The sequence below is a fragment of the Tenebrio molitor genome, chromosome 6 (assembly GCF_963966145.1).
Source record: "Tenebrio molitor chromosome 6, icTenMoli1.1, whole genome shotgun sequence".
In the NCBI taxonomy this organism is placed as follows: domain Eukaryota; kingdom Metazoa; phylum Arthropoda; class Insecta; order Coleoptera; family Tenebrionidae; genus Tenebrio; species Tenebrio molitor.
The window spans coordinates 13,767,492-13,874,703 of NC_091051.1; the positions used below are offsets into that span (position 1 = coordinate 13,767,492).

At 35.6% G+C, this 107,212-nt stretch overlaps 12 protein-coding genes and 2 long non-coding RNA genes across 22 annotated transcripts; 3 read left to right on the forward strand and 11 right to left on the reverse strand.

The window, feature by feature from the left end:
* Positions 1-3,922: 3,922 nt before the first annotated feature.
* On the reverse strand, positions 3,923-5,499 carry LOC138133828 (venom acid phosphatase Acph-1-like). Its single transcript, XM_069051794.1, has 6 exons — positions 5,340-5,499; positions 5,158-5,262; positions 4,868-5,107; positions 4,512-4,818; positions 4,247-4,458; positions 3,923-4,191 (listed from the first exon to the last, which is right to left on the reverse strand). Exons 1-6 carry the CDS (start codon positions 5,454-5,456, stop codon positions 4,048-4,050), a joined length of 1,125 nt encoding a protein of 374 aa, XP_068907895.1. The 5' UTR covers positions 5,457-5,499; the 3' UTR covers positions 3,923-4,047.
* A 1,836-nt stretch (positions 5,500-7,335) lies between these two features.
* LOC138133556 (venom acid phosphatase Acph-1-like) lies at positions 7,336-10,070 on the reverse strand. The gene is made up of 7 exons (XM_069051507.1): positions 9,895-10,070; positions 9,739-9,843; positions 9,465-9,687; positions 9,235-9,415; positions 9,064-9,187; positions 8,796-9,010; positions 7,336-8,742 (listed from the first exon to the last, which is right to left on the reverse strand). The coding sequence occupies exons 4-7, from the start codon at positions 9,316-9,318 to the stop codon at positions 8,611-8,613; spliced, it is 555 nt and encodes a 184-aa protein (XP_068907608.1). The 5' UTR covers positions 9,319-9,415; positions 9,465-9,687; positions 9,739-9,843; positions 9,895-10,070; the 3' UTR covers positions 7,336-8,610.
* A 1,449-nt stretch (positions 10,071-11,519) lies between these two features.
* LOC138133555 (venom acid phosphatase Acph-1-like) lies at positions 11,520-15,772 on the reverse strand. Of its 2 annotated transcripts, none has more exons than XM_069051506.1 (8): positions 14,920-15,772; positions 13,298-13,548; positions 13,133-13,237; positions 12,844-13,083; positions 12,477-12,783; positions 12,212-12,423; positions 11,971-12,159; positions 11,520-11,913 (listed from the first exon to the last, which is right to left on the reverse strand). In XM_069051506.1, exons 2-7 carry the CDS (start codon positions 13,397-13,399, stop codon positions 12,019-12,021), a joined length of 1,107 nt encoding a protein of 368 aa, XP_068907607.1. In that variant the 5' UTR covers positions 13,400-13,548; positions 14,920-15,772; the 3' UTR covers positions 11,520-11,913; positions 11,971-12,018. The 2 variants fall into 2 exon arrangements, with proteins under 2 accessions (XP_068907607.1, XP_068907606.1); XM_069051505.1 differs by having other exon boundaries at positions 14,890-14,962.
* Positions 15,773-22,446: 6,674 nt separating this feature from the next.
* Positions 22,447-70,683, reverse strand: LOC138132840 (uncharacterized). 3 transcript variants are annotated; one of them, XM_069050510.1, is made up of 7 exons: positions 70,496-70,683; positions 65,919-66,451; positions 32,808-33,036; positions 30,231-30,463; positions 23,132-23,307; positions 22,950-23,092; positions 22,447-22,897 (listed from the first exon to the last, which is right to left on the reverse strand). In XM_069050510.1, exons 2-6 carry the CDS (start codon positions 66,333-66,335, stop codon positions 22,987-22,989), a joined length of 1,161 nt encoding a protein of 386 aa, XP_068906611.1. In that variant the 5' UTR covers positions 66,336-66,451; positions 70,496-70,683; the 3' UTR covers positions 22,447-22,897; positions 22,950-22,986. The 3 variants fall into 3 exon arrangements, with proteins under 3 accessions (XP_068906611.1, XP_068906609.1, XP_068906610.1); XM_069050508.1 differs by having other exon boundaries at positions 22,950-23,081; positions 70,496-70,682; XM_069050509.1 differs by having other exon boundaries at positions 22,950-23,081; positions 65,919-66,498; positions 70,496-70,682.
* A 1,400-nt stretch (positions 70,684-72,083) lies between these two features.
* Positions 72,084-74,608, reverse strand: LOC138134069 (uncharacterized). Its single transcript, XM_069052138.1, has 2 exons — positions 74,393-74,608; positions 72,084-74,141 (listed from the first exon to the last, which is right to left on the reverse strand). Exon 2 carries the CDS (start codon positions 74,137-74,139, stop codon positions 72,361-72,363), a length of 1,779 nt encoding a protein of 592 aa, XP_068908239.1. The 5' UTR covers positions 74,140-74,141; positions 74,393-74,608; the 3' UTR covers positions 72,084-72,360.
* A 5,358-nt stretch (positions 74,609-79,966) lies between these two features.
* On the reverse strand, positions 79,967-94,833 carry LOC138134071 (protein FAM151B). Of its 3 annotated transcripts, none has more exons than XM_069052141.1 (4): positions 94,699-94,833; positions 80,872-81,003; positions 80,572-80,819; positions 79,967-80,517 (listed from the first exon to the last, which is right to left on the reverse strand). In XM_069052141.1, the coding sequence occupies exons 1-4, from the start codon at positions 94,775-94,777 to the stop codon at positions 80,068-80,070; spliced, it is 909 nt and encodes a 302-aa protein (XP_068908242.1). In that variant the 5' UTR covers positions 94,778-94,833; the 3' UTR covers positions 79,967-80,067. The 3 variants fall into 3 exon arrangements, with proteins under 3 accessions (XP_068908242.1, XP_068908244.1, XP_068908243.1); XM_069052143.1 differs by lacking the exon at positions 94,699-94,833 and adding an exon at positions 83,760-83,914; XM_069052142.1 differs by lacking the exon at positions 94,699-94,833 and adding an exon at positions 83,624-83,802.
* Positions 83,936-86,794, reverse strand: LOC138134065 (ATPase family gene 2 protein homolog A). The gene is made up of 5 exons (XM_069052132.1): positions 86,169-86,794; positions 85,774-86,116; positions 84,703-85,718; positions 84,299-84,657; positions 83,936-84,244 (listed from the first exon to the last, which is right to left on the reverse strand). Exons 1-5 carry the CDS (start codon positions 86,530-86,532, stop codon positions 84,020-84,022), a joined length of 2,307 nt encoding a protein of 768 aa, XP_068908233.1. The 5' UTR covers positions 86,533-86,794; the 3' UTR covers positions 83,936-84,019.
* LOC138134074 (uncharacterized) lies at positions 89,053-90,112 on the forward strand. Its single transcript, XR_011160627.1, has 2 exons — positions 89,053-89,447; positions 89,638-90,112. It is a non-coding gene; the product is annotated as an uncharacterized lncRNA (long non-coding RNA).
* On the reverse strand, positions 91,383-92,507 carry LOC138134075 (uncharacterized). Its single transcript, XR_011160628.1, has 3 exons — positions 92,261-92,507; positions 92,057-92,182; positions 91,383-92,001 (listed from the first exon to the last, which is right to left on the reverse strand). It is a non-coding gene; the product is annotated as an uncharacterized lncRNA (long non-coding RNA).
* LOC138134070 (uncharacterized) lies at positions 94,263-96,571 on the forward strand. The gene is made up of 4 exons (XM_069052140.1): positions 94,263-94,377; positions 94,641-94,665; positions 94,833-95,014; positions 95,066-96,571. Exons 1-4 carry the CDS (start codon positions 94,367-94,369, stop codon positions 96,450-96,452), a joined length of 1,605 nt encoding a protein of 534 aa, XP_068908241.1. The 5' UTR covers positions 94,263-94,366; the 3' UTR covers positions 96,453-96,571.
* Positions 96,338-99,201, reverse strand: LOC138134067 (ionotropic receptor 75a-like). 4 transcript variants are annotated; one of them, XM_069052137.1, is made up of 9 exons: positions 98,775-99,201; positions 98,572-98,726; positions 98,168-98,526; positions 97,703-98,120; positions 97,369-97,656; positions 97,166-97,322; positions 97,004-97,107; positions 96,765-96,962; positions 96,338-96,715 (listed from the first exon to the last, which is right to left on the reverse strand). In XM_069052137.1, exons 1-9 carry the CDS (start codon positions 98,911-98,913, stop codon positions 96,710-96,712), a joined length of 1,824 nt encoding a protein of 607 aa, XP_068908238.1. In that variant the 5' UTR covers positions 98,914-99,201; the 3' UTR covers positions 96,338-96,709. The 4 variants fall into 4 exon arrangements, with proteins under 4 accessions (XP_068908238.1, XP_068908236.1, XP_068908237.1 ...); XM_069052135.1 differs by having other exon boundaries at positions 97,004-97,121; XM_069052136.1 differs by having other exon boundaries at positions 96,338-96,962.
* A 142-nt stretch (positions 99,202-99,343) lies between these two features.
* LOC138134072 (ubiquitin thioesterase otubain-like) lies at positions 99,344-100,615 on the reverse strand. Its single transcript, XM_069052144.1, has 4 exons — positions 100,270-100,615; positions 99,914-100,213; positions 99,680-99,865; positions 99,344-99,629 (listed from the first exon to the last, which is right to left on the reverse strand). Exons 1-4 carry the CDS (start codon positions 100,360-100,362, stop codon positions 99,411-99,413), a joined length of 798 nt encoding a protein of 265 aa, XP_068908245.1. The 5' UTR covers positions 100,363-100,615; the 3' UTR covers positions 99,344-99,410.
* Positions 100,616-100,801: 186 nt separating this feature from the next.
* Hsl (hormone-sensitive lipase) lies at positions 100,802-105,683 on the reverse strand. The gene is made up of 9 exons (XM_069052133.1): positions 105,164-105,683; positions 104,929-105,115; positions 104,515-104,875; positions 104,153-104,464; positions 102,547-102,756; positions 102,206-102,490; positions 101,822-102,156; positions 101,648-101,773; positions 100,802-101,597 (listed from the first exon to the last, which is right to left on the reverse strand). The coding sequence occupies exons 1-9, from the start codon at positions 105,529-105,531 to the stop codon at positions 101,508-101,510; spliced, it is 2,274 nt and encodes a 757-aa protein (XP_068908234.1). The 5' UTR covers positions 105,532-105,683; the 3' UTR covers positions 100,802-101,507.
* A 35-nt stretch (positions 105,684-105,718) lies between these two features.
* Positions 105,719-106,713, forward strand: Naa20A (N-alpha-acetyltransferase 20 A). Its single transcript, XM_069052145.1, has 5 exons — positions 105,719-105,876; positions 105,926-106,041; positions 106,097-106,226; positions 106,276-106,412; positions 106,466-106,713. The coding sequence occupies exons 1-5, from the start codon at positions 105,824-105,826 to the stop codon at positions 106,549-106,551; spliced, it is 522 nt and encodes a 173-aa protein (XP_068908246.1). The 5' UTR covers positions 105,719-105,823; the 3' UTR covers positions 106,552-106,713.
* The last annotated feature ends 499 nt before the right edge of the window (positions 106,714-107,212 follow it).

Genomic DNA, 107,212 nt, shown 5'->3' on the forward strand with positions numbered 1-107,212 from the left:
CGATCGGATTTTTTAGTAATACCTGAGGACGAGCTTCTGGGAGCTCTGGGGAGCCAGTTCTGGGACACCCTGTATATGAAGTTGGATCATCATTTATGTTCATATATTCTTGCAAGAGCAAATGAATAACATTTTGAACATTTAACAAACTAAAGTTACATAAAAATCAATAAAACTGTAATATATTACGTGCTGAGGCTGGTAGTTTGGCTGCCGAACGAGCCTGAAACCTAGTTACCACCGAGGTACTGCCAACAAAATCACTAGATGGTCATACAACTCGGTCCCAAAAAGATCGTGAACGGCTAATACGAGGACGATTTTTTATGTAATCTTCCTGGCCATTTTCTTGTGACATTTTGAACCTGAGTAGAAAAATGTATTGTGCCTGAACTGCCTGACGAGTTTTCTGTAATTTTTTCTAAACAAAAATGACTGAAAATCAACTCGAGCATTGAAGTGTAATAACTAATAACATTTCTCACAAAAGAGAATAATGGGCCAAAAATAATGCCCCATCTTTATTCCAAATAAAATTATCTAAACAGTTTCGCTGGGGTCGGAACTCTATGCAGGTGATCTAAAATCAGATCAACCAGTTGAGGCAAGAACTGAGGACATGTTTTAAAAAATTTGAAGATTTAGTGCTGTCAGATGGGTGGATGAAGTTAGGTTTCATTAGAGTAGAATTAGAGTATCCGAAACAACTCTTTGGAAAGTTTGCACGATGATTTGGGCATGAAGAAAGCGTCTGAACGTTGGATTCTAAGACTCCTTAGGCTAGAGTAAAAACTTGTCAGGATAAAAATTTCCCAAGAAAATATGATAGCTTTATAAGCTGATGATAGCATTTTTTCACAAATTGTCACGGGGGATGAGACTTCCGTGTATAAGTGGGACCCTCCTACCAAACAAGAATCTATGCAATGGGTTCGCAAAGGATCGCCTCCCCAAAAAAATCCAAAATACAGTCTTCGGCTAGAAAGCACATGCCAACCATTTTTTGGGACGAGCACGGAATTCTGCTTATTGAATAAGGTACCTGATCCAAATAAGGCCCACCTAATTTTTGTTTTCAAATATCGGTTAGTAAAAACAAGTAAGAAATTTGGATGCGGGTTGGAAATGAAAGTTTATTCTTTTCTTAACATAACAGCATAAACATATATGTAAATAAAAAAAATAATAACAAAGAAGTTATTCCTTTTTCAAAAAAACATTGTTCGTGGGCCTTATTACGTACGATGTGCTTAATAAGGCCCACCCATTAAATTTTCGATAAAAGCGATAAAAACAACATTTTCTTCTGGAATACTTAAATAAAAACAACTTTTACTTGCATGAACCACACAAATAATCCAAATAATTATCTTTTATTAGGCCTATATTTGCTTCGTGGTACCATACGGAACAATTCTTGCACATACGTATCATTTCACAGGTGTCACATCAGGGACAATACCAACTTCCCTTATTTGATTTTCTGTCAAAATAATGATTCAAGAATAAAGCCCACTACGGTGTTAATAAGGCCCACTCCTTTGCCGGGCCTTATTAAAACCAGCTCACATTAAAGGGTATAAGATATGATACGAAAAGAAGCTAAAAGCAGCTTTGAAATAAATGCATGCAATGAAAAAGAACTTTCCAAGGAATACTGCAATGCTATTTTCAAACAGAAATTTGTGGTAAATACCTTAAAATCTTACATTTACTTTTCCCGCTTTTTAACAACACTGGTGGGTGAACTTTGCAATGTTATTTTAAGTTGCACTGTATATTTTTTTATCTTTATTCTGATAGATGTTTATCTTCTGAATACACAAACATTAAAATAAAAAATCAAAAATTTGTTTTTAATAAAAAAAATAGAATTTCCAAAAATCAAGTAACCATAACTTTACTATAGCAAATGTTCGAAATTACCTCCATTCTCGCTAAGGCACATTCGACACCTTCCACTGACGCCCATTGCGGCGTTTAATAAAAATTCTGGTGGTATTTGTTCACATACTGCTACGATTCTTTTTATTAAATCATCTCTGTTATCGGCCGGAGGCAAATAGACATTGGGTGATATTAATAAAAATAAGCAAATACTTCCAAGCATTTGCTACTTAGCATTAGCATTTGCTTTAAAGTAAAAGCTTTTGCTTCTAGCAATTGCTTGTTTTGGTATTAATAAAGAAATCCTCTTGACGAAAGCATATGCTAGTGACTTGACAAGTAATTGCTTGCCGTTCAACGCAGGGCGCCAGGAAAATGTATCCAAAGTGGTGCCTTGTCTATAATTTTTCCCGTTACAACATTCGATACAATTGGCTGACTTACTTCCATGAGTTCAGCTACCCCAATCTGAAATCCTGTAAATAGTTTAACACTATTTATTACTCTTTGAATAATTTAATTTTTTATACTTGGATCAGCCACATATCGCAACAATATTTTTATTTTCATCACCGAAGATAAAGCACCACCACGCGTTTCTGCATCGTCATTCCCAAGAAAATCAGCAATCCACTGAACACTTTCATTTCGGAAATGAAACAATCATCTTCTCTTTTAATGGTATTGTCTTTCCTTTCTTTTAAAATTTACGGTTTCTTGGCACTTGGAACATACTTTTATGGTGTTTTAACAGCCGATTTATAACTACTAGTACGACACGAAGGAGAATGTCATTTATCCTAGCAATTGCTTACTATTTCAAGCAAATGCTAAACTTTATTAATAGTAAAAGAAGCAAATCCTAATATCGTCAAGCAAATGCTTTCGAAAACGAGCAAAAGCATTTGCTAGCCAGGTCTCACTAGCATTTACTACACTTTTATTAATATCACTTAAAGCAATTGCTTATAAAATAGCCAGCAAAAGCATTTGCTACCTTTTATTAATACTGCCCATTGTCTTGAAGGTCCATAGCTGTCTTAGTTACTTTGCAAAATTAGAATGCACTTTTATTACTGTTTAATGTGACTGCTTGATTTAAAAAACAATACATAATTTTTTAGTTTCTTCTTTTTGTTTCTATGCATGAGCATGGTTGTTTACATTTTCATATTTAAAATAAAAATCTCTATAAAACTGAGCAAAAAAAGTTAATAGTCCATTTAAAAAAAAAAGTTGACTATCATTTGTCAAAAACAGAACTCAAGAACAAATATTGGATCAATTCAAATTGTAGCCCATTTAAAACGATTTTGTTTGACATATCATTTATTAAAATCGGATAAAAAATAAGGAAGTTATAGCACCAAAGGTTTTTCATAATACACCCGGTATATTGACAATTCAATGGTCTGATTTACATAGATTAAATTTTAAGTGTCCCAGTTTTATTTGTCCACCGACCGTACACCACCAGGAGTACTTGAAGCCGCAAAAAATAATTCTTTCAACGTATTAGTTACCACCTAAATCCATGGACAGGTACGAGTTTTCCTACAAACAATTTATGGATTACTGAAACAAAAAAGGAATAAAATCGCCTTTTTCTGAAAATGCTTACAGTGGAGAGTTATCTAAAACTGTCAAATTACTAATTTGACCATTAATTTTTTTGATTCCAAAAAAATAAATATTTTTGCAACAAATTACTTTTTTTCAATGTCGTAGGAAAAATGGTGTACAAAACTCGCTGAAAAGTGTCTATCGTTTGCTCGTGAGATTTCGCACTCGACTCGTGCCTCGTGCGTCAAGATTTTCACTCGCACGATAGGTATTACTCACTTTCCATTCTTGTTATGTAATATATTATTGTCACATACTTTGTTTTATTCTACAAGTATTTTTGTTAAAATTACGAAGGACATCAAAAACATATGAAAACCTTTTTTGGTTTAATTTATAACGCATTGGTGACAAATTAGAATGTTCACAATGGAACACATCTTTTTTGTGGGAAGAAAAGAAAAAATTTGCAGAGATATAATTGATGTAGGTATATTTCACCATCAGAAAACAGTATCAAATGAACAAAGTTGTAATCAATGTTTAGAAACCTAAAATACCAAAAGAAAATGTATAATGTGTCTTAAACCAATGTTGTTAATTTTTCTTTGACTTGCATATATCGTTCTGTGGGATATATTCCTCAAATAAAAGAGTAAATTGATCCAAAGGACAAAGTTCATCGCAAGCAGGCAATTTTAACAATTTAGGCTCAGATGATGTGTAATCTTGATAAAAAATCTAAAACAAAAAAGTACTGTTTCAATTCAAATGGGCGACAAAATCACGTAGGTACCTTGAATCCTGCAACGTCATCGATTTTGTGAAGCTCGAATAAAATATAGGATCCATATGGCGGAATATGTGGTTCAAAAACATCCAAAACTTGCAGCATGTAGGCAATATTTAACTCGTGTCCCGAATACAGAAACAGTTTCCTGTTTTTAGGAAGCAAGTCACCACTAATTTTCCCTGTCGAGCTGTGAATAATATTTTTCAACAAAGTTCCTAAACAAACAACGTTGAAAACATCCACTAAACATCTGTGCTACAAAATATACCGGAAGTAAATCTCCGGAGTTCAGTGGTTGACGTTAAAAGGCCGTAGCTTTTAATAGCAAATTCTTGGAGTGGTTGTGGAAAGACTTTTTTGGTCCATTCTGGCAACGTCAAACCGTACTGATGTTCCGTTTCCAGACATACGTACAGAAAGAAGAGGTCCACATAGGACCTCACTTGTACGCCACTGTGTTCGGAAATGTATTCTAAAATTTTTGCGTGTTGTTCAAGTTCACGCACTACTTTCGGTGACTGAACTAGTTCTGAATAAAGTTTCTGAAAATCGGAGCACGCTGTACCCCAAAAAATCTAAAATCACATTTATGGGGAATCGGTCAATAAATATGACGTCACGTACGGGATCCTGATCGAGTGGCAATGTACTGAATGGAATCGGTTGCCAGTTTAAACCAGTTTCCCAGATTTGCTCCTCCACAGGTGGAAACAATCCAGCGAGAACGAGTTGCAGCGACGCTTTTGTTCTGTTGACATCGGAACTAAAAGCTTCTAATAAATCAGGAGTGTAGATTTTTCCCAAGAAATTGTCGTATCTTTCACGAAATTTTTTCCCGAGTTTAAATTCTCTCTGTTTACCCTCCTAAAATTGATTTACATGGTTATTAAAGCAATTAAAGCAGCAAAGCTTACATTTGTGAGTTCTCCGTATCCGTAAGGATAATAGGTCTCATTTCTGTGTGGATCTTTGGGATAGATCGTACGTAAATCAGTGGTTCTGTCGCCGTGTCGAAATAACTAACAATCGATAAATTAACAATTACGACGTTGTTTCATGCTCATAAAACCGATTTAAATTTACAATTTCTACTTACGATGTGAACCAGTTGCAGTGTTGAATTGTTTAAATCAGGTGATGCAGTTTTCACATTTTGTATAATTATTAAAGTTGCGATTAGGAAATTAATTAGGAATTGTCTACAAGCTTCCATCGCAAGATATACAACTGCACTAAAAAAAGTAAAAAAAACCCGTTGAGCAGAACCTGTTCAGCAGAAGTTCAGTATATTAATTTATTTAGTAAGATACACTGTGTGATGTCTTACTTAGATTGTAGCAGGCAACCAAAATATCATTTTTATTTTGCAAGACTTGAAGAACTGTAAGGCTGAAGTGGTAAATTTGTTAATTCTGAAACAAAAATGATTTTTACAAAATGAATTAGCAATTATTTGATATTTCAATGATATTTCGAAAAAAATTGTATTCACAAAATGGTATCGGTATCGTAGAATGTTGATAAATATGTTGTCAAGGCAATAAATACCTATAGCCTAAAATAAACCAAATGATAGGAAAAGATACATTACCGAATTGGAGTCACTTTCGCGAAAATTCGCAGTGACTCTATTGAACATTTTCAGAAATTTATAGACTTGCAGAATTGCAAGTTTTACTAAGTCTACTACACAAGTTAGGGTACCGTGAGATCATTTAAATTTATAATTAAAGTAGGGTATGACTTTTAAATCAGATTGGCAACACTGTTGACAACTTGATTTGATTTGCCAAAATGACACTTCAAAATTCAATACAAAATATGAAACGGCGAGTTAACAATTTGGGCAAGTTGGGTTATTTTGCCTTCTTTTAACATGTGCTACCTCAAGTTAAGACATCTGAACAACTTTCAAAATCACACTGTATTTACCCATGAAATAATAACACGCGACGGCACTTTTTTTTCTTTTCCTTTTTTTCACTATTACCACCTTAAACAGATGTTTTACACAGTGGCAATGAAAACTTTTTTTCATTTACTCATCCACCGAAACACCACAACTAAAAATATCACACTTTTCCAATAGTCAATTTGTTTTTTATATTTTTTCCCACATAAATGCTGCTATATCAAAATAAATGTAAGAAGTCCCATGTCAAATTTGACAGTGGTGCTAATATTTCTGTAAGCACACTGGTTGTTTTTTTGCACATTAAATTGTGTCTATGTTGAACACATAATAGTTATTTTTATATTAAGTGCGCGAAGAGAGTGTTTTTTTGCATGAAAAGGTCTTTTACGCCGAGACGAAGGTCGAGGCAGTATAACCCTAATCTTCGCGCACGAAATATAAACAATATTTTTTCTATAATTGATTCAAAAAATTGAAATTAAAAATTCAAATTTTTGAAGGAACTCTGAAGTTTCAATGCAGTGACCATATTGCTAATGTAACTAATAAAAAACAGTGCGTGAAATGAAAAACAGAAATAGTCGTATGCGTGAAATTGCATTTCACACACTGTTTTGTACGGTTTCTATGGTTTCGATCTTACTAACAATGCAAAAAAAAATACACGTCAGAAAATGACCCACTTCAGGCACAGATAACTATGCGTGAATTTCAATTTTTTAAATCAATTGTAGAAAAAAGTTTCTTAGCTCTTCGGCGTCCTGCAAAAATTAAAATTTAGAGTTTGAATTGATTTGAATACATCACATAATTAATGTTTCATTAATAAATTTAAAACGAACTAAAATCAGCGAATTAAACATCGTTCATGTTGTTTTGGCACAATGGGAGACTATGATTTATTTTTTTAATGTTGGACACACTGTTTGATTTCCGTCACTAAAGTGCCTGACATGCGGACCTGTCAAAATGAACACAACATGTTGCTGAATTTCCCGCGATGTCTGAGTATTCTTCTATTTCAAACTTACAAAAACATAACCTAATTCAATAGACAGCTTTACTACAAAATCAAATGCAAAATTTCCATGGCCTCTTATTAAGCCAAAACAAATGCATTATACAGAATGTCCAAGAACTGCCTCCCCAAATGAAAAAGGGAGTGATAGTCGAGAAAAGACATCCTAAATTTGGCCAATCAGAGTTGAGCATCACCAAGGTAGGATGACAGCGATTTTGCGTTGCCGCGATTTGGAATTTCGAATTTTGTTGCGATATCAGTAATTATTTTTGCTGTCTAAGCAACCTGTCCAATTTTTGAGTAATATCTGAAGACGAGCTTCTCGGACTGGTGAAATTGAAAACTTTATGTGAGGTACAGGAAAATTTATTATAGTTATCTTGGAGTCTCTTTTGCTGTCGGCACATGCCTGTTTTCTATGGGGAGGCTGTTTTGGGACAGGCTGTATTTAGGGTTATCTAATCATCTCTATATTAGACAAAAAAAGACACAGACAAATATTTTTAAGAATAAATGTAATCATTAATTTCTTTTTGTAGTATTTTTTAAAGCATGATGAATTTTGTTTGTATTACTTAGACTTGTCATACGGAGTGATCTTTAAATTTCACGTATTGCCGGCTACGACCTTCATCTCAAAAAAAGACTGACTTATTGTGTTGTATGTTGAGTTGTCTAAGTTCTCTCTACAATATGTCCGTGACAGTTTCGATATTAAATAACCTTGTTTCTGCTGTCTTTTGTGTTTTTAAATTTCTTTTCGCTAGTTGTTTTTTCAGTTGTTACCTACCAAAAATTAGTCTATTTTAAGTTTACACTTTCGTTTGTGATTGCACCAAACTTGCCCGAGTGTTTTTCAACTCGAACCAAAGCAAAATTTGTAAACGTGGGTAACTTTTTTTTTAATAAATTAAGGTATCAAGGGTGTTATAAGGTTGATAACGCGCGAGGTCGGCAGAGTGAAACCCGAGGGTCTCTGGCCCAAGGGGAGTACGCCGACCGAGGGCGTATCATTATATTTTAACACCCGTGGTGCCTTCAACGTTTAATGTCCGACTAGTTTCGTGTGTTTTTGGATTGACAATAATTTGACTAATTTATATCAGTCAAAACTCAAAAGTTGTTTGCAAATACATCGTATCTAAGCAACAAAGAACTTATAATAACCCCTTAGAGCCTGTTATTATAGATAATGCCCTAGGGGATTAGTTCTATAGTAACTTACCAGAAAACTGGGTCATTATCGTTCGATAACAATAAAGTGGTACATTAATAACTATAATGGTCTTGTAACATAATTAAGTATTAAATTACGCTCTACGTTTTGTCTGTCAAAAAAGCGATAGCCGTAGTGATGTAAAATTTTAAAAATCACCCGGTATACCCCAAGATTAACTTACTTTTTAAATTAAACAAAATTCCCAGAATGATTTAACTACAAGAATTTTCATTGGGAAAATATTTTTCAACAAAAGAAATAAATTTATCCAACGGACAGAATTCTTCACAGTTTGGCATTTTTAACAATCCGGTTTGAATCGATTCGTCGTTTTCATAGAAGATCTGAAAGAATACTGTTGTTCTGAACTGATCCCCACAGTTGTGAATTTTTTTACTTTAATTCCTAATTGATTATTAATTCGATGAACTTCAATCAGGATGCAAGAACAATAAGGTGGATAATGAGGTTGGAAAATCTCTAAAGTGTTTAGCAGAAGGGCGATATTCATTTCGTGACCAGAATACAGATACATTTTCCTTTCTTCAGAGACCTTATCGGAAGCGTTAACCTTTAACTGTGTGTCATGAACAATTTTTTGAAGCAAATAACCTTAAAAGTAACAATTAAAACCAATTCTACCGATGTAAATGTGAGGAAGAAACCTGCACCGATCTGTTTTAATTCTGTTGTTCCAGATAATATGAGATAATTTTTAGAAGCCATTTTGTACAAAGTTTCAGGGTATACCACATCTGTCCAATTTGGAAGTTTCAAGTGCCATTCCTCCTGAAACAGACTGAAATATGACTTTGACGATACTTTCTCATAATTACCTGTCTGCTTAAAATGCCGTACAAGATTGAAGGTTTTGTTAAATCTGTTCCATTCAGTTTTATTTGAAATATATCTAAAATCATCACTGTAATTTTTATACACTTCTTGTACTTTTCCACTTTTTTGAAATGAGCTCAGGGAGGTGTCGTATTTTACACAGACTTTATTCGATTCAAGAATCTGGAAAAATGAAATGTACATTCATTTCAACATATTATTATGGTTTCACTTTATCGTCCTTCAATATCTCATAATTCTTGTAAGGAACTGAATCGGCTGAATTAATATTTTCTGGTGGAAATAGCCCATAAAGGACAAATTCTAAACTTTTTTGTGTTCTCTGTTTTTTTTGCACTCAAAGCTTCTATCATCTCAGATCTGTAGTCACCAAGAAATTGACCATATAGCCGACGAAGTTTACTTCCAAGTCTGTATGCTCTAAGTCTACCCTCCTGCAATCAAGGATGAACCAATAATTAGAAAATATTATCAAACCAACATACATCAGTTAATTTTCCGCGCCCAAATGGAGAATATTTGACATTTTTGTACGGGTCTGTCGGATAAGTATCACTTTCACTATTGGTCCGATCACCATGTCTGAAAATCTAAAACAAAAATTACATTAACTTTAGATAATAAAAAAAAATCTCTTTTACCGCATGTACTACTATAAGTTCTGCAGTACATCTTTCAGTGCCTATTTTGATAATCGATAATACAACAAACACCCTTGTGAGTGGAATCATTTCAGATAGACTAAATACCTACGTCATATAGGTATGTACACTACAAATACGGTAGCAGAAACCTTGGTGGTAGATAATACTAGATAATACTTTACCTATGTGTTTTAAATGACAGTAATATTTTTTAACTATAACCTTGTTATAACCATATACTTACCTTACGTAAGCTTGATAATAAATGTCCGGTAATATAATAATGGTTGGGAATAAATTTCAGGGTGAACTCCTTACGAAAAATGTGGCTTTAAACCTAAATAAAGTTTTTCGTTAAAATGAGTAGTTTTCTCAAAAAATAAAATGTAGTCCACTGTTGGAGAATTTCTCTAATTAGTTCATTTGTCTGCCTAAAATCGCATTAGTTTTGAATTTTGACATCCGTTAAAAAATTCAACTTTCCACGTTTAAAATTTTTCTTTAAACCATTATTAAATCGTAGTATTTCAAAAAAAATACGGATATGCCAGAATACGTTTATTTTTCTTTTTTTCTTTTTTTGAGAAAACTACTCATTTTAACGAAAAACTTTATTTAGGTTTTATTAAGCCACATTTTTCGTAAGGAGTTCACCCTGAAATTTATTCCCAACCATTTACTAACACCCTGTATAATATATAAAGGCTGTTTAAATAATAAATTTAATACTAAAGCTCTCTTGGACTACAGATATTACAATCATACGTTATATTCTGAACATTTATTACTGGCAGTACTGATACTATTAAACCTCAAAATTGAAAAACGAGATAAACAGATGGGGCTTCAAAACAGATCTTTGCGACTACATGTTGAATATAGGAACACTCCTTTGCCTTCCAACAAAGTAGTTGCTCTCTTCCTATTCTTTAATTTATTTCATTTTTTTTTTATTTCCATCTTTTTTCCATTCCAACAATGAGTATTTTTCATTCTTCAGTGCAATGAAATTAGTTCATTCTTCAATGAGCGTATAATGATGGTTATATTATTCAAGAGAATGAAAATTCCAAAACGAGCCGTAGACGAGTGAATAATAGCCATTATACGCAAGTTGAAGTCTAAACTTTCTCCACGACTATACCAAGAAAAGAAAACAATGTTTGAAAATTGAATTTAATTTGATTTTTAATATTTGACAATTAAAATTGTGCCTCATTTAGCGGTTGCTACGTGATGCGCGACTTATTGTTTACAAACGCATCCGATTGGCGATCTACCATTGTAGAATGAAAATACCAGAGATGTGATTGGCCGACAGCCGTGGATTTCAGTATATTCTAACACGGGGCGTGGAATTGATATCATTATTTCATTGAATATCCAACAAGAATGCATTCATTCTTTAATAGTCGTGAAGAAATATAGGTACCACATTTCTAAATCCATTCAGTTCAAATTCATTTGAATTAGTTCCAGTACATCTTCTAAGTTTTTGTGGAGGTGATTTTCTAACACATACATATTTCAGTGTTAGCTAAAGCTGAATCTATTAGTTCCATCAATATTCGTTCGCCGTTCCTCGTTGATACTTTAGTTTAGCGCAATCACACGTTACTATATTTTTCACTACAGCTTGCTTTAGAGGAGTTCGCAAAATAATGAAATTTGACGGAAATCAATTATGAGATGTCAGTTTTTTAATAAAATTTTATTAACTAAATCAAATAGATACAACAAAACTTCCGGAAACAAAAACCCCAGCTGCTCCAATATCAAAAAAATCAATCTACTAATGTAGTTAACATACAGGATATCCCCAAAAAAAAAGACGAGTCCATAGCCCCCTTGTTTATATGCAGCTATACACCATCTATACACCAAATTAAATGATGTGAGTAGGGTACAAAATGGCCTATAAAATTAATTAATTCAACCAATCAAGCAATTGTTCAACCATATCTTTTTTCTAGTGAACGTGCAACAAAAAAATCCCACGTTTTTGTTTTTTAAATGCTAAAAATGTTTGTTGTCAAAACAACCAATAAACAAAAAATAATTTGTTAGTGTTACTTTGGAATTCAACTTGAGGTTTGTTAATTTTCTAGGCTTGGTCTTCTATTATTCTATTACTCCACATGCATCGTCTTCGGGAATATATTGATCTAATAAACGAGTAAAGTCACTCAAAGGACAAAATTCATCACAAGAAGGCAACTTCAACAGTTTTGGCTCAGCTGAGGAATAGTTTTGATAATAAATCTGAAACCAAAAAGTAACATTTTGATTAAGATGTAGCAAGGAAATCATATACCTTGAATCCTTCTACATCATTGATGAAGTGAAGCTCAAACAAAATGTAAGATCCATATGGTGGAAAATGTGGTTCAAAAACATCCAAAGTGATTAACATATGTCCAATATTTATGTCATGTCCAGAATAGAGAAACAGTTTTCTGTTTTCCGGCACTAATTCACCACTCGATTTGCCTTTAGAGTTGTCGATAATTCTTTTTAGTAAACTTCCTGAAGGAATAACGTTGAAAACATGAACATAAATATTCATATTCGAAACACACCGGAAGTTAGTTTTCGAAGTTGAGTAGTGTCTGTTCCAAGGCTGTAACTTTTAAGAGCAAGATCTCTAAGTGGCTCAGGATAAACGTTTTTGGTCCAGTCTGGCAATGTCAGACCGTATTCTTGCTCGCTCCAAAGACACTCGTACAAAAGAAGGGATTCCCCATATGTCTTTACGTCCAATCCACTCTGTTTTGAAAGATATTCAAAAATCGTTTTGTGTTGTTCCAACTCCTGTACCACCTTCGGCGACGCAGTTAATTCAGAAAGGTGTTTTTGATAATTGGAGCATGATGTTCCAGAAAATATCTAAAACAATATCCATTGAAAACTCCTCAATAAATGTTTGATAAATGTGGAAAATTTTACTGTATCCTGATCCGAGGGTACTACATTGAAAGGAATGGGTTGCCAATTTAAACCCGTCTCCCAAATTTGTTCATCCACTGGCGGTAACATTCCAGCAAGAACTAGTTGCAGCGACATTTTTGTTCTGTTCACATCTGAACTGAGACCTTCTAGTAAATCGGGAGTGTAAATTTTGCCCAGGAAATTGTCATACCTCTGACGCAAAAATTTCCCTAGTGTGAATTCTCTCATTTTACCTTTCTACAATTGATTTAGTTATTTATTTAGCATTTGAATCAGTGGAATTTACATTAGTAAGTTCCCCGTAGCCGTAAGGGTAATAAGTTTCATTTTTGTAGGGATCTTTCGGATAAACCGTATTCAATTCTGTTGTTCTGTCTCCGTGTCGAAATAACTATATAAATAAGTTTTAACAATCGCAAAGTTACAACTATGTATTAGATCCGTTACTCACAATGTGGACCAACTGTAATGTTGAAGCATTGTTATCAAAGGATGCTCTTTGTAAAACTATTAAAATTGCAAAAAAGATTAAATAATTTCTGTATGCATTCATAATAAGGTACTAAAAATGAAAGTCGGTGAGTGTTGATTGAAATTTTTAACAATGCGCCAATGCAATCCAATTGAAAGTTTGAAAAATCAAATAGACTTCCAATGTACTAGGTAGATAGAGAGTTTATTTGGTTCCAGAAAGCCATGTACCTACAAGTTAAACAGAAATATGTCGGAGATTTTGGAGCAGAATGGAGAAGCAGGGTAAGACGGTGTACTCGGCATATTAGGTATGTACTCGTAATTAATATGATAGCACAGGTTTAGATTTGATTTTGCTTTAATTAATCCAAAATAATGATTTCCGAACGTACTACAAAATAAAAGAAACGACTGTCTATAAGATATGGTAAAAAACGAGAAGCAGACAGTGAAAAATGAAAAACATAAAAATAAAATTAAGAAAGTAAAAAAAGCCTGTTAAACACGCAAGTAGTGTCTGAAACATCTTCCGAGGAGAGCAAAATGGGAAAATATGTACAGACACTCCATACTTATATTAATAGTCTTAGGGCCAGTTTATAGAAAGAGAATTAAATATTTAATTCGAATTAAATTTTAATGCGCGATTAACCCATGAATCCGCAACTTCAATTGGTTCAATCTGGTTACGTGTTCTGTTAATTTCGCATTTGATTACGATTAACTTAATTTCGCTTCTGTAAACTGGCCCTTAATCTCCAGTCAAATGAAGCATGCATATGTTACAGGAAATGTGATTAACCGGTCATTATGAATAATAACCGAAGATTATAATATATAATACTCAACAAAATTGGTTACTATAATTAATATCTTGCAATTTATTACATTTGCCGGCTATTATTCATAATCTCCAGTGCCCATTGGTAAATTTAATAAACGGTGGCAAACTGATTCTGGAAATAAATGAATGTGGATACTGTAAAAGTACGCATTCCGGACGTTGATCGAGCTAGCTGTGCAAGACAATCAATTTTATGAATTGGGAATTGTCTCAGTTCCATTAAAAAACAATTTTACTATTTGCGAAGAAAAAATATTGCAACTTGAGCAAGTTCCTGAGGTAAAAATCTCTTGGTGGGAGTATACAATAAAATCATCCCTATGGAGTGGTGTATGGTATAAATTAAAAGATAAATTTACGAGTATAAGGGTAAATGTAAGTACATCAAAGAAATTAATTGCAAAAATTATAATAATAATAAATAATAATAAACTCAAGATGCCATAACAGTTCATTTGGGACAATAAGTATTTTTTTATCACCTTGATGTAATATGATGTTTGGTTTATTTATCCTTTTGTTGGAAGATGTGACTTTACAATTTCTTATTAAATTTACCAATGAGCACTAGAGATTATAAATAATACCCGGTAAATTTAATAAATTGCAAGATATTAATTATAATAACCAATCTAGTCGGGTATTATGTATAATCTTCAGTTATTATTCATAATTACCAGATTAATTACTTTTACCGTAACACATATAAAAAATGTATAACATACGTATAAGACTTTTGGACATTTTCAACTCACTGTGCTAAAATGTCAATTTTTTTAAATTCTAACGTAAATGCTCACAATCACACCACAACTTAAAATGTTAATTTCAGTCGGTTTTACTGTTAATTGTTTTTTAAATACCGTGAGATCATTTAAATTTATAATTAAAGTAGACTATGACCTTTGAATTAGATTGGCAATACTGTTGACAACTTGATTTGAATTGTCAAAGTGACGCTTCAAAATTCAGTGCTAAATATGAAACGGCGAGTTAACAATTGTATCCAAGTCTCCCTCAACGTATCCAAGGCGGTGAAGAACACTTTGAACATTTTCTGTGATTGTCAATAAAACTGTATTATTTTCTAGGGGTTCATTTCGTTTAAAACGATTGAACATGAGAATCATAAATGCCAAAATGTTTACATAACCTCTCATTTACGCAGCGACTCAGTTATAAGAGAAAGTAGGCTCGATCCTGGTTCCTAGGGGAGTTTTTGAGAGTTAAATTTACATTGGCAGCCTAGTTCCCACAGACTTTGTGAAGTAAATGCAAACAAATCTAAATAGTTAACATAATATTTATCATTTATTTTTCACTCTAGAAACATTTTGATAATTAATAATTTTATTTCAACACAAATAGTGCCAATTTTGACAATAAAAGTGCAGCCAATTATCAATCGAAAAACGCCCCTAGGAACCAGGATGGGGCCAACTCTATTTAATATACTAACTTTAGATAAGGTTGGTCGTTGCGTAGTTTTATCTACAAGGCGATCAAGAAAGACTGTTTGAGTTGGAAATACAATTAAAAAGATTTTTTTCGGCTATTTTCAACACTGCAACCGTATATTTTTTGTTGGGCTCTGTAACTAAACAGCGCCGGACAAAATAGCGCTGGACAAAATAACAACGACAAAATAGCGCCACGACAAAACAGCGGAAGTTGAAAACAGCGTTGGTCAAAACAGCCCAAGACAAAACAGCGTTACTCTCGTGTCAAAAATGGATTACTCCCTAGGATTTAGGGATATTCGTTACTAAGTTGCCATAAATTTGGTTAGGTTGGAGGCTATGCGGTTTCTGGTGACAAACAAAAGATATCACAAAAATGTAAGACAGCAAATTAATTGTAACAGTTGCAAATGACTAACTTCTCTCTAGGTGATAGATGATTTTTCATTTCACAATCAATTTTGGTTACTGGCGGCATATTTATTTGGATTTAATCTCTCAGTTCAAAGTAACCAACCTTAGGCATTCAACTTTTGAAAATTCTAGTTACACACAACATGAAAAACGTTATTTCCCTAAAAGTTCGAATTCTAGGGAGTAATTCATTTTTGACACGAGAGTAGTCAAAATAGCGCAAGTTGAAAACAGCTTTATGTGGTACCATCGTGATGATAAAAAACGACTACAGTTAACTTGGGACGCCACTGAGATTTTTTGAAAATTTAGGCTGAGTGAACGTACAGTCGTTGACCAAAATAAAATGGGACAAAGTAAATTTCGATTGTGTAATTCGATATTTTTGCGAAATCCATCTCTTCAATGCAAGCGACCATTTATTGTCATTATGACTGATGTGTCAGTTTGTCAAACTGAAGGTTTTCAAGCTGTTTGGCATTTCCTTCGCCATTTTCGTAACTTACAGATCATGACGCACTAGCATAACTGATTTTAGTAGCACTTCTCTCTGGTGCACGCTTCTTTTCCCAATTTTAATTTTGATTATCGCTGTCACGATGACAAGAATGACAAAAATCGAAAATGGGGTTAGTTGAACATAATGCCAGCTTCACATTTTGATGTCAACTCAATGACAGGCCGGCCTAAATTTATTGTCCGCCATAGTACTATTGCGATCAAAAAATTTTGGACACTAATGTCATCGTGCTGTCATACATTCTAAAACGACCCTTATGTATTAATAACCTCAATTTTGATTGTGTCAATTTTGAAAATGTGAATGTGAGATTTACCGAGAAAATATTCAAAAAGTTGTAAAAATCAGACAAATGGAATAGAACGAGGTTTTAATTAATAAAAAATATAAAACAAATACCCAAATGTACTCGCATATTAAAAAAATTATATTTTAAACCGGTGTCAAATTGACAACAATTTCATCTTTCATGTGACAGTTTCAATAAAGCATGATTTAGAGTAATTTTTTTAATGTGACAGAAGTTTGATGTCCAAAATTTTATGATCGCAATATAGTCCATGTAATACCCCAAGTCAGTAAACTATCTTTTTCTAACTTAAAGACTTTGGATGAAACAGAAAAGAACTAGAAAATACGTATATCGGTGCTAGATCCAAATAATTCCGTAATCATGACAATTTTTGAAAATTTAAAAACAACTGTCAAATTCAGACATTTTGTTGAAAGTGGTAATAATAAATCGTTAAAATGGTGAAAAGGTTTAACGACCAATCAAAAAAGTTAATTTTGCATGTGTACGAGTATTTCCGCAAGCAATCCATCGAAAAAACAGACCAGAAGGTAACTGAAGAAATGATTGTATCGCAGACTGCTGAAGTTTTAAAGATCTCAACAAGATCCCTTTACCGCTTAAAGAAGCCGACAAAATCTGATAGCGAATTCAGAGCTTCAATGTCGAAGAAAATTAAAGAACTGAAGACCAAAATAAACCCAATAATGCAAAGTTCGATACGAGAAATTGTTTATAAAATGTGTGCTGAAAAAAAACACCTTACAATGAAATCATTGCATTCAAGATTTATGGAAGAAAATCCTGACTTTAAGTGTTGCGTCAAATCAATACATACATGGGTTCGTCAAATTGGATTCAAGTTTAGAAAAAACGGCAATCGAAAGTTCCTCATGGAGAGACCCTGTATTCAAATAAAAAGAAGACATTTTCTGAGACATAATTTACGTCATAAGAGAATGCAATTAAACCAGCCCTTGGTACTTGACGAAACTTGGGTATTTAGTAAAGGCGGAAATAGAAAATCTTGGCAAGATAGTAGTATGGCTACGACGTCGAAAAAGACTGGAGATGGATGCAGATATATTGTGTTACATGCAGGAAAAGAAGATGGTTTTGTTGAAAAGGCGGGGCTCATTTTTAAAAGTACGACAAGAAGCGGAGATTACCACGACAACATGAACCGGAAAAACTTTGAGAATTGGTTTAAAACAGAATTGATACCCAATTTAGAAGAACCATCACTTATCATAATGGATAACGCAAGTTATCATAGCAGATTGCAGGTTTGATTTCTGCTAGGTATCATTTAGTGTAAAAAATACAATATTTGTAATTCCAGGAAGAAATTCCTATAAAAAGCTGGACAAAAAAGAAGATGAAAGAATGGCTACAGAAGAAAAACGTTACATTTTCAGTCAGCGATATGAAAGATCAAATTTGGAAAATCGTTTCGTGTAATTTACCAGAAAAAGTATACCATTTAGACCAATATGCTGAAGAACACGGGCATTCTGTCTTAAGATTGCCTCCATATCATTGCCACTTCAACGCAATGGAAATGGAATATGGCAATCAAAAAAGTAAGTGCCGAACATTGGAAAAATTATGTAGCACATACTGAGAAAGTAATTAATGCTGCATGGGAAACTGAGAAAAAAATTGACGTCATAGATGTTGAGCCCATGATTATAAATACTAATGGTGATTCAGATTCAGACAGTTCGGATTTCGATTCAGATAATTGTGAAGACGAAAATATGTGAATTTCCTCATAATTTTATTTCCTTTTCTACTTTATAATAAATGATTTAGTTTCATGATTTATTTAAAGGATAATTCTAAACCCATTTATATACCATTCACGATGTTTTGGCATAAGGGGAGGCTATGATTTCATTTTTTAACGTTGGATACATGTTTGATTTCTGTCATCTCTGCTGTCACTAAAGTGCCTGACATGCGGACCTATCAAAATGAACGTAACATGTTGCCGAATTTACCGTAATCATAATTAAGCGACTTTAAAACGTATTGATGGTGTTTGTATTAGACTGCAGAACATATTTTCAGTAAGTTACAATGAAGTCAAGTTTTTTTTTTTGTGTATAAATTGAATCGTAGGTGAGTACAAGATAAATATGTAGCACGGATAGTGAAGGAAGAAACAACGACCCAATTGAAATGGCACAGGGGCTTTGTAAGACCTATTATAACTTTGCGATAGAGTTGTGAATTTATGGCTTGAGTCTATTTTGAAATGTACTCCCTAAATTTGCCAACATTTTTGTAGATATTGTGAAGAACTTATTTCGGAAAATTGGGCAAAATTAATGGGAAATCTTTTATTTGAAAACGTTCTTCCTTTAATAATTTCATTAGGAGAATGTGACTCGGAATTTGATTGGGATTTTGATGCATGTAATGATGATTCAGAATTTTCTAATGAAATTATGGAAGAATAGTTTTGTTCTTTTGTGTCATAGACGATGGGTGTGAAAATATTTTGCAGAAAGATTCGAATAAAGTAAGGCTTAATAAGTAGGTACAAGATTTTATACAATCTAGTTCTAGGAATGTTTTGGTTAAAATGAAAAATTCATTGAGAAATTACTAACTGGTTGGTTAAGACACTGTATAGGTGGGTTATCTAAGTGGTGCATAAATTAACAGGAGCCACTTCGTCTTCCGGTCCCGGTCCCTACTATACTGTAGTCTGTTGAAGTCAGTTTCCTGTTTTGTTAAATTGGATTAAAAATGTGTGAGTATTGTTCTAATGCAAACTAGTAAAACTGACAACAATGCACTAGACAATGACGCAGTTTATAACCTCAAACTTAGAAAAACATAACCTAATTCAACAGACAGCTTTACTGCCAACTTAAATGCACTTTTTCCATGGCCTCCCCTTATGCCAAAACATCGTGAATGGCATATAGGTAGGTAATAGGTATTATGTATACTTGTGTAATAAAATGGTTTTCAAAATGTTGTTATTTTATTTCATACTTAATATTTCGTATAGTATGAAAGGTTTTGCCACCGTTTGGCGTAGGCATTATTATTGTTAGAGCGTCACATTTCTCTCAGCGTAATGCCAAAAGTATCATAGCAACAAACAAAAAAATTTTATTCGTAACATGTTAGAATAAACGTGCATTTTGTAACTAAAAATGTGTGCTATATATATTTTACTGACTTGGGGTGATACATAGACTATAGTACTATTCCGGCCAAAAAATTTTGGCCGTCATTGTCTGTCAATTCAAAAAAAAAATTTTAATCCGTACTTTATTGTCATCATGATTACCGTCTTGATTATGAACGTTATTTTTTGGGTGGTAAATTTCAAAACTTAAAATTATTTTGTCATTTCTACTACACAGAACGTTTACCTCAGGTTATCTATGTACGATTGCTCTAATTTTGTTTATTCATGTCGGATTTTTGGAATATCTGAGCTTCAAACAGTTTAAATTGATTGTCAAAATGACAAGAATCGAAAGTGGGGTTACGATTCCTAAAGGTTTATTTACACTTTACTTAAATGTCAAGAAAGTGATGGCCAAAATTTTTTGGCCGCCATAGTACCTACCGAAATTTGTCAAAGTTTGTCGTCAACTCAATATTTAAAATTTTCAAATCTTTGAAAATAAACCCGTCCGCAACACAGTGCTAGTGCTAACACCCAGTTCGGCAGCAATGTTTCTAATGGTACCATAATCATGTATTCGAGTTTCCAAAATGTTTTTTTTGAAAATCTGTTAATTGGGGAATATTTCAATTGTCACAATGACTTTATTGAAATTAATTCAAATTTACACAGCACGAATTTCTAGTGTAGTCGTTTTTTGTGATCACGATAGTACGGTGGCCGGCATAAAAAGTTAGCCATCATTTAAATGTCAGTGTCAATTTCTGAAATATTCTTATTCCTGGTTGTATTTCTTGTAAGAATTTCATTTTTCTGACGCTGTATAGTACGTCTTGCAGCATCGTAACTTTGAATTTGGACCCAAGCTTCTTCCGAAATATTACTGCTGCATGCCTGAATAATAGCCCTTGGCCTTTCTTTGGATGATACAGCTGACTTCCTAATTTTTTCCCTAACAATTTGTGCTTCATTCACTACTTGCGGGATCCGGGCCGTGATTGTGCTCATTTGTTGCCTTCTTGTAATTTTCTCCCGTCACCAACAGCCTCCCCTTGCAACCAGTTTTGGTGCATCGCCACGAAGTGGAATTGAGGCGCGCCTTATCTTTTCTATATCTGTACACCCATTACACAGCAAAAGTTTACCGTTTTTTTTGCGACTTTATGTATTCCATTGACGTTGACCTATTTATTTTCTCGCTGTTATTTTGTCCGGCGCTGTTTAGTTATGGAGCCGACTAATTTTATTTTAAGTTTATTTATTTTTGCGCTATTATGTCGCACGTTGTTTACTGTTTACTAGTAGTAGCACACTTTTTAGTCGCGTCGCTTTTTTGTCGCGCGATATTTTAGTTGTTCGCAATTTTATCGCACGTAATTTTGTCCAGACTATTTTGTCCGGCGCTATTTAGTTACACAGCCCTAGGGCCAATTTACAGAAGCGAAATTAAGTTAATCATAATTAAATGTGAGATTAACTGAACACGTGATCAGATTGAACCAATGGAACTTTCGGATTCATGAGTAATCGCGCATTAGAATTTAAATCGAATTACTTAAATATTTATTTCTCTTTCTATTAACTGGCCCTTAGTAGGTATATTATGTTATGATACGAGTCTTATAAGAAGCACTTTATATCACGCATGGGTTTAGGGCACGACGAGCTTGCGAGGAGTGTCATTAAGAAGTAGGTGCTACAATATGCCGTATCATACACTTTTTTTTTCTACTTTGCATCTTTTAAGCCATTTTAAGTGAAAATTTTGTCGTGGTTGGCAACAAATGTCATATTGTTTAGAAGATTCAAATTTCAATTGTTATTAACAAATTAAAAATGAGCGAAGACAATTTTGTACGTACCCCGCTAGAAATACGAGATTAGGATGAGTCTATATTTGCACCTATTATGTGATTTTATTTTAATTTTATACAATATAGTCAACATGAACGACATTACATTTGTCAAATTTAATCAAAATTTTTATTTTACTGAACATAGGATTCATGAATCTGCATGTTTGGTTGCCTATTTCAAATGCATTGACTTGTCCATTTTAGAACTGAACATAGCAACTTTACATTATATGTTCAGCAAAATAAAAAACGCAGTGTATTATTGGTTGCCTCACAAATTTTTTGAGGCTCATTTTTAGTTATTACTCGTGAATCACCTTGTATTTATTATAAATACCCCTCGTATACGTCAGATTTTACTCTGACGTAATTACATGAAAAGTAAAAGTGAACCTCCCACAACAGATCCTTCCGACACGATCCCTTCATCTTTCACTCGATTACAGCGATGTTGTGTTATTCCTTTTCAATGGTAACAAACTGTCATCTAGTTAATCCATATATTCTAATTTTTTCACGGAAAGATCTTACCATTTGTCTTGCGCACGCTAAGAATTGAGGAGAATTTTGGAAAGGATCATAACGATTAAGTTGCAATCGTGTATTTTGGGTTGCATACACAATTTATACAGACACTTATATTATTCTTGAAAGCTTTTAAATACAGCACCTAATTTGACCTAAAGACTAGGTTTCGGGTACATAAAAAAAATACACTTATACAATAAACATGCATCGTAGACGAAAATCGACTGCAAGTTTCGGAAACTCGGACCTGCCATCCACTCAAGTGAACATCCCAGTCCGGGCGTCTGAAACTTGATTTCCACACAAAGTAAAGTCACCGTCAAATAAATTCACTATATATCACTGGCAAAATTGCATTAATTACACTATAATTTAATAATACGATTCATTGTACGGTCATTTTACTATAAGAATCCAGTTTTTCTTGTTTCCGTTGACATCGTCCGATGTGTCGCATATAAACCCCGTATTCGCAGACAGGAATGCCGCACTGGCTCTCCATTATGCACCTGTAACGTGCGATTAATAATAAGTCGTCTTAATTAAGAGAGAACAAGGTACCTTCTGTCGGTCAAACTGAAAAACTCCTTCCCCTTCTTCATCCTGATGCAGTCCTGGTTGTACTCGTCGCAGTCGCAACTGCACCGAGATTCGTACCGGAATCTCGGAGTGAACTCCTCCGGACATTTACAGCTAGAACAGGACTAATCAAATTGCGAACGTCACAATTCAAACGACATTACTGTCTGATGTTCTCCGGATATGAAGCCAACTTCAGGGACAGTCCGTGGGTCAGAGTGTTGCCCTCCACGAGCGTTGCGGGATTCGGCTTTTTCGATTTTTCGATACAAGCGCACTCGGTGTGATTGTAGAAAGTCAATTTCTCCACTTTAGTTCCGGGGGCGCCTAGAGTTTTCGTCTGAAATAAACACAGGAAATATAACATAAATTGTGTTGTGAGAAAATCGGCCGAGATTTATGGCCGATGGCAGATTATCTGGTAAACAACACAAACGCTCCGATAAATTTAATCAAAACAAACATTTTTGGGGTCACCGTGCGGCATTAAAGATCCATCCTGTGACGATACGGCCAAAAATTTTTATTGGCGTCGTAAACGCGGATGTCGCGAGTGCGTCTTGGAAAGTTATTGGTTTTTTACTGACTTGAACCGAGCAAAATAAGATTTTCTCTTTACCATTACATCTCTCTGCTATTTCGTCAGAAAGGAAGAAAAAATTAAAGCTATTTTGCGCCACCAAACTCTCTTGTTACAGATTTATTACAAACCCCTTTCAAACAAAATCATTTCATTTAAATCCTAATTATTAATACAACGTACTCAAAAGTAAATAAACAAGCTCTTGTCGTTTGAGGAGAAGAGGCCTGATTGTTGTGCTTGTTTTGGAGCTTCTTTTTTGTGTTAAATCTTTATTATTAACCAAAGCCGGATCCAATCTGTAGCGCCAAGTAAGCATTTGCCAGTTGAAGACAAAAAAGTGGTGCTTTCGACACAAAACAATTTATAATAGAGTGCAGAGGATTAATATGAAGAGAGGTTTAGAGCCACTTCGCACTTCCAGTAAACACAGCAAATACATCACAATAGTGTTAAGTAATTAGAGCGTTCATAAGCTTAAACCATTTAGCGCAACTTGGAAGTACTTATCCGCCATACAGCAGCACATCTAGTGTTAACTATAATGCCTATAATTTAGTTCTTTTGTTTACTGCTTTCCTCGTTTAAATTAGAATAGAAGAGGAAAATTTGAAGCTACAGAAAAGCGTTTTAATATGTTAACAGAGGTTAGAAATTAATGGTATTTTACAAAAAAAAAAAGAAATAAATCTCAACGTGGGCGACTATCCTTGCAATGTGATGGATCTTTCACCAATCAAATCGTTTATCATTCATTACCTCTTTAATCCAACTTCCATTCAATGTATTTTGCGTAATAAATAATAAACCCATTATTCAAGTTGTTGCAAAATAAGCTATAAAATCTTCCCACATCTTACCTAGACGTGAGTTAAATAACGACGATAACTTTTGATTCTAAAAAATTAAGTCTTCAGTGCAACATATTCAACGTTAGAGAAAATTGGGTCATCTTGCATTACCGCGACGGTAAAAGAAGTGTTCAATAGATTAATTTCCAAACGCCAAAAACAAACTTTATTAATTAGTATTGAAAGGGGCAATAAACATTTCAGAGGCCCTGAAAAAACAGCATTCGCTATTGGACAATTACGACAGGGACAATTTTATTATACTAATGAAGAGATCAGTGCGAAGATGGTGAAGTCAGACAAAATCATAAGAAAATAGAACCGACACTAATTCGTAGATTTGGTTTTTCTTAACTTTAGCCAAGTTGACAATTTCTTAAACCCCCTTCTCGTTAAGATTTGTCAATAAAAATTAACCAACAATTTCCCATTTCCTCCATCTTCATTGCTCATTAAAATTATTCTATTCTACTAGTCATTGCTTCTGGATAGAAATGACTTTTCTATTGCACATCTGCTACCGTTCTCGTGATATCTATTTATCACTCATCACTCTTATTCATTTTTATTGAAGTGAAAACTTTTTTAGGCGCGCCACATACATTTTATTCCCGGGCACTTGTCAATTTTAAATTTTCACTGTACGTTGTGTTGTGACCTGACTGACCTCAGTGCAGAGTTGCAGGAGTAACTATATATATACAGTGCGCCCAGAAATGTGGTAGCAACTTTTACACAAAGTGTCACAAGATGGCACTTTCGAAAAGCCAAATTTGTTCAATCTTGCAACATTCAATTTTTGAATTTTTTCAAAAGAATATGTTAAGGAGGTTTTCCGAACAATTTTTACCCCACTAAAATTTGTCGAGATGTCGCTCGAAGGGGTCAGTTATGCATTGAGTACAATGGTGGTCAATTTGAACATTTTCAATAAAATTTAAATTTGAATGTTTTACGTTTGACAATTCTTGACATTTATTTATCCCAATTTAGATAGCGGCGTTGCCATGCATAAAAAAAGGTCTCTGTAAAAAAGTGTCATCTTGCGGGACCAATCGAAAAACTTGCTACCACATTTCTGGGCGCTGTGTATACAGGATATTTCACGAGTGATAATAAGCCTGACGTAATTTAAAATGCAACCCACATTATATTTCCGAAAAAAGCTGGCTACTGTCATTAAAATGTCCGGCTTTTTTTGAAAATGTATTGTGGGTTGAATTTATTATTCTGTCAGGCTTATTATCACTCGTGAAATACCCTGTATAGTCTGTGTGTATAGTTTTATATAATACAAACGATAAAGACACGACAAATATTGTAAGTTTACAGATAAATGTAGGATTTAATACGTAATTCTCAATTATGTATAATGGTTTCAACAATTCATCTAGGTATTGGAAAAATGTGTGTACAATAGCAAAATGTGAAGAGGAAAATGGACAAATTATCATAATACATATTGCTATGAAAACTTGTGTTGTGTTCAATATCATCGTCAAGAAAATAAAACTTAAACATCCAAACCTAACCTCACAAATTTTGCCAGAGTTTACCTCTAAAAGGACGTAGGTATTTGCTGTTTCTATTGAAAAATACAGATTTTTGATGTTTATTATTTAAAAACAGCATGGATTTAAATAATATTAATAACCTATTTATGCCTTGCCCCTTATTCGTCCAAGTACTATCATCTATAATGATATATTTTTTTTATAGAATAGATAGGTACATATTACTTAAAATCAGTAACGAGCATCATAGAAGTTTTCACTTCTGTTGTGCGGTCTTAAGCACACAGTCTTTTTTTCCCTTTACTTTTTGGCTACGAGTTGATCCTCCTAGAGCTAGAGGCAAAAATGTTGTTGTACATCACAATTTTTTCATCTTTCTTTACACCTTTGAGACAGGCGCGTCCATTCTTAATTTGTTTTATTCCGGTGAAAGCTCAACTCCTGCCGCAATCCTAATTGTTGGCGAGCAAGTGAAGAGAATCCAATAAATACCTGTTGCGATTTTTCGCTTGCAGATACGCACTCGTCTCCGCAATAGCCGGTGCATACCACACTCCAAAACGCAAATGATAAAAATAAAGAAAAAGCACAAAGTCATTTCACAGTCTGGCGATTAGACGAGAGGCGAGACGGTGACCAGTGTGAATATTTCCACGCTTATCTGAAACCCTTTGATTTGTGTTTGCTGTCTGAAAAAAGTTTGTTTAGTCTCAGGTCTCGCATATTGACGATAAAATAATAGAGGATTCCGTCTATTTCGGGTTCACGTATCACACGTTTGTTGATCGTGAAGTGTTCTCAAATCGATCGAAGATGTACAAACGGACACGATTAACATGCAGTGAATAGGAAATGCAGTGGTTCGTCTGAAGCTGAAACGAATAATAAATAAACCCAGTTTCACGAGACAGTTTGAAAGACTGGCTAACGTCTTGGGCGAATTTTAGTGCAATGCTCCCAGATTTGCCGGTCGATTCATTTCCGCAAACTATTTATAGTGTTAAATGCAGAAAAGTCGACGCTCTTGGACACTCTGGTGGAGCTTAATGTGGTGTTTATCGCCGGTGTCTTTTTCGGGGATAAGCAAAGGAATCTGCATTATTCCAAGTCCGAAGCAGTAATTATAACGCCGACACGGCCTGTAAAAACAAACTGGGATTTTACGATTATTTTACAAGCCATTACTCCCGCCTGCCTTAATACTTCGTTTCCACATTAATCACGCCGCCGACCGACTTAACGTGCTGATTGACGAAAAAATACTTTAATATCCTCTAAATACCCAAAACGCTTTATTATTAGTTTCATAAACTAGCGAACCATTATTCCTGGGACCGTTTCATTGGACGGTGATCCGGCGTGGTTTATGTTCGCCTTAGAGGAAATGAAATTTTCACGGACGTCAAGAGACAAGTCGTGTAATTATGAAATCTACGAATCCTAATTTTACGAGATGAAGGGTCAAGAATATTAAGATGCGTGAGAGAATTTCTTGTCCACTTGATAATTCGTCATAATCGAATTTTTAGAATTTATTACGGAGCGTGGGTTGAGATGCACGAACTAATTTGTAATCCTGATGGTAGACTGATTATGATAATTAGAACGCTTCAGTTAACTAATAAACCCACTTGATAAGTCAACAGGTGATGGTGGTGTTAGATAGGGAAAGCACCGGGAGGCAGTCGAAGTTTGTTACTGGAAAATCTTCATCACCAGACAAAGAAAGTCGATTCAAATGAGCTTTCATTAATCAAACAGTTCTCAACTCGTCCATTACAGTTATACAATCATTTGTTTTTATTAACATTTCTCTCGCGCTGTACGCAACTATCAAAGCTGCTGAAAATTGCTGAAACTTATTTATAAATAAATCGCCAACAAGCTGTTTACATGTAGTCGCTGACTTAATCTACTTCTAATGAAAGCTATCATCACTTAAGCTTGTTAGACGTGGTCATATTATTTTTCATTCCGATCTATTTAATGCAGCAAAATGGGTCTTTGTTCTTTTTTACAGGGATTTTACAGGGATGATTTTGCTGTTGCGAATCTCATATTTGCTTTGTTTTCTTAACAATCCTTTTGTAATATATTTTCCAACTTTCAGAGAAATAGGAGGGTTAAAATTCCTTAAAAACGTGTTATTGTGATTCAAGCATTCACAATAAACTAAAAAAACTCGTAAGCAAAAACTGAATAGTACCTACCTAAACATGGTGATCTTGTTTTTCATTCTGATTTTTTAAAGCAGCAAAATAATTGTGTTTTGTATTTATCAAGGAAAATCAGGGAAACAAAATCATTATGTGGAATACATAATCAATCTATATATGTATATAAAACTGAATGTCTGTTTGTTTGTATATTTTTTATGCAAATCTACAGTTTTACTCCGATCTTGATAAAATTTTGTACACTTGATCTTCAAAACAAGAAGAAAATTACTGTCTACTTTAATTTTACAAAAACCAACCCCTACTACAATTTTCAACCCTGTTAAGAAAAAAAGACAGGTTTTTCGAGTTGGAAATACCCTCACCTTCGCCGCTTCACCCCTATTTCATCCTCTGAGTATATCGTCACCTTCGCCGCTTGACACCCACAAAAAGCAACCCCTATTATCATTTTTAAGCCTGTTAAGCATAAAAAAAGTTTTTTCGAATTGGAAATCGCGTTTGCATGATATGTTCAGGTGTCATAGTTACATTTGGTTGTTTATAAAAGTAGCAATTTCGCAAAATGTGTTTGAATGATTGTGTTTTACCGGAAGATGTCTTAAATGAAGCAGAACAAGCTTCAAATAGCTTAATACCGGAAAAATCAAAAGGCAGGTATCTGAAATCAAACGAGACAATCAAACAATAGGAAGATCTAAATAAGGTTACAACTGAAAATAAAAGTGTTATGTTAGCGTATTTTCATGAATTGGTAAGTGATCATAGTGTTAGTTTCTTATCGTATTGATCTTTTTGTTTATATAGTCGAAGAAAAAAGTAGTCTACAGTAAAGTTTTAATTATTCTTCGTAAAAAGACAAATTTCATATTGAAATTACTGCGTTTATAGCAATACATGAAAGTAGGAACATAATTTTAAAACATTCTGAAATTTGCGGGCAAAGCCGCGGGTAAAAGCTAGTAATAACATAAACTAAAAAAATATGGGAGACATGTACGAGTATTGTTGGTTGCATCACAAATTTTGTTAGGGTCATCATTATTACTCGTGTTATACATTTTTCAAATAATTTTTTATTTAATACATACTACAAATATATTAATCAAAGATTCTTTAATGTTGGTGCTTTTATGGAATTTTGACAGCTTTTGCGTTGCATTAACAATTGACATTCAGCAAACCAATTTCCGTTGGCATTAATTAATTTTGTCTGTCTGAGAAAAGTACTTAAAAATCAGTACATACTTAACATCAACAAATATATTTCGCTAGCCCATTAGTGTTTTCAATGATTGGTTTAACTTTAAATTAAAAGCAAAGACTTGCTAAGATTGATCGAAATAACCTCGAACGGATACAATTGATGAGGATGAAATTGCAAAATGAAAAGTTTTAACCTAAAAAGTCTTAACTGAAAGTCGATACGATTTATGCCAAGTTCTGTCATTTCCACTCCACAATTCGATAAAATCTAGGACGAATCCTGCTGGGAAACAAATTTGTGAATTGAATTATGCCGACTTGCTGAAACGACACGATAAATGAAACATAAAATCGGCGCAAGTGCTCGTCCATTGATAACAATTATGACGACGGTTCCAGTTTTATTAACAATGTTTTTAGAAGGCACTTGTGAATGGCCGTTTTACGATGAAACGACCGATTAAAAGGCATTGTCTGTCTCGTGATGAACGAGGTTTCAGCCGGCACATTACGTTCGATAACATCTAATCCACGTAAAATGAAGACTTTACATTTTACAACGCTAAACCAGGAGGATTCTCGCAAGAACGAATAAAAAATAAAATTTATAACGTCCATAAAGGCGATGCGTAATCGTCTTGAGATAAAATATTCATCAACAATGTTGCGTGACCTCGCTTTATAGGGTGCAAGCAGAAGAATGCGGTGTATGCAAAAGTTCGCCCCGCCTTGAAATTTTTCTCGAGTAAATCACCAGAGCGATCTGACAGAGCCCAAGAAAGCGACTGGAACAATTGAGGGAGTACTACATCATGAGGTATTGAAGCCACCCACGCGAGCAACAAAGTTTAAAGAGAGCCATGCATGCAGATGAACCGGGACATTCACATCTCTCTCGTTTATTACCTATCATCGTAAAAATTATTTATACTTACGTAAAAGTACAGGTGCACCTGGACCTGGGTCTTGGGTCCGCATCTGGTGTCGAAATTGGCGCAGCAGCCGGTGTCTTCGGCGCACCGGTGCAGGATGGTGCAGTGCGGGGTGTAGGTCTTGCTGGGGTCGGGGTGCTCGCTTTGTACGGAAATCACCCTCGGATGGGGTCTGCGGCACTGCCCTTCCTGTCTCACCTTCATGTAGTGCTCGATCACGGCGCTCGTCGCCTTTGCTGCAACCAGAATTAATTTTCAACTGAAGTGTGGAGGCGACGGGAACTGAATCGCTGCGATCCGACCGCAAAGAGCTGCAAGCTAGAGATGTTTCGGCGGCGGTTTCATTGCCAAATATTTTAATTGCGCTGCACTGTTGGTGGTCGGCGGAAGAACGTCGGAAGCTTCATGATCATGTTGCACGAGATCATTACCGCTTTTTCCATCAACAGGTCATTCTTGTAAAATATTCCCATCAAGTATAAAGAAGTCGTTTAATTCTTTTAATGGACATTTTACAGTGGATTTGATTTCAGGAGCAGCCATTTTATGTAAGGCCAAGTGCTGACTGAAACTGTAAATTGTTTAACTTACGAACAAGACATATTTGTCTGACGTTTATTTTTCGGCTTCACATTTTTTAATCTCTTGGGATGATTTTATGCAATCGCCGAAACTTTCCGTTCTGATCAATTCTCGGTATTGCTCTACTCCGTATAAATAAAAGTCCTGGTGGAAAATTTATTCTTCAAAAAGTTTATCAAAACGCAATTCATCAAACGACAACGCGGCACCGAAACGATTTATCAAGAGAGTAATTTATCAAAAAATTCATTTGTGGAACGGCGATAATTGACACAACGTGATATGAATCTGAAATGGTTTTTTAAATTTTCGTTTCAAACTGAAGAGTCCTTCCAGCACCTGTTGGCAGCCCTAACAGGTCCGCTTGCAATATATCTTTCCTAGTGAAACATTATTATGCTACAAAAATTAATTAGGTAACTAAATTAAATTAAATTGCTGTAAAATATGAAAATCAAAATTTATCATTCTTATCCCTCATGAATGTGATTGTTACCAATGTATTCTTTTGTTCTTTAATAAAAAACACTTGTTCTAAAATTTGAACTTGACCCAACACTTCTGCTCGTCCAATCAATTCGATTTATTATCGTCATGCTTGATTGCTCTTATTAAATGTAATGTCAAAAATTCAATCAGAAGCGCCTTTATCATTCTTGAAAATAACTTATTTCACAGTGATATTTAAATTGTTAACACATCATCAGTCATCTTATCGTGCAGCTACTCTTCCGTAAATATTTAGATCCATCACATTGCATTGAACTATAAACCCTGACATTATGTAATTCTAGATCTTGGAACAAGTTCGGTCCAATAAAGTCGGCATCAACGTGTATATCATGAATTTATCATCACTTCCGAAACATGTGGCGAGTTCTTACGACCAAAAACTGTAAAAACATAAACTACGTGGGCTACACGTCAAGGATTAACTTCTTCACTTTTCATCACTGCGCTTTCACACCTGGGAACGAATTCCAGGCAATTTATGCGACGTAACGATCCTTAAAAATTCAAATTCGAGCTCGGGGAACAAGTTGGGAGGTCAATTTTGTACATTTCTCCCGAATACATTTTTTATAACTGAACTGTACTTCAGAAAAGATCAATTGCAATTCAGATTACTAAATTATATTTCAGAAAGCATCAGTTTCATTTCAAATTAAGACATAATAAAGCAAACTGTGTATTGATTTCCTGTTAGATCTACAGAGTGTTTAGGGTTTACGCTCCTAACCCTTGAATTAGAGATTACGGATCACAGATCAGCTGTTTAAATCTAACCTCACTTTTTGCGTTGTTATTGTTTTTACTCTGCAGACTGACAAGTGGTGCATAAAAATAAAAACGTGGTTTCGTAGGCATTGCCTGTTGCTAAATCCAATGGAAACTCTCTCCAAAAAATGCTAGTGCCTCTAAGTTGGTTAAAAATGAAAAATGAAATTTACAAAGCGTTGTTTTGCCACACATTTTGGAGCTTTTCGTGCACGAGTATTTCAGCTATTTCCTGACATTTCAAGTCTAGAGGAAATTTCTTCACCCCGAGGGTAATGACGCGTCCCCGGCGACACGAAAAGGTGAAGAATTCCGCTTTGGCCGCAATTTGCTCAAAGATAATGATCCGTGCAAGAAACACGTGATGCAATCGGAATTTGTCCCTTTACTCTTTGGCAAGCCGACGATCCGACAATTGATGCAATCATTGCGCACAGATAAATTGGAAATGTGTTCTTCGTACCGAGCAATTAACGAGTGTTATGACACGAACGCTCCGGTGTAGGTAGAAAGGTGGACGGATAATAAATAAGAGGGACGGCGGCGTTGAAAGACGGAAATCCACTTAGTTGAGTATCCGGGGGCTGCAACGGGGCCATGATCTTCGCGTCGTGCAGCAGACGTACTCTCATTACGGAAATTAAGTCATCGCGAAAGATTAACATAATGATAACCTTCTCGATATTATCAATTTTACGAATTAGCATAAGCGCAGGTTACCTTCGTTAAAAGGTTTGAGATGGAGCTGTTGTCTTCTGCTCTCTTCCACCCTGGAACGGGTCCCGTAGTTGTCCCACTTGTACTTGGTCAGCGACGAGACCGGTGCCTGGACCGGAGGTTCGGTGGCTTCTTCGGCTTGCCACTCGTTGTCCGAGAAGGGATCGTCGTTGTCAGCAACGTCATCCTCGTAATCGTCGAAACTGTCACCGAGGTCGTCGGTCTCGTCTTCCTGAAAAACAGATTAACGAAATTAACGGGACCTGTCGATATGAAACAAAAAGAAAAAACTCGGACGGAATTTCTCTTTAAAATATTGACACTTTCTATGTCGTTGTTTGCGCATACAATTGTCGCCAGTTTGAAGAAGCGTGTTCGGGTTTCGCCCCTGAAGAAGCCTCCAGTTGACTCAGATCCGATCAACATGGTGGTTATTCCACATTTAAAACTTGGAAATTACAGAACAAAAAGATAATGACAGTATTCTCCTATTTGCATAAATAGCACTGCGTTTCTAGTTTTCTATTTTAAATTGTAATTGCCGCAGAAGATTTGCATGTCGAAGTGTGATTATAGGAAAATAATTAACAGTACTTTCTACAAAAGTTATTAAGCGAATTGTAAGTTTCCTGGTTCAATTTTACGATCATATTAACATTTTCTTGTATTGTGGGAAAGAACCTTCAGAGCTGCGCCTTTTGATATCCTCACGCCTTCTTTCTTTTTTGTAAATTACTCGATAAGATCAACAAAAGAATAGAGGGGCGGCTGCAGAGAACAAAATTTCTGGAAACGTGAAGCGTAACTGTCACTTGTCAATTTTGACATTTATGTTAATTTTGTTTAAAAAATGGTTTTCACTCGAGAATACAAAACATTTATGACTGAACCATATTTTCGAAATGAGAACGAAGAAAACGACGACTTCGTTTACCATTCACAACCTTCTTATTGGAGTTTCGACATAACCTTTCTTCATCATCGCTTGAAACTGCGCCACACGTTTTCAGAAGTTTTGTTATCCGCGGCCGTTCCTTATTTCTTTTTTTACTCTGATACAATAGTACTATTGGGGACAAATTACTTTGGTCATCAAAGTCAGTTGACTGACATAAAGTTGTAAAGCAAGGATTAGGATGGTTAACCTTATTTTTTACTACTGTCAACCACTGTCACTGAAAAACTCATCATTGCAAAATGTTAAATACCGAAAAATGGACAACTGAAGGAGATATTCCTAGGAGGAAAAATTGAAAAGGTTTCCACAAGGCAATTTGGCCGATGGACAATCCCCCAGAAACAAGGGAGATGATTCTAAATTTATTTTTGAATGGTGGAAGGTGCCATATTTTTGACAAGAGAAAAGTCAATAATTTGAAATTGTCATCACTATTGACTTGACGTTAATGCTTGGTTTACATTAATTTGTTTTGAAGTGACAGAAGAATGACGACCAAAGTATTTTGTCCCCAATAGTACATGTCCAGATGAAATACTTCATTTAAATAAAAATATTTTTATACTTTGTCACTTACAGATTTAATTAAGAAAATAAACAAGTTATATAAGCAAAGACCTTCATTGGAATTTATTTCCATAACAAAAGGTGTTCACCAGGACTACCGTTTATTTGATAAACATCGGTTCTCCTCTAATCGTTGGTATTTTGTACGAATCATTTTTCTAAATTTGTTTGAGGAGAATTGACAAATTGTTTTTTGGTCCAACTAAATAAAAATAAAACAGGATCTTCAAAGCACATCTCTAGCATATTATTTAATAGAGTAGAGGTGTTGGATTTTCTCATGGACTATGACTCATATCTGCGCAAAGGACGAATATCGGTCCAAGTAGGCGCTACAAACCGACCGGAAAACACCCTCATTCGTTACGTTAGTTTCGCCTCTCTCTCGTCTATTTCCATGTAAAGTAGTCGACGTTTTCAGTTTTCATTTGCAGATTTTTCACTCGTTTATCGCTCTGCCTTCGCGCAGGTATTTCCAAGGTCACAGCTCATGAGAGAATCCAACACCTCTACTAGGTTCAAAAAATTTACTCCAATCAGATTGTTGCCATATTTGAATCTCAGCCAATGGAAAGCCAGTGACGCAATTTTTGATGATTGCACTAGTGCGTTAATTATTGCCATGTGACTTTGCAGATGATGAAAAATATTTTAGAAAAATGTAATAAATGTTACATTTTCGAATTCATAAGTTTATTTTCCTTCGAGGTTTTTTTAAATATTTTTTCCGAGATGTCAGACGTGTCGATTTTTTTCTAGTGCACGATTGCATGAACTTGACACGATGCACTCGCGATGTTACTATTGATAATAGCCCATTAAAACCGCAAATTGGTGTCAATGCTTTATAAATAGGCTTTTTAAAGTAATTAAGCATGGCATTAATTTACTATAATTGACCAATATCTAAGAGTATCTTAAAAACATGTAAATTAAAAAATGTGTCCTTTAAAATACTGGTAACGTTCTAAATTCCTTGGGAGCAGTTTAAGCCGCTGGATACTCTAACTGCATTTTTGTCGTTCTCTTTTGTCCCCCCAACAATTTCCTCCATTAATCAGTCGGAATTTCGTGACTGTGTCTAAAAATGCCACTCAATTGGGACACATGAGTCTATATTTGCGTTAAATACCGTCGGCTTTATCTCAGTCACGTCTAGCTCCAGCACGAAATTTTTCAATTGCAGGTAGAGCTGAAGAAGTCCCCTTCGTCAAATTAGTCGTGGGTAGATAGCTCCACCGAAGCTCTCGTTTTATGAATTACTCATCGATACACTTCAATAAATCTTCAGATAACTCGAATACACATAAATGTATCAAACCAAATAAGGAGAGTCGACAAGTTCAATAATAACCGATTCGTAGAAGATGCATGGGTCGGACTGGGTAATTATCCGTCTAAGCCCACACGAGGATAAGTGCAGGGTCGAACTTTGAGGAACCTGATCTTGCGACATTGCACGTCAGTTCGATTTGGTCGGATCGAAGATCTTCGCCTGTCAGCAAGTGTAACGGTCACGGAGCTCTGCATATGAGATACGCGGGACTGTCAGGATAATGACGGATTAAGTTAAAATTAAAAGAGTTAATTTCACACGTGGTAACGTCAGCGAACACGTGTGCCTCGGTAAAAAATGAGAATGTGTGTCAGACAACAGGTGCTATCTCGGTATTAATAAACCCAACGAGTTTTTGATTTATTATTAGCGGAGGAGTCTTCAAGAGCCGTGAAAAATTTCTATTCGGCAATGAGGAAGTTGCGCCTTCGAGTGGTGCACTTGAACGCAAAAATAACAAAGCGTCTTTGATGTGTTCGTGTTGTCGGTGGCAGTCCGACGGCTTTAGGTGTCGGAAAACAAACGGTTCCGTGATTTCGACATAATTACAGTGGAGTTCCAGCAAATCGCTCGTAATGAAGGATTAATTAAATCATCTTCCCAGCTAATAAAACGCTGTCCTTTTCGAGAGAGTTTAAATTGGTCGGAGCGCCCAACTCGCACTCGTTGCATATTTATAACGAATAAATACTAATTGAGGCGACATTAATGTTACAATGATCTCACTGCCAAGCAAACAACCAATTAAAACATTTCTCTTTTAATTACCCCGGATTGTAAACTAATATCCGAGTTTAGAAAAATTCACACTAGCGCCGTAAATTCGCACCAAACACGCATTATTTGTGGGGCGAGCTCTCGTTAACGCATTAAACATTTCGAAATTGTGCGTGTTTCCCATGGCTCGGAGCGATGTGAATTAGGTAACGACCACATAAAAAAGAAAAAGTTTTCAACAACATCCGTTCATCATTACGCATGCATAAATTTTCAACGATAAAATGCATGACAAATTAGCGAAAGTTCCGATCGGTAAAGATCCATTAATTCTAAATGGGTTTCCCATTTGGAACGGTTCTACCGAGTGGGACCCATATCGGTGACCCCTGAGACCGCATCTCACAGATTAGCTGCGTGTGGTTCAAATTTACATTTTTACAGGCGCAATAACAATTGAATTCGTGTTAAAGAAATCCGATTGGTTGGATTCCATTTAATTCTCACTAATTTCAGGCGGCGCTTAGATAAAGTGTCAATTGGTCGAAGACCACGAGAAAGGTGGACATAAATCTCGTTCATTGATGTTTTTAAGCATTTTTCGGCAATAAAGGTGTCAACACGAATTCCACAAATATTCAGTCTGTGACAAAAATGAAAGAGAAAAAATTCTACTGTATCTCGGAAGAGAATCAAATCTGAGAGAAGTCGGAGTGACAATTTTAACGATATTTACCTCCATTTTTGGAACATTTAATTTTTTCCTGCTCTGTGAATAGCCATTAAAATTTATTATCTTGTATGTTTGAAATTTGTTAAACCGACGTAATGTTTGTAGTGACAAAAATAGCCATCATTATAATAAAATTAAGATATAGGTCGGTGACCCGTCAGTACAAGGGTTTATCATTTAATTAAACCAAAATAATCTTTTTCACACTTCATCGTGTTGGGACGCAATGACTATTATTTTTATTGTTACAGTGAGCCAATTTTTTTGTAATCACTCATCTAACATAAAATTATTAGACAAAATAATCTAATAATAACTATGGCGATTTACTAATGTTTTGTTGAAAGTACACAAGATACAGAACAAATCTGACCCCTGTTTTATTAAGACCGTAAAATATGAAATTGTGACAGTTTCAGGTTCACCGATAATGAGTCTATGTTTATGATTTCAAGTTACATATTTTTGCAACCTAGACCAGACTTTAACAACGTTTATTTTGTTTATTACAAAATAAGAAGAAAAAATTTCGTTGCGGTTGTGAACAGTTTTGTTTTACATCAATAAAAAAAATTAATCATCTAAAAGCCTTCAGATCATCTAGATTTGAAATAAATATCGGGTGTTCATTTAAATTATTCTCAAAGTTGACGTTGAAGAGTCGATTGTGAATGCACCACTCGTCCGTCTGCAGAGTGAAAACACAAACAACAAACAACACAAAAAGTGAGGTTAGATTTAAACAGCTGATCCGTGATCTACTGATCTGTAATCCGTGGTGCGTTCACAATGGACTCTTTAACGATAAATTTAAATGAACACCCGATATATCTTATTAAACATGTAAAACTTGCATTTGCAATATTTCTTTTTCAAGATAAAAAAATTACTTTATGGCGCTTATATTTCAGTTGAAAATAATTTATTTTTTGGGCAATATACTACCTAATCAAAATGTTTTTCAATTGTTAAAAAGTCACAAAGCCTTGTGCTATTTTTGCTTCAACTTTACAATACTTTTAAATTTTAAATGAGTAGCCTAAGTTATTCCTACGCTTCTAATTATCTAACAAAATCCAACTGAAATACTACCGGATGAGAATGATTATCTAATCAACCGGTCTTTAGTGTTTCGATTGTGCAACTGGTATTCATTAAAAAATATTCGACTAAATAAATCTACGTGACATTTGACTCCCAAACTCTACAGAACTAGTAAAATATCCTTAAAGAAAAACTGTCTTCGCAAAGTTTTGGTCATCCCTAGTTGTTTCTATTTTAAACTATCTGGATCAATGTTCATCATTTTCTGAGTTACATAGGTAACAGTTTTTATAATGAGATTTCAATATTTCATATTACTTAATACTTTAGAAGAAAAATAATTTTCGGCTTCCCTACAGTTGTAAAACACCTTTAATTTACTCTTTTTACAGTTACTTTCAAATTAAAGTTCATACCTACCTTACTTTAATTTAGTGTAAGAAAACACATTTTTATCGACTAATAAATAATCACAATCATAATAGGGAAAATACAACCTATCAGGATCAGGTTGGCAGCTCAGAATGTCAAAAAGTTTGACATTTGTCATTTAATAAAATGAAACATTTGGTCAGCCGAAAAAGCTAATAGGTACAAATGTAAGAAATCAGCACTCGGCTTTTCCTCGTGCTTGAAACCTATTATTCGCCCTGTAAAATACTTATACCGTACTCTGACGTAGCGAACTACAAATTTGATCCTGCACGATTTGATTTTCGAAAGAGTGAATTTGCAATGTTATTTTAGTCTTTTATTTAAAAAACATGCAAGTTTCAACAAATTTGAAATATTGGTGTGGAGAACCATACAGGCCGCCCATGTTCCAAAACAATTTTTCAAAATATTGGGTAGTATGCATAAAAATAAGCATTTGCTTATACTATATATTTGTCTTTTTCTATCTAATAGAGTCCATGTATTTCTATCTCTCACTACTACAAGTAAAAGCATTTGCTAATGGTTTATGCATATGACCCAATTTTTAATATGAAAAATGTCAGTAGAATTTGGCAAAAAGCTCCTTTGCGATGATACTTGTGCAAAATTGTCCTTATTCTCAAAACAACTAATCTGATAGGCACCAAAATCAATAGATCTTGAGTCCTCATTGTGATGAACATTTTGAAAGAAGAAACACTCAATTCGGTACATTTTTACAGAAGTTATGGGAAATGAAAGAAAATTGCACAAAATTTTAATACAACAGCACCGATCTGATTGGAGGCAAAATCAATAGACGTGAAGTCCTTACTGAGACAAACATTTTACAAAAATAAAAATAGGGAAAACTAGTTTTCTTTATATTTTGATGATAGAACCATCCTTCCATTTTCTTACGGAACATGAAAATACAAAAATTGCACGTTACAAACACTTGTTTTAACCTTCCCACTGAAATTTCTATTTTTGACAAGTTAAAATAGTCTCATCAGGGCAGAAGTCTGGGGATGGAAGAAACAAGAAGAGGTAAAGAGAGTGCAAGAAAAATATTTAAGAAGAGTGCTAGGAGTGGACAGAGAAACGCCAGGTTACACAGTGAGGGAAGAGTGCAAGAGGAATAGACTGAGAGTGAAAGCGGAAAAGAGAGCGGCAAAGTTTGAAGACAAAATAGATGGAAGGGAAGACTGCAGAGATTCAGATGTAAGAACGAAGAGGGAGAAAACAGGTATTGGATGCAAGGAGAGGAAAGAAGATGTAGGATGTGCTATGAGGAGAGAGATAATCAAGCAGATGTGGAATAGATGCAGCGACATGAGACAGAGGGAGAGAAAGGAACGGGGAGAAATACCGAATGAAGACGGAAGCGAGATAAGATAGATGAAAGAGATATGGAAGAGGAGGGAAAGACCAGAGAGGAAAGGGGTGGGAGATAGGAATTAAAATGTGTTTTCTTGGAATTGGTATTTTATGTTTAAAGAAAAATGTAATCAGGAATTCGAAAGCCGTAGGACAAAATAAAGCATATAATATAATTATTATATATGTATAACACCTAGACTCGTCTGCGGGTTAACTCTTGAGTGTCATCTTTTGTTGAGCGGACAAATGGAATGAAACCATGACAATATAAAAAGCTGTTGTACAACACAATGCATAATAGAACGCATCAAAAATTTAAATACAATTTTGTGGTACAAAAGGAGGAGTTACCAAATAAAATTTTTCATGGACGTAAGATCGCTACAAGCTATCAAAATGTCCGTTTACTGGAGAGCTTCCAGGAATATATCACTGTCACTTTCAATTCTGATTAGGACAAACCTCGGTGTCGCTCATAAATCCATAAACTCAACGTGCTGGAATATTTGATATATAGTGCAGTCTAGTTATAATTTAAAATTTCCTCGGAGTATCCGAAGCATGTTAAATGCTTTATGTCAGAACCGTACACAGTTCTGGCATTGTCGGAGCCATTCGAACATGCAGACCAGTTGTCTCGTACACAACCCGCTGCGCTAATTATACGTGACGGACTTCGAATTTTCTTTTCCTTTTACCAACACCTCACGTTAACACTCAACTGCATCCAAATACCGCAAGAAAAGACGCCGCTGTCGTTACAAGACCGCTGCGATGACAACCGAATCAATAACGCACTGCCGCTTTTTCGTAATCAATTCAAAACGTCCTGATTTATGGCGTAATTGGCTGGAACGCCGTCCTGGAAGGACCGGCAAAATCTTGTAATTTTGCGGCGCCATCGGCTGCGAAAGGATTAGTCTTCGACTATTGGCGAGCAATAAATTCCAATCGCCACAAGATTAAAGTGCAATCCAGTCAGCTTGAGACTGTAAAGCAGTCTGAATCGTGTTTCAGTCGGACTTCTGATGAAAATCTTGCCACGAAATATAACCCATAGAGAACACACGTCCAGGGATTATCATCATCCTTCGTGCATTTTTGCAGCCTCCAACACTTTGCAGCCGATATCGGTGCAACGACGCTCCATCATGGGAATGGTATTTTGTTACGGGTTTATAATGTTGCAATTCATAATAATTCTTATCACGTATTAGAAAATTCCGATTATAAATATAGCTTGGTGTAGTAGCTACACGCTTTTAATAAGCCTATGATGTCATCATGCAAACGCGATATGATTGTTGTCTTGTCCGTATCTACAGTTTTTTCGCTGACGACGTCGAGACCGTTATCTTTCGACTGATAGCACCAAAAGAATTATCGAAGTAGAAGTAGAACCTTGGTGCAATTCTCAAAATTCAAAACTGGCAACCTTGAGAACTTGAACTTCACAAATATATCTTTGCTTTCTTCGTGAAAACGTAAACATTGCATTTGGCTAGATTACAAATTGTCAGTACCGAGATATACTGCGTGCTTTCAAGTCGGGTACAAATGTAATTTCTCAACATAAAAAAAAATTCAAGAATCCATCTAAAGTTGGTTTTGCTTTGTTTTAAATTGCTGCCAGTGATTATGATTTTTCCTCGAAAAAAATTAACGACTCACTAATGAACTCTACTTAATTATACATAAATCTTAATTTTGAACCAGCTCTTAATAGCATTGCGTGACTAGATGTACGAACTAAATTATTAAAATGCAGAAAAGTTGATTATATCATGTTTTCACATCTAGATTAGATTTTATTTAATTAATTACAGCAATATTAGGCTTAAATGGAAGTACCTAATCAATTTCTAAAAGGCAAGGCCTATAATATCAATTTAATGGACGAGTTATTACTAACAACATATTCGTAATTAGTTTCAGATAACCTAAATAGTGATTAAAGGATGATTATTTAATAAGCATTTCCTGTATTGATAGAAGTCAATAAAAATGAAAAATTTGTCAACAAATTGGTAAACTGTCAATTAAATAGTTACCGAATTTTTTTAAACAAAAATAATAATAATAATAGGCACTTCCCGTTACATATTTCGGATAAAATAATGTTTAGGTGCAGAGTAAAAACACAAACAACGCAAAAAGTGAGGTTAGATTTAAACAGCTGATCCATAATCGTGGTGAAAAATTAAGTTTCCTAAAAAAATTAAAATCTTATTTCACTATAACAAATGAAGAAAAAACTAAACAATATGAATGTGAATAACAATAAATAGTTTAATTTTGTTAAATTTCAACTAAAAACAAATAAAATCTTTCTGGGAGCTCAAAATTCATGGTAAAGATAGAACTGTTCCCTGTTGCAAAAAATATTCTCGACAGATTAAATCTAAGAGATGTCCTATTATTGTTAGTGGGCAGAACGGAATCCCGGATAGATCCTTGATGATGATAAGTGACGAAAAACAAAGAAAACCTCTCACACCAAACAATTGAAGTCAACATCTCCGCGTCTCGCCAGTGCAATCAATACGACCAGCTCAACCTCTTGATGATGGCAATTTGGTTGGCGAAACGCGTCTCAATCGAATACAACAGCTCTGTTTACATTCCATGTCCCATCCTTCACCTCTCACATATCAAAATCTCCAACAAGCACGGTCCCGTTTAGCACATACGGAGTAAATCCTGCCGCAGGACGTTCAAAAAACAAGGTCCAATTACACAAAAACCAATATCCCTAACCTCTTTCTTGTTATTAAGCAAACACACGTCCACAAGAGCAAAAGGCAAACAGTTTTTATTACGGCCGGCCAGACAGTCGGTTAAGCAAACAATATGGATCGTGAAGATGACCATTACGTCTATTCTTCATGCAACCCCTTCACCATAAACCGCTTATTATGTTCGATTAGTATCGCATAATTCGATGATCAGCGCGGCATTTTTATGGAGCGACGAATCCGTTCGCCGGATCGCACTCTTCAGGCTGAGACCGGAGAATGTGAACTGTTTGTCTTTGTGATAATTAACCAAGTGCTAGGTCAGTGTTCCATGTAAATATTGGCTTTGGCATTTTACACCGATCTTTAGGCTACCGATGTCTTGTACAAACAGGTAAAACGCGTATCGGGTATCGAAAAATCGCCAATCAAACAGGGAGTTACGGTCTCCTTTTTACCACGCGGTATTTGCTCAGGATTAATTCTTACGGTCCTTTGTTTGAACATCGTAAAGTGCAACGAAATAGACACCTCGTAAATTTCGCAGATGTTTCAACAAAGGGAGTCCACGATGAAAATAGTCGACCTTAATTGTAATAAAAATTGTCAAGGTAACAAACGATTGGACGTTGGGCAACAATTTGTAAAAGCGTCGTGTAAAAATGAAATACGGACATCATTTTTTAATTAGTTGGCTTTAATGCCATGTAAATTGCATTTTATGCAGTTATTCCTGTTGCATCTGTCGCAACGTACCATTATGACTATTTTATGCCTGCTACCATTAACTCCCATGGTCAATTGTAATTATCGAGCCATAAATGCGCAAAGTAAAAAATGATGTTTGTTATCCTTTGCGCTATCATTTTCGATGGAAACTTGTGGTCTGTGTGTCGTTTTAACGGCCTTTTAATCGTTGCCAATTAATCCCTAATTGAACGTTTCATTTCCAATTTCTCCGGCAGACTGTCTGTCTGTACAAAGAATGATTTATTGGCGGCTAAATTATGCACATCGCTGTGAAAGGCGGTGCTAAAAATAACATTTTAACACTTTGCTTTATTGTTCAATTCGTACTTGCTTACATCATGTCACTCTAATTGATCCATCATGGGTTGGCCAATTTTTCACAACCACGCGATGGTACCGGAGGAAGTGAGCAACGGTTTAAAAATGTTAAGCTGGACTAAAATTAACTGTCGAAGCTCCTTCGAGTGCGCATTATTTATACTCGAGAGTGGTACAAGGACCCGAAGCAAGTGCAGGTGATGGTCCGAAGGCGTCCAGAATGCGGTAATCTCGCATTTTTACCACGTCCGAGTCTTGATAAACGTGCGAAAGTCCGTCTCCGGATTTAATTAAACGTATAGGGTGTGTTTTTGTAATAAGCCGATTTGCATTTGACTGACAGCATTTCCGGGATCGTTTCGCTACGAAACAAAGGAAGAGACGAGGATTACAAAAATTTGTGCATTCCATTTTTAGTATCCGCCCTTGTGTTTTATTGTTCAGAATTTATCAGATCGCGTTTGTACGAGAATGAGTCAGCGAAGATTCTCTCTTCTATTGTGGGATGATCGCGAGTCTGGCAAGCTCCAAATCAAAACAAAGCTGAAAGGGTTTTGTTTTGAAATCGATAATGCGAATTGCGACATTTAAATCTGTTTAATGACGGGATTCGGTGCACGTTTCGACAAGTTCGCCCAATAAAACCGATAGCGACGACGTAAACTGGAGCGTTTGGCACATTTCCGAAACTTCAAATTTCACACACGGAGATTGCTGAATTAAAAAGTTTTCGAGTGACATTTATTTTACGGCCGAAGCTATTTTAAAAGGAGCCGACACGTCAAACCACTCAAACCGTATATTAATTAATGCATACGTTGGATTAAGTGTTTTAGTGTGCAATAATTTCATTCCGGTCTTCAGTAGGTATGGCAATAAATAAAGTATTATTTGCGGCAACCGAAGAAGTCTACAGTTTAATATGTTGAAGGTTGTTCTACACAAAAACAAAACTGATGTAGTAGGAAGGTTTCTGAAAGTTTAAAAATTTAATAACGTAAAGTGCCACTTAGCAACTTGCTCTCATATCCAACCATTAAACAAATATCTGGACTAGAGAATCAATATTTGATGTTAAATCTAAAAAAAAACTTAACGGATTTTTAATGCACACATTTTCAACGGGACTTTCAGGGATTACAGAAGGTGGGGAGTGGTTTTCAAAACTACAAACTATGAGAAGAGAAACAGCAAACAAACAGAAACGTTCAAATTGACGCCAGTAGCTTCCAAATAAAAATACATAAATTGCATCGAAAATTTCTGCATTTCATACAACAAATTTAACTTTCTGTTTTTGGACTTTGCGTCTGTATGAAAACTACCGTGTGAGCAACAAGTACTGTTTGACTTGGCAATAAATTCTGGTGACTTTTATGTCATGTTCCAACGAGAAAACCATTTTGTTAATAAAAGATTACAAAAACTGTGACGTTTAAATTTGAAATGTATGCTAGGTGTCAATGATGTCAATAAAACAAACTCAAATACTTGTAGGTAATTCACAGTCTTGAAAATTTCGTGTAAGTTTTTGAATTGCCAACTGAAACAATTATTGTTGCTCACCCGGTGTTAGAAATTAGCTAGAAATTCGTGTTTTGAAACAAACTAGTGCAATTTACTTTTTCATGACGAAAATAAAATGTCAAAATAAACGCGAAAACAAAACGAATTTTGATTTAAATTCGATGAACCTATTAGCTGCTTTCCAGGTATCTACGCGAGTAGTTCCGAACTACTCCAGGAGTACAAGTGTTCCATGTAATTTGTGGAACTACTCCAGAACTACTCCGTTATACCCTTCCCCTGCCCCCTGAAGTACCTACCTAAATTTTGGTATAGTCCATTTTTTAATTATAGTCCGATGTATCAATTAAAAAGCAGAACAACTGTCATATTGCTATCTCTTTTCAACATAATGTAAACAAACTATTGAATTCTTGTACGTATTGTATTAAGCGTGTCCCACTATGCATCTCGCTTTAGCATGTGCGATTAGAGCAAGACGCGAATTGTACGTTTATTCCACTCGATTCCACTAGCGACGTCAAATTTTTAGGTTACGTTTTAACCACGTTATTTGTGATAATTTTGTTTAATTTTGCTTGAAATGTCCTCCGTATGATGCCAACGAAAAGCATGTGAACAGATTCATTTACAGAATTTGTAAATTGCAAAAATAATATTGGAATTGCGCGGAAACTTGCAAGACTGGAAGTTAACAGGTAAGGGGGTAAACTAATTCATAGAGAGTTGTTTTGTGTTCATGGCGTTGCCGAAACAAAATCTAGGAGGAAAGAAAGACAGTCTAAACGTGGTTGTTTAGTGCTGTTTTCAACAATTTTTAATATATCTGACCTATTAGTTGATACCTATGTAAATAGTTATCAAAAGCGTTCTGAAGGGAGCGGTTTTTTGAAAGATAAAAACCAAGAAAGCACGAAAGAACACAATATCTGTCTCATGTTGCCTAAATAAATTTTCAAATATTGGTAGAACCATGCACTGCTGTCAAATGTCGAAAGCAGACGCAGGTCATGTCGACTTCTTGATTCGGACTAAGCTCATCGGACTATAATAAAAAAATGGACTATACTCGGAGTTTTTTTGTGGTGGGGATGTTAAGAAATGTCAAATATACGGCGGGAATCGGACTCAGATGACACTAATGACAGTGTACAGTGCAGGAGTAAATTCGGCGTTCCAAGCGGCACAAACCAATGAACAGTTCGGCGTAGAACTGTTCGGAGTAAATTACTCCCACTTGGAAAGCAGCTAGTGTCACCGACGCCAATGAAGCGCTAGCCAGAACACCCCGAGTTTTGCATCCCGGAGTTTTGTTACGGACCAATCAAATTATTTCACATGCCCTCGACTTTTTTTTTCTAAAGTGATCAAACTACCAAAGAAGTCAGGCCGGTAATACCAAAAATGGTGAACCGCTCTCAATCCTTGTTGCAATGGTTTTTCGACCATAATTCCTATTAAAAGTTAATTTTTTATTCGACACTGTCAGAATTTGAGAATTTTCTCCTGTGTGAGCGGATTTTGATAAATGTTAAAACGAAACGTCAACCTAATTTTAAATATTTTAAACGAATTGGAGCCTAAAGGGCTCGTCGAACAAAAAAAAAGGTTGTATTCAACTCGTTCGTGTGTAAATTGGGCTTTTTATGGCACTCATGGGCTTTTAAAACGCTCGTTTCCCTCTCGTTTTAAACTGCCCCACTCATGCCATAAAGAGCCCAATTTACACACGAACTTGTTAAATAAACTACTATTTCTTTACGAAACAGTGTTAAGTGTTGTACTCCAAAGCAAGAATTTTTCATTGTCGCCCTTTCCCAAAACGCGGTGGTGACACTAGTCAAAATTTGATAATACAGAAGTATCGATAAAGAACCTGATCGGAGCAGCGTCCGTATGTTTTGGTTCGAAAAATATTTGACAGTTGTTACTTTGAGGTTATCTTTTTTTTTATGTTAACTACTGAACACAGTAATTCCTTTTGGAATCAAATTTTAAGAAATTGGAAAATAGTCTTATTACGTCTAAGGGGTGGGAGTTTATCTGTAGGTACAGTCGATGGACAAATAAAACTGGGACAAAAATCACTTAAGTCAAAATTTACAAATTTGCATCGTTTAATTACGGCTTTATCGCAAATAGGTTAACTTTGGTATGACATATTATATAGACACTGACAAATATATTCAATAGTCTAATTTACATAGATTAAATTTTATTTGTCCATTGACCGTACTTCAACTGAACACATTTTTGTTGACCTTATTGATTTATTGTGATACTGATAAGTGTTGAGGGAATTCCTTCAGAAATTGCTGCATTGCCAAAAGTGAAATTTATTCTTTGAAAGCATTTTTGTCATGCAACGCTTACTTTATACTTAGATTTGTAAAACAAAAAACAAAAAAACAAACGGTAACAGTTATTACAACCGTATTATTAATTTGTATAATTAATTAATAAGCTAGTTTTGTATAGAACTAAAACTATTCTCTAGTATTTCTTTAAGTAATAGATCAGCAGGACCTAATAGTTTATTTAACGAGTTCGTGTGTAAATTGGTTTTTTTTTGGCATGAGTGGGCCAGTTTAAAACGCGAGTGAAACGTTTCACGTTGAATACGTTTTTTTGTTCGAGGAGCCCCTTATGCTCCAAATCGTTTAAAATCTTTATAATTAGCTTGACGTTTCGTTTTGACAAATTGTGACATTTATCAAAATCCATTCACACAGGAGAAAATTCTCAAATTCTGACAGTGTCGAACAAAAAAATATCTAAGAGTTTAATTATTTGTCGCTTAACGTTACCAATCAGCAAGTTAAGCTTTTGAAGTTGAAGATTTTTCTAGTTTAGTTCCTAACATATTGAACACTTTTATTCCTTGTACGTATGTATATTTTTGTACCTTGTATATTTATCCAGTTTTAAATTTGTTTTGTTATCGGTTTGGTTAAGCGCCTCTGAGAACCCCTCGCTACGTCGACCCTTTGTTTTTGTTGTGGCTTATCCAGAGCTCTTCTTGATTTAAATAACCTCCAGCCTGAAAAAATTTTGCGGAGATATTTACGACCCAAACCGTAAGTTTAAAAATGTAGGCCATACCACCCAGCAATTTTGATTAATTCTTTCGCAACCGTCAAAGTAATTTAGTGAGGTTCCAAAATATATTCGCTTCAGGTATGCATTTAAATTTGTTAAAGACACATCCATTAACGGTGTCGTTGATTAAATTACCTCACGTAGTTTTGAAGAAACTGAATTAAAATGCATCGAGGAGGTTGTTGCAAACAGTAAGGCGATTTTTCTCTTGTTGACTTAATGATGTGACAAGGCTCACGTTTATTATGCATTTACTAATTGGATAACGTCATTTGAAGACATTAACATATACGACCACAAGCTGATTTATACTGAACCCATTCTGCTTGTGACGTATTGAATAATCCTCCTCAGCAGGAAGACAATTTAACTAAGTTTCGGATAGGTTTGAGGCGCACAGGCCGACACGTTTGCGTTAACAAACTCTTATACACTGCATTAATTTAAATATTTTCAGAGACGCAATAAAACAATCTTGTGATTCTGGTTAGTTTTATGCGGCATTGTAATTTCTCTGTTAAATATTCAAAAGGGCCAACTGCAACGGACGTTGCTTCTGGTGCTTAAGTCGCTGATTCAAGGCAAAATTAATTACCCGTGGGCAATTCTCAGTTCTCGGAATAAATAACGAAAGCGTTGACTAAATATTTGTTGAATTTTGCACGTCTTATTGTAATCGACTGGATAATGCACACGAATGCAGTCCGCATTAAGAAACGTGATAACATTGTTTGATCATTCTATATCAAGCAGCATGTTAATGAACTTAAGTAACAGGAAGCTTTACTGCCTCAATCGCGCTTTCGCGACTCTTCTCCACCTCTCGTTTGTTTATCGACGTCATAATCAAACATGCAGGCGCTGCACGTCCCGCGCTTTATGTTTTTGGATTAAAATTCAGAAATGGTGAGGCTCCTGTCACGACATGTCCGCTCGTAAATTATCCAGGCATTCCTGAAAGTCCCGCAAAGTCGCGCAACCTTTTCAACTCGTCCTTATTATGCAACGGATCCTCTCGATAGCGCGTTGCAATAAATTGCGACCTTGGAGATTCACAATGGACAAATGCCATGCAGAAAACTGGTTGTTATTTGCGACCGGAGTTTTATCCGAACCCCCCGGAACCCGCACGGAGGTGGCCAATAACTTCTTGTTCTTGTAAGGAGTCATTAAGAGCGAACGCAGACAGCTTGGGACGCACTTGCGTGACATGAATGAGCTCCCGATGGGATTAATCGGATCAGATTTTGTCGAGCTTTTCCCACACTGCAGATGCTCGATAGTAAAAGAACAAATCCTAAATTGAAAAATAAAAACCGGAAGCTTCGCAAAAATGAAAGTGAGAGTAGAGCGGCCAATCAAGAAGAAATTCTTTGGACTCAGACTTCTTGGGATGTGGAAGTTGCATTTATTATTTTCTGGCAGAAGGAAAAGAAATCGGAAAGCAAGAACAGGAAAATCTGTGAGAGTGGTTTGAGCCTTGACAAAAAATATCAAAGTTAAGGCTTTCTCAAGACTTGCAGAGTTTTAAAAAATATCCAGAATCTGGTTCCCATGTGCTAAGTAAGGTGCTAAGAACTCTTGAGATTCTTTTTATTCTCAAATCTTCACAAACCTGAAACGTGGTTTGTTCTAGATAAAGAAGTTAAAGACTTTGAAAGACATTTCAGCTTGCTCGATTTTTTTTCCTAAACAGACAAATAAAAGAGTCATGAAACTTATAAACTGGAGGATGGTCAGATCAGTCTGCTCTCGAAACAACGCCCCAAGAAAATTATTTGATGTTACAATTTAAATTAAAAAAATCTCCTTGATGGTTCTTGAGAATAATTGGGGCTACTTGGGACTCATTTGTACCAAATTTACTGCGGTCTGTTTTACAAATCCTCTTGTTTCCCTCACTTCATCCCTATTTACGGCATTCTTTAAGAAATTTATGTTTCTCCGTGTTCCCCGAAAAAAAAATAATAGCTGAAAATAACACGGGTGGACCACTTTGTGGCGTGGTGGTAGTAAAAGAGCTGTGCATTAGATGCAACATTAATTCGATGCGTTTTTATAACCGCGGTGGTCTCATAATTACGGTAATAACGTTTCTTCGGAGCCGTTTCGCCCTTAGCTATTCCTAATGCGTATTATTGCCACGAACCGGCGGCTCCAGTTTTACTCTTTCTGACGTTGAATAATCTCCACTTGACGGACAAGACGCGGTGGCAAATTAATTATTGAAGGCAGCATCGGATCGGGAGTAAGATTGTTGAGGAGGGTGCACACAGAGTCGGGAGATTTCTTGGTCGGGCGGAATTCCTCAGCAAATGAAAGGGCGTTCTGCGTGCCGGAGGAATGGACGCGGAATGTTGAGATTTCCTTGACAATGTGTTCGTTTTGTCAGGGTGTAATTGCCGTCATTAGCGGATTCATGAGGCGTGCGTGGCCAAAGAAGGGCGTACTCACGTCGGCACAGGCTCACGTCCATAACTCAAAGCGACCTACGCGGCTCATCACCATCGTAATGTCATCACTGGAATCGTATTGTTTTTATGCGGACTTTTATTCGGGTGTAAATTGATAGGACTAGGTGTGTTACTGTTACACATGCATATGCAACACGTGGGTGCAGTTGGGGGTTATGCAATAAATTGCAGCGAGCTGGATCTAGCGTTTTAACGCTGGAGTGCCAAAAATGTCAACTACATATTACGAAAATTTAACTCTCTCTATCTTCTACTACATGATAGTGTGGAACATGGGAAATATGTACCTCCTCACTACATACACTTATTTCTATTTTTAGTTTTGTTTTTGAAACGGCTATTGCTGTCAGACATCTACTCGTAAGTAATTTTTTTATCTTCTGCTAATGATCTCAAATTAATGATACATTAATTTATATTTCTACGTTCTTTTTACATTTTTTCTAAGATTGAAATGGTCACTATACCAAGCAAAATGTTTTTCTCTTTTAGCTCTTTCGAAAACTTGAATTAAAAAGATATTTCCTTTTTCAGAAATATATAATGTCGCACTTAAGATGAAGACAGCCTGATATTTTCGATATAGATAGAGATTTAAAATTTTATACAGGCTTGTCAAGGAGCTTCATGAGATGCATTTATTAAGAATGTTCAGCTTTCAGTTAGAGATTTCGAAAGAAATTATCAGAAAAAAATATTCAGAATGTAATTTTGACCCCATATGCCCAGTTTCAATGCAAAATTCACATTTTTATTTTTCAAAATAAAAGTATTTTGGATCAGTTTTTAATAAAGTTGCATGAAGATGAAAAAACAAATAAACAAATTAAAAATAAACTCTTCTTTCTTTATTCGACAAAAATTGAAACCGATTTTGAAACAATTAGATACATATTTTAAATTATGTATTAAAAAATCGAAATGGGAATTTTGCGTTGAAACTCGTCCAGGGGGTCAAAACTGGATTAACACTTCTTCCAATAACTTCATTCGGTATCCCTAAGGCGAAGCACAATTTCTAGAATTGACCCTATTCGCGGGATCGCTGTTGGCTGGGCTATGCATAATTTGGAATTTTTTTTATAATGGTGAAGCATTGTTCGTTTGAAAGAGATTCAACAAAAATGCATCCTCGTCCCTTAAGTTTTACTGTGAAGGAAAACAGAAAATCTTTTACACCGCTACTGAAGTCGTCTTTTTCACTCATTACACGACAATTTATGGAAACAAACAGTTAAAAAAAATTAAATTTTTTTTAACAAACAGTTATTATTAATCTTCTAAACAAGACAATTTTCTATTACCACCGCCTTCGAAAATTTTATAACTTGAGAAAATAATTCTCGATGCTGACAAGCCTTTATTCTCAAAAGCGCATTTACTTAGGAAGTACCTACTTTGTGTTAAAGACAAATAAGAAAAGAGGTTTCATTTTTGTAACAGTCATGGGGAGTTTTAAAACAGAACAATAAGCAATAAGCAATTTTTAAGAATATCTGAAAACAATTAGGTACACGTGGAAAGTTTTGTTAGTGCTCTCCAAAGATCTTGTGGTTTGAATAATTGTTGTCTCGAGACAACATTATTGTAGATTAGCCGTTTCTTTGAACAAATAATGAACGGCTGGACTCTCTTTGGAATTTCTTTTTTCCACGACTAGGTATTAAAGAATTAATGCATTCTTGTTGGATTTTCAATGAACGAATGATATCAATTTCACGCTCCGTCACAGAATATACTGAAATCCACGGCTGTCGTATTTTCATTCTATCACGGGCAGATCGTCAATCGGATGCATTTGTAAATAATAAGTCGCGCATCGCGTAGCAATCGCTAAACGAGACACAATTTTAATTGTCAAATATTAAAAATCAGATTCAATTTCCAAATATTGTTTTCTCTTGGTATAGTCGTGGAGAAAGTATAGTCTTCAACTTGCGTATAATGGCTATTATTTACTCAGACGATTCCACCACTCGCCTACGGCTCGTGTTAACATCCTCTTGAATAATAGTCATCATTATACGCTCGTTGAAGAATGTACCGTGCGATCGAAAAAAAAAATCGAGATGGCCATGATTAATACATTCAGTTGGCAGTACGTAAAAATTTAATTCAAATGTCATCAGATGTCATTAATTACAATAGTAACTGTCATTCCGGACTTTCATGGCACTTATCAACAACTTGCCTTGATTATTTTGTTTTTCCATACCTGAAAAACAACGTGTTCAAAAACAAGTCTGGCACAATTCCCGAATTAATGCAAGTACATAATTACTGATAACTGCAATTTAACTGATGTCCTGACTTTGCGAAGGTCATTTGAAAACATGAAGCATTATGTTTGGAAGCTGAAGGCAGACATTTCGACCATTTACTTTAGTTCGTAAATACGATTGGGGCTCATGATTCTTTTATAACCGACAGGTCACACATAATGCACACCTTTATGAAAATCAAGATTTCAACGTTCTTCAAAATCACTAACCTAACCTTCAAGACTGACATCTGATAATTGAAATTGTAACGAATTGCCAACTGAAATTTTTGGTCACAGCCAACTTTAATTTCTTTTTTTCGATCTCACGGTACTATTATTTCTCAAATAATCTCTCTGGACTTCAAAATACCTACATTGCCTTGCAATGCTCCTGTAGATAATGATATCCCATTCCAGCATCCCAAATCCTCAAAACCGTGACCTGTGAGCTATCCGAGAAAAATAGCTTCTTGAAGATGAAAGATAAACGCTGCTAAATCTGACGATTTTTTTTCCTATATAAATGATACTGGCACCAAGATGTGCATTATCCTGATTCAAATGATTTTTCCTTTAATAAATTTTGTTTCTTTCCAGGAATTTTCCGTTTTATTTTTTTTATCGATAAATAAATAAAATGATAATGTGTATCCTCTTTGCACTGAGGTATTCTGAGGAATACTCGAGCCAAAACCGTTCCTGTGGACAAAACTTCTTTGGCAGCATTATTTTGAATGGTGTTTTTTTTTTGGTGGATGACAGTAAAGTCTGGTGTCATTTATCAGTTACAAACCTAGGCTAGAAAATGAAGCAGTAACTTTCTTAAAAAGTCTAAACAACCTTGAGAAAACGAATTAACAATAAATAAAACACCCTATCTCACTAATTTTGCCAGAACACTCCTAAGAGCTTGCAGAGGTATTTTATTTACACTTTTCTTATTTGTTTTGAAGGGGTGGAAGTATGTAATAAAAAATCAGGCTGGAATTAAATTGTGTTTAAAGATCTTTGTTTAATTTCAGATCCTACTTGTACATTATTTTTATTCAAACGGAAGTTATAGAAATATGTAGATTGTATTGGACTACTTCAAAAAATTGAGCTAAATAGCACCGACATTATGATATATGATGAATATGAATAAATTTCCGGTGCACAGTATAAATAGTACATTCTTGAGGTCGGGTCAGTCCATCTGTAAAATTGTGGATTGTGCAAGACGGAAAAGTATCAAATAACTCGGCAAAGGTGCACCCAAATATCGCAACCGACAATACCAATATGGAATGGGAAGAAAATTTATCGTTTGAAACAAAACAAATGACTACAACACTTGAAAAAATTGTAAATGTTGAGAGGAACATTGTTTTAACACGAGACGTTTATAAATATTTAAAGCTTGAATAGCGTTGTTGGTCGTTCCGGTATCGGATGACCCATTATGAGAAGCGTAACTTGTCTGGCTTATTACCAGCAACAAACATCTACCATCATGACTGTAATCGGCCTAAAAAGTGTAAAAAATTGACAAGTTCGAAATCGCCTTTAGCAGCAATTACTTTTGAAATACGATAACGGACTCCGGACGTAACAAGCTCACATAAGCCGACTTGCAGGACCCAAGGATTAGCCATTTCATGTTGTAAGATGCCACACGGTCGGCAATAACTGATAAACATTGCGAAATTGACCCGTGTTATGTCCTTTCTCGGTGAAAGTCTCTAATTACCGCCAGTGAAATAAAATTACGTACTGAACACAGTGAAATACAACTGCTCACATATGCACATACGTTATCATAACTTCACTTGTTTATTTGTGGATTCCTCGAAGATAAAATAAACCGAGCATATGTTACTTCCTTATTTTTTACGTTCATTCAGTCAAAACCTAACGAGTGCACTTAACGAATCTTACGATTTCTTCGTGTGTCGTCTTCCCCAATTTAATAAGTCTTCTGGATCGGTCGTAAACGCGTCCGCACATGTGTTTGTGCTGCGTGCGGTTATTAACGTGGTAACATTGGCGGAAAATATTTTTTAAACGGTTGACGGTTCAGTGGGCGGTTAATATTTGACACGTTAACAATGCGGCTAACGTTTTCCTCTTCAATCACTGTCGATGCCTGCAATTATTGAGATATTGTACGTGCTTGCGTAAGGCATTCGTTGCGCCTTTTGTTCCTTGAGAACGCACTGAAAAATTGGGAAGGTGCAGCGGATTGTTATTTGAGAAGGAGCATCAATTTTGTTCAACTTATTCAAATCGCTCCCATTGTTAGACCGTACAGTGGCACAAGAGCTTCCCTACAAGGAACCCGCTAGTTTCCCAACAGCTTCATTTTAAAATGAAAAACTTAAGGGGATTATGACGTCTATTAATTTCTTCGAACGTTTATGGCCTTCCAGTTTCACATTTGTCTTTTCTCATGAAACGGGACTGCGTTTGCTTCATGTAAAACTACAGATGAGTCTTTATAACCATCTTTTAGGCTTCAGATTACTTAAAATTAGCGTACTCAACTATATTGTGACAGTTCAAAATTTATGATTCTAAAAAATTGTAGCATTTTTACCCACGAGAAACAAGAGTCTACTCGTAGATTGATTGATTCGTACGAGTACCTACAGAAATTAGATTACATTTATTTTTTGTTCGACACTGTCAGAATTTGAGAATTTTCTCCTGTGTGAACGGATTTTGATAAATGTCACCATTTGTCAAAACGAAACGTCAAGCTAATTTTAAAGATTTTAAGCGATTTGGAGCCTCAGAGGTTCGTCGAACAAAAACACATTATATTCAACTCGTTCGTGTGTCAATTGGGCTTTTTTGGCACTGGTGGGCCTTTAAAACGCTCGTTTCACTCGCGTTTTAAACTGGCCCACTCGTGCTAAAAAACCCCAATTTACACAAGAACTCGTCAAATAAACTACTATTTTAACATCTTTTTTTATTATATGTACTTACATAATATTTTTAGCCAAATTTAGATTTTCTTACCCCCATGGTTACTTTAACATTCAGAATATGAACATTTCAATAGATATACCTACACTGTAGTAAACTAAACAATAGTTATTCATGCAACAAGTGAGTAAAGTAATACTTTTTTTTACGAGAAGGAAAATTTGCCGCACGAGCGCAGCGAGTGCACAAATCCGCCGAGTAAAAAAAGATACTGTACTAACGAGTTGCATACAAAAATTTTTTGGCGCTCGTAAGTTTTAGATAACAATTTTTCGACACTCAAAATTTGAAAATTTTCTCCTGTGTGAACCCGTGGACCTTTAAAACGCTCGTTTTACTCGCGTTTGAAATTGCCCCACTCATGCCAAAAAAATCCCAATTTACATACGAATTATGAATGAAAAATTTTATAATTGTGTTAAAAAATGACACGCTACGGCACTTTTTTATAACGCAAAATGCGTGCAAAAGTGAACAGCTATGGTACTTTTTTTAACGCTTCTTGACCGATTCAAGAATCACATATTTTATGAACGCAAACGAATGAAAAAACTTGCACTTTTTTAACGCACGTTAAAAAAATATATATGTATGTATTTATTGAAAAATTCAGTTTTTATTTGACAGCTGAGGGGTGAGGCTATTTTGAATATTTTTCCAATATTTTTTAGAGTAATACAAGCAAAATAGAGAACAATAGTTTAAAAAGCAGTGCTAGTAAAATAGCAAATATACATTTTCGATCTCTCCAGTATAGAACGAAACATTTTTTTTCAAATGTCAATTTTTTTTTAAAGAATTCTTAAGGACTTTTTGAAAGCAGTCGAGAAAAAGAAGTGTCTTCATTTATTAGACCTAATTTTATACAGGGTTATTCACGTAAGATGACGGGCCTGACCAGGTAAAAATGCAACCCAAAATACATTTTACAAGCCATTCATTGAACTTTGGTATTTAAAAATTAAATCAGGAATCCAAGTAGGTATTGTATTACATAGTTTGAAAGGTATATCCGTCATTGCATTTTTCGTTCGTATTTAGTATGTATGTATTTGAAAATGTTTTTGAACGATGACAGAACCGACATGATCTTACTTACCCCTTACTTTTGTGATTTTGATTTTTTAATTGCTTATTATTGTTATTAAACCATATTTTGTTGAGAGAGGTGTCAGAACTTGACATTCATTAGGCTGACATTAAAAGCTATCTGTGTTTTATGTGCATTATGATAATGTAATCTTGATCTTGATAGCTTTAGAAATTGTATTGTGGGTTGCATTTTTACCTGGTCAGGCTCGTCATCTTACGAGAATATTTAATTAATACGAGAGTATTTAATTCATAACATAATTTAGTTACCTAATAGTTCCTTTAATGAAGACTTATTGATTATTTTATTATGAATTGTGATTGTAGTCCAAGTTGGCGTAAAACCTGAATGTAAAATTTATGGTTGCCGCTCCATATGAAAAGGATCAAAATTATGTAAATAAGTGAATACACACCGTTGAGTTGACTTTATTGACAGTTCACGCCAGATTAGAGTTATGTTTGTATAAAGCGGCAAAAATTTCATAAAATGGGCATGGCTTGCTTCGATTAATCATTATAAAGAATGACCTGTATAATATTTTCAGTCAAAGGTCATTTTTTACCTGTTTACTTAGGTACTTTAAAACTCATATCGAAGGGATATCTACAATTTATTATCTGACAAGTGAGAATGTATGAATTAATCTACGCATTCACTTTTATATTTCGTTGTTGACTGTACTTCAATTTTTTTAATAATAACATAACCCATTCAAAATTCAAGGTATCCTACATTATACAACAATAATTTTAAAAATCACTCTTCATATACAGCAAACATTAACACATTAACTTTTTCGTTATTCTGTTTCGCCAGCATGGAAATCAACAATTCTCTATCAAATAACAATTTTTTTTAAATATTTTTTAGAATTTTTCAAACCCAGTCGAGAAAAACAGGTGTCTTCATTTATTATTATATCGGGTAATCATTTAAATGTATCCTGAAAGTTGGCGTTGAAGAGTAGATTGTGAACGCACCACGAATTACGGATCACGGATTAGCTGTTTAAATCTAACCTCACTTTTTGCGTTGTTTGTGTTTGTACTACCGAGTGGTACGTTCACAATCGACTCTTCAACGCCAACCTTGAGAATAAATTTAAATGAACACCCGATATTATCGCACGATTATCGCCATAGTTGCTGATGATTGGTAGGCAGCCGCACGATCATCACCATAATCGCCTCTGATTAGCTGTCATCGAAAAAATTTAAATGTTTAGTTATCTGCACTCGATTGAACAGACTCAGTTCAACATTTATCTATCGCATTATCCCTCCTTGACCCGTCTCCGAATTATTGAGAGAGTGCTATCTTTTGCTTTGGCAATTCCGCTAATTTTATAACGTCCAATGCATTACGAAGCCGCAAAAATAGCACGACTGTCCTATATCTCAGAATGATATTTACGGAAACATCATCGAATATACCGAATTTTATTGGACTTATAAAACGCCGAATTTATCACAGCAAAAACAATTTCTTCGTGTAATAATAGACATTACCATCGATCCTACTGCAAATGTACTTTCCAGGAAGCTTCATTAATCAATGGATTAATTGAGTGTCCATCGTAAATTTAACTGTACTCCACAATTTAAATTAAGTCTAGAGGCTTATGTAAATCTTGGTGGCACTTTTAAGAAATTGTAGTTAAATTAACACAACTGTCAAACCCGTATGTGGCGATTACTCACAGAAATTACTGGAATTACTTTAGCAATGACGCAACAAAGAAGTTTATTGAAACGTAAAAAAATCTCTGGAGTACTGTAATTTCCCAGTATTAGGTTTTTATAAAGTCGATAGCTAAATGGATAATTCACTTTCCTTCCTTTTACTTTTATTGTCAAGACGCTGCATGTAACTGGTAATTTAGCACGTTACTTCATCAAGGAGAACCATTATAACAATTAACATAAACCTAGCATTATCGGCGAATTTTTCAGACTAAATGATAGGTCTAGCGCTCCGATCAAAAATAGAGTATAACTTATCGAAATATCACGGTTACGCCCCTGTGCAATATTTTTCTGTTGATTTATCGCATCAGATTGTAAATTCTCGTTCCGGGCTTTCTATTTAAATATACGCTGTGTCTACAGATATATGAGCCCACTATATTGCTCCTGTCAGCGTCAAAACATAAAAATTTTGTCGGGAATGTGAAAAGTGTCACGGATGACGCGAACAAGAGATAAATCGAAGGAACCCGAAACTATTCGTGGATTCGACGTCGATCAGTGATCAGAGTTTTTGTTGCGGTCCAAAGTCAAATTTGATTCGTGAGCTTTCGGAGCTTACTTTCAATTCTTGCATTCTCCCCGGAAGAAGTCTTCGTTTTTATGGATCCGTTAATAAGCATCCGAAAGATTAATTGTTGAGGGTCTCGGCTATAACCTGCGTAATGTTATGCCCATAAAACACAATTTAACGGAATAGCGTGCTGGGGGTAATGGTTGGACAATACGTCTGCTATTATGTGTTTAATGCACATCTCAGGTTGGTTAATGGATTTTTTTATTTGATGTTGTCAGACTGAGTACTTAACATTAATAAAGTTAAATCTCTTAAATCTACTTATAAAAGGTAAGCCTCTGGCTGATAGTAATGGGATCTATAATAATACACGGTTTATTAAGGTGCGCTACATAATCTATGCAATTAAGACTGGACTGCGATTACAGGAAGAAAAACTAGAGAAATTAATTATTAAAACCAGTGTTTCATTCGTGAATGCGTTTGTCTTGCTGTTGAGAATGATCTATCAAATGCAACCATCAATTAGACCCAAAATATGTTATTTACCACATGGTATGTGTTCGTGTGACCAGTATCACATACTTATTGTGTGTACAACTGTAAATTAACTCTAAATAATAATTATTAGTGTAATAAACGTTCAAACAAAAAACCATTTGCACATACGAAGTGGATTACTTTAAATGGTACTTTCGAAATTCTCGTTGCAATTATGTAGCGGTCTAATTCAGTCACATTCTTTTATAATTGTTGGAAACGACATGCACTCTATAGAAGGAAATCAATTAGGTTACAAATAAGATTTATGTATTAATTGACAAAAATGAACATATTTTTTTAAATATCTATGTACATACATAATTTATCACTAGTTGCGACAACTCAAGCAACATAATAAAATGAAGTTTCTGTGCCTGGACCGTATAAATTATATACATATTGACATTTTTAGGTTTGATTAAAATTATTTTGAAAAATTGTAAAACTTATTTTTTCTACGACAGTACGACTGTTACAACACTACTTTTATTGCGTAAAATATCTGTTTATGGTAATAGTGAAAAATGAGGTAGAGTGTTAAAAAAAGTGCCGTAACGTGTCATTATGTCACTCGCCTACGGCTCGTGCGATCAAGTGCGGAAAAAGTACTACTTTATGCACTTGCTGCATTATTTTATATAGATGCTTTTTTTAACATTCCATTGACTGGTTTATCTGTGAGGGTGATCAGTAATCAACAATAATTAATAATTTAAAAAATGTGTATAAACGAGTATAGTAAAAATATTTTACATCAATATCCGTAATGATAACTAAATTCGGCCTCAATGCCGTGCCTCTTTTTTATATAAATTAAAATTTTCTCTCTTCTCTTCCATTAACTTTTCAATATATTATCGACATTTTCTGATTCTTTTTTATTATAATACAAAATTATCGTTTTTTCCTCGTGAATAATCAATTAGTAAATACTCAAACATCCTTTTTTCAATTTTTAATTTTTATTGTAACTTGAATGATTGGTTGTAGTAGCAGTGCGCAATAAGATGAATGGATTAAAAAAACAATTTTTCTACTATTCACTATAACTCTCTCATGATCGTATGTACTTCTCTATCTATCAAGAATTTGTTTCCTCTCAATTTTTCTCACATATTATATCCCAAGTGCAAAATTTTTTGCTAATGAACGAAAACATCCATAAATGAGGTCAGAAGACCAATTATTATCAAATAAGAGCACGAGACGAAGTCGAGGGCTTTTATTTGATAATAATTGGTCTTCTGACCGAATAATTTATGGATGTTTGATGAGTTCATTAGCAAAAAATTTGCCGATATTAAAATTTTGCACGAGGGGTATACGGCTGATTATTTCCTGAATAGAATGAAAACAAACGCATTATTTCCAATCCTTTTTATTCAAAATAATTTATTTAAAAAAAAAATCAGGTACCCGCATTTTTTATCCGATTATTGCACAGTGTGCATTTTAGAGAAATTTTATCGGGTTATTTTTTGTTTTCTCGTTTTGATTGGTCAATATTTGTCACGCAATTGGTTGCTAGACATATGAAGCAAATAATCAATTTTAAAAACAGTAGTCCCTTGGTGCCAAGTCGAGACGATAAGCTGGACACTCTTGAATACCTAACACGTTTTGCAAGAATCGACCCGTGCACGGACGTGCAACATTTCCTTTTAAAACAAGTTGTCAAATGGTTTTCTTTATTATCCTGCCCCAACCATCCAGGAAGTCCAATAATGCCAGACGAAGGTGGTTTCATTTTTATACAAATCAAACAGAAGGATCTCCCAAGTCCCAAAGGTCTCAAAGGTCCCAAAGGGTTGACGCTTCTTCCGAGCTTGTATCACCTTTGTCTTGTTCCGCGTGACACCACTCCATCAATTTCTTTGTTTAACATCCAGTAACATCTTTGTTTTGAGAACAAAAGTCCCTGTCGCTTCTTCTGAATTTTTCAAAGAAGCTTGGCCAAGATTTAGCAATCTGTGGTTTGTAAAACACATCTTATGGCTTCCTCCAACATTTACACTAAACTTCTTAGATATTATTTTCAATAAAAACATCTCTTTCATGTTTTTCCGGGCGGTACTTAAAACAGAATTGTTGTTTCCATTCTTGTCCGGTGAATTCAAGTTTAAGAGCACTTTAATCTTCGATTGTCTTCTTCCTCCTTCCAACGCCAATTTTCTCGACCACGTCAATACCCAAAATACAACCAGTCCGGAAACATACATTCCACCAGCCAAACTGCTTCAGTTATCTCCTAGACACGGTCAATTGCAAACAAATCGGGCGAGTGTAACGGCCCTGTTCTTGATTTGCCTTTTGGCCATCTGCCTTTTGTCATCTTGAACGGGCCAAATCACGCAGTGATTCATCCAAACGAAGAGAATGATTATTGTTATCGTGGGGACCGCAAGAGCGTATTAAAATAATAATTTGTTTGGAATACTTGACAAACCACAAACCTGTCGGAAGCTGCCGTTACCGATGTCAAACAAACGAAACGAGTATGTTTAGAAGATCGTATATTTATTCCGGTAAGCGACCGGCCCGGTCCGGGTCCGTCGACTTACTCACTTCTGTGACATTTAACAAGCAATTCTTCAGGTGGGTACTACGTTGTCGCAATCAATTCTCGTCGACGACAATTAATTATGGTTGGCAATAATTCACGGCGGTTTAACCGTCTTCTCACTGTACGCAAATATTCGTGATGTTTTTGCACGCATCCTGTTCTCTTCCATAGATCTCAAGCCATATTAATAAGGCTCGTTGAAATTCTTGAGGCGTACCTCCCGTTTTCGGAATGAATTTAGATTAAACCAGATTTATCAATCCGGATAGCATTGAGTGGACGAGTATTTAAATCGCACCCGATTCCATTTTTCCTAAATGTCAAGTTCCATTCAAAAATTCACAAAATTGGAAACGACCATAAATCTCGACTGTTGACGCGCCGTGCCTGTCCATTGTGGACTTATAACTATAATTAGCATTAATCAGATTGATATCTGCGAGTAATTACCCAACTCATTAGATCGAAATGGACGGTAATGCGAGGTTTAGAGCTCGCTTTCCGGTTGTTGACGCAGCAGTAGTATAGTTGGATTGCATCAGTAGTGCACCTTTCCACGTTTGAGCGGGCGCTGGTCTTCTCTTTCAATAACTCCTTATCAATCTTAATTGCGTTAGTCATCGAGAATAAAACGAATCTCTTTTAGAGCGCCGTCTCTCGAGCGAATTTTCGTATCGGCTGGCGATAAAGCAAGAAGAGCAGACGTCCGCTGCAGGTTGTGCACAGTAGCTGCAACTATCTCATAATCGCATTAATATTTACAGCTCTCGAGAGCATCCAGTTGGACATGAGGCTTATTTTTATGTGGTCGTGGACGTATAGCTGGTGCATCTGGACTAGACGGGTGGTATTTGATTCTCTTCTTCTTTTAACGATGCACTTTTATTAACGGCGGGCTGAATTAAGATGCTCGCCATTTATCTACACATGCTCGTAAATTATTTATGATTAAAGCGAATTGGCGCGGTCACTTTTATTTATAATAATCGTAATCTGTGCTGGATTTGACCTACAGCCTTTGGCCACCATAGACGACTTCTAGCAGAAGACACGTAAACATATCTGTTTCGCGGAAAAACCGACTGGTCGGTGCAAACATTCGCTTCTTTCATGGATTGAGTCATCACCAGCTGCGGACGCCCGGGGGTGGCATGATCTGTTGCGAGACCGCCGGCGAAACGACTACTTTTTAAGAAACCGACGCCGCCTGTTGAATTATGGGACTTGGATGGCTGCGGGACAGGATACAATTTAAGTGATTTTATGAGGCATTGATTTAGAAGAGCTACATTCAAGATTTTATTGCTGCTACTCCGTTGGCGGCGCATCGTTGCAGTTTTTGCAAAATTCCGCAGAGAATGTCGCAGCGTCTTCAACTCATTTGTTAACACTTTGATCATGTTTGCTTTCGTTTATTAGAAAACCATTAGTTATTATTAAAGCACACAAGCTGTCACACTGATGCACACATGTTGTGAAAGGGGGCACTTCAATATTGAATTAAGGACTATTTTTAGTATTTTTAAAATCTCATTCAACTTGCAACATATCCCAGAGAGCATCGCTTCAAAAGAAAGCGCTGAGTTACGACGTCCTATAAAAATTTCGCACTGTCAAATTTTCTAGCTTTGATCACAGATCGATAAGTCACTTCACGGATAGCGGCGAAGGAATGTTTTATTAAAAATAATACGTGCTCGATTTTTTCACGTCCTACAGAGATCCTTTGTCCTCGCTGTCATGTATGCAGTCATCGCTTCGTGACATTTTAATCCTTTAAAATGATTTCTTTGTGTGTTTTATAAGCTGATACATTTTAAATTAGATTTCATTGTCAAAATGTTTAACGTCTCATAAGGTTTCGTAAGCCGCAATAATCAGCTTAGATCAGATTAAGCAAACACCATCTTCCTCTAATTCACGCACTAACTTTTGATTTATCTTCTCTATTTATTATTTTAATTCCTTTTTATGAAGATGATTTTATTCTCACTTAAGAAATGCTGAATTTTATAATCGATCCCGTAATACGGAAATCAAAAAGTATTGGGACATAAAAAACATTCATAAGAGCTCTAAAAGCTCTGTATTTCCCGGAAGTTCAAATGAAATCCTGGGCTGGGAAGGCGTTGGAAACCATCAATTGTTTTGCTTTTTAAAGTGTAAATTGACAGTTGTAATTAAAGCATGTTGACAGCTAACCTAAAATTTATAAACAAAAAATCTTTGTGTTTTTTTTTCTTTCTTTGCAAAATTTTACATTAGAAATGGAATAAGTATCAATTCATATTCTCGAAGCAAATATCCAAGGGCAGCCTTTGCTGAAACAATCATGCTCAATCATGTGCCGATTAAACATAGACAAATGTCGTTCGTGTCAAACGGCGGGAAATTCAAACTTTACACTGTTCGAAATAATTTACTTTTTCAACGCCTACTCAGGTTTTCATTTGAACGCATGATACTTCATCTACGAATGCTTGTGAAAAGCTTCAGTCCTACTCCAATAAAAAAGGTTGTGAATGACAAACGAAGTCATCGTTTTCTTCGTTTTCATTTTGAAAAGATTATTTTCAAAAATTATGAAGGTCAAGTATGTGAGATTTCGTAAATGTGATTAATATGAAGAAATTGACTAAATCCACCGTCAAAAAAAATTAGGCAGAAAGTCGTTGCAACTTAACAAATGTCTAAAATTGAATAACTTTTGGGCAAACTTATTTCAAAATTGGGGAGTTATGTGTAAAAACTTTTCAGAATTAATTTTCTAGACAAAACAGGCTTCATTCCCTTCTAAAATTTTCAAAAATGTGGTAAAACGCTTGGAAACTCCACTTTGCAGTATTTCTACTGTACTTACTAATTGTCTAATTAAATTTATTGACTAATTATTATTTACACACTTCCAATTTGTCTTCTCAAATCTAACTTGCTTCAGAAAACAATTTTAGTCTGGACCAGGACCACTTAATTATAAAAATATGTCTGCTATTTCCTTTTGGTGTTTAGTTATCTGTTTGATTAATTACTCAATTAGTGTAATTCTCACAATTTATCCAATTATTTTATTAGACGGAACAAATGAATTCGTTTCAAATAATCAAAATCGAATAAAACGTTTTCTCTGAAGTTGGTGGAATATCTCGAAGTGTATACCTGGATTGGTTGCGTTTTCCAAACGCACCGTAATTAATTTTACTAATCTGACACATGAATGAATGAATGAAACAATCGCACTTGAATTATAAACGAAGATGAATTATTGATATTGTCTAATGATGAATTATAAATGAAATGAGCCTTTGTATTAGCTGAGACTGATATCAGAACCGGACCGGAAGAGAACAAACCACACTCACCCAATCTTCGTACTCGTTCTGATCGTCAGCGGGAGTGTCATCCTCGTACTCCGAGTCCCCGTAGTCGTCCCCGAAGAGCCCCTCGTCCGTGGTCGTCGTCGACGTCGTCGTAGTCCTGTAGACGTTCTGGTGCCGTATCTTGTTGTGCACCGGATAGACCTCCTTCTTCTTCCCTTGCATGTTGTCAATCTTCAGCATGACTCTATCCAAATTGGGAAACCTCGAGTGGTGCCTCAGTTTCAGATTCTCGTAATAAATATCGTTTTCGCTAGTCACTACGGCACTCTCGGTCGTCGTGAGCGGCCTCTTCGGCAAAAATCTCTCCCTCCATTTGATGTAATCCTGCTTGGAGCCGTGGTACGCCAACGCGGTGTAAATACAAAAACCCAACACAATCTTCAAATCGGCGATCCACATTTTTATCAGAGGTGCTCTCACTCCGTTTACTCACAACACATTATTTATTTTGGAAAAGGACTGTGCAGGACCGAGCCGGGCGATTTACGACGGTTCAAGATGGAGAAACACAGTTCCTGGGCATTAAACAGAAATCATCTCTGGTCCAATATTTGCCTTATACCTGAGCAAGTTAAAAGTTAATCGGGGTCAGATCGTCGCAGTAAAAAATGCACGAAAAATCCGATGATGGTGCAGCATGTTCATTTGGTAACGTGCGCCGTGCGTAATCTCAAAACATTGGGCAACGCTTTATTACATAATTTGGGCGTGTGTGTTCTGACTATATAAACAAATTTACGTAGGTACTCTTTGGCTGATAGGGCCTTTTTATTGCCATTATCAAACATTCAAACATCCAGGCACAAAAGTTAATGGAAACCGTGAGCGGTGCTCTATAATTAATACAGTGTAGCGCAATAAATTCACCCTTGACATTACCTCCGACTTTATTGCATTCAAAATATTGCATGCATTACCAAACGAAATTTTCACTTTGCGCACTCGATTTCACGCGCCAAAAATAAATATTGTGAATAATAACCGAGTCGAACTAATTTATCGACTCTATTTTGATCAATATGCAAATCCCGCGTCGTAATTCTTTCCGATTCCTGCAATTATGGCAGGTAGGTGTGTCGGCCGTACCTGATGAATAATTAAAGTCTCTCCTAATGTACACAATTATTTTTGTGGCGGCGATCGAATACCGAATGAGACGAAACAGCGCCCCATCTCAATTAGCCACGCTTTCCAAAATAATGGAAATTTGGGATAAACCGATTCCATAAATAATTCGTCGTGCTTAGAAGTTTCCTCTCAGCTAAACATAAATTTAGGGGGCGATCGGATAACCCTTTTAATCTTGCACATAAATTGCCGCGGAAGGATCCAAATTCGCACCTGAACACGTTCTCCCGACATTGAATTTACCTATCCGGGGGTTAATTTTGAACGCACGTGAAAAACTACCCTCTCTAAAAACTGCAATATTGATGCGTGCGTGTGTAAAGCTCCCACCCAAGAAACCGAAGAGCGAAAATGCAGACCGGTGTTGCGCAACTGATTTAGTCTAGACGTTCATAAATATTATACAATGTGGAAATTTAAATTATCGCCGACGTTATTGCGGGGCCGAATAAATTAACCAAATATTTCTATTTTATTTAAATTGGGTGATTATTCGAAAATAATGTTCGTTTTTAATTTTGTCGACGTTTCGCCGGAAATTTATTACACGTATTAGTGAGTCGAGAGTAATTTGATATTGGTTATCAAAATTTGGAGAATTTATATTGGAAGAGCCCATCCAGATTAAAAATAACAGCCGGAGAGCCCAAACTTTCCCGGCAAATTAAAACCTTTTTACTCTTTAAATATTTATCAGTAATTCAGCAGCATTTGAAAATCGATCAAATTTAAATATAAATCTGTCCCACTTCTGATGCGTCTATTTTTACGCAAACACCAACGTAAGATAAGCCATCTGTCGTCAAAAAATTTGAAAAGAAAACGTGAGATACGCACGGTGTTGGCAAAAATCAATTTACGCAATGTGTAAAAACATGAGAGAAAAATGTGGTCGGAAGCAGGTACGGACTGCCAAAAGCTTAAGGTTTCTCGCAAAGACATAACAAAATTAGTAAAAATAGACAGGAACTAGAAGGTAAAATCTGAATTTGCAACAGAATGGAGGACCAACAACAAGATTTAATGAAACGTAAAATTTTTATCTTTTGTTTAAATAAATATTGTGAGGATGTAGAAGTCAGCTCGCGGGGAATCACCAGTTTGTATCAAGGTGAACACAAAGTCATAATTGGACGTACTGTGCAGAAAGGCAAATTCCGTTTCAATTATAACTACATAATAATTCTGCAAAATAGCAACTTTTATCTATACTAAAATTTATTCGTTTTGGGGGATTCCCACATTGCAACTGTAGCATTTACGTCAAACTCGACAACATGATAAAATAAGTTTATCGGGTTCAAACAACATAAAATTTATTCACGTTGTTTTGGCATAAATGGGAAGAACCTATGGAAATTTTACATTTAATTTGGTAGTAAAGCTATCTGTTGAATTAGGTTATATTTTTCTAAGTTTGAGGTTATAAATCGCGTCAATGTCTAGTGAGTGCATTATACTAGTTTGCAATAGAAGAATACTCACACATCGCTGGAAATTCAACAACATGTTATGTCCATTTTGATAGGTCCGCGTGTCAGGCACTTTGGTGAGGGAATCAAACAGTGTCTCCAATGTTAAAAAATAAATCATGGTCTCCCATTATGCCAAAACAAAACGTGAACGGTGTTTATACCGGGTTTTCATTGCAATTTATCCTCAAAGTTGGCGTTGAAGAGTCGATTGTGAACGGACCACGGATTACAGATCACGGATCAGCTGTTTAAATCTAACCTCACTTTTTCCGTCTGCAGACGGAGACAAGTGGTGTGTTCACAATCGACTCTTCGCCGTCAACGTTGAGGAGAAATTTAAATGAACGCGCGATATTTTTTAAGATTTGGTCACACGAATTATGATTACCTATATAATTTTTTTAATGTTTTACGTTGTTGTTTTAAATATTTAATTGTTAGTTTCGCCCACAAAAAAGTATGAAATATCAGTCTGTTACTGTTGTTGCAATATGTTTACAAACATCCATCAAATGCTCAGCGGTCGGTCATAAAATACAGCGAAGGTTGGTTGTTGATTCTATAGTAGTAGTTATCCCATCAAGTAAATTTAATACCTCAGGTATAAAACACAAACAAACGGAAGTTTACCAAAATCTAGAATAAGATGGAGTAAATAAAATAATCGCTGGAATTTACAAACAATTATTTCTTTGGAGTAAACAAAAAAAAATGTTGTGGAACTCTTGAGCATACCAATTTTTTTCGTTGATTCTTTTACTGTGTTTGAAAATTGAATTTCGTGTTTGTGTTTTGTGCGAGAGCAAATATCAAGGTAAGCTTTAATGATTAATGAAATAATTATAGGGAAGTGAAGTGTACGGATTATTTGCAAAATTTTGGACAGGCCTTGAATGCGTTCTGCACTGCAAGACCAAACAAAAATAATAATGTTTTAGTCATCTTTCAGAAATAACGAAACCTCAACTAAGCCAACAAATTTCGAAACATTTTCTTTAAATGTGTGTACAAAGGTGTTGACAGAGTGATATTCAAAAACCGTTGCCTCAATAAATCATCCCACTAGTGAATGAACCTGAACATTTTCACGATCGAACGGCAAAAAGTGACTAAAAAATCGGCGTCCACTCGTCTGATTTATGGGGGACTCGGTGAAATTTGTTGTAAACGTCTGGGACCCCATGGGGTACAAATTACTGTTAGAAATGGAAAATATAAAATGGCAGGAATTAATTCCGACGTGGGCGTCGAGTCGGGCCTTGACTATCACCGAATTCCTGCGAGATGTATTACAAAATATTTTAATTTCTGTAGGCAAGTAAACAAATCATCGAGATCGTAAAATGTTAACGATTGATTTTGGCCGTTTTAGGCGGTGAGAGTAACGGATCGTTTTGTATTTTTGTATCGGGTGAAATAATAAAATTTTAATTAAGTGTGACGAGAATATAAATCAATTCTAATAGGGCGCCTCCACTGCAACGGCCTATTAGTCAACAGTAGTCGGCAGCTTTGAACCACCGTCAACTGGTCCGAAACACAAATTACGAGAAGAATTTTTCGTGATCGAATAAACACCGGAGATTTTGAATTGCATTGTGAATTTCCGTCAGTGGGTCAGGGGTACTGTATTATCGAAGAACAAGACCCACACTGACCTCCAGCCGTCAACAACAGACGAAGAAATCTTGCATTGTACCCGAGTGATCTGATTCATTCATCCATTTTTATTTGAATGCACCGAAAGTTAGTTAAGGTCGAGGTAACCCCGAAATAACCGCGATTTTTCAGCAAGCCGGGCCAAACCGCGAACAAACGTGTGAAAATCGAGGTGTAAACACAATCGCATTGCATTTCCTTTCGATCTGCACGTGATTATATTTAACTTTCTCAGGTATGTAGTTTTGTTTGAGTTTGTTGGGTTCCAGGAGCGGGTGAATCTGGCACGCTACTTACATGAGTCATTTTTCGAAAAAAATCCCGCCCTATTTTCGACTAGGCGACAAACCACAACACACAACTGTTCAGGTGCATTTCGGAAAAAATGTGAATCGTGGAAGAGCGCGTGTTTGTGCGAGGATCAAGTACCAGAACGTGTAGTGCTTTCGAAGTCGCGCCAACGGATCGACTGAGCCTGTGGTGTCTCTTTATTTGTTAAAGCGCATTCATTGTGGTCCATTCATCTCCCGAACTGTCTGATCTCGTATTTCAGGACGCATAAACACGTACGAAAGTATTGTAATTTGTCGGGCGGATTTTCCTTTTTGTTACTAGAGCACCTTGTCGGGGGGATTTTTCGAAAGGTGTGCTACGCCAATGCGCCATTATTACCCGGTCCTATAAAATAAGTCCCAGCCTGCGGGATTCGCAATCTCCACTCGCGGTTTCGCCATTAACAGTACGAATTTATTAAACGTCGCGCTATCGATACTTTATAACGCGATTTTCGTTTTTAAATGAATTTTTGCCATCCGGAGTATTTTATGGGACTCGCCGAATTCTTGAGCCGCGGATCTTTAATGGCCCCGACTTTACGACCCACCTTTTTACTTTATGTCCTCGGTTCTGTTCAAATTTGTATTTGCCGGCTTCGGATTTTCACTTTTGTGGAGGCCGTTTCGCAGAATCGGGTTTCTCGGAAATGAGCACCTTTATCATCGCTCACAATTATCTTAAATTATTATCATTACCGCAACTACCGAGAACTTCAAATTAAACTAGTTTGCATATGTCAAATGATAAAACAATTACGACGAAAAATTGCGCCAGATTTACTTTGAGAACTTCAAGGGGTCAATCTCCTTAACTTCGAGATACTATACTATGTTAATTTAGTTCATTTTAAAAATTTAAATTGCCTGAATCAGCATAGTTGATTGTTGTTAATTAATAATTAATCGAGTCGTAACTTGATTAAGTGTACTGTCAATAAATAATTAAGTACGGGATTGTTGTGAAAATATGTGGAGAATGAGACAAAGTGATTAATGAATTCTTTTTCATTTTAGCTTCGATAATTGCTCCCACAATGCCATCCACTAACTACCGTGTACTGTAAAACACATTTTTATGTCACTTAAGGCAATCGTTAACTGCTAATACCCACAAGTACACTGATAAATAAAAGGAACTAATAAATCAAAACTTTTTTAACTCCTGGTACCATAATAATAATTAATTCTTGAAAGTAAACCTAAGTATGTTGATTTTAAAGAGTGATATTTGAACACGGTGATTTAACTGTTCACTTCAAAGCGGCAATTCTTTGATCTTATATAATCTCGTGTAATCTTTTGTAATCTCTTGTAATTTCTACGATCGGCAAGTTACTTTCTGTATTAGAAATTGCACATTTTTGTTCATTTTACTGATTATTATCAGTAAGTTTTAATGTTTTTTTTTTATTATAAATAAAATATTACTCACTTAGCCCTTTTAGTTCAAATGTTAGGATCCCCTCAAGATATGTTATTTCCTCCTCCTTTTGAGCATTCTGAGAGGAAAATAGTGCTGTTGTAATGAAGAATCTGACACATAAGGTAACTGTACCCTATATGGCCCACCTAAGCTAATTTCTTTTTTGTATTTTTTGTAAATGCAAGTAACTCATCAACGACGCCTGGGAGCTAAATAGTAACTAATAAGGAACGTAAGACGTAAATTTCAATCAAATTGAATAAATAGGGAGTTCGGAATAACAAAAATTCCAAAATGTGCATTTAGGCCATATTGACTACCATATGTACCTAGTATGGCCTATAAAATTTGGATAATAAGTTTGGTCAGATTAAACAAATTTATTTTAAGAAATCTTTTATAAATCAATTTTCACAGTCTGGACAAATAAAAAGTTCGTTATCCTCCTTGGTGAGACCTACACATTCTTCGTGCACATAAAATTTACAGGCACTGCATATACGCATATCCTTTACTGCATCTTCTTTGCAAACATGGCAAAACCATGATTCGTTTTTTTGAATTTTCTTCGATTTTCCTTTTGCACTAACAGTCTTTGAACATTTCGACTTCGGTGCTTCATCGACGGTTTCCTTTTTGTCAAATAATGTTCTTTTCAGAACAACCGCCCTGCTGTTTATCGCCTTCCGTCTATTTGTAACCTTTCGGGTTTTTTTGATAGGGGTGGGGAGTAAATCTTGGAAAGACTGCGAACCAGCATCTTCCTCCTCGTCTTCAGATAAATTCGCGTTAGTGTCATCATCCTCATCATCACCAATCAAAGCAGCTTCAACAGAATCGACTTCATCTGTTGACAGGACATGAGCTCTTGTGTGTTTAAAAGTTGATAACCCTGACGGTCCAGGCTGTGGAGAAGTTGTCCGTAATTTGGAGGTGGTCGTCGGTGTCGATGTTGCCAAAGGTTCTGCTTGCTCAGGAACAGGTAACTCTGATGCTATACTTGGTTTAAACGCTTCTTCAGGAATTGCATTGGGATCATACGGATATAAACCAGTAGCACGAAAACCAGACTTTATATTGGACGGTGTCATACATAGATCCCAGACCGGAGTGAAGATTTTTGCAAAACGTTGCTTTGTTAATGTTCTTTCACCATTATTGTGCCAATAGAGCATTACCTGTTGATCCCAATGGTACTCAAAGGAACGAAATACCGCTTTATCTAGTGGCTGGAGCTCATGTGTTGTGTTAGATGGAAGGCAATATAGCACAACGTCATACTGATCAGCAGTCGCTACTATGTCATAGTCCAAGTGGCTTTTGGCGCCATCAAAAATAAGTACGCATCTACCTGCAGGTTTATAGTGTCCAAAGTGGTGAAGCCAATCCACAAAACATTTTGCGGTCATAGAACCTTTCTCAGTCATACGGCAAACTGAACCAGGTGGTAAATCATCCGCGAATTCTGCTTTCATTCGTTTTCCCTTAAACAATATCATTGGGGGAATTGATGCACCCATTGCATTAGCACATGAAACAACAGTCACGTTTTCCCCATGTTCGTTGCCGATAATATGAACCCTGCGTGCTCCTTTTTTAGCCAGAACTTTTGGTTCCTTATGTAAGTTCAATCTACATCCCTTCTCGTCCATATTAAACAGTTTTTCAGGTTTTCCAAATATTTCGTTATCTTCGAAAACCGTCTGAAGTTTTCTAAAATGATCTTCAACAATATATCTGTTTAATTTTTGAGCTCTAGCAGGATTTAGATTTTGAGATTTTCTGATCGAAACAGTAGGATTTTCTTTTAGAAATTTTCGCACCCATTTATGACTTGCAATTTGTTTTACGTCAGAAAACTGATGTTCTATGTTATTTTCCTTGCAGTATTTGTATACGCATAGTCTTAAAATTTTAGTTGTAATGGGATAGCCCACTTCTGCTAGTCGAACAATCCGCGAACAGAGCTCAGCATTTTGCTCTTCAGTCAAAGCAAACTTGCGTCCCAATTTAGCTTTCTGATTAGAATTAGACTTCAGATACCTTCGAAGAGTCCGTCGCGGAATACCAAATTCTTTTGCCGCTTTATAATCGGATATTTCTTTCTTTCTAATGGCCTCTAGGGCTTTGTTCAGATTATCCTGGGTCCAATTGCCCCTCTTTTTCGCCTTTTCAGAAGACATGGCTGGTAGCAAAACAAATTCTTGCATTAAAAACAGAATAAATGAATAAGTTTCATATATGTACCCAATATGGCCTGCCTAGGCCATATTAGGTCGCCTTACGGCGTGGCACATTTTACTTCCGAATGGTTTAAATTTATTGTTAATGAATAATTAGCATGTATGATTGAAAAGAGGACAAAACACACTATCTATAGATGTAATATCAAATTTTGTGAGCAACTGTAACAATTTATTAAAGATTGAAACTTACTTGTCTGAAATTCGATGCATCTGCTGTCCACAATGGCGCGCAACCATTATTATATTTTTGACAGACTTCGCTGCACTGGTGCAGGCTGGGAATCCTACAAGCAAGTTATTTTAACGTCCCAAGTATACTGATGCCACCATCTCTCGGGATTTTTGCGTATTTACCGAATCAGGTGACATAGGCCATACTGAGTACTAGGCCATATAGGGTACAGTTACCTTATGACTTAATAGTGACTCTGGTAAGGCAATCTTGAATGAATGTAACCTAACCGGAGGATAGAGAGATGGTATTTCTCTCTTCTCCGTAACGATTTTTTTTTTAATGTCAATTTAATTCGAGTTCACGAGTGTTTATTCCGTTGTACCTACCACCATTTCTTAATTTAAATAATGTTTAAAGTTGTATTTAATCTTGTTTCGACCAGCACAGTGATATTTTTAGCAGAAGTGTCTACTTCTTCATAACCTTCTAGCTTCACAGGAAAATATCTTTTCAAATGAAATGGTCAAGTGACATCACATTGTACTGTCGCGAGCAATAAATTTTGGTCGTCAAGGTCATTCTTTGAGGCAACGGAAAGTGCTCCAATGTGAGCATATCCTCTAATAAATTCCATCTGTCTTGTCTTGTCAAGATTCTGACACATCCGTCTCTATCAGCGAAATAATTTTTAATCTGTTAAAATACGTTATTGGGGCCATAATTTTGAATGTTTAGAATAAAAATTTGACTTTTTTTTATTGACGTTTTATTGACATTGGCCCTAATTAAGCAGGCAAAATTTTTAATTTGTCACAGTAGCGGGAAATTTCAAAATGACTGAGGGCCAAGATTTAATGGTCGCGACTGTACCAAATCTCTAATAACCGGGTGCGTTTATTTTTTATTTTACAATTACAAATAACAATTTTTTGGAGTCTTTTAAGGAGTCTCGCAAGAATATTGTTGCAAAAATTTGTTTTCTAAATTTGGGCCTTCAATCGATTTATTCTTATATTTTGGGCACTTTAAAAATACATATACTAGTAATAGCAAATCACTCAAAAGGAGTTAATGGAAGGTTTACTCTTTTGTTGTCACATTCTTCAATTAGGTACGGTCGGTGGACAAATAAAACTGGGACACTTAAAATTTAATCTATGTAAATCAGACCACTGAATTGTCAATACATTTGTCAGTATCTATATAATATGTCATACCAAAGTTAACCTAAATATTTGTGATAAAGCCGTAATTAAACGATGCAAATTTGTAAATTTTGACTTAGGTATGTGATTGTCATTTTTGTCCCAGTTTTATTTGTCCATCGACTGTACCTACTTGACGTTGCAGCCTCGACAATGTTAAGTTTTTGATTTTTTTATTTCTCTCTAAATACTTCTTTGTTAATATGTTAATAATAATTAGCAGCAGTTGTGATTTCCTCAATACTGTTTATGTTCATGTAAGAGTTTCCCAAAAGAGACATTCCTTGTTTTTTCAGTTTTCGATTTTTTCCGTGTAAGTAGACAGGATAAATCATCCATCGTTAGGTAAATGACGTCAAATCTTTGGGTTAGATATTAGCCACATTTGTGATGATTTTGTTTAACTTTGCTTGAAATTCCACCACATGATGCCAACGAAAAGTTACGCATCAGATGGACAGATTCATTTGCAGAATTTGTAATTGCAAAAAGAATATGTATTCGAATTGGAGTTCTAAAAAGAACTGTTTTTTGAAAAACAAAATGAAATCGGAGGAATAAATTTACAAAAAAAAATAAGAAAGCAGAAAAGAACAACTCAAAGTCTCAAAAACTGAATGACATTTGTCTCAAGTTGCCAACATAAATTTTCAAATATTGGTAGCACCATGCACAGTGTCAACTGTCAAAAGCAGACCCAGATCATGTCTGCTTCTTGATTCGGACTAATAATAAAACTAAAAAAACTAATGATAAAATGGACTGTAAACACAGTTTTTTGGTTACAATCGGAAAAAAATTGTACTCTACCCACCTTTTATGCCTTCCGCTTCCTTCCTCGGCGTATTTTTTTCACAAACCCTTTTACATAAATCTTATTTAAAAAAATGCGTAATTTCTGAGAATGAACCAGACCACTGACCATTGCTGAAGAATACGAATAAAGACCTAACACGGAGTCTTTGGAGAAAACGATCAATCCTTTGGGGGTCATCGTCGGCTCTATTGGGAATCCCTATTCTTGAGTCCAACACTTGAAGTGTTGGACCACGACCACCCTGTATTGTGGTGGTTGGTGTCTTTTTACTCCCTTTGTTCAAAAAGTGAATAGCTTTCTACCGGCTGATTTTAAATGATTGTGACTTTTTTTCTTAAGTTGGAAACATTTTTCATAAATTATTTTGGCAAACTTGATACCTTAATCAACACATTGGCGTACGTACGTCATTTTGACATTTTTTGTATTAATAAATTGTGTCAAATAGGCGAGGACGTCTATGTTTATGTCAACTATCACATTAAAAAGCAGAATAACCAACAATAATATTACCAACCTATGAAAAAAAGTCACATTCATTTAAAATCACCCGGTATTTATGTGCAGAATTTTTCCAACAATATTATTGATTGTCATATACAGGTGCACCTGAAATACGTGTGTTAATTTTAACCAGTGGACGAACTCTCCAATTTATGAAACTTTTTTCTATAACATTTTGCAAAATTTGCAAAAGTTTTCCAAGATTTTGTGCCCCCTATTTTTTAACAAACGAGTCGTTTTGTGTGATTAATTGGTCTCTATTTTTTGTAACCATGAGAATTTTAATTTTGATTATTTAATTTTTCTATAACAATGTAACTTTTATAACAAGGCTCCGTTTTAATCACAACAGAAAATTGTTGTCCTTACTCATAGGCGGGTATACACTTTGATGGCTAATTTATTCTAAATTTTAAATCAATTTGTAATGCTTTTTCGTAAAAATGTTACAGAGAAATGTTTCATAAATTGGCGAGTTCTCCCACTGGTTAAATGAACACACGTATTTCAGATACACCCTGTATAATATCATAAGTGGTCAAATTTTGTCGGAAAAATTTTCAGATTGCACGAGAGTTTGTTGCATAGAAATTTATCGAGTGGCATTATTAAAAAAACTAAGAGTCGTTAGACGAGTGGTTTTTGACTAATGTCACGAGATAAATTGGTAAAAAACCCGAGTAAATCAATTTTGCCAGACAAAATTTTACCACGAATGGTATTCGGAGGACTATTTCATGAATAAAAACGTTTCTGTTCATTCATTTTAGACAAATTTTTGATTTTTTATTCGATTGTCCTGTTATACCTGTTACTATGACAAACATTTTGCCATCTGAAAACCCTCTAGCTTCGCGATTTCATTGGACCATATAGTGAAATTTTTTTAATAAACAATTGTCAATGTCAAAAGTAAGTAAAAAACTACTCTGTACCACCCCGAAAATGTGCACATATGGACCAGCAGTATAACAATTTCACACCAAATCATAGTTAAGGATATTCATTTTTAAAACAAATTTAATGAGAAATCAGCGGAAATATTTTTCAAATTTGAAATAAAGTCTCGCTACTCAGGGCGCAGGCTCAGTTAGATTAAAAAAATGTTGACACTCAGTGTGACTAATCGTATTATCATGAAAATCACTATTTGGCTCATACCAACATGATAATGTTTTGACAATTGTTTATTAAAAAATTTCAATTATAGGGTCTGGCAAAACTTTGATTAAATTAATTTTTCCAGTTGAAATTTGGTATTCATTGTTGAGTGACGGAATATGACGGAATTTTAAACATTGTCAGGAACAGTTATACTATTGTTGTTTTATACGACATGATCGTCAACTTTTTAAACAAAAGAAAAGACGTGTTCTTTTGCTACCAGTCTTCTTTTAAATTTGCTAAACAATGCAAATCTTCAAGGGGACAATACCTATACTTTCTTCGATTTTTTTTCTGTGTTGTTTGTCGTAATTTCTGACCACAATTTAGTCATCAAGTATGTGGTTTCCTTTATTACGCCCACTACTCAAACAAACCACTTTTACAATAACATTCTTAAATAAATTTGTTACAAATCACAATCAAGCACTCTATTAGATCGCAGTTCTATTTTTAATATTCTTACCTAACGCAATGAATAATAAAATTACCATTTTAAATGAAATGCAATAAATCAGATGACCTAAACGTCGAGTTGTAGTCACAATAATGTATGTGAAAAGAATTCGCCGTTGGTGATTGCAAGCGCTACTGTTACACCGATCAAAATAATTTTCTCCCCGTTTTAATCATTAAATTGGATCTCTGTCTAAAAATGTTGAGTAAATAAATTTCTCAACACCATATAAACATGTTTAAGGTTTCTTCTTTAAATTAGAATTGACAGCGGGAATGTGCCTCCGGATATTTTTCCAAATAGTAAACGTCGGTGAAAATGTAATCACAATTAGAGAGGCCTTGTTGATAACACAAAGCAAAATATTGTTAGTACGAACAGATTACTGATTGTATCTTTCAGATAACGAGGATAATAGAAGTAAACAAGGACGCGTAGAGTACAGGTGTTCAAGCGATACAATTTAAATTCTTCGTCGCTTTTTACACTTGAACTAAAAGTATTTTAGGATATATGGGAAGTATACAGCTGTTCCGTTACGTACGGTCAGCCGGAGCTTAATAATGAAGTCATAAACTGCCGCGACGAAGTAAATGAATATTTATTTGTTTCAGTACAAATTTCTCTGTACGTTTTTAAGATAAATCTCGTTCTTGGCATGGCTTCTGAATATCAATCTCCGCAAGCCGAAACGGAGGAATTTTACTTTCAAGCAACGAACAACGCATTCGTGGAAAGACTGTAAAAAGTAATTGTTTAAGTAATTACCACTAATTACTACGCTTTCATAATTGAATATTTTTATTTCGCGGGATTCCAGCGAAGAAAGTTTTTTAATTTTGATTAAAGTCCCGTCCTGAAAGTAATTACGCAAAACCGTATTGTGAAGGAAACATGAAAAACGGTTTTTCTTTGTTTGTTCCTTTACCTTTTGAATGAAAATCCTCCCTTTATGATTTAATTATTTTTCTTTTGAAAGGCCGCAAAAGTTTACTCTGTAATGTAATATATTCATAACGCACCGTGGACGCTACCATTAAATCCTTAATGGCGGACTCTTCTCGTTAATAAAAAATGAAGGCACAATGCCGTCCACATAAATATCGGTTTTTGCTTCGATCGCCGTCATGACGTGTTTACATTTATTGGTGCTTCTGTCGTGCTCCATAGGATTGTTGGATTAGCAGCCAGATGGTCTCACATAATTCAGCCTTACAAATTACACGTATTTAGGGACAAATCCATACAAACCGATAGTGGGGTAGGACGCGTCATTAAGACTGCGTACACCCCATCGATTTCGGGGATTAACTGGTTCGACGTCAATGGGCGCAACGAATTGAGCACAGTCCTTGGCTGATTCACAATTACCAAATTATGCCAAGTATCACGTTCGGCTTACATCTGCCAAGTTCTGCCGGGGATTGGTGAAAATTATGACAAACCAGGAACAGGAATATAATTAGATACGTAGTGAACTGCATAGTTTCGCAGTGACAAACTGACAACGGCGATATTGCATAGTTGAGGGAATTTGGAGTGGTTATGGAGAATCGCCCAAATCCAGGCGGTCGTCCAAGTCCTGGGGAACGTCGATGTAAACTCGCTTCACTCCGTATTCAAATATTAAATCCCTCAGTTTCGGGACGTCTACGTTATCTCCGGCGCTGGACCAAACAGTTAGGGTGCAATTATTTACTTCATCCTTTAACAGCTTCATCTGGTCGAGACTCCGAGCGGCGGTTCCCGCTCTTACGGCAAAAGTGATCTCCTCTCCGACGTCGTTCCTTTTGATTGCATCTATCATCTTATTTATTTGATCGTCAGTATAACGAGTATCCTCCGACGGCGCTGTTGTGGTCCACCCGAGCGATAAAACAGAATTGTTGAAGATTTTTGCCTTCGATAAGAACTCGTTGGCGTCCACCGGAACGGTGGTGGAGTTCAGAGGTCCGCTAATAATATCCGCATTGATCCAGACGGGATAATCAATCTGCAACGAACTCCTCTTAATCACCATGATTAATTAGCTGTTGTGAGCACCGACCGAATTATACAGTTGCTCGATGAGATCGATGGATTTATTATAAACCTCCGTTGATTTGAAATCCAGCTTGACACCTTTCCGGACCGCACGGTTATTTTCGTCCTTGTTAAAATTGTACGTGGTTGTCAAAAAGTCTTCCAGCGAAAGGTCGGACCGGGTCGCAGGCGGGTGACCCATGATGGGGATCGATTCGCCGCTCCCATTAATTTTGCCGTAAATGACATCTGCCTCCAGCATCATTACAGGACCTGGAAGTATCAATTATAGGCACGACCGAGGTGTTGTCGTCTGATATTTTACTGCTAAGAGCGCTGGCGAGGTAAGTTTTGTTGTTAACAGCGTGGGCCCAGGTGATTTTTGTTAGATTGCCGTGGATGTCGGGGAAAAAGTCGTTTATGTCCATGACGTCAGCTCGAACAGCTAATGGACATCCTGGAAATATTACACCATTAACAAATCCAAACTGCTTTGGGTAAGAAGAAAAAACAAAATATGTACAGAAATAGTAATCGTAAAAAAATTAGAACGTTATGAATACATACATTTCATGTTAAAAACAAAATTGTTCGCCATGTTTTTATTATTTTTTTTTTTTATATAGAAACACACTTACAATTTGGTACTTGTTTATATGTATTTGAAATGTAAATATAAACATAATTACATATCTCACAAGTGCCTACGTGGAGTGAGTGAATGTGAGTTGGATGTGTTATAAACTAGGCAAACATGAATAGGGAATTTTTTCATTTTTAAATTTTTTATAAATATTCTTTAAAATTTGTAATGAAATGTGTTAGAAATATATTAATATACACATTAAATGTAATGATTCAAGTACCTGTAACTTTTTAAATTTATCTAGCGTTTAAGAATACGTGGGAGGATTGGGGCAATTATTTTGCAGTCCAAGAAAAATTGTAGAATTCCCTATTCATTTTTGCCTAGTTTATAAAGTGTACACATTTGTAGTGGTCCATAGTATTTTTATAAATGGGTAGCATGAACTTCAAGCGTTATCACACAAAAAATATGTTTAGTTGTTGCTAAGTGATGTATGTATTTATAACAGATTACGAAGTAATTTTCAGAATTACTGAGTTGCGAACTGAATAATAATAACAATAAACACTGTATCAACATCGTTGAAATTTTGTCTATCTTGATGGTTCTATAACCCACTTTAACAAACAGAATGATAAATACGGAATACGAATAATCGTCACTTGTTTACAAAATATTCTGAAAATAGCGATAAAATACATATTGTCTAAATTTACATTTTTATGTTTTTTTAACAAATTAATATGTATTGTTAAAGGTATCACTAAAAAAAAAACAGTAAAAAGTTATGGCCCATCCGAGCTAGCAGCAGCAGTAACAGTCTCGAAGGTTTCACAAACCTTGTATGTATTAAAATATCCACAAAAGAATTTTCTAGTTTAAACCAATTTTCTTTGACGAATCGAACAATTTAAAAAGATTTGCACGTGAGCCTGCAAAATTTAAGACTAAAGGGTTGTTAGCCTTTTTACCAAATTTCGTAACTTTCAATATTTATCAGCGAGAAAATTTGCAACGAAATTATTTTTAAGGAACAAACACTTGTGTTTAGAAGAAAAGTGCTTATGAAGCACTTCCATGAAATTAAAGGACAAAAAGGTTTTGTTAGAATATTTTTGTTGCCTTTAAAAGTTTCAGCGACCAACGAAAAAAACATCTCTTGTTTGTGATAATAGCCATTTCTGACATTTTTTGTACCGAAGAAGGTTAGCCGACTGGGTCAACGGAGATATGAAATATGCTGCTAACAATGTGGGGTACAGTTAAAGAAAAAAAAAACACTAATATTTGGCGTAATTTTAAACATTTTCTGCTGCTGTAAAAATTAAAATTCAAATATTTATATTGGCAAGTTTTTGCATGTTTAAATATTTAAAAAACTGTGTCGCTGTTTTAATTTTTTTGTACTGTTCATACTTTAGGAGCAGTTTCTTAAAAGCTTAATTAAACGCCGATATAAAATCTAATGGGTCTCCTTTGAACCGTTGCAAAGATATTAAGAAAAGGAGACGAAAAAAGTAAGTTACGAATTTATCTTTAAGGGTGCTTAACTTCTTCATGGACCATTAAGTTAAAAAAATGGGAGTTTAATTTCGAAAACAATAACAGTTGTGGTAAATTTTTTAACATGTTACTTAAAAAGCTACAGTTTTATTCGACTGACTGATAGTTTATGGCATCCTGTCTTGTCGACATATTGAATTCTCTACATTAAGAATTTATAAGTTTTTACATGACTTTAGAGTAAATAAAAATGAATAAATAAAATTCAACCGGAATTTAGTTTTTGCGAGAATGTTGATCGTCTTATCACGTCATATACACTTGTAGTGTGTACCCGCGACAAGATCATACCTATTTAAAATTTGCAAAAATTAACATAACTGGAACGAGCTTCAATATTATGTAAACATTTTATTGTAGGCTTATTGGTTGAGTTCGATGTGTACCTAAGTGAAACCGTTAAGATTTATTGAGTTTATTACTCAGACTTGTGTAAATAAAAAAAATCAGCAGTACCATAAAATCTTTAGATGTCAGCCGTCTTTATTATAGCGCGAAAAATTGCACTATAAGAGAGTAGAAATAATCCAAATGGAACAAATCATAAGATAATGTTAAAAAAACTATAAAGTAGGTAATAAAAAATACTGGTAAAGGTGAAATCTTTTGAAAAATAAGTGATTAAAGAAATAGATTAATTATTTAAATCGAGAAATAGGTAGGTAGGAAATGTGTGTAGAACTTGCTTATAAGGTTTATTTCTTCTTTATCAGATAGCAAACAAAATATGTTCGTAGCGTAATTGTAGAATGTTATATGACATGCTACGAGAATTTACTCAATTGTTCAGTGTTAGTATTAAAATGAAATTACATATTAGAATACAAAAATTCGTCGACAAACGAAGTGAACGTATTTTCTGGAAAGCTTGTGTTAACGTCTGCAGCCACCAATACAAAGTAGAATTCACAATACATAACCTTACCCAAAAACAGAAAAAATAATTTGTCAATGACACTATACATGACAACACTAATAAAATAAAATACGTAATTTAATGAATTTGTATTACAGAACTTGTTATCGTTTATTTCATAATAAAACTGAACAAACGAGCTAACCTCACAATTTCACAGCAATAATTGATAAAGTACTCGAGATGACATCCGTCAGATTACCGTACCGTGATTGGCTGAAAACTCACAATCAAGTAGGCCGATAATAACTACTGTAACTATCTGAATTGAGTGTAATGGTTCTTCGTTGGAATGGTAGAGATTAAATTTTGTCAGTCGAATGGATTTGACCAACTTATTATGATTTAATTATATATTCTCATGTCACAAATAAAAATAAATGCATGATCCAAGACACTAAACATTCAAATTTTTTTATGCAGATAATTTTGATACAACTCGGTAAGACCTACAGGGGTTCTAGGCACAATCAATCTTAAAGCTTTTTCAAAATGACGTTTTTCTACAAATTTAGCGTCAAGACTTTCTTCTAAAGCCATCATCGCTGCTTCGTGGCAAACGGCGTTTACTTCGGCTCCCGAATATCTCTCAGTCAGACTGACCAATTCCTCAACGTCCACATTGTCAACCTTCAATCAGAAAGCATGTTGGCAAATTACTTAATACATTATTAACTTTCTTACTGGCATTTTAGCTAATTTCAATTTGAATATCTCCCGTCGTGTGTTTTCGTCGGGTAATGGCACATATACAATTCTGTCCAGACGTCCAGGTCTCAAAAGAGCTTTGTCTATTCTGTCGGGTCTATTAGTCGCCGCCAACACAGTCACATCTCCCAGTGGGGAAACACCGTCTAATTCCGTCAACAACTGCGCCAGAACTCTTTCTTGAACACTTGTACTAGACCCGGAACTCCTCTCTCCTCCCAGAGCGTCAATTTCGTCGAAGAATATTATAGAGGGAGCTACTTGTCTCGCCTTTCTGAAGACTTCCCGCACTGCTTTTTCAGACTCTCCCACCCATTTACTGAACAGTTCAGGACCTAAAAAATCACGTCACACATTAATTACATTTAGACCCAGCTTACCTTTGATTGATAGAAAGTTGAGACCGCTCTCTGTTGCCAAAGCTTTGGCTATCATCGTTTTGGAACAACCTGGAGGACCAAACATTAACACGCCCTTTGGGGGCGTCACTCCTAAACGAGTGAAACTTTCAGGATGTCTCAGCGGCCATTCTACCGCTTGTTTCAAGATTAATTTCAGATTTTCTTGTCCGCCAATATCAGACCATCGCACGTTAGCCACTTCCACTTGAACCTCTCTCATGGCACTCGGTCTGACGAGCTTTAAAGCTAATTTAAAATCTTCAAATGAGATTTTTTCTGCTTTTCGTTTGGACGCGTTTAAGCCCGCTTGGGAACACAGAGACACCAAGTCGGCTCCCACAAATCCGTGAGTATTTACAGCGACTTCGCTTAAATCCGCATCTGACAAGGTGTGCAACACATCTGTTAATAATTTGACTAAAATGTTTTGTCGATTTTTGGGACTGGGGGTACAGATTTCTATTTCTCGATCAAAACGACCGTTGCGTCTGAAAACTGGATCTACTGAGTCAAGTTTGTTTGTTGTGCCTAAAATGAAGACTCGAGATTCGGGGTTTTGATTTAAATTATCTAACATGGTCAGTACAGTTGAAACGACACGTTTCTCTGAATCTGTCATTCTCTGTGTTCTTATTGGACATAAAATATCAACCTCATCTAGGACTATAATACTAGGAGATCGTTTACTAGCTTCTTCAAATAGATCTCTGATAACTTCCTCAACATTACTCGAGTGTTGGCTATATAAATCTGGGGCACATATGTCTATTACATGAGCTTTTGCTTCTTTTGCTAAAGCTTTAGCTAGTAAAGTTTTGCCTGTCCCTGAGTTACCATACAACAGAATTGATTTACATGACTTTAACCCATAAGGGTTTAATTTTTTTAAACAAGAATTTATAGCCTCCCGTATTTCTATTATTTCCTTATCTAAACCACCCACAGTTGAAACTGTTGCTGTGTTAGAAACTTCCTTTTCATACTCGGTGTGACTGCTGCAAATTTAAATCAGATATGCTGGGTTGCCTATTGCCTAATAAAAATACACACCCAAACATCCTCCACATTGTTTTATTAGTAATTCTATAAAAAATGTGTTCCTCAATTGTTAAGTTCTTGAAATGTTCTTCAACTAGGTTATCTGATGAAGTCTCAATTGTCTTAATTTCAAACTTTAAATTTTTTCCAAAATACATTATGCTTATTCTATTTCCTACACAATACAATTTGTCAGAATGTGCATTTTGAATCCGGTTGGTCAACTCTGTGGTAATGTCAAGAAATTTGGGCCCATTCAAAATAACCACACTAATCTTCGAAGCTTCTGGTAAGTCTTGAGACACAGTGGAGACTTTAACATTGGAATTAATTTCACCTTGGCATAACTCTAATGCTGAAAACATATCTTTTTAGTAAAATCAATATCTTGGAATACAAATACTTACCAAGTTTTGTTAATAACACATTTGTCAATGATTTCTCATTTGTGGGCCACACTATTTTTGCTACTGGTGGTAAATTATCAAATTTAATTAGAGCCCAATCACCTATTGAAAGTGAACAAAGTTGTATAGCAGTTTGGCTTAAAAACATTAAGCTGTCGTTATCCACAACCCCTTTAACATCTTCGTTACTTTTCACCTCTAAACAACCAAATAACACTTTGTTTTGCACAAAATTGTAATTTGCATTTTCACTTGGAGGACAATTGTTGGAATGTTTTTCACTATCTTTATTTAAAATATTTATTGAACAATTTTCACACTGCACCCAAGGTGAGTTACCTTTCTTGTTTTTCTGTTGCGCCATAATTAATTTACAAACAATTATTGTTTATTCACTTTTAGTAACACATGTCCACATGTCAAAATTTTGAGGTTAGGTACCGCTGTCGCTGTCCGCTGCAAGAGTGCAAGCTGCAACTCCAACACTGACATTTGAAGGAATTTATATTAAATTGATTATAACATTTTTTATACATTGGAAAAAATTAGGTAATCCTGCAAATACGGGATCTCTGCATTTAGCACATAGCCAAAGCATTGGCACAGCTGCGCCGGCGCGTGATCAGAAATTGCGGCGGCCGCAGATATCAGGTTCAAACGAGCAAAATAATAATTCTTTTCGATAAAAGGACGCTGTCACATCATTTTTCAGGTCAGGTCAGGTCAGGTGTAGTCGGCGTTTTAATTTTAATATTTAAAATCCGCTCTTAAACAGTTAGGGGCGGAGCGTGCTTAGGCTATGTGCTAAATGCATTCTCGCTGTTTACATCTGAGATCCCGTATCTGCAGGATTACCAAAAATTAATTTGCGAGCCTTCGCTTCAGCAAAATCTTTAATAATGGATTCACAATCAATTTTGGTTAACATTTCATATTCAATGGGTATCATCGCTAGTTCAACCTGGCGATCTTGTGACATTGATGATCGTAAATATATTTTTTTTGCATATCGTAATGAAAGTACCACTTTTTTAAACGGAAAATCGTAATGAAAGTAGCACTTTTTTAAACGAAGAATCGTAGTGAAAGTAGTAAGTACTTTTTTGCATCATTTTATTCTATCTCTTGGAGATGATTGTCAAAGTATACCTACATTTTTTTTTCATTTTTCATAAGTAAATCCATTTAGGCCAAATTTCTCAACTTACAACGATATGCAAACAAATAGCGTGTACAACACACGTTATGATAGTCTCTTTTTTTCACTCATTTGCTTGGTTAACTCGGATCACGGGCTCGTTTATCAAACTGCAAATTAATGAAAAAAGTATGACTTTCATAACTATGTACTTGCACAAATAACTACATATTTAATTAATTTCAATTTCGAAACTTTCCCCTGATGCAAAAAAAAATCGTAAATTGTCACTTTGTCGGAATTGTCGGTCTTGCCAGCAATCGGCGATTCATAAAGATTCATTACCAGCTTCAATAACATTTTTTTAACCTGATACAACAGGCTTTGTTTGTGAATTGTACGTACCTATTTCGGTTTGCTTTATTGACATTATGTATTGACAGTTGGCATACATTTCAAATTTACCTAAACGTCTAGGTTTTTGTAATCTTTTAATAATAAAATGGTTTTTTCGTTGGAACCTGACATAAAAGTCACCAAAAACCACCAGAATTTATTGCAAACTCAAACAGTAATTGTTGCTTACACGGTATAATGATTATGGAGATAAGGCCTACATTACAGGCGGGCATCAATCCAGAGAGGGCGCCGATTTGACTCCGCTGACCGTTCACATAATACCCAACAACAATCTAACCGTAAAAAGACCTAAATCTGGCCTGTCCATCTGTACATTTTGAGTAATAAACTAGGTAAAAAAGACGGAAATCTCGCCTGCCGGTTTGGTTATATTGGAAGTGTCGCCCTTTTCAGTAATTGACTAGATGTTTCGTTACTTATTAAAAGCATGATTTCACTTTTTGGCGCCTCTTAAACTCGGCGCCCGGGTCGCCCGGCCCTTCCGCCGGCCCTGAGCCCATATCGAAAAATAGTCTATTTTGACTTAAATTGTAAAACATTTTACAAAAGGAGAGAAAATCGTCTTATAACTACCATAAATAATTCCATTATATCTACTCTCTAATTTTATTGCCTCTTTCTTCTGCAGTGCCCACTCAAGGAAAGGCAAACATCAGGTAAATTAACGACCCCTACTTATTTATGGTAGTTATAAGACGATTTTCTCTCGTATTGTAAAATGATTTACAATTTAAGTTTAAATTGACTTTATTTTTCGACGAGGACTTTACCTACTATTGTTAAGTCCAGTGTCAATAAACAACTGTGAAGGTCAAAATGAGGGCCCAAATATCATATTTTAATAAAGAAAGAATCATCTCATTAATGAATTGCTTTTATTCCAATATAGGTACTTTACTTTTCCCTGCATGCCTGCATCAATAAAATTTAACAAGGAGAGGACATGCAAATTAATTGCATTGCATAAACTTGCAATGGAAATGAAAATTTTATGTTTTTCAGGGTTATATAAAAAAATCATTGATTTTTAATCAATTTATATGTAGGTATGTACTAAGCCGATGCGAGTCGGCGAATCTGTAGTCACGCGAAATTATTTCTTTGTCATGTCTTTGAACGTGTCTCACCTCAGCAAACTAGGTACAATTGTTAACATAATTTTTTTATCTGAAGTTTTATGCTCTACAGTCTACACAAGTTTGCCGTAGTTTTGGACATGGAGCGAATTAAGGTCAAAAACGTGATTTTCAAAGCTTCAACAGTCTCTAATGGCTGTATGACACGATGCTAAATTTTGTAGAAAATTTGTTAGTAAATGAGAGAGGACCAATGAACGATCAGGATCTGACAAAGACAGACTATGATCCTGATCGTTCATTGGTCCGATCGAGGGTCTCTCTCATTTTCTAACAAATTTTCTACGAAATTTAGCATCGTGTCAAACAAGCTTAATGGACCGATTTGTATACAACGTGCCTCAGAAATAAGTATTTAAGTACGGTTGGTGGACAAAAAAAACTGGGACAAAAATGACAACTATTCAAATCGAAATTTGGCAAATTTGCACCGTTTAATTCAGGCTTGCGAACAAATAGGTTAACTATGATATGATGACATAAGACAAAAATGCCACGTGTGACACTTACAAACATCAAATCGAATTTTAGATTTCATCCGTTTTCAATTCCTTTTTAAATCCACACAATTTATAAAAGGTAAAGGTAAGTTGAATACTTATATATTGCATATTTGTTGTTGTTAACGAACAAAAAACCTAAACCTAATAATGTACTTCGTCATTGCACCATTATTATCAATGACCATCTGTAATCGGCGTGGCATTGATGATACCAACTCCCTGGTATATTCGGGTGATATCTCGTGCCAAGTATCAACAATTTTTTGTTGCAGTTGTTCAACAGTATTAGGACGAAAGTGATTTTTATACATAATTGAGGTCATACGGCCCCAAATATTTTCTATCGGATTTAAGTCGGGTGACTTGGAAGGCCACGGTACAGTACGCACCCCTTGCTTATTCAAGAATGCTCTATGGACACGACAGTTATCGTCTTGAAATATAAAATTTCGTTCACCAAACACATGTGTGACTGAGGGAAGCATTATCTCCCTCAGAATTCTAACATGGACCGGTGCTCTTAGCCTCTCCTCCACAATTGCACAAACTCCTGGGCCTCTAATGCTGATACATTGACTGCAAATCGTCCACTTCGATTGGTGGCGTGACCGTATTCTTCATTATGGTTTGTCCCTGCAAGTCTATATACGCCGAGTCGTCCACTGTTAGAAGACTGGAATGTCTTTTTATCAGAAAAGACTACCGCATCCCATATATTTTGATGAATATATTCTTGAGCAAACATAACTCTTTGTTGTTTATTCTGTGCTGTTAAAAAGATTTTATTTGCTTCACATCTATTATTTAATTCAGATTTCTTTATTCTGCTTCTTGTTGTTTTTAAATAAGCAGGAAAATTCGTCTCCTGTCGAGCGCTGATGGCGGTTTGAAATGGATGTAAACGAAGAAGGTTTATCATCTTCATTATCTGTGGTAACTTTTGGACGGCCAGACCCTGGTCTTCTTGAAGTTTTTGTTTGGCGAGCAAAACAGTGTTTTTGCTAATGTTTAGCTCGTAAGCAATTGCGCGTATGGTAATACCCTCCTCCCCAAGGTGTTGTGTAATTACGTGTTTTTGTAATTCTGTTAGATTTGGCATTATATCTGACAAGATAACTGTCAACAGTGACCGTAAAAGTCAGTTTCATTTTGACTTTATTTTGACAATTAAGAGCTTGATACAAACGTAAGAAATTTTGCGTGTCCCAGTTTTTTTTGTCCACCAACCGTACATTAATTTTAACCAGTGACAGATCTCGTCAAGAACAACAACATTGTTATGTAGGTACCATTTTTTCGAAATATAGTTTTCATTTCAGTATTTTACGTTTACCCTTCATAAAATAACCAGTTGTCTATTTATTTTCTGTTGACCCAATGACAGTGAAATAATAGTTTTTGTAAAATCAGCGCAAAACATTGTGTTTTTATATTATAGAATTAGTTATTTGTACAATTAGTTATGAAAGTCATACTTTTTTTCACGAATTTGCAGATTGATTAAACAGGGCGTAGCCCGAGTTAATCAAGCAAATAAGTGAAAAACAGAGACTTTCATAACGTGGTGTAAAAAAGTGCTACTTTCACTACGATTTTGCGTGTAAAAAAGTGCCACTTTCATTACGATATGCAAAAAAAAGTTTTTTTTTGGCTCTGCGGTCGAGGTAGAGGAATGCTGGAAAGAAGAGTGGAAGAATCATTTCGTCGGCGCTTTCAGTACATTGTATTGACAATAACGGCGGTCACTTTGAATACTTCTTGTAATGATTAGTGATTACTCGGATTACTTCATGAAAAATGTTTACGAGTTAATACATTAATTTTACTAGAGTCAGTTTAAAATATTTATTATTAAAATTGTTTTCATTTATATCTACCATATGATTCCATCCTTATCCTTATCATTATCCTTGGCTTATCGGCATCTGCAAAGCAATTAACTCCCGTAAGCGGGTAACGAAATTTGTGCCAAATCTGTAAATAATTTTCTACTTCAAGGTTTAGGAAAACAATAGATTTCATTATTTCAATACATTGTTGCTATTAACGAGTTCTCTTACTAGCAAAGATAACGAAAAAATATAGATATTAACATACATTTAGACAATTTGCATTGATCTAACGGCAAATGTCACCGTAGATGTAATTACTAATTAAAAAATTCGCCAATATATGTATAATATTAATGCAGAGTATAATTTGAATTTTTTTACTTTATGCCTGCAGTTTTATAAGAATAGTAAGTAACTGGAAACTGTTATAAGTTATAACTTATACGTTATAACCGAGGGAGAGTGAAGGATGCCTAATTACCTACTGCTGACCACCTTGTTTATTTGCACCAACTTGCATTTGTCAGTATGCCCCTATTCAGGTATATAAGTCAAAAGAAAAAATTACGCAGCATACGCGTGTTTCGTTTTTCCTATCTATTAATTTCCACCATAGATTAAATTGTTCCGCCGGTGCAAAAGTGTTTGACAATTGAAAAGCAGCTTTGTAAGTTCGTCTTTGTCCTTTTTCCAACGGACATTCGGTATATACGCATCCATCTCTCTCTATGTTGTAGAAATCTATTTGCATGTCGTCATTTAGGGTGGAAAAGATCTTTTGTTCCAGAAAGTAGGTGTCAAAATCTACAAACGAATAAAGCATTTACAAATCTCCTTCACTAGCGTCATAATCATTAACTTGGAATAAAATCAAACTCAATATCAATGTTATGACCAGCCCGAAATCTGCAATTGTTTCCGGATGAAGCTTTCTCGCATGGGTGTAGTCTTAGTTCTGTGACTACGCATTCGTCCTCGTCGGTCTCTGGAAATAACAAAAGGACAAAAAACAGGAGTTGTTATTTTGTGCTGCTGAATGAGAACAAACCAGAAACAAACTTACCGTAGCATTCCTCATAGGGAACACGTTCGTTGCTTACAATGACCATCATTGAAGAAGCGGTGAATAACAAAATTAACTTCGACATGTTTTACAACACTTACAGACAAAAAATTGAACTCCACAAATAAAAATATCAGTCGAAAGATGTAGACGTCCCTCAGTGACGCACTAGTTGCCAGTTTAGGTCACCTACGCCACTAGTATAATCTTTACACGTCCAATTTACTTTTATAAAAATTACATTCTTCATTAGGTTTTTAAATAGGTAACAAAAATTTTACTATCCGTCAACGTGTCGGCGTACGATAACTAATTTCGAGTACATTTATAAGTGTATAGACTTATAGAGATGTTAAATTAAAATTAGAAAAACATATATTTGCTTCGGTAAGGTGAGTAGGTGGAAAAGTTTGGAATTTACTATTGTATTAAATGGTACCGGAAAACCCTCAGCTGCGACTGATTCAAAAGAAACAAAACTCGCCATACAATTAGAAAATAATGTAAAAACAAATTGTTATTGAAATGCGTTAAGAAAATTTAAAATCAAAACAAATTACTTTTCTATTTACCATTTTTTCGAAAAATCTTTCTAAACCCAGATAAAATTTTAATTAGTTTGATCGTAAATTCTAGTAGGTACCCGCCAATGTCTCCGCACGTACATTAAAAGCGAAAGAAGATAAAAACTTAGATAGTCAAGCAAAAACCAATTCTTTATTCGTAGTAAGTGAGAGTGACATTGAAGTTACGCACCACACTTGATCAAAGGCACAACCTTTAAATTAAATGTTCAAAATGACGCCCTCCGTTATCGATGCACGCTCTTGTGTCCCCTTCGAGCCACAGAAGCTTGAGTTCTCATCAAACATGTCAGAATTTTGTCGAATTGCCTCGGCAGCATTATTCACACGAATAGTTAATTCTTCGACGGTGTTAACTGGAGTCTCATACACAATCTCTTTTAAATAGCCCCACAAAAAAAGTCCGGTGAACGAGCTGGCCGTAAAACTGGTCCATTACGACCTATTGAAGAAGCCATTGGACACGTTGAAGATGATAAGGATGTAATCCCTGTTCCTCTAGCGTTCTCCAAATTGTGAAACTGGCAACTACCTAATGCAACTAACATTCGATTCTTCCTCAACAGCTTACAGAGTTTCAGGCTCGAAGTCCAAGGACACGGCGAGATCTTGAACGGCCTCGATCTCGGTTGAAGGACGTGACTAAATTGTGTCAGTAAGTTTTTGCAAGACCGAGTTTTTGGCGTATTTACTTTTTTTGCCTTAACCTTTTTCGTACGAAGCCGTTGTTCTTTCAGTCCCATCCATAAACGACTCGATGACACGGAATACGGTGAAAATAAATTTGAGTATAAATTTGAGCTTTCGAAAAATTGGTAGGTAAATAGAAAAGTACCTAATTTGTTTTGATGAATTCTACCACCGTTTAAATTTTGTTAACGCATTTCAATAACACGCTGTATAATATAAGTTTAGAGATTATTTACTTGCCATTTTGTATAGCAATTCCTTGTCCCAAAAAACAAAACAAAGTTGATGATGAATTGAAATCATCAGAGAACTGAATGAATTTGGGCGTATTTCCAAATTCTGTGTAACCAGAAATATTTAATGAGTGTATGTTGGGTTGCATAGCGTTCAGTTATCGTATTCTTTTTTTAATTATAAAAAAATATCATTTTTTATAATGTCCCCATTGGTTTATTTTATCGATCTCTTTTAGATAAGTTATGTGATCGTGATCAAATCCCAATTTCTGGCCATTTACACTTAACATCATTCTACTTAAATGTAGAAAGTAGTAGCACAGCCATGGCCAGACTTTTGTTACTAAATATCTTTGCTAGAGACAAATCGTATTATTTTATTTGACCCCAACTATCCATTAAAAGTATCCAGTTATGTAGCAGCGTGGATTAAAAGATTAAACCATGACGATCCACTTTTCTTGTTTTTCCGTTGATCCATAATTAATTATTCAGCGACTATTTTCCATTAACTTTTTGAATTTTACATTTTAAGGTTAGGCAACCTTGACAAGAGAAGTGTTGATCACAAATTCACAAATGGATGGTGGTAATCGATGTTTGATGACGCAAATGGGGTAATCTTGCATTTTACGGTGGCAAATGTGCGCATGCGTAGAAATGTCTATTATATGGCGAAAATGTGTTGCTTCAGATCAAATTGTTGAATCCCAATTAATTTTAAACGCGGCAGTAGTTTCTTAATAAAAATTGGGCCCTGTCTAATTTATATTTTGAAAGTAAATTAGCAAATTATACCGTTGACAACAGGGGGTCAGTATATGAAGTTTGCACATGCGCACATTTGCCACCGTAAAATGCAAGATTACCCGCAAATGGTTTCAATCCCCAGGAGGTAAATATCAAACAGTAAACATTAGTTACTCACGTTTTTTGGGTACAGAGTAACAATGGGTAACCATTTCGCCAAAAGAAGTCATTTTAACAACACACCTACTGTAGTGCATTCAGACGTGAGTTTTTTATTTGAAACGTTTTTGTTTGCATGTGACATGTTTTTAGTCTGAACAAAATGGTTTTGCGAGCCACCCCGTTGACCCAACATTTTTGTCAGCTGCAGTTATTGCAACAATCAACAATAATGTAGGTCTGTTAAGTTCACTGTTTCAATTAGGACTACCACTTCTTGACAGCAGGGACAATGAGGGTAACACAATTTTACACATTTCTGTAATTAATGAAAGGTATTATACATGTGATAGTGCAACTTAGGATCACACAAGCCTTTCTTTTAGCGCGGACATTTTCGATTTTCTCTTGAATAAAACAGATGTTGATGTAAATGCAGTCAATTTATACAAGTGCACTGCTCTGGCTGCAGCTGTCACCACAGGAGTCACACATGACAAAGTCAGTTACATTTTGAAACTAATCAAGAAAGGCGCTAATGTTAATGCACAAGATAATCTAAACTTTACACCTTTACATTATGCTTGTAGCTACAATTTAGAGAAAATTTGTCATGTTTTACTACAAAATGGAAGTGATGTAAATGTGCAAAATGTGTTAGGAGAAACCCCCTTGCATATAGCGTGTCAATATGCGAGTCCAGAAATTATTTACATGTTACTTTATTATGGCGCAGATGTTTCAATTCCTTGTGCCAAAGGAACCATTCCTTTGATGGTAACTGGAAATGTTAAGATGGAGTTGAGAATGACTTTGTACAATTACACTTTTGACAAGAACATGATAACGATGTCATTAGATACAGTTATAAGAGCAATGATTTTACAGTGGCCACTTTTTTCAGAAATGTTAAATAAAGTTTCTGACGTTACATATGATGAAAGCAGCTTGCAGCACCTCAACGATTCTTTGGCTGACATTAAGCTTGCTCATTTCAAGATGTTTTTGAAAAAGTTTGATTACGTCTTCACAGAGATGCTCCTCAATTGTTGCACTTTAACAACTTATCTCACTTCTGTTGAGTGCATGAAACGTACAACACTTGAATTCGTCGATTTCTTGTACCTTTTGCTCGGCGATGAGTTTGTTTACGATGTCATCCAAAACTGCTGTATGTCGGTACTTCCAGTCTGCAGTCTAGTCAAGATATTCCACAGAAATAAATTCCCCTTAAAGATTTTAACCGAACTGGTTTGTCACATGTTAAGTTACGGACTGACCATTACTTCCACAGATCTCAACGCTGTCTACGTATTCTACGGACGCTGCGAATTATTCCAAATAATGCTACACATGGAGATTGAAGTGTTTACTAAAAACACACACTGTTGTGCCCTTTACGACTACGAAGTGATCCAAAAATCTATAATGCCTAATTTTATATACGACATCAATTTAAACATCGATAAATTCCTAGAGAACCCACAAACGTATTTGTTGATGGATTTGGACGTGTTGCTGGATTATTTTGCGCTGCCCAAGTTAAAAGAATTTTTTTTGGGTGACGGTTCGCCACCGCGACAGACTTCACTCAAATTAATGAGACTGCCTTCGGTACCTTGTTTAGTCGAATTGGCGCGAAACGCAGCGCGGGACCACATTATAAAAACATTTAAAATAAAAAATTCTAGTCAGTTTTACACATTGATCAAGTGGCTTCCAATCAACGATATCTACAAAAAGATTCTTTCGTTTGAAATGAAGCTGTATTAGCGGGAAGTCCCAGACGTCGTTGATTCAGAAGTGTCGGCTTTACAGGAATCTACTATGTGTTAATTTTTTAACATTAATAATTATGTGATATTTTATTGTAATAAAAATATGTGATACTATTTACTATTTTTCTGTCACCTGTTAAGAACTTTAAGTGCTGTTGAAAACATTTAAAAATTGCAGTGAAACATTTTTTGTGGAAATGGTGACTCTACTGTCGTATTCTTTTATTCCGTCTCCATTTCCTTGAATAATATTTAAGTCTAAAAGTCAAATTATGTGAAGACGAATTTTCGATAGTCGTGTAACAACCTGTGATTGACGTATATTTCGAGCAACAAAACCATCACAGCCGCCCCCAAACCTCCGGCGAGCACCACCGCTGCAGGGTAACAATCCACCAACCCCACACTTATGAAGCTGCTGCCCATCGACAGGCACTGCGGCTTTTTGGTGTAGATCAAACCGACCTCTCTGCCTTGAATCCCGTTCTCTTGAAGCAATCGAAGTCTGACAGAAAATAAAATTTCAACTCGGTTGACTCCACTCACCCAACTTTCAACATTTTTTTGTACGACGAGTTTTTCTGTATGGCCAGCCAAGGGTCGGGCACTTGCAAGAACTGGATTTCCTGCAGACCACACTTTTCGTGCTCCTGAAAAGTCTCGCCTAATTCGCAACGTAACAGGACCGAGTCTTGCAAACAAACTTACTAACAAATTTGTATCCAGGGCCTGTCTCGACGTGGAATGCAAACAAGCCTTCTCTCATCCTTCGAATTCCCTCATCTATGGAATAAAATTTGGGTTTTTGGCCAGGAGGAGCGACTTTTTGCAAATATAAAGCTCTGCGTACGGGTTCAGTCGCGTTCTGAAAGTGTGTCAAGGAATTGTTCGAATTCCGTCCGACTACTTACAGGAAAGTAAAAGTGATTGAATACTGTGTTGTCCACTCCTACGTCTAGACGCGAATGGAGAATGTCTTGAAGGGTCTGAATGCTGTTTGATGATGATTGCAGCAGGGCAACAATATTGGCGGAGTAAGATGTGTACAAAAACATCAAAGAAACCAGCAAGAAGATTAAAGTAATTCGACCAGGGATGCTGAAAGGAATCGAAGACGAGCCTTGCTGACACAACACGGCGACCGTTGTGAACGTCACCTCGACCCACGAATTGGGAATTTCGATGTCGTTCGACTCGTTCTGTAAAGACAATTTGACTTTTTGCAAAAGTAACAATCACTCGTACCGCAATCTCGACGTATTTCTTCTTCTTCCATTCCCATTTAACCACAACGTACAAGACCATCGCCATTATCAGAAGCAGGGCACAAGTGCTCGCCCACACTAGTCCGTCAAACGGCAGAGTGAAGACGTTTGCAACGTAGGACAGCTTCGGTTGGCGGAAAATAAATTTCGACCGGGTCGGAGTGGTCATTGCTATGTAATCTATGATTTCTATCCTGTCAGAAGTGAGGAACAGAGCTGTTCCGCCAATGTCCGCCTCGTTGCGTGTCAACTCCCCGATCATTCCGCTCCACTTTGACTCGTTATTTTTGTAACCCCAAGTCCCTCTGACCGAATAATTTAAAACGGCGTTCACAGTGTCGGACAAATGTTCGACCAACACGTAGTTCACTTTGGCGATGCTGTCGATGTGAATGTCTCTAAAAAGTCGTTTCCGTTACCCCGAATTCAATTAAATTGTCTATACCTTTTGTCAGTTAAGTGATTTAGAGAGTCATTGTTTGTGATCACAATGCACGAGTTCAAAATAGTCTTCTTTAGATCCCTCCGTCGCTTGTATATAATTTTCTCGTATCCGTTGTCGACAAAACCGTGCCGCTTTGTCCAGTTTCCAATGTTTTCCACCAACATGGAGCCGTTTACGTGCCTTTTGTAGATTTTCTGCAAAGAGAATGTCTCTCGATTTTCCATTATTGCGACAGTTACGTCACTATCAACTAAAAGATTAAGCTCGGTGAAGTTTTCGATCAAATCAGCCACATCGTAGGAGTAATCGTAGGAAACAATCCACTTGAATGGAGTGGCAAAAAGCCGTTCTGCATCGGCCTTAAAAAAAGTATTATTTTTTGTGGCAATAAAAAGATTTATTACCCTAAGTAGTAAGTGTTTCGCTCCGGAACACTGACCATCCAAAACAAATGTTACGTAGGTCGGCGGTATCGGATACGGTAGCTCACGAGTATCCACCGATACTGCTTTAACTTGATGGAGTTTTTTAGAGAAATGTTTTACGAGCTTTAACGCATCTGAAACAGAACTCGTGCGGTTATCTAAACTTACAAATCAAAGATTACCATTTTTGCGACACACGAAACCCAAAACGATTTGAGTTTTGTTGTAGTGTTCAACGAAGTCGTTAATCATAGGGAGTACAATCTTACACGTTGAAATTTCTATGAAAATTAAACATATTAAGAATGTTCTCGAGTTCATCTTGTTAGAGAAGCTTCCAGAGCCGGTGTTTCGTGTTAGTACAAGGCAGTGATTTATGAAAATTACTATAAATCTGTTCAGGATCTGTTTTATTTGGTCAAGAAATACAAATTTCGTGAAGATTGTACAAAATTATAGTTCAAACATAATAAAGAGTTTACTCAGTACTATTTACTCAGATTTGTTACATTTACTGAAAATGAGATAATAACATAATGGTCCATAATTCGTTGTCTACCTTTTGAATAATAAGTTGGGACGTTTTTCCGATTCCTGGCATCAACAAAAAAAAAACCTTTAGGCGTTGCGAAACGCGTCAAGTCTTGTCGGGTCATTTAAATTAGATAACGAACTCATTATCGAGAAAATTAAATTTGTTTGGTTTTTTGTGTACGGTGTTTTCAGCTGGGAAAAAATCAATGGACAAGCGTTGAATTTTCAACAACTCTTTATTCCTTGAACTGTAGAAATTAAATAGCAAAGAAAAACCCTTAAAGTTAGGGATATAAAATATCATAATGCCCTGGACGGTACAGTAAATGTACAGAAGGTGTGCAGCCTTCAGGAAAGTCGTGTTCTGTGACCGATTTATTGTTACCCCGATCCATATAAACAACGCGAACACCTGTATTTAGAGCTGCGCAAGCTGCGATAATGTGAATGTGGTCGCTTTCTTTGTACATTGGTTCGACTTCCTGATGACAAAAGTCAGCTACCTGTAAAGTGCATATTGAAAAATATAATGAAAACAAATTCGTCAACTTACAGATCTATGACCTTCTATAAAACAACTATAAAAATCCTGATCTTTTTGCAACTGCCCGCTTGTTAAAAGCCTTAAATATACAACCATGTAATCAGAATAACCTTGTTCATTGAACAAAAAGTGAAGCGTCTTTTTTGCATCTTCTAAGTCGGTGATATCCCCTACACGTTTAAGAACTTCCATGTACTAAAAATTTGATATTTTTAATGGGAACAAGTAAAAAGCGAAACTCACAGTATCGTAAAAGTCTTCTACTGTGAACTGTTGAAAGCCAAGGGAAACTAGAACATTTTTACTCTCTTCGGCTTGTTTATAGAACGTGTTAAATTCGTCTTTTTTATCTAACAGTCTTTCAAGGCCTGCATAACTATACGCGCGGAAAAAACAATTCCCATCAGGTCTAGTTCTTCGGATGTTCTTATATTTGGAAGACAGGTCTTTGATTTTTTCTAAATAAACTTCGTCGTTGGAATATTCTTTATTTAACGACGATATTGGTTCCAATTCACCAACCAAGGGAATTGACTCGGAAATCTACGATAAACAAAAACTGATAGAAAAACATAACCTTACTTTACTTACGATAACACCTCTTTTTCAATTTGACGTTGTTGGGCCAGAATTAGCTCATCCTGATTGACATGAGACGATTCTTCGGCGGAATTTTTACTTTCATCACCCATTTTCTGTTAAAATTAACAAAATAAACTGACAAAGCAAAATATTTTCGAGCACTCAATTTTGACAGTTGCTATGGCAGCTTGGCTTTATTGTGATTGTTGGGGGCGAGAAACGGCGATAAAATTAGGTGGACAACGTGGCCGGCAAATTCACCGATAGCGTTACAAATTATGCAAAATAAATGCGTTACCTCTGGTCTAAAATTAAATATAGTGTGACCAAAAAAAATATCAAAATCAAATATGGCGTATTGATGGTTGCATCGACGAGGGTCCATTCCCCGGCACCGGTTCTTTATATAAACTACAAGGTCGATCACCCCCATCCAAAAATCAATATTTGTTCAGAAATGTAAGTACTAAGGATTCAGGTTAATTTACACAAACTGGAAGCAAAAATTAGGCGCCTGTTGGGGTGCGGTTTTTAAATTTACAAAAGCGATCCAGTTGAAGAATTTATTAATATCAATACAATAATCCAATAAATACGTTGTATAAATGTTTACAATCAGATCTACATACACAAATAATAATTATCACTATTAGTTACGCAACAAGTTCACTTTGGTATATACGGAAACGCCGATACAATCTTTTCTAATACTGCTATGGACTCATAATTTGATGTAACTGCGTAATTTGGGCTAAATCCAAGTGACCTAATTAAAACGACACCAAATGACAAATCTAGCAGCAGAAAGAAAGGGGTTGTAAGTTGGAACACAGCCAAACAATATTCGTAAATATTAAACAACAAAAACAACACGAGCAAATAATTTAACAAACGCAAATAATACAGATCATTCGTGCAGGTACCTGAAATTCCTGAACAAAATTCACAATGGAATTTAAACAGCCTCTGAGCACAACTTTGAACTTAGTTTATACTTGCTCTTCAAATTTCGATCGCGTTTTCTTCAGCAGACGCGTCCGACATTCAAAACAACTTACACGTATTGTGATGCAGAAATTTATCCGAACCCGCTATAGAATTAAAGACACCTACAACACACCTCGAATTTGTATAAAAAATACTCTATAAAATGTTTATACTGGACAGAAATTTTTAAATACGATTCTTTGTTGAGAGCAAAATCTAAACTAGAATCCCATTTACTTCCTAAATGTACTCATCGACCTATAAAAAATTATTGTAGAGGAGGCAGATTATCTAGATCCAGTAGCTCGTTAATTCTCTTTATGCAAAGCTTCGAACCTTCAAAGGCTTCTTTGGAAATCTAAAACGAAATCCGTGACTCGTTACGAACACGCCGACTTCTGTACTTACCAGACAGAAGTTTAAAAATCCGTGAGGCAAACCCGACAAAATGTCCAAGTGGACATCTTTGTTCAGTTCTTTTAATCTCTTGGAGAACATCACGCAGTCGTCCAGACACGGATCTAGATGAACGGTCTGCACAAACATTAATTAAAGGAGTACGAGATGTGGAGGTGCGTTTACCAATGTCCGAACGGGAGGGAATCTCTCTAGATCTTCTTTGGAAGCGAAAAACGGACTTAGGTATGGATCTTTGGGAACGACGAATTTGAACTCATCCAACAGACTACACTGCTTGTCCAGGTCCAAGTACTTCTCAGCGGCACTCACGCTCCTCGGCATCATAAAATCAACACCGACTGACGCCCTCTGTGTGATCCAGTTGTTGAAGCGCCACTTCAGATTTGTAACAAAATTGGAAACTTTGTTCTGCAGGGAGTCGTCAAGCGACTGGGAAGAAGTCGCACTTTCGTGTTTTAACACAGCCACTCGAGTCCCGTCGGTTTCCGTATCGGAATCTAAAACCAACACGTTACCCAAATCCTCTGGCTCCCGCGACACCAATACCCAAAACGTATTTTTCCAAAAAATCTGACACATATTTCTGACTGTTCTCGATGTCCGACGGCTGGAGGTCTATGTCTTTGACGTTCTTGTCGTCGACGGCTGCCCCATTCGAATTCAAAGAACCGTAAGTGAGAGTATCCGAGGTGTCGGACACCGGCGACTTGTGGGCTTGCAACTCCATCAGATCCGATTCGGATATTTCTTCGAAGCTTTCCGTGTCTGAAGTCTGCTCGCAAGCGGCCGAGCCGTTTTGAGTTTTTTTCGATGCATCGGGACAAGCGTAAGCTGGACACGAACGACATTATTCTGACAGGGTAGGATCGTTATTTCGAAGTTTTTACCTTTTAAGCAGCGCATCATAAAACCGAAAGGTAACAGAGGATCCATCATGCATAACAAGCGGGCCGGCGAAGGAACAAAATTTACTAGAGTAGGCACGTATGCTACGAATAGGCCCATCGGGGGTGGAATGCCCAAGTGGAGGCATTTTAAAGTGGTGGAAAGTAGCAAGTTTGCTCCTGCCGAGTCCCCAGCCGCCACTATTCGCTCGCCTTCAACCAAATAAGAACCCGTAATAAAAACAAACTCGCGTAATGGAACTAAGTTTTAAATGAATATGGAAACATGGAGGTTTTGTTATTCGTGGGGATTTATTTTGGTAAATGTGGCCCAGCAAGATTTACTTGTTGTTAGCTTAACAAATACAGTGAAACCAGTACAAAGCCAATGACGCAGAATTTTAAATCGGAAGCGCTCGACTCTGCACCGCTATGTATTCAATAAAATCACAATCTACTTCACCGTCGAATAGCTGAGTTGCTGACTATTTTAAGTGACGTGGAAGAGTTAAATAATTGTTATGTCACATCCGATCATGTTTAAACATTTACTTAGGTATTTCTGAAAAATCTATTCAAAATTCAAACATTATTTTTAGAGGTGCTGCAGTTGTTTTTATTTGCCCTTCGAGTTAGTTGCAACAGTTCCAAAGTACAATCCATTGCTAATTGTTGCTGTATTAGATTTTTTAGAAACACATTTTGATAATAACATTTTTCTCAACAGGGTTTGACCTCATCGAAACTTACAGTTTACGATGAACACTCATTAGGACAAAATTGTACCCGACAGTCGACCAGTAGAACTTTGCGTAATCCCCCGTTCACACATAACCACGAGTCAGCTGGTTCGCCTGTTATTTAAAGCGAACCAGCTGAATCGTGTTTATATGTGAGCGGAGTATTACGCAAAGTTGTACTGGTCGACTTGTCGGGGACTATTTTGTCCTAAGGACTGGTCATAAATCACCGTAACGTTTCCCACGTTTCTGTTTAGAATAAATAATATATTGTACAACTAGTTATGAAAGTCATACTTTTTTTCATGAATTTGCCGTTTGATTAACGAGGGCGGAGCCCGAGTTAATCAAACAAATGAGTGAAAAATGGAGACTTTCATAACGTGTTGTACACGACATTTTTTTGCATATTGCATAATTGAGATTATGCAAAATAAAAATTAAAAAAAAAAAACAGGAATGCATAGTAGGTATCCTTTGACAATGAACTGAAAAAATTATTAAGAAACGTACTACTTTCATTACGATTTTTCGTTAAAAAATCTGGTTTTTAAGATCAAGATATTAGGCGTATAAAAACTTATCCTGTATACATTATGTGTAATTTTAGTCAATATTTCTCAGAGTTTTAAGAACATTACATGTAATTCGCTCTTGACCTATAAAACAAGAATATCACCTTCATTAGTAGCAAACATTTCAATTAATTGTTGTTCATATAATAATTAAAATTTAATTACCCCATCAGATAATTGTAAAACAAGTTGCACATTTATTACAAGCTGATGTAATTTCTGTGGAGTAGCAAAATAACTATGTAGAAACTGTTTTTAACAGCAAGATGAAAAATTTAAAAGATAAAATTTTACCTGTACTGCCCAACAGTTGACAATTCTTTAAGGCCCAACAGTAGGCATAAGTGACTTCTTCTAAGGCCCTTGGAAATGGGGCTTCTGGGGCCAAGCTATAGTCAATGCTCAAAATTGGAACCTTAATTTGTTTAGCCCATTCCCTCAAGTAGCACTCATGTGACAGTGATGACTGAGCAACAAAACCTCCTCCATGGCAATGTATTAATAAGCCTCTCGCTGGGGGCTTACTCTTGTATCGATTTGTAGCCTCACCAATCATTCCCTCATGTACTTCATAACTGATAAGGCGCACTTGTACTGGTTTTCTACCTACAAGATTGTCAGTTATGTACTTTAGCATTGAATTAAAAAAAAAATACCAATATGGGATGAGGGAACTGGGACATCAATTTCTTTGCCATCCACATTAACAGTAAATGGTTCAGGAGGTAGACTGATAATTCTGGAGACTGCCACAGTAGGAGTAACAACATACGGCATGTTAGTCATCAATTCATTTTCAGAAAGAAACCAAAATGCCTTGCAGAAATCTACATCAGCATTCTGTGAGATATTTACAATTCTTCTAGCCCTTTGTTCAGGGTCATTTACATATTTTGATGTTGCCATGACTGATGTTGTTGCTTTTGCAAAAAATGAACCTTGATTATAGTAGATTTCAGAAAAAATTGCCATAGACATGGAGATGAATTGAAGAATGTTTTTCAAAGATTCACAAAACTAAAAATTTACATTTGTTAAGATGTCAACAATATGATTAGGTACATATTTACTTGAAACCCCATACAACGCCCATAAAAGCAATATTGATTGATGTCTTCATAATTTGAGAGCAACTCTTGCGGTGAGTGCTCCTCATCAGGAAACAAGCTACCTGAATTGCTCCATGATAACAATGTTTCTAAATGTTTAAAGCAAGTATCTAAACTTGCAATTAAGTGTGCACAGGACTCAACATCCCTAAAATTTTATTATTATAAAGTGTATCATGTTAAATGTTCAAATTACTTGGTGAGTTGAGTTTTTCTGAAAAATGCACTAGCTCTTTTTAAACAAATTTTCCTATTGAGCTGAATGGCAAAATCAATTGCCGAATTGCCAACACTCAGAAAGCTTCGATAGCCATTTCCTGGTGTACTTTCATCAAAATCAAACTTGTCTACTTGTGAGGCTATTCTGGCCATTTTGAGAGAAAACTCATCGAGATTTTCTTTGATTCCCATAAAGGAAATGTACAATCGCTGTCCATTTTCGCTGGTATCGGCCGCAAAAAAATCGGCATTATTTGTGCACAAATCTTTTAGAACACTGATATTCGATGATGTTTCTTGCTTAGTTTCTTCTAGGCCGTTTGTCAAATTGTTGGGGTCTGTCATTTCGAAAAATTTTGGTATTTTAGTGGCTCAAGTACTTAATTTGTTTTTCATGTGCTAACAATTTGGGTTAGATAAGAACTAATAATATTTACATTAAAAATGAAGCAATGTTTTCTACTTGATGTATTTTGATAGGTGACATTAACGTCATATTATACCAATCTTAAAACACTAAAATCCCAACACGCAACAGATAAAAACCCCAACTTTTGTTGACGCATGTCAAATGTCAAAAGTACCACTATTTTTTTTAGAAGTTTTATATATATTTTAAACAATTTTCCTCTGCAAGATGACGACTTTAAGGCCATTTACTTGTGACGATATGTATAAATTTAATAATGTGTTAGTAATAGCGTCTGTGTTATAATCTAGATTAACATTTTATTTCTAGCAATTTAGATCCTTTAACAGAGACTTACGGCTTGTCTTTTTACATGCGTTACTTGGCGCACTGGCCGGAATATTTTCAAGTTGCCGAGTCTCCAAGTGGTGAAATTATGGGCTACAGTAAATTATTACAGTAAATCTACCAGTACAACAAATTTAAAATCATTATTTTTAGTAATGGGAAAAGCCGAAGGAATAGGAGAAAATTGGCATGGCCATGTTACAGCTTTGACTGTTTCTCCTGATTTTAGACGTTTAGGGTTAGCTGCAACACTAATGAACTTTTTAGAAGATGTTTCAGAAAAGTATAAAAATATTTTAGAAAATGTCTCGTATTATAATTTTGTGTTGCAGGAAACGCGCTTACTTTGTTGATTTGTTTGTTAGAGTTAGTAACAAAGTGGCAATTAACATGTATACAAATTTAGGGTATATTGTGTATAGAACAGTTTTAGAATATTATTCAGGTGATCCTGATGAAGATGCTTATGGTAGGTATATCAGTATCAATATTTTTCAGATAATATATATAATTTTTTGGCAGATATGAGAAAAGCATGCTCAAGAGATGTAAATCAAAAGTCTGTGATTCCTTTAACACATCCTGTGAGACCTGAAGATGTGGACTAGTAGACCATTTATTTATTACAATAATTATATTATATCACTCTCAGAATTGTATAAATTGTCATTTTCATGCAATAAGTCTTAAGTAGTTGTGTGCTAAACATTGGGATTAATGTTTAAGTATCTTATGCGAAGGAATTTCAGAATAAAATTATTTGGTTGTGATATAGGTATTCATATAAGTATGAATGGTGATTGTGAAATGTGAATAATTCTACATGAAATAATTTGATTATTTTTTCATTTGCAAAGACATTTTGTGAAGTGAAACGTTTATGACAAGCATTTTACAGAACACACTAATCTGACGTCTCGCTTTCGCTTCCTGTCAGGTTAATTTAATTATTACTGATGAAATTTAAATGATTATTTTTTTTACGTTAAAAATTTAAGAAATGAAGAAGTTGTATGCTCCTAAGTCAAAACGTTGTTGCCATTTGCTTAAAAAAAAACCGTGGGTGTCACTATTGAAAACTAATGGTTGGGGGTGGCGCCAGTGAGTGCGGCTAGACTAGGGGTAATGTAAATTACTACTTCACTGCCGACGATTTACGTGTAGGTTGTAGTAGAGTAATATATTAAAAGGAGAGATTTAAAGCTTGTGACGAGTTATCGCAATTTACGCTAATCTTAATTTTTTAATTTAGGAAACTATATAAATTCT

What these genes read in the sequence shown, in the direction of transcription:
- LOC138133828 (XM_069051794.1), bottom strand. Translation starts at nt 5,456, where the DNA reads ATGGAAGCTTGTAGACAATTCCTAATTAATTTCCTAATCGCAACTTTA. An exon ending in GATACGGAGAACTCACAAAT is followed by an intron (nt 5,108 to 5,157) that starts GTAAGCTTTGCT and finishes AATCAATTTTAG; the next exon opens with GAGGGTAAACAGAGAGAATT. An exon ending in TGCCACTCGATCAGGATCCC is followed by an intron (nt 4,819 to 4,867) that starts GTACGTGACGTC and finishes ATGTGATTTTAG; the next exon opens with ATTTTTTGGGGTACAGCGTG.
- LOC138133556 (XM_069051507.1), bottom strand. Translation starts at nt 9,318, where the DNA reads ATGATTTTAGATATATTTCAAATAAAACTGAATGGAACAGATTTAACA. An exon ending in ACGGCATTTTAAGCAGACAG is followed by an intron (nt 9,188 to 9,234) that starts GTAATTATGAGA and finishes AGTCTGTTTCAG; the next exon opens with GAGGAATGGCACTTGAAACT. An exon ending in ATAATCAATTAGGAATTAAA is followed by an intron (nt 8,743 to 8,795) that starts GTAAAAAAATTC and finishes GTATTCTTTCAG; the next exon opens with ATCTTCTATGAAAACGACGA.
- LOC138133555 (XM_069051506.1), bottom strand. Translation starts at nt 13,399, where the DNA reads ATGAATGCATACAGAAATTATTTAATCTTTTTTGCAATTTTAATAGTT. An exon ending in GCTACGGGGAACTTACTAAT is followed by an intron (nt 13,084 to 13,132) that starts GTAAATTCCACT and finishes AATCAATTGTAG; the next exon opens with AAAGGTAAAATGAGAGAATT. An exon ending in TACCCTCGGATCAGGATACA is followed by an intron (nt 12,784 to 12,843) that starts GTAAAATTTTCC and finishes ATATTGTTTTAG; the next exon opens with ATATTTTCTGGAACATCATG.
- LOC138132840 (XM_069050508.1), bottom strand. Translation starts at nt 66,335, where the DNA reads ATGTGGATCGCCGATTTGAAGATTGTGTTGGGTTTTTGTATTTACACC. An exon ending in AGGTGCACCTGTACTTTTAC is followed by an intron (nt 23,308 to 30,230) that starts GTAAGTATAAAT and finishes TGTTTATTTCAG; the next exon opens with ACGAAAACTCTAGGCGCCCC. An exon ending in TATCCGGAGAACATCAGACA is followed by an intron (nt 23,082 to 23,131) that starts GTAATGTCGTTT and finishes GTCCTGTTCTAG; the next exon opens with CTGTAAATGTCCGGAGGAGT.
- LOC138134069 (XM_069052138.1), bottom strand. Translation starts at nt 74,139, where the DNA reads ATGTCTTCTGAAAAGGCGAAAAAGAGGGGCAATTGGACCCAGGATAAT.
- LOC138134065 (XM_069052132.1), bottom strand. Translation starts at nt 86,532, where the DNA reads ATGGCGCAACAGAAAAACAAGAAAGGTAACTCACCTTGGGTGCAGTGT. An exon ending in TGTGTTATTAACAAAACTTG is followed by an intron (nt 86,117 to 86,168) that starts GTAAGTATTTGT and finishes ATATGTTTTCAG; the next exon opens with CATTAGAGTTATGCCAAGGT. An exon ending in TGAAATTAGCTAAAATGCCA is followed by an intron (nt 84,245 to 84,298) that starts GTAAGAAAGTTA and finishes TTCTGATTGAAG; the next exon opens with GTTGACAATGTGGACGTTGA.
- LOC138134070 (XM_069052140.1), top strand. An exon ending in ATGGTTTCAATCCCCAGGAG is followed by an intron (nt 94,666 to 94,832) that starts GTAAATATCAAA and finishes ACATGTTTTTAG; the next exon opens with TCTGAACAAAATGGTTTTGC. An exon ending in ATTTCTGTAATTAATGAAAG is followed by an intron (nt 95,015 to 95,065) that starts GTATTATACATG and finishes CCTTTCTTTTAG; the next exon opens with CGCGGACATTTTCGATTTTC.
- LOC138134071 (XM_069052141.1), bottom strand. Translation starts at nt 94,777, where the DNA reads ATGCACTACAGTAGGTGTGTTGTTAAAATGACTTCTTTTGGCGAAATG. An exon ending in TTACTCTGTACCCAAAAAAC is followed by an intron (nt 81,004 to 94,698) that starts GTGAGTAACTAA and finishes TAATATTTCCAG; the next exon opens with GATGTCCATTAGCTGTTCGA. An exon ending in TCGAGCAACTGTATAATTCG is followed by an intron (nt 80,518 to 80,571) that starts GTCGGTGCTCAC and finishes AGTTCGTTGCAG; the next exon opens with ATTGATTATCCCGTCTGGAT.
- LOC138134067 (XM_069052134.1), bottom strand. Translation starts at nt 98,913, where the DNA reads ATGAACTCGAGAACATTCTTAATATGTTTAATTTTCATAGAAATTTCA. An exon ending in TCAATCACTTTTACTTTCCT is followed by an intron (nt 97,323 to 97,368) that starts GTAAGTAGTCGG and finishes ACACACTTTCAG; the next exon opens with AACGCGACTGAACCCGTACG. An exon ending in CCCTGGATACAAATTTGTTA is followed by an intron (nt 97,108 to 97,165) that starts GTAAGTTTGTTT and finishes GAGACTTTTCAG; the next exon opens with GAGCACGAAAAGTGTGGTCT.
- LOC138134072 (XM_069052144.1), bottom strand. Translation starts at nt 100,362, where the DNA reads ATGGGTGATGAAAGTAAAAATTCCGCCGAAGAATCGTCTCATGTCAAT. An exon ending in TAGAAGACTTTTACGATACT is followed by an intron (nt 99,866 to 99,913) that starts GTGAGTTTCGCT and finishes TCAAATTTTTAG; the next exon opens with TACATGGAAGTTCTTAAACG. An exon ending in TTATAGAAGGTCATAGATCT is followed by an intron (nt 99,630 to 99,679) that starts GTAAGTTGACGA and finishes TGCACTTTACAG; the next exon opens with GTAGCTGACTTTTGTCATCA.
- Hsl (XM_069052133.1), bottom strand. Translation starts at nt 105,531, where the DNA reads ATGACAGACCCCAACAATTTGACAAACGGCCTAGAAGAAACTAAGCAA. An exon ending in TTTGGAAAAATACGTTTTGG is followed by an intron (nt 102,157 to 102,205) that starts GTATTGGTGTCG and finishes TGTTGGTTTTAG; the next exon opens with ATTCCGATACGGAAACCGAC. An exon ending in GATTTTTAAACTTCTGTCTG is followed by an intron (nt 101,598 to 101,647) that starts GTAAGTACAGAA and finishes ATTTCGTTTTAG; the next exon opens with ATTTCCAAAGAAGCCTTTGA.
- Naa20A (XM_069052145.1), top strand. Translation starts at nt 105,824, where the DNA reads ATGACGACTTTAAGGCCATTTACTTGTGACGATATGTATAAATTTAAT. An exon ending in ATGTATAAATTTAATAATGT is followed by an intron (nt 105,877 to 105,925) that starts GTTAGTAATAGC and finishes TTTTATTTCTAG; the next exon opens with CAATTTAGATCCTTTAACAG. An exon ending in TTAGAAGATGTTTCAGAAAA is followed by an intron (nt 106,227 to 106,275) that starts GTATAAAAATAT and finishes TTTGTGTTGCAG; the next exon opens with GAAACGCGCTTACTTTGTTG.